At 34.3% G+C, this 144,179-nt stretch overlaps 10 protein-coding genes across 19 annotated transcripts; 4 read left to right on the forward strand and 6 right to left on the reverse strand.

Annotated features, from left to right (window-relative positions):
• Nucleotides 1-9,970: 9,970 nt before the first annotated feature.
• On the forward strand, nucleotides 9,971-25,507 carry LOC117783325 (integrin alpha-PS3). 2 transcript variants are annotated; one of them, XM_034620691.1, is made up of 8 exons: nucleotides 9,971-10,179; nucleotides 17,194-18,187; nucleotides 18,266-18,374; nucleotides 19,152-19,736; nucleotides 19,802-19,931; nucleotides 23,380-23,742; nucleotides 23,854-24,736; nucleotides 24,801-25,507. In XM_034620691.1, the coding sequence occupies exons 1-8, from the start codon at nucleotides 9,986-9,988 to the stop codon at nucleotides 24,900-24,902; spliced, it is 3,360 nt and encodes a 1,119-aa protein (XP_034476582.1). In that variant the 5' UTR covers nucleotides 9,971-9,985; the 3' UTR covers nucleotides 24,903-25,507. The 2 variants fall into 2 exon arrangements, with proteins under 2 accessions (XP_034476582.1, XP_034476583.1); XM_034620692.1 differs by lacking the exon at nucleotides 9,971-10,179 and adding an exon at nucleotides 15,118-15,470.
• Nucleotides 25,508-26,023: 516 nt separating this feature from the next.
• On the reverse strand, nucleotides 26,024-93,543 carry LOC117785713 (transient receptor potential cation channel trpm). 7 transcript variants are annotated; one of them, XM_034623908.1, is made up of 32 exons: nucleotides 93,323-93,543; nucleotides 72,012-72,167; nucleotides 60,070-60,152; nucleotides 57,513-57,675; nucleotides 56,702-56,842; nucleotides 56,525-56,597; nucleotides 52,293-52,452; nucleotides 51,733-51,869; nucleotides 51,080-51,236; nucleotides 50,316-50,463; nucleotides 49,127-49,313; nucleotides 48,620-48,776; nucleotides 48,372-48,473; nucleotides 45,587-45,779; nucleotides 44,895-45,084; nucleotides 44,502-44,713; nucleotides 44,162-44,314; nucleotides 41,554-41,610; nucleotides 39,840-39,992; nucleotides 39,522-39,679; nucleotides 38,546-38,736; nucleotides 35,362-35,507; nucleotides 33,351-33,450; nucleotides 33,150-33,271; nucleotides 32,749-32,872; nucleotides 32,211-32,443; nucleotides 31,501-31,770; nucleotides 30,946-31,339; nucleotides 30,320-30,514; nucleotides 29,393-29,530; nucleotides 28,892-29,049; nucleotides 26,024-28,590 (listed from the first exon to the last, which is right to left on the reverse strand). In XM_034623908.1, the coding sequence occupies exons 2-32, from the start codon at nucleotides 72,090-72,092 to the stop codon at nucleotides 27,526-27,528; spliced, it is 5,841 nt and encodes a 1,946-aa protein (XP_034479799.1). In that variant the 5' UTR covers nucleotides 72,093-72,167; nucleotides 93,323-93,543; the 3' UTR covers nucleotides 26,024-27,525. The 7 variants fall into 7 exon arrangements, with proteins under 7 accessions (XP_034479799.1, XP_034479804.1, XP_034479805.1 ...); XM_034623913.1 differs by lacking the exons at nucleotides 72,012-72,167; nucleotides 93,323-93,543 and adding exons at nucleotides 35,151-35,293; nucleotides 68,596-68,801 and having other exon boundaries at nucleotides 35,337-35,507; XM_034623914.1 differs by lacking the exons at nucleotides 72,012-72,167; nucleotides 93,323-93,543 and adding exons at nucleotides 43,810-43,884; nucleotides 61,480-62,127.
• Nucleotides 77,081-78,704, reverse strand: LOC117785714 (NADH dehydrogenase [ubiquinone] flavoprotein 1, mitochondrial). The gene has a single exon (XM_034623915.1). It carries the CDS (start codon nucleotides 78,644-78,646, stop codon nucleotides 77,138-77,140), a length of 1,509 nt encoding a protein of 502 aa, XP_034479806.1. The 5' UTR covers nucleotides 78,647-78,704; the 3' UTR covers nucleotides 77,081-77,137.
• A 4,033-nt stretch (nucleotides 93,544-97,576) lies between the features above and the next one.
• On the reverse strand, nucleotides 97,577-98,756 carry LOC117783615 (G patch domain and ankyrin repeat-containing protein 1 homolog). Its single transcript, XM_034621078.1, has one exon. The coding sequence runs from the start codon at nucleotides 98,696-98,698 to the stop codon at nucleotides 97,658-97,660; it is 1,041 nt and encodes a 346-aa protein (XP_034476969.1). The 5' UTR covers nucleotides 98,699-98,756; the 3' UTR covers nucleotides 97,577-97,657.
• A 270-nt stretch (nucleotides 98,757-99,026) lies between these two features.
• Nucleotides 99,027-108,715, forward strand: LOC117785618 (DNA repair protein complementing XP-C cells homolog). Its single transcript, XM_034623718.1, has 8 exons — nucleotides 99,027-99,532; nucleotides 99,616-100,397; nucleotides 103,030-103,935; nucleotides 104,530-105,099; nucleotides 105,373-105,875; nucleotides 106,040-106,507; nucleotides 108,083-108,251; nucleotides 108,312-108,715. Exons 1-8 carry the CDS (start codon nucleotides 99,315-99,317, stop codon nucleotides 108,587-108,589), a joined length of 3,894 nt encoding a protein of 1,297 aa, XP_034479609.1. The 5' UTR covers nucleotides 99,027-99,314; the 3' UTR covers nucleotides 108,590-108,715.
• Nucleotides 108,716-108,834: 119 nt separating this feature from the next.
• Nucleotides 108,835-114,052, reverse strand: LOC117785619. Of its 2 annotated transcripts, XM_034623719.1 has the most exons (4): nucleotides 113,881-114,052; nucleotides 113,149-113,772; nucleotides 111,996-112,691; nucleotides 108,835-111,129 (listed from the first exon to the last, which is right to left on the reverse strand). In XM_034623719.1, the coding sequence occupies exons 1-4, from the start codon at nucleotides 113,923-113,925 to the stop codon at nucleotides 109,231-109,233; spliced, it is 3,264 nt and encodes a 1,087-aa protein (XP_034479610.1). In that variant the 5' UTR covers nucleotides 113,926-114,052; the 3' UTR covers nucleotides 108,835-109,230. The 2 variants fall into 2 exon arrangements, with proteins under 2 accessions (XP_034479610.1, XP_034479611.1); XM_034623720.1 differs by lacking the exon at nucleotides 111,996-112,691.
• A 456-nt stretch (nucleotides 114,053-114,508) lies between these two features.
• Nucleotides 114,509-116,819, forward strand: LOC117785620 (ADP-ribosylation factor 6). Of its 2 annotated transcripts, none has more exons than XM_034623722.1 (5): nucleotides 114,509-114,723; nucleotides 115,527-115,640; nucleotides 115,712-115,867; nucleotides 116,323-116,469; nucleotides 116,534-116,819. In XM_034623722.1, the coding sequence occupies exons 2-5, from the start codon at nucleotides 115,559-115,561 to the stop codon at nucleotides 116,674-116,676; spliced, it is 528 nt and encodes a 175-aa protein (XP_034479613.1). In that variant the 5' UTR covers nucleotides 114,509-114,723; nucleotides 115,527-115,558; the 3' UTR covers nucleotides 116,677-116,819. The 2 variants fall into 2 exon arrangements, with proteins under 2 accessions (XP_034479613.1, XP_034479614.1); XM_034623723.1 differs by having other exon boundaries at nucleotides 114,509-114,719.
• Nucleotides 116,820-122,235: 5,416 nt separating this feature from the next.
• LOC117785786 (photoreceptor-specific nuclear receptor) lies at nucleotides 122,236-137,514 on the forward strand. The gene is made up of 9 exons (XM_034624017.1): nucleotides 122,236-122,281; nucleotides 124,032-124,473; nucleotides 130,059-130,162; nucleotides 131,925-132,039; nucleotides 132,647-132,702; nucleotides 132,776-133,105; nucleotides 136,601-136,968; nucleotides 137,031-137,195; nucleotides 137,260-137,514. The coding sequence occupies exons 1-9, from the start codon at nucleotides 122,236-122,238 to the stop codon at nucleotides 137,440-137,442; spliced, it is 1,809 nt and encodes a 602-aa protein (XP_034479908.1). The 3' UTR covers nucleotides 137,443-137,514.
• Nucleotides 126,294-128,124, reverse strand: LOC117783568 (odorant receptor 42a-like). Its single transcript, XM_034621017.1, has 3 exons — nucleotides 127,349-128,124; nucleotides 126,438-126,795; nucleotides 126,294-126,368 (listed from the first exon to the last, which is right to left on the reverse strand). Exons 1-3 carry the CDS (start codon nucleotides 128,122-128,124, stop codon nucleotides 126,294-126,296), a joined length of 1,209 nt encoding a protein of 402 aa, XP_034476908.1.
• A 219-nt stretch (nucleotides 137,515-137,733) lies between the features above and the next one.
• LOC117783569 (cuticle protein CP14.6) lies at nucleotides 137,734-140,107 on the reverse strand. Its single transcript, XM_034621018.1, has 4 exons — nucleotides 140,026-140,107; nucleotides 138,991-139,181; nucleotides 138,382-138,457; nucleotides 137,734-138,264 (listed from the first exon to the last, which is right to left on the reverse strand). Exons 2-4 carry the CDS (start codon nucleotides 139,176-139,178, stop codon nucleotides 138,109-138,111), a joined length of 420 nt encoding a protein of 139 aa, XP_034476909.1. The 5' UTR covers nucleotides 139,179-139,181; nucleotides 140,026-140,107; the 3' UTR covers nucleotides 137,734-138,108.
• Nucleotides 140,108-144,179: the final 4,072 nt, after the last annotated feature.

Consider the following 144,179-nt stretch of genomic DNA (forward strand, 5'->3'; position numbering starts at 1 on the left):
TACATTTATAATTATTTTAATTTGTTGTTTTAGTTTTGATATACATACATATTTTCTTGAAAACATGTTCAGTTTAAGACTTATTTCTTATATTAAAAACTTTGATTTTTTCAGATTAATATTTATAGTAATTTGGTTTTAAAATTTTAAACATATATTTTTTAATGATTTTTTTTTTGTGTAGCAGCTTTTGGCCCTCTTGTCTGTCTGTCTGTCTGTTTGTCTGGTACGTCGTTAAGCGTTTTATTGGGCGATGGCGTGCCGGGTGGGCATTAAGGCCAAGTTTCAGTTGCAGTTGCAGTTGCAAGTTGCTCTCGTGCTTTACCTTTTCATTCATTGCTTTGCACTCATGATATCGACAACAACAATGTAAGGGTATGTGTCTGTCTGTCACAATAATAGAGCTGTCCCAAGGGTTTTCAACAATTAGCAAAAGCGAAATACTTATATATTTATTTATATTTGATTGCTAGCGCTACAAATCTCTTCCCTATCTATTGTAATAATTATTGTTTAAAATTAAAGATGACATAACATTTTGCATAAACATTCTATAAGAATTATTCTATATGTCCGGCTGCTCGTTTCTTAATTTTTGAATGTCAATCGATGCAAAATCCATGCCATTAAACTGCAAATTCGAATTTTCATTGCCGTCTTTATTTTCTTGTTTTTACTATGCCAATTTCCAATTTATGAGTGAATTTCCCATGCATCACATAATTGCTTCTTCCTCTTTTTCTTGTGTTTGTTTTGATTTCCGGCCGTCGAAATAAATCAAAATGCATCATCAAAGTGCAATATTTGTTTTATTCTATGACATTTGAACTAAAACAGGAAATGAATCAGTTTTGAGTAACGATAAAAATAAGTTTATTTTCAAATCTTTAGGTCATGCGGGTCGTATACGTGATTTAAGGAATTTAAATTTAATTCAAACGACAACTACTAAGTGAATGAATGATTCACGTGTCTATATATATCGCATATCAAGTGAATCAGATGACTAAACAAACATCAAAGTGCCATGGATCAAATGTTATTGACATTTGACATTTGCAGGACCTGCAATTTCCCTCCCCTTTGACAGTTAAAGGTCCGACAACACTCAGAAAAATATGTCATTCCAAAATTAGCTAAAATTTCAAGAATGCTAAATCGATATTCAATTTAAAATTCTGACCGACCATTTTATGATATAATAGTCCGATTTTAGCCAAACTTAATCAGAATATAGGGTATAAGACCATGCCCTATATAAAATTTGTGGCTATGGTTGAGATAACACCAGAAAAAAAAAATAGTTTGTATGAGTTTCTATGAGGTACCAAGTACTGAGTCTGGATTTTTTTCTGAGTGTAGAAAGTTGAAACATTTATCAATTTGAGCACACGTTTCTCACGCTAATTAGTGCACTGCACTTGCAACTTGCAACACGGTGGCAACATGACCAGGTAGTGTTCGGGGGGGTGGGGGCGAGGTCAGCTTAAGTGGCGGCAATTTGCGGTGCCTCAAGGATATTCGATGACAAAAAGAAATTGTTTTGCGTTAAGCTGTCTGCCTGCTGTTGTCTTGTCTAGACTGATTTCTATGAACAGTGTATGTGCATGTGTGTGTGTGTGAGTGTGTGTGTGTGTATGTGTGTGTGTATGTGCGTGTGTGTGTGTGCGTCTTAGTCCGCTTAGGCTTGTTCTGCTGTCGGCAATTTACATCAAAGCAAAGCAAAGCAAAAGCCATTGCAATTGGCTAGACAGCGTCATTATAATCCCTGTTAGTCAATTTGAAGTTGGACCATCAATGTATGTGTACACACACACATAAGCGTATGTGTTTGTGCTTGCATCTCTGATAGAGTGTAAGAGAGAGAGAGGCTTATGTGCAAAATTATTGTTCACATATGCATAAATTAATAAATTTCCTGCAGGTAATTTAGCATGAGTAATAAAAATCTAATAATAAGATTAAGAAATGTGGTACACCAAATTGCAATACTTGATTATTTAGGGTTATCCATCTGTTGTTTTAGTTCTCCATTGCTAAGCAAAATTAAAAATCTTAAGCTTTCCAAAAATTATAATTTTTGATCAAAGAAAAAAATTTTAGTAAGAAAAATACATCGAAATATCGACAATTAGATTTTTTCGGAAGCAGGTTATGAAAATGTACAAAAAAAAAATAAGATTTGTAATAAATGTTCGCCTGTATTTTAAGAATTCAATTTCGTTTTCGACTTTTTTGGGAAGCTCCTATTTCGACATGAAACTTGATTCGTAGTTTATAGTGTCATCCCTAGAAAAAATAAATCATTTAGTGAATATAATTTTTAATGGTGTTTTTTTTGAAAAGAATCAAAAATTATTAGTAGTTTAACTGTTTTTGAATTTGACCTTTTCCGGTTTTCCCTTTTAATTTTATAGAATGTGGCTAAGTATTAAAAAGTGATAATTTTTTTAACCATAAGACCTAAATTCAGAAACACCAAATATTAAAAACCGGCTTAAGAAATTGACATTCGAAAAATCTTACCGAAATTGAAAACCGAAACAGGCTTTAATACGTTAGTTTTCAGACTTATCATGAAATAATTATTTTGAATTCAACGGAAATTAAACTAATCGTTCAGAACTAGTTCGATTGAACAACTCTTCGATGTGATCGAACGAACTTCGTTCAGTTGCTAAGTTGATTTTTTCGTTTGTTCGTATGACGAAAGCTAAAACATAACCATAGGTGGCGTATTTATATGTTACAAACCAGACAAAAAAAGAAAAAAGTAAAATTGTTTATTCTAACACAAAACACCAACTTGTTCGAAATGATTACTTTTATTTAATCTTATTTAATTGTTTAATTATTTATACTTTAATTGATAAAAGATAAACAATTGTTTAAAAATTAATTGTTCTGATAAAACGGTAGACATATTGCAAGCAGTGTACTGCTTGCCATTGCGCATTACTGGTGCAGACCTCTGCTAAACCGGAATGGTTGGCAACGCACGGACTCGCCAAATTTAAGAGTTTGCTTATTTCAAAACAAATTAAACTATTGGTATTTAACTTTTTTTATTATAAATATTAAATACTATTATTAAACAATTGACTCATACAATTAAATGTCTTATGTTAAATAGAAACAATACCCTTATTTAAAATTAATCGTTTTAATATATTTAATATTTATATTCAATTTTTTTTTTATTACAAGTGCTTAATAATCAAGTCGTTATAACTAATGAAATAAAAAGTGCATTCTTAATATTCTTGGGCCGTATTATATTCCAATAAAGCTGATAATTATTTGCATCATTTATTTATATATTGTACTATACATTTTCTAAATACTCAACGAGTGCAACAAAAGCTATTTACACTTTATTACAAACCCGCTCTCTTCCCCCCACCACTCATTCGACGCCTGATGTGAATTTTAATTGGTAACTTACATATATTTTTGTGACGTGTAAAGAGCATTCAACTGATAGTTTGATTATTTTATGATGATAACGTGCTAAACTAAATGCTCGAGTGCCAATGCACCCAAGTGACAATAAAATTCGAAATTTACATTATAATACATAAATTCAATGAGTCATTAAAGATACATTACACATTTTGGTTGAATAGAAATATAAATATCTGCCTGTTACTCGAAATTCAAGTGACCATGAGTTAAATATTGTATTATATCGTCTTTGTTTTTTTTTTTTTTTTGCCTAAGTACTTGCAAGTATCATAGTCTTAGTTATCTTCAATTACAATTCTGCATGATTGAATGCCAGTCTCAAAACCAAAAAAAAACAAGAAAATCACACTTGAAATGAGTATGACAATTAAATGTATTTTGTATCGGTTTCAATTTTATAACTGGCAGACAGCGAAAGTGTTTCAATGATTTGTGTGATATTTCGTATTTTGTATTTCGCTTGAAATGTGACATTATGTAGGCGTCTTCTGTTCAGTTTGCCTTGAGCAATTAACCCAATATTTGCCCAACATTAACCATTAACATAACCCATTTACCATTAACAGATCAGCAACTACGCACCTGCGCATGTCAATGTTAATGTTAATGTTACACTTTCAGTTTCAGTTTTCCATTTTTTCCCTTTTATTTTGTTTTATTTTATAGACCTGTCAACGGCGCCTGTTATTACAATTATTAAAGGGGTTGGTCATTTGGTTTTATGGCAAGGGTTAGACTGTGTCCGTCTGTCTGTCCGTCTGTCTGTCTGTCTGTCTGTCTGACATTGATTGGCATGCCTTTCAGTTCAGTTTGTCAAAACTGCAGTGCTTTATTTATGAGCTGCAAACACAATTTTAAGACACATAACCCAACTAATACGGTGACTCAATTAAGAACTAAATTTTATCTTTTTTTGGGCTAAAAGAAGATTTTTAAAAATATTTCAATCGACAGTCGTTTTTTAGACTTTGCAAATGTGTTCGAAACCGAACATTAATTCAAAAAAAACGTACAACGAAATTACCGCACGAATGTTGCTGACGTCAGAGGGAAGTACACCTGCATTGATTTCACTTTATAAAGTAGACAACACTTCCTTTTGTCAGTTCGTCGTTCTGTCAGTTCAGTCCCCACTTGATGACCAAATAAGGTATTGGCTTTACAATATTGGCGCAGCTGCATTGAAAAACAACTTTTGCATTTGAACAACAAAAATGAAATAATAAACAAGGAGGGGTCGAATTATGTTTGTAGCCATGTTTCAGTAACTTTGTTGTTGTTGATTCATGTCTCAACAAACTTATTTACTTGATAATGCTGATAAATTGATAACATTTCTATACGAGCAATAAGTAAATGCCTAGCGGAGTTGTAAATGTGAAAATGTGCCTGAAACTTCCGTCTGATTATGAGAAAGAGTGAGACCCATTGGTGCTCCGATAAAATCGACGCCAGGCAAAAGCAACAACAACGATGAAATGAATTGGACTGAAGATCATCTCAAGGGCAGCGAGAAATGTAGCGATGTTGTTCCAATGCTCCACAGCACCCTTTATATTTTCAACAGTTTAATTTGCGCCCGTTTTGTTCTTGTTTTCCTGCACATGTTGCAGTCGTCTCAATTGCAGCAGCAACAACAACAGCAACAACAGCAGCAGCAACACCAACCACATCAAGAAAACCGAAATATATATGTATGTATGTGTGTACGAGAAGAGACGCGTGCGAGGATGACTCGAAGGTCGGGTCATGAACTACAATTATGCCCCGCCTCGCAGGTGCAGTTGTTGATGCTATTGTTGAGTATTTGAGTATATTTGAGTATCACAACTAGTAATGTAAAAATGCCGAACGATAATTCGATTTTCAACTACTTAAACTCAATAAAATGTTTAGACGATTAATCGAGTTAATTTATCGACAGCCCAACTCTTATATGAGTCAGCATCAAAATTCCATCACTGTCCATTTTTTCCATACTTCCGATCACTATCCATCTCTCTACCAACTTTCATAACTTTGTCAAATCTCAGCCGATTTCCTTGCGGAATATCAATTTTATCATTATTTGGTCCCTATTTTCATAGTGCATCAAAATTGGAAAATTCAATTTTTCTTTCTTCACTGTCAATTTTTTCCATAGATCGATCACTGTCCATCTCTCTATACTCTTCTCTTAACACTTTTTCACCAACTTCAAATTTTCATAACTTTGTCAAATCTCAACCGATTTTCTTGCGGAATATCAATTTTATCATTATTTGGTCCTATTTTCATTCTGCATCAAAATTGGAAAATTAAATTTTCATTTTTTTTTTGTTAATTTTTCCCATAGATCGATTACTGTTCATCTCTCCATACTCTTCACTTGACAATTTTCACCAACTTCAAAATTCCATAACCTTGTCAAATCTCAACCGATTTCCTTGCGGAAGATCAATTTTATCATTATTTGTTCCCTATTTTCATTGCTCATCAAAATTGGAAAACTAATTTTTTTCTTCCTTTACTGTCAATTTTTTCTATACTTTCGATCACTGTCCATCCCTCCATACTCTTCCTTTGACACTTTTTTACCAACTTCGAACTTTTATAACTTTGTCAAATCTCAACCGATGTTCTTGCGGAATATCAATTTTATCATTATTTGGTCCCTATTTTCATTCTGCATCAAAATTGGAAAATTAAATTTTTCTTCCTTCACTGTCCACTTTTTCCGTAGATCGATCACTGTCCATCTCTCTATACTCTTCTCTTAACACTTTTTCACCAACTTCAAATTTTCATAACTTTGTCAAATCTCAACCGATTTTCTTGCGGAATATCAATTTTATCATTATTTGGTCCCTATTTTCATTCTGCATCAAAATTGGAAAATTAAATTTTTCATTTTTTTTTTTGTTAATTTTTCCCATAGATCGATTACTGTTCATCTCTCCATACTCTTCATTTGACAATTTTTCACCAACTTCAAAATTCCATAACCTTGTCAAATCTCAACCGATTTCCTTGCGGAAGATCAATTTTATCATTATTTGTTCCCTATTTTCATTGCTCATCAAAATTGGAAAACTAATTTTTTTCTTCCTTTACTGTCAATTTTTTCTATACTTTCGATCACTGTCCATCCCTCCATACTCTTCCTTTGACATTTTTTTACCAACTTCGAACTTTTATAACTTTGTCAAATCTCAACCGATTTTCTTGCGGAATATCAATTTTATCATTATTTGGTCCCTATTTTCTTTCTGCATCAAAATTGGAAAATTACATTCTTCCTTCACTGTCCACTTTTTCCGTAGATCGATCACTGTCCATCTCTCTATACTCTTCTCTTAACACTTTTTCACCAACTTCAAATTTTCATAACTTTGTCAAATCTCAACCGATTTTCTTGCGGAATATCAATTTTATCATTATTTGGTCCTTATTTTCATTCTGCATCAAAATTGGAAAATTAAATTTTTCATTTGTTTTTTGTTAATTTTTCCCATAGATCGATTACTGTTCATCTCTCCATACTCTTCACTTGACAATTTTTCACAAACTTCAAAATTCCATAACCTTGTCAAATCTCAACCGATTTCCTTGCGGAAGATCAATTTTATCATTATTTGTTCCCTATTTTCATTGCTCATCAAAATGGGAAAACTAATTTTTTCTTCCTTTACTGTCAATTTTTCTATACTTTCGATCACTGTCCATCTCTCTATACTCTTCTCCTAACACTTTTTCACCAACTTCAAATTTTCATAACTTTGTCAAATCTCAACCGATTTTCTTGCGGAATATCAATTTTATCATTATTTGGTCCTTATTTTCATTCTGCATCAAAATTGGAAAATTAAATTTTTCTTACTTCACTGTAAATTTTTCCCATAGATCGATCACTGTCCATCTCTATACTCTTCCCTTGACAATTTTTCACCAACTTCAAAATTCCATAACTTTGCCAAATCTCAACCGATTTCCTTGCGGAATATCAATTTTATTATTATTTGGTCCCTTTTTTCAATCTGCATCAAAAATGGAAAAATAAAATTTTCTTCTTTCACTGTCAACTTCTCCCATACCTTCGATCCCTATCCATTTTGTCCGTACATTATTTCACTATGATTCTCAGCAACGCCGCCTAGTTTACAATTACCGCGGCCTTTTTGGACTCTAACATATGTATCTCAATCACAGCAATCAAAATGTTTACTTTAGAACTTTTAAATGGATTTCCTTAACTCCAATAAGAAAACGTGTTGAAGATTTAGTGTGCCACCACAGGGGGAAAAAACACAGATGTTTATAACTTTCAGCTATTATGTATTTATGTATTTATGGCATTTAACAGAATTCTTTTATGGAATTTATTTTCACATTTTCCAAGCTGAACATTGATATTTATAGGACGATTATACGTGCTTATCAGCACTACGAAATGGCTGAATTTTCTTAGTTTTTATTGTTTTATAATTGAAATTGATAAGCTGTAAGCTAATTCTGTGACGCACACACACGCATTAATACCCGGCAAAATCAAGTAATGTAAATGCAACGGCTGCATGCTTGTTATCAGCTATTTTAAGTCAAACCCGGGGCATGTGTTATTTCTAATTGAGCCAGTGACCCACCCCCTCCTCCACCACATGTCTGGAGGCATATGTTACGAGTACACTGAAAATAAAGACTCACTCCTAAAATCTAGAACATTTAACTTACATATTTTGTTCTGAGAATATGACAAATTTAAAAAATTAAAGCTGTTAATATAGGAGTACAAATCTTAAATTGTTGGGAAAACATGAGTATGTTATAGTGAGGTTCTATGTTTAGAACATGTAATTTTTATCAGTGTGCTTGTTATAATTTGGTTCAATTTCATGTTACGGCACCATTAACTGCGGTCAGAGTCGACACAACCTACCCCAATGATTTCGTGGTCTGCCTTTTATATCTCGCCACAGTTGATAAGAGTATTTATTATAAAAGTATACGTACAATAACAACAGCCTGTAATATTCTCTTTGTATTTATTTAGTAAAAGTCAATGACTGCAGGAATACCAACAAAAAGCTCAACATTTCGTCAATTTAAGCCCAAACACTTGTATTCAGAGTCGTATTCACATATATCGTAGTATCTGTATCTGTACCTAAACGTATATGTATTTTTGTATCTTCACATGAATCGTCATCTTTTGTGCATCATTATGGGCGACATATGCTCTTCATTTGCATGTCCATTGATTTATCAGTTTGAATGCATAATATTACTTTTAATTATACGCAAATATGCATTTATGCGAATTTCGAAATAAAAGCTGACAAATCATCTGACAAGAGGGAGTAATTTCTTAAAAGCATAATGAGTAAAAGGAATTGCTCCAAAGAGCTTCAAGATATGGTGACAATCAAGAACGCAACGCTCTCTGATTTTGCATGTGTCTGTATCTGCATCTGTGTCTGTGGCTTTGTGTGATGGTAAGAGAGTGTGCGATTGTAAGTGAGTGTAAAGGGAGGGTGATGAGCACAAAAGAGCCAACTTTCTGTTGCATTCAGCCGACAAATTATAGTTGCTTGCTTTAGCAATTCGTCTGCAGTTTACTAGGTTTCAGAAAACATATAATTAATAATTGAGATGAAGATTATAATAGTTATTTAAGTTTTATTTTAATTTAATTATTTTATTGTCTGCAAATATTTAAAATAAGAATCAGAAAACATTTTCAAATTGCGATAAAAGAGTATTTTCCATCATGTTTATTACAGGTACTGCGTACTTAACAGTCTGGCGTTCTTACACATATTGCAAGTGACAAAGCTGTCGGGTGTACCAAACAATTTATAAACCAGTGCAAGCAGACGCACACAAGCACACATACGCAGGCAGCAGCGAACCAAAGCACAGTCTAAGAGAGAGGCAGCGTGCAGCGAGCAGAGAGTTGAGGCAATTTTGAGCTGTCGTCGACGCGCATTTCATTACTCAGTGAGCGGTCGTCGAGTGAAGTTATACGAAAGATATAAAAGCGCAGACCGAGACGAAGTCAGAATAAGAGACAAAGACGTAGACGCAGTCGATATCGAATTCGTACTCGTACTTGTAAAGCACGCATGATCTCTTTGAGGGGCAGCAGTTGAGACTGCCATCCAAACAACACTCGAGATATTTACGAATTCATTTTATATAAGTGCAATTACTTCGAAGCCGTTAAAACGTGTCGCGAACTCAGCTTGACAACAACAAATTCGAAAAAAAAAACAAAACAAGTTTCGGTTATTTCATTACAAGAGCATAAAAAACAAGACAACTGCAAAAATGCGTGTTAAATCATCAATTACATTCAATTTATCATAAATAATTCTGTGCTCGTTTTAATTGTGATTTATTGGCTTAATAAAGCCTTATTCACATACACTTTAAACAAATTCAATTTATTTCAAGTGAAATTACGCATGCGCAAATTAAATTCCATGTCTTTTAATTCAAATTGAATTTTTAGCCGGCAAATAACAATAACAACAATAATAAAATGTGCCGCTTGCTCAGTTCGCTGCTGACGTCGTTGTTGTTGTTGCAACTTCAACTTCAACACAATTTTGTGAAAGCTTTCAATTTCTCGCCACGAGCGAATTTTGAAATTCGCGCGCCACAAAATCTCGAATTTAACTTGCCCCAAATGCGCAGCTCCTACTTTGGATACACATTGGTAATGCGGGAGACCAGGTGAGTGTTTAACCCCCCTTCCCCTATACATACACTTCGCGAAAAAGCAAGTATTTTTTACTTAAAAATTGTGATGTAAATTTAAGTTTTGTACGGAGTTTAATATCAAAATAGAAAATAGAAAAAAAATGTGTCTATATGTCGGTATATTCGAGATAAGGAAATCTAGTTGCAAATATTGAATTTTTTAATTGAAATCGCAATTGCAGTCACAAAAAATTTTATTTTAGTTTATTTTTATCCTCTCTCTGTGTATGTTTTTTTGTGTGTGCGAAAGTCATATTTGTAGTCGCCTTCTACAAATATTTAAATGTCACAAATTTTCAGTAAATTTGTTAGAAAATAAATTAAATAAACGTAGTTAAAATATTGACATATTGAAAGACAAGAAATCCCTTTCAGTTTTTGCAGGCGTTACAATTGAGGAGCAGTATTATCAGACCCACTGTTATATACATAATTCTCAATTTTTGCAGCTGTGGTTTTACTGCTTTATTTGGCCCCTTCAATTGAGCAATCAAAGAAGTTTCTTCAGCTCACAAAAAAAAGAGCACAAATTTAATTTGAGCCAATTAGCATGTGAGTCTTTCTACACTTAACACATTGACTAGCTTGCTTTTTTTTTTTTTTGTTTAAACCATAATGTGTTGTCAAATAGTTTGATAGTTTGTCAGCAACCGCAAATGGGTTCACTTACAGTGCCAACAAAACTCGTTTGGCAGTCATCAATTTCAACTTAACAGTTGCACAAATAATACAACTCTTAAAACAAAACAAAAAGAAAGAAATATATCAAATAGTTAAGCATTTTTTAACCACTCGAAAAAACCAACAACAAATTTCTAAAAATAACAAACTTCAACTACAATTGCTATCAATTTCAATTGCAACAGATCTCGGATCTTTTTTTGTACCACCGGCAATTGACAAACTCTCTCTCTCTCTCTTTATCTCTATCTTCGAAGCGACCCACATTTAAAATGGAGATACATATGTACACACACTTGTATATACTATAAACATACTTTTACGTAGATCTGGCATCCACTTTGGCTTAGAATTTGGGTCCAAAAATGACATCACACGCATCTAAAGCCGCAAATCAAAAGAAATCAAGTTTTAAAGTGTACAAAAAGAAAGAGACTCTATAGGGAAAGAAAACTTGGTCAATTTTCTAAAAGAATAATACAAATCAACACTTTCTTAGCTTTTTCTAACTTTGCTATACCTTTATTAAAGATGTAAAAGTGTATTTTCTTCGATAAAAATCTTTACTTTTATATGCCTATATTCTGTTATGTGGACTCCACATTTATTCCATTGGAGATCTTATTATGATCTCTTGGTTTTGGGAATGTCTTTTAGTTTTATTTACATAAATTAAAAATGTGTCTCCAGTTTATTTCATAAGCTTTGTACGTGACTTGTGCTTAAATGGAACATTCTGTCCAAGGAAGTTGACCTCCGGAATTTCTGAATTAAAACAAGTTAACTACTAACATTATTTTTCAAAGTTTTATTTTTTTGACTACTTGTCTTCTTTAAATAGGTTAAATATTCGAATTTTCTTAAAATTGTGTATTCTTAAATTATCTTTTTTTACTATAATGTCTAACTAAAAACCAAAAATAAATAGTTGAAATCGACACAATTCAAAAGGGTATTTAATTGTCTGTGTATTCACAGCTATTATTTCTTGTTTTTATTTTTATTTTTATTGTTATTAGCCTCGTTTCACTGCTCCCTGAAATTAAATTCGAGTACGCCTAATTATTTACGGAAATTACGCGTAAAATCACGACAACCTGTAATTTATTTCGCATCAATTGAAGTTAGTTAGTAAAAAAAAGTGGGCACCGAGTAATAGTAAGTAGCTTCCTCATTCTAATTATATGCATCAAAATAATTTTAAATACACTAATGTTCTAAAATTTTAGATTGGAGTATGAGGAATATCTTTATTTCATTACATTAACTCATTAGAAAAAGGAAAGAATATATAAAGAATATAAATTTTATTAAGCAATTACATTTTACTACTTAATAGACATTTGTTCCAAATTTAAATACTGTCTTCATTTTGGGGCCTGTGAATATTTATGATTCATTTCAGTTGCACAAATATCAAATTGTAAAATAATCAGAAAAAGCATTGCGCAACATGTTGACTCTGTTGTTGGTTGTTGATTGTTGGTGTCGTCTTCTTGCAACTGCAACAACAACAACAAGAGCAACAGCTGCACATTATTATGCATAAGTACACTTTACTTTACTGCAAGCGCCCCCAACGACACCACTAATTGGACGGACGGACAAACGGACGGACAGACAAACGGATGGATGAGTTGAAACCGTAAAAATATATTTAGACGCCTTCATTTTTTTTCTTGGGCGTTAAACTTAAATTCAAAACAAAGGCTATAGTCGAGGTCCCGAACATAGAATACCCGTTATTTATTTAAATATATATGAAAGTGCTTTATAAAAATTACTATCTAACAAAAACTACTTCATACTTTTCGGTGCTTGTATTGTCTTAATTTTTAATGACATTGGTTAGCTACTACTGCCGTTCTACTATAATACTATATTAATAGATAACGTTAATGACAGACTTAAAAACAGTGGGTGTGGTGGTTTTTCGTGATTTGCGGTGACGGAAATGGGAGTGAGATGCCTCGTTCTTCCAGTTACATACATTTTAACGAACACAATATGCCCTTTTACTTTTTTTTCAGTAACGGGTATAAAAGAGCACCAAAAAATGCAGCGGCTGCTTTTGTTCTTAAGCGTTTGTTGACCGCAAGTAGCTTTTGTTATTGTTGTTGTTGCTGCTGTTGATGATGGATATGGCAGCAATCACAGCGCGAAAGAAAGAAAGAAACTTTGTGTGGATTTCGACGCTCTTCTTCTTTGTTATTGTTCGCTTACATGTCCACACAAACCGTTTACATTTCCCATTTTCCCAATCCCCTGAAATCAAACAAAGCGCCAGTCAGAAACGCAGACATTTATGTACATATATACCATAGACATATATATAAATTGTACATATACCCAATACCAATGTTAAGTTCTTTAGCTTTTGAAGACCACACAAATAACATACTTACTGCCCCCATAATACCCTTTTACGCTTTTATCCTTACTTGCCTCAGAAAATGTTTTTACAACATCAAAAATGTACATTTTTTCTATTGGAAAAAATGTATACAAATATATTAAAAATATGTTATTCAAGTACATACATACCACAAAAAAACCTCTACACGAGGCGAAAGTCTAGTGGCTTAAGCAATTTCTAGCCCCAAAATTTCAGATATCCAATAAAGTGACGAACAAAATTCAGTTAAATATAAAAATTTTAAATAATAATATAAATTAATAAAATAAAAAAACGAAAATTGGCATTGTGCACTGTGCGCAAAAAAGTGAGCTTCTTTGTACATAAAAATGACTTTTTGCGCAGTGCCGAATTACAATTTAACTTATTTTTATTTATATAAATTTTATATAATATTTCTTGCGGTCTTTCACCATACAAAAATAATCAAATATGTATTAAAATTATTCTTAGATTAAAATATAATATATATAACTTAAAGTTTTGTTTAAAAGAATTATAATATGAGTATGTACATATATTGCGATTAAAAACTATATAACTCTTTAGGTTTTGCGTGAGCTATCATTTTGTATTTGTTGCAAATTATCACAATTTAAATAATAAGTTTTAAGCTTAAGTTTCTGCAATGATCCTATGCAAATGTCTAACAGTGTATGTAATCACGGCTTCCCTTTTAACGTGCATCTTGTATTTTATATCTGGGTGACACATTACATGCCCTGTGAGTGAGTCACTCTCCCTCTCTCCCTCCCTCTCTCTCTCCCTCTGTCACTCGAGTATGCGCTGCTTTTATTAAGTTGTTTTTTGGGAAATACTCAAAGTTGAACTTGGCCAGTTCTCACACACACACACTCACATGAGCACATATTTGTACGCACCTGTATATAATTATGTGTCTTATTTTCTAAGTAATAACAAATACGATTAATTGTTGTTTTATTTGTATTTGTTTAGTTTTGCATAAATGTTAAGCTTTTGTTGGTAGCTGACTGACAATTGCTTGTTATATGTTAAATGGACACAAAATGCTGACAATTTAATTACGTTTGTTTATTTATAAAGCGTAAGATACCACAGTAAATTGGTAGCGGTTTTGGCCAGATCTAAACCGGTAAACCGGCATCTCAGGGATGCAAATCGTGACTCATCCCGCTGTTGACTCAGCAAAAACATCAGATGCTTAAACTAGTACTAAATTCATCTTATCAGTATATCTTATTTTTAAGTAATTGGCAATTAAATTAATTTATTAAATTAAAAGAAATCATGATTTAAATAAAAACAAACCTAGCGATGTAAATAATTGAATTAATTCACACACCACAAAGCTGATTAACCAGTTTTGTTTTTGTTTCCCATATTTTTTGTTATCAGTTACATTCGACTAGTTGTTGTTGCATAAAAACAAGCAGTTTATTTTTATTTCCCTGTTGTTGTTCTTATAGTCAATGTATTTGCCATTTAACTCAAACCACAGTTTGCACTGAAAGGCTAAGACTCTCAAGCAGCATTAAAACAAAAACCCTGATCAGAGCTTTTCATATTACATTCCACTTCCAATACGTTAAGCAACGGTAAAGTGAGTAAGCTGCTAACGCTTTAAGTGCGCTCTGAGTGAAACAGGTGAGAGAGAGAGAAAGAGAGCACACGCTCCACAGCTACCTGTGTGTGTAACTCAGTTATATTTTAAGTAGTATGAGTTGAAACGTGAGTCGACTGCTCACACGCTGAGAGCAGGAATAATGCGAGAGAGAAAGAGAGTAGGAGTGTAAAAAGCTATCTGTGAGTTGTGGGAGGCCGCGTAACTCAGTCAGATTTTAGTTGTGCTTAGACATTCGTTCGAAACGGCTGTGTTGCGGACACACATTGTGCGTGTGTATGCGTGTGTGCGTGTGTGGCAGTTGTGATAATAATAAATAGATATCTAATCGAAACTTGACAGCAGCTACAACATAAACCCGTTTATTAAATACATAATAATGGGATATTTGACATTTACAGAGATGAAGTCTCTGATTCTGCTCTGTTTTTGCCTGTCTTATGTCAGCGCTTACAATTTGTCTCCCCGCCCAAATCGGGAGATCAGAGATCCACAATTTGTGACAGTGATGCCGAAAGTGCGTGCGTCATATTTCGGTTATAGCATCAGCTTGAGACCCAACGGGTAAGTGCCGTTCAAAAAGATCCAAGATCAGACTTTGACTCTCACAGCTCCCCCTCCTCCTCCTCCTCCTCCTCATCCGCCCTCTTTGTCTGCTAGAGCAAACAGGTTACATGTGTGTGTGCGTGAGAGTGTATTTGTGTGGAGTTGTGAGACATAAGCTCCATGTGATGATGATTCATTCAAAACGAAGTGTAGATCGACCTCCCCCCACTCTCCACATATTTGTTCATGTAAAAGAAGCGTAATAAAATAAATAAATTAATGAATGCAAATACACTGGAAAAATGAAATTAGCAATTGTTTAAAGACAAGAGGTGAAGTGAAAGTGGCAGACTTATATTTAAAATAAATTAAGCCGACAAAATAATAAAATAATAATTACATTCCAGTTTATAAAATAAAATTAAAAATAATTTTTAAATTTTTTTACTTAAAATTTAAAATAAAAATTGAACGTGCAAATCTTAACATTGACAGTGGCATTCACTAACATTTGAATACATATATGGTAGATGTGAATACACTCACATACACTCGTTTATACTCGAAGCTGAAGCTATGCAAATATTTGAGCATTTCAATATTGCACATATATACATAACATAAGTACATATATATGTAAAACCTACATATATATATTTACATTTAGGTATTGTTGGAAGAGACATATTCGACTTCTGCAGCCCGTATTTCTAGTTAAAAGTTAGTCAATGCCAATTTTTTATCAGCTTCGTTTTCAGTCGATTTTCTATGATAAGATTACCGTAATGTGACACTGTGTGTGTGTGTGTGTGTGAGTGTGTGTGTGAAGCGGTCTGTCATTATTGCAAAATGGCAAAAGTCCAGATGGGAAATCGAATACAGAGGAAATTAATACAACAAAAATAATATTGAATTGTATTGTATTTATATTGGATTGTTAACCCTTCAGGCTTATAATGAGTATTTATATTGGATAGTTCTTAAATAGAATAAGAACATTTTATATAAGTATATCGTTAAATTCTTATAATTGGTGTTTTCTTTCACCCATTTTAAAATAATACGTGAAGCAGCGATAATACAACAGTTGTTGCGACTTTGTTGTTTATCAAGTACTCGCCAGGTATGCTCTGAGATAATGTCTTTATCTGGTTGCTCACCGATCTAAAAACACTCGACAAACAAACTGAGTTATGAGGTTTGAGAGCACCGTCAACTGAAACTTAGGAGGAAGAGTCGACTAATTTTTATAACTGAATCGATTGTTTGATGATGCATTCACAATTGCTTTTATTGTTATTGTATGACTGACTGACTGATTGACTGACTAATGCGTGTCAATTGGGTTGTGGTTCAAAGTCAGAATGTCTACTCCACTCAATTATATTATATTTTATTTATAACATTTCTTTTTTTAAATATTTATTTTTTTTAAGTTAATATAATTATAAAGGCTTCCCGAGTCTATATATAAAAATCTCTTTGTCCTGACTCACTGACTGACGTATTATTGTGAGTTGTAAAGACCAAGCCGTAAGACCTAGAAAGCTGAAATTTTTGCACAACGTAGCTGAGAAGATTTGATTGTGCCAATAAGGCGGCTTTTTGGAAAGATCGACCTGCAAGTCGCTCATTGACTATAATATGAGATGTTATACGAGTTTATAGATACAATTTATGTTTTTTAAGTTGTTTTCTTACTTAACTAATGATATTTCTCTCTGTGTCTCTTGTGTTTTAGTGTTATAGTGGGTGCTCCTCAGGCACAGTCCACGTTGGAGGCCCAGAGTAATGTGAATGAGACGGGGGCGATCTACAAGTGTTCGTTGTTGAACGGCACCTGCAGTCCATATGTTTTCGATAGGCATGGCAATCGGAACAATGAGCGGAGTGAGTACACATGGGACTCGGAGCGAAGGGATTATCAGTGGCTGGGGGGATCGATGGATGGCGGTACTAAGGACACGGACAAGCTTCTCGTCTGTGCGCCCCGATTTATAGCGCCCTCATCGAAAGATTACCATATGCATGGCATATGTTACTGGGTGGCCGATACACTTGGCGAGCAGCCGCAGAATATAACAAAGATATCGCCGCTGCGACTCAAATCGGACCAGGTGAAGGAGGAAAACGATCACAGATACTACTACTATATACTGGCTGAGCAGGGACTGAGTGCTCATGTCTCAGACGACAATGAGCAGTTCCTGATTGGAGCACCCGGTATTCACACCTGGCGTGGTTCCGTCATACGCTACCGTAAGGAATCCCGGGTGGACGATCCTTCAGCGAGTCGTCGGGACACTAGCAGTCAACTTCGAGAGAAAAAGAAAAGAGCAGGCGGTGATTACATCGACTACTCACCCGAAGTCACTTACAAGGTGGATATACCCAATCCGGCCTCTTTTAACCAGTCGGACGACTCGTACTTCGGCTACTCCGTCGGCTCGGGTTACTTTGACAGCCAGGATCTGAAGCGTCTCCTGTATGTGGGCACTGCACCACAGGCTAATGAGCAGTCCGGTGAAGGTTATATCTACGATTATAAGGGCAATACCATTGAGAAAATTCACGTATTCCGCGGAGAACAGTTTGGCGAATACTTTGGCTATGCGGTTCTGGCCGAGGATCTCAATGGGGATGGACTCACCGATGTCATAATATCAGCACCTCAGCATTCTTTCGAAGAATCGCACGATAATGGCGCAATTTATGTGTTCCTCAACAAGGGATGGGTGAGTAACAACTGGAACAACTGGAAGACAGTCATTGTCTGTTGTAGTGACTAATTATGTGGTATCTTCGAATTGCAGTTCAACTTCGAGTCCAAGGTGATCCGCTGTCCGTTGCCAGTTACCGCCAAGGCACGTTTCGGCACTACACTCTCCCGACTGGGCGACATTAATCACGACGGCTACAACGGTGAGTGACATACGATATACTATATAGAACCTCAGCTACAAAAATAACTGTGTTCAATTCCCTGTCATGTAATTCTTACTGCCTGCGGTTTTTTTTCTAATTTAGTTTATTTTTGTAGTTTATCAAATCGAACCTACAAAGAATTAAAAAACACGGGATTTCGGAAAAAAATTCAGTTGTTGATAGGTTGCTGGTACCCTTAAAAATTCTACTAAGAATGAAAAGTATGATTAAAATACACCAAGATTCGATTGGGAAATTATTATATTTTAGCATCGATAAATACCATAAAAATTGGTTAAATTTATAATGACTTATTAAATTGTTTTCCGAGCACTATTTTTATTTTGTATCAATTTCTGTTATATTTTTGTTACTTATTTAAAATATTATTTTAATTTTAATTCCTCTTTGATGATTAAACCGAATTTTTGAAAGCTTACAAGCACTGAGTAACTGGCAGTCGAGCAACTCTGTTTTACTAGTTTCCTATGAGCTGGCGATAAAGAATTTTCCCTTGTAGGGTGTGCCCATTTTGGTTTTTATTTTATTCTCAAAGATAATATACTTATGTATTTAATATCGGAGGAAATCAATGGACTGAAATGCATTCTCACATACAATACACGTATATATAATAAGTGAGTTTATGAGGACTAAGAGTTTTATACACATAAAGATATTTTGTAATGTTTTATTGACATACTGTATTAATGGATATCTTTTATTTATGATAAACTTTGATTTCAATGTTTAACAAATTGATTGATTTTACAGATATTGCTGTCGGGGCTCCATTCGCGGGCAATGGCTCCGTGTTTATTTACCTGGGAGGGGAGCAGGGACTGCGGGATCAGTACAGTCAGCGGCTGGACTCGCCCCAGAAACAGGCCTCCAAGTACGGCACTCACATGTTTGGACATGGATTGTCGCGTGGCTCCGACATCGATGCGAACGGGTTCAATGACTTTGCAATTGGGGCGCCCAATGCAGAGGCATTGTTCCTATACCGCGCCTATCCCGTGGTCAGGCTACAGGCCAGCGTCAGATCCCAGAATCGGGAGATAAAACCCGAGCAGAATCGGGTGCAGATCACTGCTTGCTATGGACTTACAACCACATCCAAAGCGGCCTCTGCCCAGCAACAGGAGATGGCCATGAGGATCGTGATCGATGCCAAGCTGAAGCGGGCCAAGTTCTCGCAGTCGCAGTCCCACGAGCTGAGCTTCAATGCCACGGCGGGAACAACACAACAATGTCGGGTCTTCGACTGTGAGGTGCGCTACAGCGAGAAGGACATATTCCAACCCATCGAGCTCGAGATGCACTTCGACCTGACCAAAAAGGTGCCCGACTCCGAAGGTAATTCATTGGCGTCTAAAGGAGGGGATCAATACCATTCTTTTAATGTTCATCCTATACTTTAGAGTTCTGTGAGACGTGTGTAGCTGTGGATCCAGAGGATGCCAAAGTTTACACTGAGAAAATCATTTTCAGCACGGGCTGTGCTACTGACATTTGTATTGCCGATCTGAAGTTGACGGCAAAGGATCTAAGGTTAGTAAATAAACTCAAATAATTTGTAAGAATTAGACAATAAATTAGATAAACATTCAATGTACAATAATGAAAGAAGTAAATTCAGAGTTCATAAAATATTTTTTAAAATATTAATCACTGCGGACGGCAGTTCGCGTTAGTGACGAAAGCAGCACGAAGGGTGCGAAAGGCGACTAACTATATATACAGCTAAGTTGGAAAATTTGATGCGACTGTCCGATCAAATCGAGTTATATACCGATCGAAAGGTTTAGTCCTTACTTACAAAATGGCGTACTAAAACTTTTTCTAACCAACTTGGGTCATGAGATACGGGGGTGTAAGTGGGAGGGGAAAAATTTAGATGATTGCAGCTAATGGGGCTGTTGGAGCCTTTTGGTAAAATTTTTTATTTTTTTTTAAATTCTACTTAAAAATACGCGTCGATTGATACCTCAATCACCCAAGTCCCATAACTGGTTCAAAAGATAAATAAAGTTGAAAATTTTAGTGGACTTCTCAAAATGAAATGAAAAGTCAGTTTGTTTGTCTGTTTGTCTGTTTGCATCAAAGCGCTAAAGAAGCTTAAATGTAATGATGGGGATTTATTCCTTTTCGAAAATCTAGAAATGTTTGTTCTACGATTTTTGAAAAAACCGCTAGTTTAGCGGGAAAACGCTAAATCCCGCTATAATTGAACCTCAACAGTTTCCAAACCATAAAAGCTACCGATATGTTCTATATATCATTGGAAAGGTGTGATTACGGGCTTTTATGCTTACCTTTAAACGTTTTTTCTAAAGCACTCAGTTAACATTTTACATGTGAAATAAAGTTTTTTAGCTTACGTTTTGGCGATTTCTGACAAAATGGCTCTAACGATTTCTGTTAAATTTTAATATGTTGTAATACGTTCGCGTTTTTTGGTATATGAAGCATAAATTTTGGTTGAGGGGTTTGGAAGATATTATCTGTTAAGTGAATAAATACATTTTTCTATCGGTCGAAAATCACGTTTTAGTACGAAAAACTTTTTGGTTTTATGAGATATCTCAACCAAACTGATACAAAATGCATAACTTGGTTTTATATATCCTGACAAAAGTTGGTTTAAATCAGACCACTATATCATATAGCTGTCATAGAAATGCTCTACAAATTATTTAATATTTATTAATTCATAATATATATAATAACTAACGAGCCGCGTATTGGCGAGCGAAGCGAGCAGGAGGCGGAGCCCTTTAGTAAGTTATAAAATGACAGTCGATCGAATCGTATTTTTTCAATATTCATATTAAGATCATTGACAACAATTATTAAATATTCACTTATTTTTTAAACACCATATATTCCTAATAATAACAGTTCAAAGTGCGCTTAACTTGAATGGAAATAAACAAATATTTTTCATAGAAAACTTTACTTATCGGAAAGAGGTTTGACCCGTATATTTGATCGAGAATAAGTATTTTTATGGGTTGCTCTTATCAAATTGTGGTTCCATTAATTTTTATACTTAATTTTTCGGCGAATATTCAAACATTTCATATTAAACATCTGTTCTGATTAATAATTGAGCATTTTAATAAATGCAGAAAATGCTAAAAACTATTACATATTCCCTATTGAGTGTAGATTCTGCGGCTTGATAACTTTCCAGTCAAAATTCAGAGTCTGAATGGGCAGCCAAGTGTGGGCATATAATTCAAAATCAATTGTAGCCCTTTGGGACCCACAACAGCGTCCAGACATTAGCCAGAAAACCATTAAGAAAACACGCACAACACTCTGCTGTAGCTGGAGTTATAGCTTGGGTTGGAGCTGAAATTGAAATTGGGACCTCAGCTGGGAATGGGTTAAGTGAGGGGTAAAGTTCTGGTGATAAATGCCAAAAAGCCTCCAAGCGCAACGTCGATAAAGCCGGCGCTGCATTGGACCATCGTCATCAAGGCTGACTTAGGACTGAAGTCTTGACTGTGGTCTTAGGAACCGACATCGGTGCAGAGCTCGGAGCTGTAAGCTTATCAAAATACGCGACGAATGAGCAAGGAATTTTATTCATGAAATATTTTCCACAGCACGCAGACGGACGTAGAAACAGGTTCAAGTTCTAAAGCACTCAGGTAACATTTTACAGGTGAAATAAAGTTTTTTAGCTTACATTTGGCGATTTCTGACAAAACGGCTCTAACGATTTCTGTTAAATTTAAATGTGCTGTAATACGTACAATTTCGCGTTTTTTGGTATATGAAACATATGAGGGGTTTGGAAGATATTATCTGTTAAGTGAATAAATACATTTTTCTATCGGTCGAAAATCACGTTTTAGTACGAAAAACTTTTTAGTTTTATGAGATATCTCAACCAAACAAATACAATATGCATTTAACTTGGTTTTATATATCCTGACAAAAGTTGGTTTAAATCAGACCACTATATCATATAGCTGACATAGAACCGATCGGGTCAAAATTAGGTTTTAGTACGAAAAAACTTTATTGTTTTATGAGAAATCTTAACCAAACTAATACAATATGCATTTAACTTGGTTTTATATATCCGGACCAAAGTTAGTTCAAATCGGACCACTATATCATATAGCTGTCATAGGACCGATCGGTCCAATATTAAGTCTTAGTATGAAAAACTTTTTTGTTTTACGAAATATCGTAATCAAACTAATAGAATATGCATTTAAGTTAGACTTGTATATCCTGACCAAAGTTGGTTCTAATCGAACCACTATATCATATAGCTGTCATAGGACCAATCGGGCGAAATCCGAGTATTAGTATGAAAAACTTATTTTTTCATAGTAAGTACGGGGTCTCCGACAGTAGAGTATGCTCGGCTGTAGCAACGCGACCAAAGCGAGCAGGGAGTGGAGCCCCCTAGTTTTTCTTTATAATTAAAGAACAAAAATTGTTTAAATATGAAATATGTTCAACAACTAAATTTATATATTTTACTATTTGCCTGCATTAATGATAAAGTTACAATGTCAAAAGCAAAAGCAATTGCAAAATTTCTGATATCCCAAAGAAACGAGGTAAAGTCTAGTAAATTTCTAGCCCAAAATTTCTGATATCAATTTTGTGACGAACAAAATTCAGTTTAATCTAAAATTTTAAATAAAATATAAATTAATAAAAAAAAGCGAAAATTGGCATTTGGCAAAAAGTAATTTTTATGTACAAAGAAGCTTACCCTTTTTGCTCACAGTGCACAATGCCAATTTTCGCCTTTTTTTTATTTAATTTATATTTTTATTTAAAATTTTTAGATTAAACTGAATTTTGTTCGTCACAAAATTGATATCAGAAATTTTGGGCTAGAAATTGTTTCGTCACTAGACTTTACCTCGTGTAGATATTCGGATTTTTAGTATCATTTGTCGGAACTCTTATAATCTGAACGATAATTTTATAAAACACACTTAATTTGTTGTTTGCTCCTAAACAGCTCCAGCTTTGTACTTGGAAGTGCGAAGGTTCTGCGAGTGACCTATGAAGTAAGCAACCAGGGAGAATCCGCTTACCTCCCTCAACTCAACGTGACTAGCTCCCATCGCCTGAACTTTGCACAGACACCTGGAAATTGCAAGGTCAGTGAGGCAGTCATGATCTGTGATCTGAATAATGGACGACCACTGGGTAAAGGCGACAAGGATAGCATTACCATAAGCTTCGATGTGAGCAGTCTCACGGGAAGAGCTCTGAACATCAGTGCTGAGGTGTTCAGTACTGGCTCTGAGAAGAATCCCAGTGACAACAAGCTGGAAAGCCTGATTGCTCTCAAAGAGTACACAGAAATTGATGCCTCTGGGTAAGAATCAATTAATCACATTAAAGTCTAAAAGCCTATTTAGACACGTAGCGAAATGAAATGGGAATTGATTAAGAACATTGCTAACTGAATTTTGTTTTGCTCATTTAGTGGACAGACCAGTGCACAAATCGACTTGGAGCATTATAAGAACTCGGCGGACATAACCAACAACTATGAGATTAAGAGCAATGGTCCCAGCACAATCGATGGTCTCGAGATAGTCTTTCACATTCCCGTTGCCTATAAAATATCTGGCTCCACAGCCACCATTCCGATCATCAATGTAGGCAATCTCAGCATGCAGGCAACCTATGATTCACAGCTGGTTTCTATTGAGCTGCTGGATCAGAACAACACACAAATCTTAATGAACACCATTGAGGTCTCCTCCACTCGCAGCAGCACCGAGAGGGTTCTAATCAGCCAGAATGGAGCTCACTATGATTCCAGCACCAGTGGACATGTGCACGAAAGTTGGCAGAGTTTGGACTCGGATTCCGTGGCCACTGCCTCTATGAGCCGCAAGCGACGCGATCTTAAAGCTTTAACCGCGAATCGAGAGCAATATGCTCGAATTTCGAATATCAAGGCTCACGATTTACTCAGCGAGGACTTCAAGGGCAAGTTGCCCGTGAATCGGACCATTGTGTTCAACTGCAGGGATCCCCAAATGACCATATGCCTGCGTGCCGTGATGCGGATCTACAACTTTAAGCCGGAGAAGCCAGTCAATCTGAATATGCGCTATAGCGTCGATCTGAATGAGATAAATGCCATCCTAATTGATCCCTGGGAGTTCTTTGCCATTCTCATCGATCTCAATGTGCGCAAGGAGGGCGATCCTCTAGGATCTTCGTTAAACATCAAGCGCAAAATTGATCCGAACGTTATATCCAAGCATTTGGTGAAGAGTTTACCAATCTGGATTATTATTGTGTCCGTGCTCGCTGGTGTATTGGTGTTGGCTGCCATGACTTATGGCATGTATAAGGTTAGTATTTCGATTGAAAATAATCGAAATGTCCATTACTAACTATAGTATTTTATAATTCCAGCTGGGATTCTTTGAGAGGCATAAGAAGGATGAGCTGGACAAGCTGGTGCAACAGAGTCCTGTCGAGCCCGAGGCTGAGAACCTTAACAGTGACAATAACTAAGCTCAACATTGTGATAATAATAATGTATTTAAGCTACATACGACATCACATTTTAAATGGAGGTTGGAAGAGAATCGATACCAAACCCAAATACGAAATATGAAAATCATATACAACATTAGTATATACAAAAACAATATATCGACTAGTGTCAAAATCAATAGATTGATGTCTTTGTTACAGTAAACAAACACACAAAAACAATAATATAGGAGTAAATGATTATCTAGTGCCGCAGAGCATCGAATGCACCTGTGGGTTTGATTGAAAATGATAAAGATAAAGATGGGAGCTAGTGCCTTGTAATTTGTTATTTTATTGCAACTAATTTATGTACAGATTAACTTGTATTCAAGTCAAGCCATATTGCCATTATATATAATTATTTATAAAATATTTCATATAAGAATAATTGTTTTTATAGCTTTTTCTTAGTTTTAAGCATAAATGGCAACGAAAAAGACTTGAAATTTGTATACTATGTGAAAAGAAAATGAAATCTAAATACATCCAATACAATAACATATATTGTACACAAAAATTCATCCTAGTATAGCATATAGTATGAGAAAGTATTAAATAAATGACTTTTTAATTGACAAACTGCATTACGTTTGAGCGCATTTGTTTGAGCGACATTTGGTGGTACTCATTCGGTCCCTGAGCTATGATTCTATTGACGAAATAACAGGCGAACAAAATAAACAGCAAGCACCAGACTATTTCTATTTCTATTTATCTTCTTTGAAAGAGTGGAAATTAGGAGAGAGTCAAATGTTGAGTGACATATTGTCGATCTACTGAGCGCATCTACTCTCTCAGCTTCCATAAGATCCACAGACGCTCAATCGACTAGACTCGCGCGCAAGCTTCAACCAATCAAAACACCGCGCTCTGAGCGGATCAAAGCTTTTACATTTACTTTCCTGTGCTTTGTTTTCTATGCTAACACAAACAAACACACACATGTAACTAATTAGTGCAGCGGGCTTTGTTTGTTTTTACTCTCTGCGGATTCTGTTCCTGGTATTTCTGCTAGTCCAAGTGGTTTTCGATATCGAGCTGGGTGAGACTAATCGAAATTGTAGAAAATATTAGAAGGAAGAAAAAGACTTTACTTGCCATTAAAATAATAAAATTTATTTCTTAAAGTCAATAAGTACATATTCTATATCTAATAAAATGCGAAAATTTTATAAAGTTTCAAACACTTTTTATTCCTTATCATGAAAATAGCGCATTGCGGCATTTAACAAGAAGCAAAACGTTAACAATATAAACCGATCTTATTTTATTTCTTTATGAAAAATATATTTTGGTTTATTTTTATACACAATTTTATTTATATATAGTTTGTAGCAGCCCAATAATGGCCAGCTATTTAAAATTTGTAGCCTATACACATATATAGATATATGACTAAGTAAACTGGACTAACTAATTGCACTGACAAACATTTAGCGTAAATACACTCACATACATATACATATACACAGTAAGTTGATATCGGTCGGAAAGGTGCAACCTTTTCTATACTACTATATAACAGGGAGACAGGCATACATAAGTAAGTACAACATGTTGCATTGAGCTAAATATTGAGGTGTAATCAGTTATTAATTAGATAAGTTAATAGGTTGAGTTAAGATATGTGAAATTGCAAGTGTATCATATGTATGGCTGACTAATTCTAGACTTAGTAGACATTTCTGGATAAGAATATACATATTTGTAATAAGTAAAGCTTAAGTGATGGATATTTAAGAAGTGATATTCAATAGATATATTTTTGTTAGTGTTTAAGAGAAATGCATGCATTTACCATTCCTAGTTTGTAACATTCTTGTTGTATAATATAACCTCAATAATATATGACTTGTAAATAAAAACATCTTATAAAAATACAGACAATCTGTGAACTATGTATTGTCAAAAATTATTAACACATACGGGGCTAGAGATGTTCATTGTATTTATCTTTGATATGCGCTGAATGTTGACTGCATGTCAAGTGCGAATATATGCATAACCATCCAACATGAACAACAATATTTATTATAACTTGTAAGTCCTGTTGTATATGTATTCAATATTCCACTTTCAAAACAATTTCACTAAAATATGCATAGCATACATTTTAAATTCTTCAAAATTAAATTCTTAATGTTGTGATGATGAAATTGATTCGAATGTGGAGTTCAGATATGCCTGTATAATAACAGGAAATCGTTGACTAGTAACGACATTGAGCACAAGGTGGATTCACTTATTTGTACAGCTAACTTAACATATTTATATGCTTAACGGTGTACATATGTGTTTTTTATGGGCGGGTAAAACACTTAACAACTAACTTCAATTGCTAAATCAATGAGCTGGGAATAATGATTACATTTTTTAATCGGCACCTCTTGACTAAAAATAAGAGTGCTTTTAATTATTAAAGTTTAACCTGGACTACATTATTTTTTTAAATTTAATTTTTTAAATACTTGGCAAACTAATAAAAATTGTAAGATAAAACTAGATATATGAAATGAAATGAAAACAAACTCTAATCCCTATTCCCAGCTCTGGATAAAACATACATATGTAAGTAACTAGACATATACACGAATAGTATTTAACACATTGTCTCGTTATATGGAGGATCCTTTTCGGAATCGGTGCTGCTTTTAATATTTGACGACAACTTGGCAATCTCGTCCTGTACCAAATGTGTGCTGATTTGTGGTATGGTTAATGGCGCATTGTTGCCGCTTTTCACCGAGGACGATGTGGTGGATAAGGCCTCGTAGTCCCGTGATTCCTCTGTACTGGAGCTGCTTTCTTTCAGGACATTCATGCCCAGTTTACTGGTGTAGTTCGGCTTGAGAGACGAAATCAGTTTGGCGCCTGTGACCTGTGTGGGCAAACTGGTAACTGGTGCTGATTCTGTGGATATTGTCTCAGCAGGTTTGCCTTGGTCCATGCTAAACTGTTTCATCAGCTGCATGGGTCGCATTGGCAGTGCTGGCGGTACCACCACCCCCTGTGGCTGCATTACTCCCCCTCCGCTCAGATCCAGCGAACTGGAGCTGTCGTCTCTCAATCGTCTGCCATCGGCGGCACCGACGGACGCTGTGCGCTTTGGCTGATAACGCGCACCACTCAAACCACCCACACCAGCAATACCAACACCACCCACAGCACCGACACTAATTCCAGTCGCTGATTGGGAGTCCCCTGCATCGAGAGAGGGCTCTGCCGTTAGCGAGGGCGTATCAATATTGTAGGATCCGGTGAGCGAGGTATTTGTCTCATTGGAGCTCTGCTTGATAAATCGATATGGGTGTGCCGAGTAGTCCGTGTCCGTGCTGGAATTCTTCTGGAGGCTCTCGCTAGATTTCTTAAACAGGCGACCGCCACTCTCATAGGGTGGATTCAAAAAGTCGCTGGTGGCCCGTGTCGGCACCAGCGGAGACGGAGACTGATATGCCTGCTGTTCCATTGAGGAATTGCGCTGCCAAGGACGTTCGTTCTTCAACTGAAAGCCACTACTCCCCGCACCGCTGGTATCACTGCTATCACCACATCCAACACCACCGCCAAGCAGCGCGCTGTCCGCCGACGGCTTTGAAGGCGACAGCTCCACTGCCGTTTCCCGTCGCAGCGGGTACCGATGGCTATAGTCCACGGAGACACCGATCTACAAAAGAATATATATTGAATATATAATATTGAAAATACACCTCATCAGGGACAGTAAATAACTATTTTTACGTTTCTTTTATGATGAATTTTCTATTGATTTTTGCGATTTTTATTATTTACCTAGAAAGTAATTACTAATTTTAAGTTATACTTAAAAACTTCAATTAAAAATATTACTTTTTGAGTTCTATTTTTTTGCTTAAATTTAATTATTATTTTGAGTTGTAAATAAATAATATTCACTATACTTAAATTTTTGTAATAATAACTATGATTACAGTCCCCGTTATAGTTACCTCATAGGGTTGAACGCTGGCATCGATGGAACCACGGGCTTCGAACAAACCCTCAAGTATCCTGTAGTCATTCTCCTCACATTCTTTTAAATGCTTCTTCTCCAGGAGAGCAGCGGCCTCAGCACGTGACATATCTGTCTTGGGACGATCCAAGGAGGCTGCGAAAAGGGTCGGGAAAAGTGGAAGCAAATTATTTGAGGGATTTTAGCTGACGGATGAGGAGAGCAGGCGAAAAAATCGCGGTTTAATTGGTGTTTTGGCACAAGCAGAAGGCAATAAATATTATGCCAGGTTAGCTATATACAAATTACAGTGTCGGAATTGAATTGGTTTTAGAAGGTGGTTCACTGCATTACAATGAGAACGTTGTATAATTGTGGAGAGGGGAATGTTGTGTGTCGTATATCGGTATATCGGGTTATCGTATATCGTATGTCTGCCTGAGTTGAGTTGAGTTGCATCCCCAAGTTGGATGCAACCGCCAAGTTGGATGCAACTTACCTTTGTTGCTCTGCAGCGAGACGGTCGGCGAGGCAATCAAATGGCAGACGCTCTCCAGTTCGTCCGTTATCGATGTGTACTCGCTGTGCAGTTTCAGCAATCTATTTCTCGAGGGTTTCGCATGCAATACTGATTTACCTAAATCGAGGTTCGAGGTTATGTTGAAAATGCGTCAAAGATCAAAATTGTGAGTGCAGCGAGAGAGAAAATTAAGTGTACTCTGTACAGTGTACACTGTACATATGTATGCAGTACTTGGATATTTAAACCAGAGCTCGCAAATATTGACTGTTTCGCAAATAAACTGATATTTTCGAATAAATAGAAAAGGCTTTACGAAATTTCAATTTCAATTATCTGCTATCCTATAATAATTTTTTTAGTTCATCGTTGCAAACTTTAAACATCTGCTCAGATAAAGTAAATATCAGGGACCGAAAATAATGATTATTAAAGAAAAAAAAAACTCACACTTTAAATGGACAATGAGATAACTAATAATTACTATGGTCCCTGGTAGATATATTAACCATTTATTTTGTATTTTAATAAACTCGTATGCCTTTCACCTATTTTGATTTGTTATTTAAACATGTATTTTTTGAGCTAAAACAAAAGAGTTATTTCAAATTGTTACAGCTGAGACACTGCTGTTTTTCCCCGTTTTTAAGTAAAGTATTTGCGACCTCTGATAAAAACATATAGTACAACATTACATTATGAACTGGTTAATGCGATTGTTTTCGAAGGCCAATTTGGTTTCTTGGATTGGTCGGTTGTTGGATTATGGAGTTAGTTAGAGGGGTGGCATGAAAGGATTAGTAACCATAATTTTGAGCGCATTTCTTGCTACTGCATTCATTTTCAGATCAGAATATCTGTCTATATTTCTCTCTAGAATTGTTTGTTTCGAATTGTTATATTTACCTGTTGGTGCCACTGGAGTATCCTTATCACTGTCCGGCTCGGACTGTGTCAGACTCAACTGACGGCGCGACAGCGTCGCCAACTGATTGAGGCTTATATGGGATCGATTTATGTCCGCTCCAGTCAGCGAGTACGTCTCCGAGTTGCGGCGACAGAGCGAGACGGTCCGCTGACGTAACGCCCGATGCCTGGCAGCTGAATGCGAAGAAGGATAAACTTTTATATAGGTTCTGGTTCAAGTTCAAGTTAAAACAAGGCGATGTTTCTTGCTGATGCGACACAGAAAACAAAACATAATAACACTTTTATTCGGAACTGAATATCTTTAACCTGTTCTAATTGCCTTTATTTTGACTATTTTTAAACTAAATTTCAGATGATTTTTTCCACTAAAGCTTAGACATAAGTAGTTAAAAAATTCATTTAAAAAATTATCTATATATAAAAAATTCTTTGTCCTCACTCACTCACTCCTAACTAATTAAATAATTGTTTAGGGCTGGCAAACCTTTTGTAAATAAAATGATTATTTTCTCAATTCCAACTCATAGCTTTTAATAGTATGAAATCAAAAGGAAACCAAAAGAAACGAAGCTATACGAAAATGTTTTAGAGAAGCAAATTACCCTCAAAGTGCATATCCGGAGCTGCATCATCGGAGTTATCACCGCCGACCAGAGTCTGATCGTCGTCGTTGGTGCCCATGGGTGTTAGGGTGTCCTTGCTCTCCGTGCTGGCTCCTGTATCCTGGCGGACAGTCACATATGGCGTGCGTTTGACCGTCTCACAGGTGGATGGACGCTGCGACAGTGGCAAGTAAATGTCAGAGTCTGGCTCGGATTGCATTGAGGTCTTGCGCACCAGCTGTACCACCGGCTCGTTAAGCGCCTCCCGGGACTTGACCACTTCGTCGGGCTCCTCGGGCAGCGGTACCACCTCAAAGTGGGTGCCCTCATCCAGGATGTAGGCATCCGGACGCACCTCGGTCAGCGAGCGGTTGAAGCGCCGTCGATTATTTACCTGCAAGACGGAATGAAATCAATTATTAATATTATCAATAAAATTAAAAATAATTTGTATTCACTTATAATTTAAAAAATCAAATATAAAAGTAACTTTTGGATTTGTATTATGGTTATATAACAATATACGATACAAGTAACTGGATTTGGGCAACTCACCTGTAGCGAATTTAAAGTAAGTGCTGCATTCATTCCCAGTCCCGCGGCGATGCCACTGCTTCCACCTCCCACAATGCCACCCCCGCCTCCCTCATTGTCGGACATTGAAATGGTGCGCACTCGGTGCATTTCACCTGGAATGTTCATTGTGGAGCCGCGCAAATCGTCGGTGCCAGCGGTGTGTGTGGACATGAAGCGATGTATGACTCCGAGATGGGACAGTATCTGCTCAGCTGACTCCTCCATTTTGCGCAAACGGAATTCAATATTCTGCAAATATAGCAACAGTATATGATGGGAGTGAAAATTGCAATAAAAACTTGAACACCAGCATACAAATGAGCAATAACATACAAAATAAATGAAAATTTTTAGAAAAATGGGTAAGTATTGGAATCGTTTTTAAAGTGTCGTTTTATACTTATTACGATATACGGAGTTGATTAAAAGTGAAAACTTGAGGTTTAAAATTATAATTCCTCACAATTTCAAAGGGGGGACCCTTAGCATGAAAATCGATATCAAAATCTAATCAGTACAAAATCAGAATAAAGTTTAAGGTGATTTTATATACTTATTAAATAACATAACATAACTGCTGGTGCTATCAATACGACTAAAATTCAAATTAATTATTCCAAGCACTTCAGGCAAAAGAAAAGTGTAAATTTGCATAACAACAAGGAGTAAAAGAGGAAACTCTAACGCACCTGGACAGTGGCTGTTTGTATATTCTCCTTTTGATTGATGTCCTCGATTTTCTGTGACATGGTCTCGACACGCTCTGTTGTGTTCTTAACACGCTCATCGGTTGACTGATTCAATATGATTTCCTGCTCATGGAAAAAGCCCTCGACGCACTCCTCCTCAAAGTCATAGAGTCGCTCCAAATCGTCCTTTTCGAGGAATAGCTTGAGACCATTGTCCCGCTGCACCTCCAATCCTGTAGACAGATTGACAGAAACACAATCAATTGTTGAACAAAAACAATAATTAGATTAGAAACAATAAAAGATATAAATATCAGTTGAAAATACAATTATCAAGTTGGATATCGTTTTTGAGTGCAGGTTGTGTAATCAGTGAGTAAGAAAGAGAGAGAGAGAGAGAAAGAGACGACGGCATTGCAGCAGGAAATAGAATACAAAACAATTGTACATTAATGCTGTTCGATTGGGAGGGGATCTTCAGATCTTCAGATGATTCACTCACAGGGAACAAAGCTAAACTTGCTCATTCCTTCCTCACCTTTCGCCTTCCTTACGCAATATTTGAGCAGTGAATAAAAGTGGCAGAAAGCGATGAAGGGCGGTGGCAACACTGGCTTCTGTTGGTATTCCATCACCACCGTGAACCGCTGAAACATCCACACCTGCAAACAAATCCCAAAAATTATTATTTTTTTTTTTTTGATTTTTATTGAATAGATATAACACTTTATTTTGCCAAGTTATATTTAGCTTTTTAAGTAAAATTTAATTTTTTTGTTGTATTCTTTTTAAAATGCTGAAGCATAGTAGAAAATAATATTTTATTTCTTTTAAGGTCGCTCAATTTATATTATTTAAACTAAAATTATGAGTTCTGTTTACTACATTTTATCTCACTTTATTTTAAGTTTAAATATGTATATTTGTCTTTTTTCTTACCTGGTGTGAAACCGAATTAACTTCGTTGAAAATATTGTTAAAAACGGCGATGAGCAGGTTAATTAGTAGAATATTGGCAATTAAAAGGTACATGGACATCGTAATCGGCGTTACCCAGTGGCCTGAAATTTTATTAAAAATGTGTGAATATATCAGTAGGATGTATAGCAATGTGAAGAAGGAGGAGGACGAGTTACCCACCCGTCACACAGGCTGGCTGGCGTGGATCCTCGCCACAGGGTGGATCGATATCGTCGGCAAACACCTCGCCGTACAACATGAAGTAGGGTTGATATGTGACCTGTGAGACGATAAATTAAAAACAGGCATCATTAAATGGCAGCTGCTGGGCAACAAATGGCCAAGTGTAATTCAATTTGGGCCTTTAACGGGCAACCGACCAACCGACTGACGGACCGACCGACCGAACGACCGACTGGGTCAACATTTATGCAAGTTTTACACATCAACACAGAGAATTGCTGGGGATTCTGTCAAGCAAATGTATGTGTTTGTGTTTGTGTGTGTGGATGTATGTGTGAGGGTGGCTCACATTAAACAGTCTCCTTTTTTTTAGTTTTTTCATTTGCATTGGCAAAGTTGGCCAGGATAAACGGCAGGAGTTCTGATAAAATTAATTAATTAAGCTTTAACAGTTCAGTTGATAGCAAATCAGAAAAAAAACGAGCTAAAAACAGGTAGTCAGGTTAGTTACTTAATTGAAATTTTAAATTACAATTTTTTAATTCTATCAAGACAGACATTCGAATTTTTTTTTTTTTTTTTTTAATTAGGAGCATACCAAAGTTAATGAGAGTACTTAAATTGCAATCAGTAACTTATTTAATTGAATTAATTAATTAATTGTTTAAGAATCTTCATGTTATTAAGTTCAAAGTGCAATTGTTTTTAGTCAAACTTTATCTAAGATGTGTCAGAAAATTACTTTAATGATTACGAGGAGCAAAATTTGCATAGTGCAAAATACAGCTACCAAAGAAAGTGCTCTGACAAAATAAAAATGCACTTAATTGTTCAATTATTTTTAAAATTCAGTTAAATCCGATGAAAATTAAGTTTCTTTTTTTTAATCTGTTCTAAGAACCATAGACAAGAAGAATAAAAAAAAAATTATATAAAAATCCACAAAAAAATATTTCTTTGTGTTTTGAGTGTTTTGTAGGTGGATGAGACCAGACCTAGTGTCCTAGGAATTCGGATCCTTGTGTCCATCGAGAGTTGCAAGGCGTTGTGTAAAACAGCCAAAGCATTTCGCATGCATTAAATAAAAATATAAAAAATACTGCATTGTTCAGAAAGGCCTCAAATTCAATAGTCGAGCAGGGTAAAAATAAACAGTCTACAGAAAACAAAGGAGAAATGTTTACAGATGTATTTAAAATTATTGAAAACTGAGTACACACATTTACTTCTTAGATGCAAGTTTTTAAATTTTCTGAACAATTTTCAAAACATGCATGTTCATAATAAATGTACGAGTGCAAAATTATTTTGAGCATATGATACGAAATCAAAAAATATTTAATATTTATTCAGCGAGCAGGAAACATATGTACAATATCAATCTTTGGATAGAGTTAAAGGGCCAACGCAGCTGTTTAATGTATTGAAAAATTAAAGAAATACCAGAGTAATAGGAGACAGAGACAGAGACAGAGAGAGAGAGAGAGAGAGAAAGGGAGAGAGCGGGAGAGAAAGAGAGAGGGGGGAAAGACAGCAATCTGAAAAGGGGTTTGGGTCAACACTGATGTACACATTATAAAAATAACAAAGAAGAAATTGATATGAAACCAATTAAGACAAAAGAATTTGTAGCACAATAAACAAATGTAGGCACAACAATAACTATAGACACCTATAGCCATATATACGATTATTATTTGATATTTTTTGTATTGTATCTATATTGTATCGGACAGCGGGCTCAATGCTACACATTTCATATTTTTCTCTCTAAATAGCAAACCAATTTTGTTGTACATTTGTCAGATTTCCGTTTAAGATATTGTGAATTTCTGGACTATCAGTTCTGGGTTCTGTTGTAGATGTTGTTGTTGGCATCATTGTGGGATTTATTGGCTTATCACGTCGTCTCGTTGTGGTTAGTGGTTCGTTGTCACCAGCTGCTGCACATACATATATATATTCTGTTACATAACTACATACGTTTTTGTCTAGTCAGTATGCTTACCTCTCTAATTAGCCGCCAGGTGGGCTCATTATTCGGATAAAGAATCGCCTGACGACTAACTCCAAAACTCATGAGGACAACTGCCAATAGAACCACAAAATATATCATGTTCTTAACCATTTTGCCCATCATGGTAACCAGTGGACCTGAAAGTAATAAAGTAAAATCTTAATCGATTTCCTCCCGGAATATTAATTGTATCATTATTTGCTCCCTATTTTCATTCCATCCTTCACTGTCTATTTCTTCCATAGTTCAATCACTGTCCATCTTTCTATACTCTTCCCTTTTTGTCAAACTTCAAACTGTCATAGCTTTGTCAAATCTTAACCGATTTCCATGTGGAATATCAATTTAATCATTATTGTGTTCCTATTTTCATTCTGCATTAAAATTGGAAAACTCAATTTTTCTTTCTACACTGTCCATTTTTTCCATATATTCGATCACTGTCCATTTTCTCCATACTTCCTACTTGACACTTTTTCCCAAACTTCAAACTGTCATAACTTTGTCAAATTTTAGCCGATTTCCATGCGAATTATCAATTTTATCATTATTTGACCCCTATTTTCATTCTGCATCAAAATTGGAATATTACATTTTTCTTCCTGCTCTGTCAATTTTTTCATATTTTCGATCACTGTCCATTTTCTCCATACTTCCTACTTGACACTTTTTCCCAAATTTCAAACTGTCATAACTTTGTCAAATTTTAGCCGATTTCCTTGTGGAATATCAATTTTATCATTATTTGGTTCCTATTTTCATTCTGCATCAAAATTGGAAAACTCAATTTTTATTCCTACACTGTCCATTTTTTCCATATATTCGATCACTGTCCATTTTCTCCATACTTCCTTCTTGACACTTTTTCCCAATCTTCAAACTGTCATAACTTTGTCAAATTTTAACCGATTTCCTTGTGGAATATCAGTTTTATCATTATTTGGTTCATATTTTCATTCTGCATCAAAATTGGAAAACTCAATTTTTCTTCCTACACTGTCCATTTTTTTCCATATATTCGATCACTGTCCATTTTCTCCATACTTCCTACTTGACACTTTTTCCCAAACTTCAAACTGTAATAACTTTGTCAAATTTTAACCGATTTCCTTGTGGAATATCAATTTTATCATTATTTGGTTCCTATTTTCATTCTGCATCAAAATTGGAAAACTCAATTTTTTGTTCCTACACTGTCCATTTTTTTCCACATATTCGATCACTGTCCATTTTCTCCATACTTCCTACTTGACACTTTTTCCCAAATTTCAAACTGTCATAACTTTGTCAAATTTTAACCGATTTCCTTGTGGAATATCAATTTTATCATTATTTGGTTCCTATTTTCATTCTGCATCAAAATTGGAAACTCAATTTTCTTCCTACACTGTCCATTTTTCCATATATTCGATCACTGTCCATTTTCTCCATACTTCCTACTTGACACTTTTTCCCAAACTTCAAACTGTCATAACTTTGTCAAATTTTAACCGATTTCCTTGTGGAATATCAATTTTATCATTATTTGGTTCCTATTTTCATTCTGCATCAAAATTGGAAAACTCAATTTTTATTTCTACACTGTCCATTTTTTTCCATATATTCGATCACTGTCCATTTTCTCCATACTTCCTACTTGACACTTTTTCCCAAATTTCAAACTGTCATAACTTTGTCAAATTTTAACCGATTTCCTTGTGGAATATCAGTTTTATCATTATTTGGTTCATATTTTCATTCTGCATCAAAATTGGAAAACTCGATTTTTCTTCCTACACTGTCCATTTTTCCATATATTCGATCACTGTCAATTTTCTCCATACTTCCTACTTGACACTTTTTCCCAAACTTCAAACTGTAATAGCTTTGTCAAATTTTAACCGATTTCCTTGTGGAATATCAATTTTATCATTATTTGGTTCCTATTTTCATTCTGCATCAAAATTGGAAAACTCAATTTTTCTTCCTACACTGTCCATTTTTTCCATATATTCGATCACTGTCCATTTTCTCCATACTTCCTACTTGACACTTTTTCCCAAACTTCAAACTGTAATAGCTTTGTCAAATTTTAACCGATTTCCTTGTGGAATATCAATTTTATCATTATTTGGTTCCTATTTTCATTCTGCATCAAAATTGGAAAACTCAATTTTTTATTCCTACACTGTCCATTTTTTTCCATATATTCGATCACTGTCCATTTTCTCCATACTTCCTACTTGACACTTTTTCCCAAATTTCAAACTGTCATAACTTTGTTAAATTTTAACCGATTTCCTTGTGGAATATCAATTTTATCATTATTTGGTTCCTATTTTCATTCTGCATCAAAATTGGAAAACTCAATTTTTCTTCCTACACTGTCCATTTTTTCCATATATTCGATCATTATCCATTTTCTCCATACTTCCTACTTGACACTTTTTCCCAAACTTCAGACTGTCATAACTTTGTCAAATTTTAACCGATTTTCATGCGAATTATCAATTTTATCATTATTTGACCCCTATTTTCATTCTGCATCAAAATTGGAAAACTCAATTTTTTATTCCTATATATTCGATCACTGTCCATTTTCTCCATACTTCCTACTTGACACTTTTTCCCAAATTTCAAACTGTCATAACTTTGTCAAATTTTAACCGATTTCCTTGTGGAATATCAATTTTATCATTATTTGGTTCCTATTTTCATTCTGCATCAAATTGGAAAACTCAATTTTTCTTCCTACACTGTCCATTTTTCCATATATTCGATCATTATCCATTTTCTCCATACTTCCTACTTGACACTTTTCCCAAACTTCAGACTGTCATAACTTTGTCAAATTTTAACCGATTTTCATGCGAATTATCAATTTTATCATTATTTGACCCCTATTTTCATTCTGCATCAAAATTGGAATATTACATTTTTCTTCCCGCTCTGTCAATTTTTTTCATATTTTCGATCACTGTCCATTTTCTCCATACTTTCCTCCTGACACTTTTTCCTAAAACTTGAATCTGTCATAACTTTGTCAAATCTTAACCGATTTCCATGCGAAATATCAATTTTATCATTATTTGACCCCTATTTTCATTCTGCATAAAAAATGGTATATACAATTTTTCTTTCATTACTGTCCAATTTTCCATACTTTCTTCTTGTTCTAGTGAATTAAAGTACTTACCCAAATACTTGTTGACGCCAAGAATGTTCAATATGCGCAAATACCAGTAGATGCTGTCCACGCAGTAAATAACGCGTCCAATATCCATTGTTGCGGGGCGGAAGCGAAATGCCAGGCCGATGAGAAAGAGTATTATGGCGGCTCCATCGCATGGATTCCACATGTTCCATGCCCACACCGAGAATTTATGCCTGCAACAACAACAACAACAACGAGAGCAGGAACAATTAAAAGAAGCAATAATAAGAGAAGTAACCGCAAGAGAATCGCATTAATGAAGGCTACAACGGAGTAGAATTCGAAAGCTGTAAATCAAGTGTGAGCAAACAACTCATTACCCACACACATACACACACACACACACACACACACACGTAGAATACATATATGCAGTTAAGGATGCAAGTCGCATTAAAAACGAAGTCAAGTAATCAAAATGCACACAGAGACGTTAAGTATGTCCAGATCTTGGGTAAGGTGTCTCATTTATAATCATTAACTTGAATGCTTTTAAGCACACGAGCACACTCCCAGAGAAAAAAAAAACGAATAGTAAATATAAATTCAACTGAAATTAATTTTTTTATGTTAGATGTGAATAGAAAACGTATTAAAATTAAATATAATAAACTTTAATTTGGCTAAACTAACTAACATACTTGAAGGTCAAAATTAATATGAATATATAATAAAAAACCAAACCAATATATAGCAGGGATAGCAAAAAAAAAAGTCAACGTTAATATGAATATATTAAAACCAAAGTAAAAACACTTAAAACATATTAAAAATGAGAAAATTGTATTCAATTGTATTCAAGTTAAATAAGTTTACTTTGTTAGTTTAAATAATTTTTTAAAATATTCAATTTAAGTATTTGTCATATTTATTTTAAGTTTTTAGCATTTTATTATTGAAAATGTTTTTTTCGTTCCGGGTGAAAAATGAAAGTTGAGTTGAATTTGCAGGTACTTACGTAATCGCCACCGGTTCGGAGGATACAATTTCACGCACCTTCTCAAACCCGAGAGTGGTAATATATGCTATTGAATACCATTCTTGCCATCTAGGCATGGGACCCATTTTAACTAGCACCGTGAACGAGAACATTATCAGAAAGAACATGTACGCAATCTGAAAGAAAGGTGACAAGAAAAATAATTAAATACTCATAAAAGGGAGCAAGGACAAAAACCCAACACTAATCCACACGTCAGATTGTCAAATTGCGACAGCGGAAATTAAACACTGCCTGCTAATTTCCGTTAGCTAATAAGTAATTACAAGTACTTACCGAATCAGCCCAAAATTTAGTAATGGGTGCTGTGTAAAACTCATAAAACTTCTTCTTTAAACGCAGCGGTTGATGTTGTTTAATCTCATTTGAAAATTCCGACAGATGAAAGAATTCTCGAAATTGTGAAGGATCCGAGTCTGTCAGCGAAACCTGTGTCCAAAAATGATTGCATTTAAAAACGATTATAAATTTAAGTTGAATCGCTCTGGAAAATTTGTGAAATGCATGTGAATTGGAGTGAAAATTCATCCGAATGGAGAAACATTCAAAGTGCGTGATAAAATAGCGAAAATGTGCATTTAGCAAAATTACATATACGCCGAATTGGCGAGATATGTCAACCTACGTGTATATAAACACATTAAATAATTAGTACTCGCATGTATGTAAGTATACTTATTTATATATATAATAAAGAGTGTGCAATTCGTTGGAATGTGGTTTGGAATTCTAATTAATTTACTGCCAATTATATATAAGTCTCTCTGTAATAAGCGAGTAGAACATGCAGCAAAACGTGGCAATCAATATTAGTTGGTGGCTTTGCAAAAAACAACACTCTTATTAATAAACTTCATACTTATAAATGCTAAAATAATTGTACAATAAAATGTAAATTCATTTTAAGGCATATATTTATGTATACTTTTATGGAAAGCATTTAAGCAAATCTAACCCAACTGTTGATTTGATTTAAATATTGTTTAGTTTGTATGTATTTACACATCGATTGAAATAAAGAAGCCAAGTTTATTAAACTAAAATCTAAACCATATCTTGGGATTAACTAACTTTGGAGGGTGGTTCTTCCGCTCCAGCTGTAAGATTAACCTGCAAAATGGACACGATACGAGTACGAATACATTTTGTCTTTTATAATAAACGCAATGTGAATAGGTAATATGAGTATTAATCAGGGATCATAACAAATATATTTTTTACTAAACAAATTTAAAAAAAACTACCTTTTTTGTTAAAATTAATTTAGTAATGCAAATTAAAAAGTAATTGTTTCAATTTTTTCACCAAAATTAAACCACAAATCTTATATTCAACTTTTATTTCAAAAACCAAAAATAAAAGATATTTTTCAATTTTTTATTATGGTTGTTCTGGTTTCCTTTATAGACATGTGATATATCAGTTAAAAGCTATTGAGCCTCATATCGTGAATGCTACTAGATTTTGAAAGTACAACAATTGTTTACATAAATTATAAAATAACTTTTATTTATGAATTTTTGTTTTACAAATTTCATAATTTTATCGGAAAATAAAGTTACAATTAATTTTATTAATTAAAATAATAAATTTCTTCGATCCCTGGTATTAATTAAGAGTTTGTTTTCAAAGGTGATTTAACAATAATCATAAATGTGATTGGACTAAGGAAAACATGGAACGTTGAACGTCATATAAAGATTTGTCATAGGAATCGATTGTCTACGGGACGTATGCTTAACGGCGCATATACAAATATTTATGATCGTTTTAGGTATCAGTATTTGATCACAAAATTGTCTTTGTGCTGAACAACACAAGTAAAATTATTTTTATAATTATTACAAAATGTTGCCAATATTGTAAAAATATGAAAAAAAAAAAAATATTTTTATCGCATTCAAAGTTCTCAATGAAATAAATATGTGTGTGTTTGTTGTAAGTGTAGCGACATGTGTGTATATTTGTGGATAGTTGTGAATTTACTCACTTTTCCATTTTCGTGTACTTTTGTATCGCGCACTGAATAAGTATCCGCCAATAGAGCCTGCAACAATTTGGGGCACATGTATCGCATTTTAAAAGATATCAATTTACGTTTGTTTTTATGTTACATTGTCTAAATGCAATCTCAAAAAAATGTGAATGAACTGAAGAGTTGTGAAAATGATTGAAAGATTTTCTGTGTTTACGAAAAGTTACATTTTGCAAAATTCACATAGTTGAAGAATTACTAAAAACAATAAACTAAACCGTACCAATCAATGCTGTAAACATGCATTCCACAATTTTATGTTTGAATGTTTAATATGTGTAGACATTTAAAACAGAAATGTTTATAAAAAAAAATCCCTTTTCAATAATTATTCAACAGATTTATAGTTCACACAAGTTCAATGGATTTCAATTTGATTTTCTGATTAAAGGATATTCAACTGCTGTCATAGAATTCAATTTAGTATACTCATAGTATGTATATTCGTATGTGTTTGTGTTTATGGGCCTCTGTATAAGTGAAAAACAATATTTGCACAACTGCAGAGCTCTCTGCTCTCTTCTCCTTTCTCTTCTCTCTTCCCTGTGAACACACCACAGGCAAACTGTTTGTCAGAGTCTCTACACACAGAGAAATATGCCCAGACATTTGAGTATTTACACTTCGATTTAACTTGTTTGAACTGTGCGTTAAGATTTTTACCTATAGATGTTTCATTTCCGAATATTTCAATCTTAATATAAAAAGCTCGATGTCCTAACTCACCGGCTGATAATTGTAAAGACCAAACCGTATGACCTAGAAAGCTGAAGCTTGATTTGGCAATAATGCAGCTATTTGAAAAGTTTGGTATTTTTTCCGAATACCGAATATTTAAATAAAGTATACAAATCTATTGTTGACAAAAGAAAATAATATGAGACATATGTAATTTGTAAGCAATTTGTAAAATAAATATAATTTAATGGTTTTTTTAAATATGGCATGTTTAATTAAAAATGAACATTAACTTTCTGTTTGAATGGAAACGATTAACATTTTTCTTAGAGTGTATCCATATACACATTGCAAATAGTTGTGACCGTGAGTAGATGCCTGTGCATGTGTATATATGTGTATCAGTGAGTTGGTATGCTCATAACGGTAATTACTTAATTGAACTTAAAAGTATGCCTTAGGTTATGGGACCCTGAGGCTTATTAAATTGCTAATGGTCATTCGCACTTAATAAGAGCTTAACTCTGTAAACTAAAATAAAACAACAGAAAAACATCACAGAAATGTGTGCAATAAAAGCAGTTGAGGGCCAATTCATATAGCCAAGTGGTTAAACGTGGCTCAATGGAAGACTTACATCCGTTGAGTTTCTAACACTGTGAAACGATGGTGAGCTCTTTTCAACTTGTATTAATTTGCTCTTTGACGCGATTCATTGTTGAACAAAAAGTTTCGGATAGAGACAAAGTAGAAAGACAGAAAAGATGGAAGACTGTGTATGTTAGAGAAAAGAATAACTAAATAAACGAATCTTAACTTAATAACGATATTTATTTGATTCCCTAGACGAATATCGAAAAATATTACTCAGAAAATCTTGAAATAAAAGTTGAAAAAACAAAACTAGGAAGACATAAATTATGAAAAGTCAACAACATTATTAATAATTTTGAGCTTTCCTAATTTTTGTCTTTCAAATGCTATCTTCTAATTTTCATCCTCTGAATATTTTTCTTAGTTAAATTTCCTAATTTATGATTACTTTTTGTTTTTTTTTTCTATATTGGCATCCTAAAGATTTAATCTTAAATATTTTCTTTCATTATTTTGGTAATTTCTTAAAAAATATTTGGAATTCGTACAAATTCATATATTAAATTAATTTAATATTAACTAAAAATAGCTAAGCAAAGAAATTAATGAAATAAATTAAATTCAAAAGTCCTAACAAATTTGATGTCATAAATTATAGTTATGTAGTTACATAATTAGATAGACAGATTCAGTAGGGTATTAAATAGAATACAAAGTACATAGACATAGATATAGAGGGATAATAGTAAAAAGTATATATATATATATATATAAGGGAAGAAAACGGAAATGAAACAGACAGACATTAGACTGAAAGCACATTAAGTAACATATGCGAATATATAAACATATACATAGATACACAACGTTGAAAGTAATGTTGATTTTATATTGTTTTGTGTTATTTTTGATTTTTGGTATCTGTAATTTTGTTACTACCTTGTCGCGATTATTACTGCTCGCGCCCATCCTATATCTCAAGGAAATGGATCTTTTAGCTTTTAAAAGGGCATTCTAAAACAAACAAAGTAGGTAGATGGTTTTTTGGTAGGGCATTTGTTAGGTTTGATAGCAAATATGATATCAAATGCTGCAAAAGTATTAAGTTAGCTTAAATTTATGTAACATAATCATAACAATTACAACGCATAAAAAAGGATTTTTTAAAAATCAAATGAAAACAATTAAAAATTTGTAAACAAAACACTTGTTAAAAATTAGCAAATACTATTATAAGATAAACGTAAGGACATAAATATTAGATTAATTAATTGGCAAGTGTGGAACTTACCTCTGCATCGGGCTGTGAACGATCTGAATCATCGTTGTCTAAATTTTGATTTTCCAAATGCTCCTCCTCTGTCTGCGGCATTTGCTGAAGCTCCTCTTTTGATTTAAAGTCCAATTGTCTGATATAGAATGGCATTATTAAGCCCAAAATGACCTGGTCAACAGGGAAAATAGTTTAGACAATTAACCAGGGAATGTTATCATTATAAGTGATTTTTATTTTGCTCAGAAAAAAAATAAAGACCATTATATGTGATTGATTGGAATGTTTTTCACTCAAATATACATTAATATCACATTATTTGTGATGTCTGTAATTAACTACATCGATTTAAACTCACTTTAAAATTGGTGTTTTTGCGAGTGCGCAGTCCTCCCATCCAGAGATCAGCTAGAATCACCTGGCTGCAGGGATGGGCCAGCAGGGCACGATGGTTGGCAGCTACAGCCAGGGATAGACAACTCTGGTTGGACCATGAGTGCAGCTCACAGGTGAGTAAGCGCTGCGCCTTCTCCGCATCCTGACGATAGCTGAAATCCAACAGTTTGTTGCCTGCCACAAACCACACACCACACACCACAAACAAATCACAACACAACCACAAACCATAAGGCAATTAGTTGGCCACAAAGGTCAGAAAACGCTCGTTAATTAGACATGATTGGCAAATTGGCAAATTAAACTGGTCAACCTAATTAAATTACTATCATGCAATCACAATCACAGCACTCACCTTTACTCTCAAACTCTTTGGCATAGGAACGCAATTCTTCGTAGATCTCAGTATCCAAATCGTCCTCGGCCGCCTCATGGGCCATGGCCTTGTACAGTTTACAGGCTACCAGCGATTTGGCTAACGCCTCCTCGCCATGTGTCCACATCAGCAGCGCCATCTGTTGTCGCTTGGTTAGCACTGCCCAAATCTGCAAAGGCGACAGAGTGATTGCAGTTTTTATTATGAAAATTAAAAATACAAATTTGACGCGCAGTACAATAAGTAACAAAAATTAACACAAAAAAATTTGTTTAGTATTTTCTTAAAAGCTTTTCATCAAGTTTCGATATGTGAGTTCTGGTTTTAGGCATTAATTTAAAATTTGTTTAATAAAAAATGTATTATGGAGCTATTCTATGATTTTTAAGTAACAACTTAACTTTTATAATAACCTCAAAGTTCTTTTAATGGTAATCTTAAGTTAAATTACATTTTAATGATCAAATATAAATAAAAGTTTATACTGTTAGTTATGATAATAATTCAAATTAATAATTTAGTAATATAGATTAAGTTCACATTTTTAGAAAATTGCTAAGAATGAACAATTTTTTAAAAATAAATTTAAATCAAGATGAATAAACAATTTTAATTCACTTTATAAAAATCACAACTGCTTTTTGCAATACTTGCTTAAGTGTATAACTCACCAGCAGCTCATTGAAGGGGAACTCGAATAAGGCCATTTCAGTGGTGAATGGCAAAAGTCCTGTGACGAGGCTGAGGGAATTGGCGCCCGCATAGCGTTGATATTGATAGGATGAGGACTTGCGGCAAGCATTTGCATAGCTGTTCATCACCTTGGCGTAGATGGGACGAAACTTGCGACGCGTGTAATAGGATCTGCAACAAGTGACGTGACAATGAATTCGCATCCAACAAAGTTAAGTAATATACCCCACAAAAATTTTGCATTTAAGCCATTAATAAAATAATTATAATAATACCCGTAGCAAAAATGTTCCTTTCCGGATTTTGTATTTGCTAAGCTTTTGCCTTGCTATTTTTCTGCTCTTTGCCGCCAAAAGCGCTTTGTAGGATTTTTTATTTTTATCATTTTTTCTGATTCTGTTTGTTTTGTTCTCTACCTTCTTAAGTGACATCCATCCGGGCTAAAACTGGCAAGTAATTGCGTATTTTACTTTACTATTTAAACATTTTATCGTATACCAGTTGTAGCTATAAGTAATTTAAAGTTCTGTTATCCCAACGAATGATACCAGAGTTACATAGAAATCAGAAAGTAAAATACAATACTAAATAACTGAATAATATTAAACTAAAAGAATCACTTTCTGAACACAAATTTATTTGCTTTGACTGCAAGGTTATTTAACTTACATTAAATAAATAATTACTTTAAATTTATAGAAAAATATGTAATAACAGCAAGTACAACTAAATATGTGAATAATATTACAAAAATTAACATTTTGTGATCAAAAATATATTTGCTCTGACTGCAAGGATATTTACTTGCAGATAAATCAAATACATTATTATTTTTAATGGCATATCAAGCAGCTGTTGCTGTTTTAAAGGAGCATTTAAAAAAAACCATCTGTCGTAAATAATTTATGACACATAAACGTGCGACAATTGGCAAATTAATTCAAATTTAATGCCAAGGCAAATCAAAAACTTGAAGGCTTTTAGTTATGCACAAATTGGCAGCACTTTAGCCAGCTTTGAATGCCTGTCGCTGATTAAAGCATTCAAATGTCTAAGGTCTAGACAACGGCAACAACAACAACCAACAGCTCTTTTAGCATTGAGGCAGCAACTGAACTGAATGACAAACAAATACAAATACAAATACAAATACCAGTAAAAACCCCCCAAATAAACACCCTTTAAGGTAGTCAGCCTGTAAGGCAGCCAACCGAGAAAAGACCAAACAAGAACCGTAATTTAATCTAAACAAAAGTTTCGATACCAATTTTCAGACTGAACAACATTTATATGGTCATTTGACAGATAACTTGCGACCTTTTATATTCGGCACACCTAAAGGCACACTAAAGGACAAAGAGCGTCAGAGTAGTAAATATTAAATTAACTAGTTTATCTAGCTACATAACATCAATGAAAATAGCAACAGCCGAAGGCTTAAAAAAAAGGCCAACGAGTTTGAAAAGTGCCAAAACAGCAGGCAATTTATTTTGTTAGTTTCCAATGTATTTATGTAGACTAAGTATTTGCAAATTTGTTTTTTTTTTTTGTCACTCTTAATTAAATTTCTCAATTTAGATACATTTGCATTGTTCCGACTCATTATTGAAATCTTAAACAAATTTCAGCAGTAAAGAACGTAAGAATAAAAGATATTTAAGTTGGCACAAAGCGGCTGCAAAAGCCGCGTTAGCTAAATTTAAGCCGCAGCTTTATTCGCTTCGCTGGCCAAAATGTTAATGTGGCATAATTACGAGTACAGAGGCGCCTTTTGCCCTGGCAAAGGGTCCTTTTCTGAGTCTTTGACTCTTTGAATTTTTTCACTTCTCTGTGCAAACTGATTACACATTCATAAACAAATTTTCCAGCATCGCGTTGTGTCGAGCGCATCAAATTTAATCCGGCAATAAGTTACAGGCGCCAGTCCATGACATAAACAGGCCAACCACGCCCACTCAGAGTATTGGCAACAGTTTTTATGGTTGGGTCAAAGTTAAAAACACAGACATAAACTCAAAACGTTGCAGTGATAAACTAATTTGCACAGTATACAGTCCCAATCCGAATCTTTTAAGGATAGCTGCCCACGTTCTCAACTGGACTCCACTGACCATTTTGGAAATTTTGTTACCATTACTTTTAATTGCCAAACGTTTTTATATTGTACTTTACCCAAAAGATGAACACTACAACTTTGATGTAGAGTTTGACGCTCTGTTTCTGACTGCTTCTGCGAATTTACGACCGAGTAGAACACTTTATTTTGCCAACCTTTGAATATTTTCCTGCCATTTTCAGAAAAACTTTCTCCTTTTGAAGGTTTCACCTTCAGTTTCATAGAGGCCAATTTTCATTGCCTTAAACATGGGGCTGCCCTCAAAAACGGTTTACTTGTAAAAACCAGGCTGTTCAGACAATTTATTAAAGATACCTGCTAACTTAAAAGTAGTCAGAATAGTGCAAGTAAAAAGATAAACTAGAATTGACATTTTATTTGTAAAATAAAATAGTTTCTTGCAACGTTCCAATTTTCATTTTAAATTTATATAAATAAATTTATTATTTTCTGTTCATAATAGTTATTATAATTTTAAAAGCTAAGCGTCATAGCCCTTTCTCCCCATAAGTGCAGGGTATTAACAGGTAGTCAGTTCATTTAAATTATCTGCCTTTGGCATAGCATACTTTTGAGGGCAGCACGTGCTAGTGTGCTGGTGTGCTGGTGTGCTAGTGTGCTGGTGTGCAGTGTGCATGTGTACTCACCGATAGGCGCCGCCCATTAGTTTATTGATGACAAGGCCAATGTCGTGCAGGGTGTAAATATAGCCCTTGGGTATATGCGGACGCACATCGCGCAATATGTAACTGCAATTGAGCGAAAAAAAGGTTGCCATAAAGGAAATGGAAACAGACACAGACACAGATACATATACAAGTTTATGTAAGTTAGCCAATATATCATGGACTGAGTACTGGCCAAAAAGATGCCGCCACTTGTACCGCTTACTCACCCCAAAGTATTGGCTGGACCGTGTTTTGTATTGTAGAGTTCCTCAAGGCGCGGTATTGTTAAGAATTTTTTCATTGACACACCATTTTCCAAAAGTAATTTGACAAAATCGATTCTATCATGTTCGAGTGCCTGCATCATGGCTTCATCCAGAGCGCCTAAGGGTATCAAAAAAAAATAGGAAATTAATTGTAGAGAAGCGATTCTAGCTTTGTGAAAGCCCAGAATGGAAATGGGTATCGATATTTATGTATTTTAATTTTTTTTCTTTATTTGGCGTCGACTAAATAATATTTGGGGTATAAGATAGAAATGGAAAATAAAATGTCAAACTGACTAATAAAATTTTTATATAAATTATACACTTTATAGATATTTTAGTTGCTATAGTATCTAAGTACAAATAATCAGCAGGTTTTTTGTAACGGGCAATTAAATAAATATCAATACCCATCCCTAACCCACAATGAATTTGGGATGTATCCGATTTGCGAGTTTTGTTGCCTACCATTTGGCCATTCCTGTCCATAGACAAATATCTCACTTCGCGCAATGTCAACACGATTCCAGGTCAATGCCAAGCTCAATTGTTCCGGCGGACTGAGATGCTGGGACTTGAAGAGCGCCGTTAAAATTGTCTGATCTAGCTCCTGTGCCTCGCCCTCGGGCTTTTCTTGTATGCGAAAAACGGTAATCTGTCAGTGAAGAAAACAACAAATATAAAGAAAACCTTAACCTTAAGTATCGCCTAATGTATACGAAATTATTGTTTGCCATGTCCTTAAGGAATTGGTTCGCTGCTTGCTGCCTTATTCGAAAACCAATTAAAATCTTAATGCTATTTGGTTTGCCATCTCAAAACGAAATTCATCAAAATTCTGGTCTAGAAATAGCAAGTGATTTAAAATTCATTTCACGTTCAATTTAATTTTGTAGGCTAATTATTTTTTGGACTTCCTAGCCTTACAGTTAACTTAGACAGTCACGAGTACTAATTAAATATTTAAATCTGTGCGCGTGAAAGTCTTAAGTGATTGAAAAGTTTACCTATGATTTTCATTTTTTCATGTACCGTATATTTACGAGTAACTTTCCCGTGAATTTAATTCGCATTTAATTGCTGTGAGTTTTCGACAGCAATACCCGATTCCCGGGGTGCACCTTTCAAAGGCTTTTTGTAATTAATGATTTTATACGTAAACTTTAAATATGCAAGAACAGGTCTTTTCACATCATTTTGATGCTGAGTCATTCAAAACATAGTAAAAATTGCTGATAAAAGCATACGGATTTAGATTAGAGACAAAGTAAATTAAACTTTAGTGTTACAAATATTTATGATATTTGTACTTGTCAGAAAATCTATCAGAAATACCTAGGCAAAGTAAAATGTTATATTTTAAATTTGATTTTGCCACATTTCAATATTATATATGTCCTGACTGACTAACTGATATTTCTTCAACGCTAACGGTAAGGCCTAGAAGGCTGAAACTTATAGAAACCATAGATGAGACATATAATTAAACTTAAGCTTTAGCCTAAATTATATTATCAGTTAATCAATAAAATTGATTATTATAAAATTGTAATTGCTAATTTACTATTTTTCCTCTATGTCAGCTGATTTTAGTCGACTTTAAATTAATATATAAATAATTAAAAACATTAACAAATAAATAAAATATAATACTTACCAAATTCTTATTGCGGGTACATTCCAACAGTTCTTGATAGAGCTTCTCGGCCTGATCAAAGCTTACTTCAAAGGTCTTTTGTATGGTGCCAATGAGATAATCTCGCATGGACTCCAGTACGGGTTGTTCCTCGCCATCGGACGCATATCTTTATACAAGAAATAAAATAAGTGTACATACAATTAAAGTGAAAAGTCAAGCAACTACAGATGCGGCCACAATTATGTTGTCTAATTAAACACATTAAGTTTAAGAGGGCTGTTCAAAAGGGGCACAAAATTAAAAGGTAAACAACAACAACAAGCACAAAAGAGAAACACAAAAAGTTTTGTCAAAAGCAAACAAACACAAAGTCAATGGGTTGCACTGCGTATGCGTAATATTTGGGAACACTTTCTGTTGTTGGGCCTCTTTCTGACTGAATTTAAATAATTTGCTTAATGTCGTGCTCTTAATGAACTTGACTGCCTGCCATTTGACTGCCTGCCTGGAGCATCAGCATCAGCACTACTAATAACAATATCAACGAACAACAACGGCACCGCAAATTAAATATGGCAGGACACGTCAAGCAGAAGAGAAAGAGGAAGAAGAAGAAGCATCAACTTTCATGAGAACACGTTCCTAATTAAATTTGTACAAACTGCGGTTGCCCATTAATTAAAGTGAATAAGTCAAGCAAATTGTCTAGTTGTGGCAATTGGTTTTGCTCGTCTGAGAAACTGCCTGAATTGCATATCATTCTCGAATCCGTTTCAACTTACTTGTGTACAAAGGCGAGCAGGTCAGCGGCACGGCCAGAACCATCGCATACAACAACCGGAACTGGCGGGGAGTCCGTAACGTATTCAAGGACAGCACGTATCGTGTTTGTACCGCCCTCAATCACCAGACAGACGACCGGCGTACTGGAATGTGTGACTACAGAGAGGTTAGGAGGAAAAAAGAGAAGGAGAAAAGAAAAGAATGTGAAGAGGAATGTTTAAGAATGCCCATAAATACTTAGGAATAAATCAATTATGTTGACCGTGTAATAAAGGTGAAAGTCAATTAGGACACTGGTTGACAGACTGATCTGTCTAGTTCAATCATAGTTATTACAACAATATAATAAATGTAACTTCTCCATGAAAATTATAAAATATCTATTAATTGCTGACTAATTTAACTTTAGCAAACATAAAAAAATTTAAAATAAAGTTTTCAGAATCACAGACAAATCACTTTTAATTTAATATCCTGGAATATATATGTTTATTTTTATTTAGGTTTGATTTCTTTTAAGTTATTATTTGCAATCTCACAATTCTCATTCAGCTTTAGAAATGATTCTTTATGGTTGATTGCTATTTCACAATGCTAACTGATTGCCTTTTGCCAATTGTTGGTTGTGTAGTCATATTTGACTTGAACTTACATGGATGCAGCTTTAAATTGGATATGAATTTCTCCAGCTTTCGTCGCAAAATCAATTCAGCGCCATATTTGGCCTGTGTGCCATTGTCGACCAGAAGGAAATACGCATGTCGATTGTTGAGCACTGCCAATTTCGATCTGAAAGCAAAAAGAGATTAATCAAATACCAAAAGTTGGTACCTCATACGAACTCAAAGTTTAGGTATTACAAAGACAAAGAATAAAAGAATAAAGAAGAAATAGGCATGATGAATTCGACTAAAAAAAATATTCAGTTTACAAAAATTATTAATATTTTGTATATTCAAAGTACAAAAATATTATATTTTGATATTGGCATAGATTCAATTCAATTAATTTTAAGTGCTGTCGACGACTCTGAGAATGGCAACAAGTGCTTTCCATCCATCAATACTAAATGCAACCACAAGTCAGTTAACAGTACATTCTAAATTTAAACTGCAACAGGCGCGTCAACTTTACTGTTCACTTGTTCACCTGTTCACCTCGAGACCTTATCAAATATGCATTAAAAACTGTTGATTTGCGGTTCTCACTCACCTGGGCGAACTTATGCTATGGCATGGCACTTCCCTATTGTGACCCAACAACTCATGATTGCGTTCCACGATGCCCCAGGGCGCAATACCGATGCTGACCACACGTCCGGTGCGTTGTTGTCCCTCCAGCAGAAGCGCATCGCCTACCTGTTTCGTCACCCCTGAAAGTAGACAATAACAACAAAATTCAAGCAACAACAATGGTCAAAATAAATACGCTTTTCTTCTTTTTGGAAAGCCAAGTACGTTGGCATTCACTTTCATTTCAGTTGTTAGTACAGTACTTAAAGAATACACAGGCTTTTGGGCTTGTGGCAATGTTAGTCCGTCCGTATAAGCACCTAAGTATTAGTGGCGAAACTATATTTTCATTCTGCATCAAAATTGGAAAATAAAATTTAACTTCCTTCACTGTCCATTTTTTCCATATTTTCGATCACTGTCCATTTTCTTCATACTTCCTCCTTCACACTTTTCCCAAACTTTAAACTGTCATAACTTTGTCAAATCATAACCGATTTCCTTGCGGAATATCAATTTTGTCATTATTTGGTTCCTATTTTCATTCTGCATCAAAATTGGAAAATTCAATTTTTCATCCTTCACTGTCAATTTTTTCCATATTTTCGATCACTGTCCATTTTCTCCATACTTCCTCCTTGACTCTTTTGCACAAATTTCAAATTTTCATAACTTTTTCAAATATTGACCGTTTTCCTTGCGGAATATCAATTTTATCATTATTTGACCCCTATTTTCATTCTGCATCAAAATTGGAAAATTAAATTTTTCATTCTTCACTGTCAATTTTTTCCATATTTTCAATCACTGTCCATTTTCTCCATACTTCCTCCTTGACTCTTTTTCACAAATTTCAAATTTTCATAACTTTTCAAATATTGACGATTTTCTTGCGGAATATCAATTTTATCATTATTTGACCCTATTTTCATTCTGCATCAAAATTGGAAAATTCAATTTTTCATCCTTCACTGTCAATTTTTTCCATATTTTCGGTCACTGTCCATTTTCTCCATACTTCCTCCTTGACTCTTTTTCACAAATTTCAAATTTTCATAACTTTTTCAAATATTGACCGATTTCCTTACGGAATATCAATTTTATCATTATTTGACCCCTATTTTCATTCTGCATCCAAATTGGAAAATTCAATTTTTCATCCTTCACTGTCAATTTTTTCCATATTTTCAATCACTGTCCATTTTCTCCATACTTCCTCCTTGACTCTTTTTCACAAATTTCAAATTTTTATAACTTTTTCAAATCTTGACCGATTTCCTTGCGGAATATCAATTTTATCATTATTTGACCCCTATTTTCATTCTGCATCAAAATTGGAAAATTCAATTTTTCATCCTTCACTGTCAATTTTTTCCATATTTTCGATCACCGTTCATTTTCTCCATACTTCCTCTTTGACACTTTTTCCCAAACTTCAAACTGTCATAACTTTTTCAAATATTGACCGATTTCCTTACGGAATATCAATTTTATCATTATTTGACCCCTATTTTCATTCTGCATCCAAATTGGAAAATTCAATTTTTCATCCTTCACTGTCAATTTTTTCCATATTTTCAATCACTGTCCATTTTCTCCATACTTCCTCCTTGACTCTTTTTCACAAATTTCAAATTTTCATAACTTTTTCAAATATTGACCGATTTCCTTGCGGAATATCAATTTTATCATTATTTGGTTCCTATTTTCATTCTGCATCAAAATTGGAAAATTCAATTTTTCATCCTTCACTGTCAATTTTTTCCATATTTTCGATCACTGTCCATTTTCTCCATACTTCCTCCTTGACTCTTTTGCACAAATTTCAAATTTTCATAACTTTTCAAATATTGACGATTTCCTTGCGGAATATCAATTTTATCATTATTTGACCCTATTTTCATTCTGCATCAAAATTGAAAATTAAATTTTTCATTCTTCACTGTCAATTTTTTCCATATTTTCAATCACTGTCCATTTTCTCCATACTTCCTCCTTGACTCTTTTTCACAAATTTCAAATTTTCATAACTTTTCAAATATTGACCGATTTTCTTGCGGAATATCAATTTTATCATTATTTGACCCCTATTTTCATTCTGCATCAAAATTGGAAAATTCAATTTTTCATCCTTCACTGTCAATTTTTTCCATATTTTCGGTCACTGTCCATTTTCTCCATACTTCCTCCTTGACTTTTTCACAAATTTCAAATTTTCATAACTTTTTCAAATATTGACCGATTTCCTTACGGAATATCAATTTTATCATTATTTGACCCCTATTTTCATTCTGCATCCAAATTGGAAAATTCAATTTTTCATCCTTCACTGTCAATTTTTTCCATATTTTCAATCACTGTCCATTTTCTCCATACTTCCTCCTTGACTCTTTTTCACAAATTTCAAATTTTCATAACTTTTTCAAATATTGACCGATTTTCTTGCGGAATATCAATTTTATCATTATTTGACCCCTATTTTCATTCTGCATCAAAATTGGAAAATTCAATTTTTCATCCTTCACTGTCAATTTTTCCATATTTTCGATCACTGTTCATTTTCTCCATACTTCCTCTTTGACTCTTTTTCACAAATTTCAAATTTTCATAACTTTGTCAAATCTTAACCGATTTCCTTATGGAATATCAATTTTATCATTATTTGGTTCCTATTTTCATTCTGCATCAAAATTGGAAAACTCAATTTTTCTTCCTTCACTGTCCATTTTTTCCATATATTCGATCACTGTTCATTTTTTCCATACTTCCTACTTGACACTTTTCCCAAACTTCAAACTGTCATAACTTTTTCAAATATTGACCGATTTCCTTACGGAATATCAATTTTATCATTATTTGACCCCTATTTTCATTCTGCATCCAAATTGGAAAATTCAATTTTTCATCCTTCACTGTCAATTTTTTCCATATTTTCAATCACTGTCCATTTTCTCCATACTTCCTCCTTGACTCTTTTTCACAAATTTCAAATTTTCATAACTTTTTCAAATATTGACCGATTTCCTTGCGGAATATCAATTTTATCATTATTTGACCCCTATTTTCATTCTGCATCAAAATTGGAAAATTCAATTTTTCATCCTTCACTGTCAATTTTTTCCATATTTTCGATCACTGTTCATTTTCTCCATACTTCCTCTTTGACTCTTTTTCACAAATTTCAAATTTTCATAACTTTTTCAAATATTGACCGATTTCCTTGTGGAATATCAATTTTATCATTATTTGGTTCCTATTTTCATTCTGCATCAAAATTGGAAAACTCAATTTTTCTTCCTTCACTGTCCATTTTTTCCATATATTCGATCACTGTTCATTTTCTCCATACTTCCTACTTGACACTTTTTCCCAAACTTCAAACTGTCATAACTTTGTCAAATCTTAACCGATTTTCTTGTGGAATATCAATTTTATCATTATTTGGTTCCTATTTTTATTCTTTATCAAAATTGGAAAACTCAATTTTTCTTCCTTCACTGTCCATTTTTTCCATATTTTCGATCACTGTGCATTTTCACCTGTGGGTACTGGGTACCTAACAGTCGAGCATCTCACCTGAAGCGTTCTTACTTGCTTCTTTTTTTATTAGAAAGACCAAAGCAGCGTGTCTAAAATGTAATAACAGTCCAGCACAAAAGGAAGACGACAAAAGGGACAATACTCGTATGGGAAATGAATCCTTGGCACTGCGGTCTTTGTCTACCCTACCAAAATTTTTCAACTAAAGCTTATATGTTTGGAAACATTTTTTCTTTTATGATAATCTATATAAGTAACTTACTTAACTTTAAATTAGGATTTGCTAAGTCTCGAAATATTCCAATCATTGTATTGTCCAAATAAATATGTTAAAATGTGTTTATTTTAATACGACTTCAAAGTCTTGAAAAAGAGATTTTCTTTGTGAGAGTATTTAATAATGGTAGCCAACTGTTGATAAAATAATAAAAAATAAAAAGATGTGCAATCACTTGACTGCGCGATTTCCTCCTGGGATCTTTATTTATTTAATTTTCGACTCACTGCGCTAGTTGTTTTTGCGGGTATTGCGTTTCATTATACAATATATTTGCTTGCTTTTGTTAAACTTATTTAACTTTGGCAGTTTTTTTTTTTTTATTTGTTGTACTCTTCTTTAATGCTCAGCCATAAAAATTGTAGTGCCTGCCGTAAAAGTTGAATAAAACTTACCGGTATTGGTGCCGCCGGTGAATATCCAAGCGCCTGTCGTCTTGGCCGCTTTCAAAAGTCCTTTGCGTATCTCCTGCGAGTAGAGATATCATTTTCAGATCCATTCAATTAGCGTGTGAAATACGACACTTGCACTGGTGCCAAAGAAAGCAAAACTTTCTTCCAACTTTCACTCACCTTTTTTAGCTTTGCCTGCAAATCAAAGTTGGCTTTGCCTCCCTGCACGGTGATCAAAAGTTTTGGCAATTCCAGATTCCATTCCTTGGTGAATAGCTGCACCAGCAGCTCCGGTCTCGTGTCGAAGGACAAACGCACATACTGTATACAAAATGAATGAGTCAGGACAAAGAGCTTTATAGATATACATATACACATTGTACACTCTTAGAAAAATGCTCTGAAATTTTAATATACACACTTTGATTTAACTATTTTGCTCTATGATATTTAATTTCAGTATATTTGTTATTAAATTTCATTTAAGTAAGTGTATTATAATAATTTAATTTAAAATAGATCAAAGTTAAAACTCACAATGATTTTTGTATTTCTTTTTAAACTTTTATATTTTATGTCTAGCATTATATTTTTCATTATAATTATTGTTTTTTTTTTTAATCTAATTTTAATTGTTTATTTTTATTTTTAATTCCAATTTTTCAATATGTATAACGAACTATACTATTATATTCAAATTTAATATATGTCTTATGTTTAAAACAATCATGATTTTTCCATACATTACAGTTATATTTTTCTGTCAGTGCTGTGAGTGTGTGTTTGTGTTTGGTCCATGTTAGAGTCAAAGCTATTGGCAAAAGTCAGCGGGGGCGTCTTAATAGATACAAGCACTATACAAAATTTCCTTTTAAACGCGGCACACGTGGTAATGCCATGTGTGGCATGTGGCATGTGGCACGTGGCACGTGGCAAGCAGCGAACGACCAATACATCTATTTAGAGTAGAGAGCAGAGCTAATGAACTCACCTGCGCCTTTGTAGGATGTGCGCCGCCTTGAAACTCGATGGTGCCATAGGCGTCTGTGGGCTGAGGACGCGTGTGCTTCGTCGGCAGCCACAAGTCACCCGGCGACCCGCTCTCGATGCCGGCTATCTGCTGGTGCGTGATCTGAGCCTGACCGCAGCAGCATCTGACAACAAATACATCGATTTGCAATTATGTATACATAAAAATAAATATGTCATTTTAAAATATAAATACTATCAAACCGAAATTCGAAAAGGCTACGCTTTCGGTTCCGGTACATTTCGATACAATAATTTCGGTAAAAGGTTCTATTTCAGAGGAATACAATCTTTTCAACGAATTCAATAAAATTTAAATCCAGATTAAATTTAAATGCCAAACCATGATTTAAATGACATTCGGCTTTAAAATTGGTTAAGTTTTGACAAAGTTATGACAGTTTGAAATTGTTAAGGCCTCTGACCTAGTAACTTTACAAGTCAAAAATATTTAAGATTTCACCATAATATAAGATAATTTATTAAGATTAGATTTTCTTTAACTTATAACACTTAGGGCTGACCTGATTTAGGGGCTGTATTGTGGTTATTATTATATTCAAACACATCTCAGCTGAATAATCTTCTGTGTCGGCTGTTATGCAATATTGTGTTTCTGCTACCATTTCAGTTGTTCATTGTGTTTACCTGTCACAACCAGTGTGTGTTTTATGTGTATGCAGGTGTTTTTGGCGGCAACAACTGCCTGTCTGTCTCTTGTGCTTGAGTGTCTTCCTCTGACAGATTTTCCTGCAAGCTGCCTCATGTAATGCTCTTCAAGTTTTGTCATTTAATACAATTGAAAATTTTAAGCTAACACTTTTACTTATCTAGCACAAAAAATTCGCAATAAAATAAATATGTAGGATATGCATGATAAAATCAAATATTTCATTCATTTTATTAGCTATAACAGAAATATATTTATCTTTTTGAATTAGCATATAGTGCTATTCATGTAATTAAAAAATATCTTGTGTGAAATTGTTTCTTGAACAAGTTAACTTAATCCACTAATATTCGAGTCCAATTAAATGCATCCCCTAATTTTATTAAATTTGTGGCACATGCAACACGTTTTCCCAACACACAATCCATTAATAATGTATACATTAGTATGTGTAAATAAAGCAATTTATTTTGTCAGCATAAAACAGTAGGTAAAGGGTTGGTAAAAGGGAGGCGGCATTTGAGCAACCACAGACTGAATTGACATTACAGCGCTAATGGATTTGACAAGCTAACAATTGTCAATAACAACAATAGCCACAACCACAACAACAAAGCGCAGTATCAAAATGTTGTCGAGTTTATTGTTGAATGCAACTTGGCCAACATCTGGCTGAAAATAGCCCCAAAATGTTGTTGATTGCGGGTTAAAATGTGATACAATAACTGGCAAACTGAAATCAAATATTTGAGTAGCAAAAAGGCTGATAAGAACCGTCAGCAATGTAGAGTCAAAGCCATAAAGCCGTCATAAAACCGTGTGTACGGCTGTGTACGTAACTAAAAACTTTCACCCGAATAAACCAAGTGAAGCCGAGGGATAGACAATGAATGTTAGACAGACAGACAGACAGACAGACGGACAGCCAAGTTTATAATGCATTTATCTCAATTGGTAAGGGAGCGTCTTGACAACATCTAGACGTAAACGAGAACAGGGTGATGCTGCCTGCCATAATAATAATAATAATAAACAATAAAATGCCAACGCCAAAAATGAAACTAAATAAACAACGTTCTAAAACTAGGGCAAACAGATGCGCACCACTGCATCACAAGTTTTTTTTTTCTCATATTTTCAGCCCAGTTCTTAAAAAATTACATAGGCTATAGGGTTTTTGATAACACAAAATTAAAATCAATTAATCAGGAATACAAAATAATGATAATGTACGATATAATAACTTGATATTGCGATCAAAACTTTATTTAAGGATCGTTTCTCTATAATTTTCTTAAACATTAAATAATTCTTGTTTTATTTTAGGTGGTTGAATGAAAAGATTCCCTGACGAGTGTCGAAAAATATTACTCAAAACACGAAAATTTGGAAATAAAAATAAGAAAAACAAAACAAGGAAACATTTAACTTTAAAATAAAAAAGATTTAGCTTAATAATATTGGCAATACAAGATTTAAAGTAAAAAAAAATTTAAATAAAAACGCGCAATCTGAATCGGAATATTTTTTATAGTTAAATTTTCTAATTTTTTTTTTCTTCATTACTATCCTTATTGGTTGTCTAAAATTGTTTTCTTAGTTTTTTCCTCTTGTCTCCTTAAAAAATATTTGGGATTCGTATGAGAATTCGGCTAGGTATTTAATAGTCGAGCATTTCGACTGTAGCAATTAAACTTGTTGTGATACGCAAAACTGGGTCAAAAGTTTGATCCAGGCATAGGGTTACTCCATCGTTTGGGCTAGGGTAGGGTAGGGCAGCCACATCAGATGCACTTCACTGGCTTAATTAGTAAATTAATGCAATTGGATTCTGCAGGATGGCACTTACTTTGTATCGTCCTTTGGGCATGGGATAAATTTGATGCACTCGCGTTTCTGAAAATTGGTCTCAATCCAACTGCGCGGCTGATGCTATAAATTTGGACAACAAAAAAAATTCTATTAGTTTTCGATAACTCATAAAAAGCTAAATTACATTTTATGTACATTGAACATATCAAAGCTTTTCTTTTTTTCTTTTTCGATAGCTTGTACAATCTTCATCTCTTACACGAGTATATTGAAGGAACCAAAATAATATAATCTACATAGAGTAATTATAAACTAAAAATTTATAATTAAAAAATGGAAAAACAGTTTGAGTGATTTCATGTGTGCCACTGCATTGTTGTTGCTATTGTTGTTAGTTTAATTTCAGGAGTGCTTAAATATATACATTTAAAGGAACCAACTATAGGTTGTACTACGAATCGATATCTATACAACATGGGCACATAATATTTTTATACATACAATAAAAAAATTATAACTTTAACGTGCATTCAATTTTACATTTCAAATATTGTTTATTTATAAAATATTGCACGATAAAATTTTCTCAGCTATGTTGTGTAAAAATTGCAGACTCCTACTTCATATGGTTTGGGCTGTGCAATGCTCAATCTTAATATATATTTAGATACACAAGAATTAATTCAATACAAAAAAATGTTCCTCCTTTTCTATTCTAAGACTCACTTAATCTCTTAAGCATATTTGTACTATTAACTACCGCCTGTAAAGTGTTACTGGATAACCAAGAATTGCAATAAAGTCTTATAACCAACTGAATTTATATATATAATAAAAGCATGCTAATGCCTCAATAAAATCAAATCGAAACTTTACGTATACTCAACTTTTACTAAGTAATTTCGCAGTTAGAAGCACACAAAGCAAAGCCATGCAAATTACTTTCAAAGAACAACAAACAAAGCAAAATGTATAAGAAAAATAAGAAACTTGTGCAAACAGCAAACTATTCTCAGTCTTAAACTCAATCCATACTCGATTTGAGAACTCTCAAAGTTGTTACAAATGCAACAGTTTGCTATGGCAATAACAAACCCCGCTAAGGGGCAGCTACACAGAAAAAAATGCAATCAATGATTTTAGTAAGCACGGAATTTTGAGCAGGCAATTTTAGATGCGGTACTTTATTTAATTTTTGCTGCAATTATATACTGAATAAATATTTACAAAATTCATGCTAAAATCATTCATTTTAATTAAAATAATTGAAGCTTTTTTTATTATTATGAGCACAAAATCATAATTTAACACTATTAACCCAAATACGCACTTAAAAGATATACGAATTTTAAAGTTGAATTTTCGAGACAATTATTTTTTTTTCAGTGTATAACTCCAGCCCATCAATTGGTGCGTGAGTCTGGTGCCTGATCTTAGTATCGAGTACCTCTTTAGCCGGTTCGCAGTTATTATGCGCCTTCAGCAAATCACGCACATTGAGTATTAAAACTTTCGATAATGTCGATGATACTGAGGAACGTTTTCGCATTCGTTGGCGTTTACGAATACCGCGCGGTGTACTCGGCAAATCTTCAGCTCCATCGCTGGTAGCTGGGACCGAGGGTATAGGCTGAGATAATACTGTGCCTGGTGTGTTACTATAGCGACGCACTGTTGAGAAATCTTTTGAGACGCGGCGTAGATATTTTTGTGCCGTAAGTGGGGAATCGATAACCATATTAGTTGGATAGTTTAATTTAGTTTTTGTTTATTTTTTTACTATGCTCTCATTCCGGGGCTAATTAATTAGAGAATGCATCCCAAATAACTCCAAGTTGCCCTGAGTACTAACACCGCGGCAGGCAAATCTCAACTGAGACGCATCTGATGCTGTCTGGATGCGGTTAACCGGTAGATAAACCCCGTGTTATTATCAGAAGAGACAGACAGTCGGACAGAGAGAGAGAGAGAGAGAGAGAGAGCGGCAGAGAAAGAGGGGAAGAAGGTGCAAAATAACAGCCCAAGTGCGATAAGATTAGATACGCTATGCTCGTTACATACAGTGGCTCACAGCTTATTTGACCCACTACATTTTAAGCTACACTCAGAAAAAATACTATTATTTCGAAAACTTTAATCTTTCAAAATTTTGCCAAATCTTAGCCGATTATTCTAAAGGAAATCGTCAGTTTTATCATTATTTGGCAAATATTTTGATTCTCGACTTTTCTTCATTCACTGTCCACAAAAAAAATTGTTTGGAAAAAACTTCAATACCCTTCCTTCCTTCCTTTTTTCCTTTAACCCTGACATTTATAGCTGTGTAGCTGCGGTGCATTCGAGTGCAACAAATCAATTTGGTTTGTGTCAGGTCTTCTGTCCTCGTTCCTCCAAGTCCTTAGGGTCCCACTTAATGTCATTATGAGACCAGTTTCAAATTTAAATTTCATTGAAGCCAACTGACAGAAACTCGACTTCTCAGATGACCAACTGAATGTATTTAATTAATGCACATAGGCATTTAATTACATGCTTATTCTAGTTATGTCACTAGAGTACTTGTTGTGTTCTACATGCACTGTAATTGCTAAGACAATGAAAATCTTCTTAGCGACATTATGGAAATTATTTAGCGTTTAATTAGTTTAATTACAGTCACATAACTTGTTGAGTGCGTTATAACAATATCAAATTCCTTCTAATTAAATACTCGACCTTACATTTGGCAATAAAATACTTGTAATTCAATAACATTTACGTTATTAAAATGATGTGCAACTTTGGTTATTATTTAATTATTTACAAAGTACAATTTAAATTTAAAGAAACATGCTAACAATAACAAATTGAGATTTGAAAATGAAATGGAATATATTTCTGATGGCTATGCGATACAAATAAACAAATGTGTTAAAGTCTAAATAATATAAAGCAACAAGTGTAATGAACAACATAAAAACAATTATATTATTGCACACATTGGCAAATAAAATTTAAAGTTGGACTTTGATAGCTTACCCTCGGCACAGTTATATTTATCAGACCCCAACAGATTTTTTTCAGTCCCCATGGTATCTTTAATGTTTTTTTTTTTTTTTTGAACGGTTTAACGTGTGTTTTACATTACATGGAATTTGTATGTTTGACATGTTTTACGTTTTGTTAAATACAAAAATGTTTCGTGAGTGTATTTATATATACATATTATTGAATTTTTTAATTATTGGCAAATAATACGCATGTTGAATCGTATTTTAGAATCATTGAAGTGCATTTTTAGTTCAATTTCAATTGATGTGAGCAAACACACAAAAAGGTGCATCAGTTTTTATATTTTTAGGTTTTTTTTATATGTTTGTTTGTGTAAAAATGGGAAGGAAAAAAATATAATATAATAAAAAATTAATATTTAAGTGTGTCAATTATGTCATTAAAAATTTGCAACCAATTTGCGTGTGAGTGAAAAAGAGGGAAAGATGTTAAAAAAAAGTAATACAGATTTAAAGCAAATGTTAAAGGTAATGTTTTAATTGTATTGTGTTTGTTTGTGTTGTGCAAAACAAATTTGTAAATAGAAGAAAAATATTAATGTTGTAATATTAGTTAAGAGCGTTTCATTTATTGCTTTTAGTGTATTATTAGTCCCTCTATCATTATCAGGTGCGATTAACTGACGCATTTTGTTTTTTAGATCAACTTACTACCAGACCGCTTTGCACAAGCTGAATTAATGACTTTCCTTAAGGTTGTGGCATTCAAATATTATATTCAACTATAGTCATTCATAATATTTGAATTAAATAAATTAATTGTATTTAAAGTGTCAAAGAAAATATGTTTAAGTGGTCAGCCTAAAAGTATGCACTACCAAAATTTAAATTGCCTATTTAACAAAGATCATAACGTTTATAACTTATTATTAAACAAAAAATAAGTGTAGTTTTTTTATTAAACATATTATGTTTAAGTATTAAAATTCATTTAAATTACAGATATAAAAAATATTTATCTTATACCAATTTTTTTATAAAAAAAATTATATAAAAAATGAAATCATAAGTCTTCTCTTCCATTTTTATTTTGAAAATCAACAATCTAAGTTGTTTTAAAATTTTTATTTGCTTCCCGAGGAACTGTCCAATACCCCCGCCCCACTCCACAAGCAGGCCACTGTTATCAAGTTCACATTTAAATGCCACAGTGGTTTCTGTTGGTTCAAACTGTTGCACCATCCACATATCCCATTTCACATTTAATGCGCTGTTTTCTCTGTTCTCACTCAGGTGAGTGCTCTTCGCAGGACATTCTCCTCACTTCCCGCCCCCCACATAAGCACACACTTAGGGAACCGCAAGATAGCCTACCAATCTGGCCAAATCAGTTTCACCACAAACAAACTAACTGCACGATATATTCGTAATTCAATATAATGATTTTAATCAAATTCTCGTAACATTTAATCAAATATTGTAACCCATTTGTTGTAATTAATTGGAAACTTAAAAAACATGCTCTAAGTAAATAATCATATTTTTTATGTAATGCTCAATCGTTTGAGGAATTTAAGCAAATAAACTATCAGCAAGCCTCAATTAATCAACTGCTTTTAAGAAAAAAAGCTTAAGAAAACTCGATTTTTGTGGAAGAGATTTACAAGTAGTTCTACTCGACTATTTTTTCAATGATGACAGTTCACTTGACATTTTTTCACAAATTTCAAACTTCCATAGTTTTGTCAAATCTTTACCGATTTCCTTCGGGAATATCAATTTTACTCTCTTTTTTTCACTTTTTTTATTCTGAATAAAAATTGGAAAATTCAATTTTTCTTTTATCACTGTCTATTTTTTCCATGTTTTCGATTACTGTCCATCTCCATACTTTTTCCTTGATACTTTTCCCAAACTTTAAACTTTCATAACTTTGTCAAATTTTAACCGATTTCCTTGCGGAATATCAATTTCATCATTATTTGACCCCTATTTTCATTCTGCATCAAAATTGGAAAATTCTATTTTTCAACTTTCAATGTAAATTTTTTCCATATTTTCGATCACTGTCCATTCTCTCCATACTTCCTCCTTGACACTTTTTCCCAAATTTCAAATTTTCATAACGTTTTCAAATTTTAACCGATTTCCTTGCGGAATATCAATTTCATCATTATTTGACCCCTGTTTTCATTCTGCATCAAAATTGGAAAATTCAATTTTTCAACTTTCAATGTAAATTTTTTCCATATTTTCGATCACTGTCCATTCTCTCCATACTTCCTCCTTGACACTTTTTCCCAAATTTCAAATTTTCATAACTTTTTCAAATCTTAACCGATTTCCTTGCGGAATATCAATTTCATCATTATTTGACCCCTATTTTCATTCTGCATTAAAATTGGAAAATTCAATTTTTCAACTTTCAATGTCAATTTTTCCATATTTTCTATCACTGTCCATTCTCTCCATACTTCCTCCTTGACACTTTTTCCCAAATTTCAAATTTTCATAACTTTTTCAAATCTTAACCGATTTCCTTGCGGAATATCAATTTCATCATTATTTGACCCCTATTTTCATTCTGCATTAAAATTGGAAAATTCAATTTTTCAACTTTCAATGTAAATTTTTCCATATTTTCTATCACTGTCCATTCTCTCCATACTTCCTCCTTGACACTTTTTTCCCAAATTTCAAATTTTCATAACTTTTCAAATCTTAACCGATTTCCTTGCGGAATATCAATTTCATCATTATTTGACCCCTATTTTCATTCTGCATTAAAATTGGAAAATTCAATTTTTCAACTTTCAATGTCAATTTTTCCATATTTTCTATCACTGTCCATTCTCTCCATACTTCCTCCTTGACACTTTTTCCCAAATTTCAAATTTTCATAACTTTTTCAAATCTTAACCGATTTCCTTGCGGAATATCAATTTCATCATTATTTGACCCCTATTTTCATTCTGCATCAAAATTGGAAAATTCAATTTTTCAACTTTCAATGTAAATTTTTTCCATATTTTCTATCACTGTCCATTCTCTCCATACTTCCTCCTTGACACTTTTTCCCAAATTTCAAATTTTCATAACTTTTTCAAATCTTAACCGATTTCCTTGCGGAATATAAATTTTATCATAAATTGACTCCTATTTTCATTCTGCATTGAAATTGGAAAATTCAATTTTTCCTTCTTCATTGTCCATATTTTACATATTATCGATCACTGTCCATCTCTCCATTTTTTTACAAATTTCAAACTACCATAACTTTGTCAAATCTTAACAGATTCCTTGCAGAATATCTAAGTTATCGATCTCTATTTACATATAGCGTCAAAACAAAAAATTACTTATTAACAAAATTTTAAAATGACTGCATATCCAAGAACGCCAACTAATATACCATTCTGGAAAAGAGTGCTTGGCTAACAAAATATTTGTCAGCCAATGTGCCCACATTTACTCCTCTTATAAGGGGTCAATTAAACATTAAGTATTGTAATATAAAGATCCTTAAAGACTTGGCCATTAAGCTAAAAGCATTGCCACTTTATCCGCTCGTTAGAAATACGTACTCCTAACTATTCAATCGGGAACACAAGAGTTCCAAATGCACATTAACTAAAAACATTTCAGGTGGAAAAATTGCACATTTAAAATGAATTGAAAGCGATGCGAAGGGTAATCTAAGAAATTTGCATATTATTCATGCAAATGTTTTTAAAAATGTCAAACTGACAGTTGATTAACTTTATTATTAGTCAAATTATGTATAGCATTGCTAGGAATTGTGCAAATTACCAATTTTGTGATTGAAATGGCAAAACCAATTAACATTAACAATTTGATGCCACTGTGCACAATGCATTCCCATAGAACACAGAAAACAGAAACAATTCCTGAAATTGGACAATGCAATTTGCCACCTGAACAATATAATTATACACATATACACACACGCATGTTCATGCGGTTGTGTGAGTGTGAATACGAGTGTATGAGTGCTAAAGCTCATTTGAATGTTTGCCGTCAATTAGATTGGAAATCCTGGGTGATTCCACAATGAATTTCAATGCGTTTGAATGCATCAGAATTTTGAACACGATGCATCAATTTTCACTCCCAAATTTAATGAGTACACAATAGACTCATTATAAAAGGACGTTTCTTTCACAATAATAATTATTATTTATCCAGCATCCGTAAGAAACATTTGTAGCTGAATAGACTTTCAAATTGAATAAGCTCATTTCTATATTTCACAAGCAAAAATTGTCTGGTAAATGTACACCATGGATTTTTAGAATTTTGAGCTAAGAAAGATCAAAACAAATTTTAAAATACAAATGCAGCTTTAATTTGCTAAAATTAAATGAGTCATTTATTTAATTTTTATAACTAATTAAATTATATTTATATGTATACATGTAATAATTATATTTTATAACAAAGATTGTAAATAAGAGCTATTCTTTAAATAAAATTTGAAATGGAAATATTGCCCTCTATATTCAGAATACCACATTCCAAAAATATATAAGGTATTTTAAGAATTTCCGAATCATTCGCGACTCTTATAAGAGAGAATAATGTAAAACAATTTATGCCACAGGCCAATACCACTGTAACAGGAATAAAAACAATAAACCTGCTACCTGTTACCTTTAAGCTGTTAGCTGGTATCTGTTACCTTTACCTTTAACGTCGTTAAAGTATAAAATTGAAAGAGAATCTGGCGTGTCTGATGAAGTGCAGCATCCATCTCACTGCACCCTGATTGCATTGATTTCTCGCAGCTTTAAAGCTACATATCACATATATATTGTCCATAAAATTGCAGCAAAAATACTACGTATCGACAGCAAGCGGAAAAGAGCCAATTTTCAGCTATTTTATAGCTAGTTCTGGATATTTTCAAAGAGCCATTGATAGAAAAATATGAATATTGTTTGGAAAATTAGTCGGAAATCTGGCTACTCTAAAATAATATTTAGCCATTTTTTCCCATTTATTGTTTTCCAACGCAGACAATATAATGAATATTTTATAAATAAGTAAAAATAAATTCAGCTATTTTATAGCTAGCTCTGGCTATTTACAAAGTTCAATTGCTAGAAAAATTTTTAAAATTGTTGGAAAAATTAGTCGGAAATCTGGCTTTTTTAAAAAAATATTTTGCCGTTTTCTCAGTTTTTGTTTTCTAAAGCTGACAAAATAATGCATGTTTTATAGAAAAATAAAAAATTTGATTTTAGAAAGACTCTATTTTGCAATTTCAGCTATTTTTCGAATGCTTTTCCAGCAGAAACAGTTTTATTTTTTATAAAAAGTTGACAGCACTGATTCTCACTAAAAACAGAGAGTAAGAATGCGAATGAGAGAGAGAGCGGCAATAAATAGCTGCTGATTAATAACAATAGCAAACAACAATAACAACAAGACGAATGCACTTCAATTCAACTCAAATAAAGTTGAATTTAACTTAATACAACAAGCCAATTAAATGCATTTGCCACCCTTATTAATTAATTGGCAATTAAGATGGCTTTTAAGGGTTTACTTACAAACACCCAATTGGTCTCAAAGAACATAACCAAGCTGTAATTTGTTTTTGGTTTTATTTTTGTTTTTGTTTTTCGTTTTGTGTTACGTTATACACTTAACGTAAACATCACATAATTGAAACAAATAAGAAATGACGCGTTTTTCCATCTACAGAAAACACAACTCACATGGCAGCGTCAAAGTCGCGTTCTACACTGACTCAGTAAAGTTTTTGTCGAAGCGCTCAAACTGTGTCAATTGAAAGCGCAAATACACACACATAAACACACATACAACTTTATACTCGTTCATATATAAAATCGAACGTCAAGCAATCAGACAGACGTATGAGACAAGAAGCAACAACGCTGATAAAAACTCACTCGACAGCAGATAACCGAACTGAGCGTAATGCTCACTCTCAGAGAGTGGCACAGATAGAGAGAGAGAGAGAGCGACAGGTGTCGTACAGATCGTATTACAGATATCACATAACCAAATAACATAGAGAGAATCTGTTCTAACAGTGTTGCCATTTTGACAACAATAATGCTGGATTTAGCTCTTTTTTAATTGTAAGAGCTACAAAAATGGTTGAAATGCTATTAGTTACAAATCTAGCAATTTAAAAATATATATTTTTTTTACTTTTAATATTCTAAATTTTAAATTACACTGGGTCAACTGTTCTTAATTGACATTAAATAAATTAATTACTAAATATAATAACTATTTTTTTCAGTGTAGAAATCAAAAAATCAAAGGGTATCAAAGTCGCTCTTGTTGGCCATAAATTCTATTTTCTTGGCGATCGTTGAAGAAAAAAAACTTCTTTAAAAACTTAACTTTAGTCTTGTAGGCGCTCACAAAACTTTTAATGTACACCATAAAAGCCGGCAACTGTAATAATAATGTTATAATTTATATCCATGACCCACAACTTAAAGCAATTTAAAGTTCCTCTTGAAATTACTCAAATATCTCAGTGACGTCAGATAAGCAACAGCCACTGATAACAGCAAAGAAAACCTAAAAGATATATAAATAAACTAAAGAAAAAAAAACATCCACACACTTAACAAATGTAGTGCATACTTTTAGGATTACCACTTAGTACACTTTTCATATTCAATAAAGATTAACATAATTATACTTAATTACTAAGTTTAATATAAAAGCAATCTACTGTAATTATTTTTTAAGCAGCCAACTATAAAAATAGAACTAAACTACAATTCGCAAATAGTTAACTACACAAAACTGGATGCTGTTTTATTTTATAAAGTTTTCAAGTCAAGGCCAGTGCCAAAAAGTTGTTCAACTATAGATTGAAAAATAGAAAAAAATAGCAAATGTTTAACGTAAAGAAGACATTGCAATGGAAACAGGAAATGCTTTTATAATTAAATCCTTTACTTTTTCATCAATTTTAATGAGATTTATTTATTCTTTCATTGCTTTTTTGCTTTCACAACAAAGCAGTTTGGCAGTCAGTCAATGTAGCAATTAGCAGAGAAAGTTTCAAAGAAAATTAAGCAAAAAAAATCATATCATCGGGGAGAAATTGAAAAGCTACTAGATTTTAGATAGATTCAGTTTGATAGATTGAGGGATTAATACAGATTCAGTGAGAAAGCGAAAAGTAAATAAGAATTTGCATATATTTCTTCTTTTGATTAGGAAACATGTTCGGTTCTTGGCACCTCATTGTAACATTTGACAGGAATCAGCTGCTCTGATAAAAAAAAAAATGGATCTAAAATCAAGATTTTGGTATATGTATATTTCTTTCCTTCTAGATTGATATTTTTTAAATATTTCCTTAATATATTTATCGTTTCAAGTGTGGGATTCGAGCCCGCGCTTGTTTCTATTGTTATTTCTGACAAATTTTAGAAGTGTGTTATATGAGAACGTTCTTTTTGTGCCAAAAATTATGAGTCAAAAACAAAAAGGTGTCAACAACCGAACAGTTTTCTTTATAATTAGTAAAGTTAATATTGTTCGTTTTGTGTGAGTGTGTGTGTTAGAGTGTATTGACTTAAAGGTGTTATTAGTTTAACTTACCGGTTTTGCTTTGGGCTTCTGTTTGGTCAATCGTTTCGGTTTCAACATAGTCCGCTATGGACGTACAGGGACGCACACATACACAGAGAGAGAGAGTTATATATAGAGATATAGAGCTGAAAGACGAACGAAACTGATGAAGTCGACACACTCCGAGTCACGTTGATAATGATGCTAGTTTCGAGTAATCCTTTCAATTCGATTTTTATTTAATGAGCACGATTTGCAGGTTGCTTAACCTTGCTACGGAACGATGGGAGTAAAAAAAAAGAATAATCATTATGTTTTATCGAAGTTTGTTATTTTTCTTAATTGTGCTTTAATCATGCAAGCGTATAAAACGTGCTCTGGTAGCCATTTGTGCTAAGCTGAATAGATAGATGCTTTAATTAAATACTGTTAAGTTGTACAATTGCAAGCTACTGAAAAATATTTATAATTAGATGAATATTTAATAGGACGTTCGTTTGTTGTATGGAAACAAATTTTATATTATGATAAAAGAAAAATTTACAAAAAATATTTAAGTCCCCAAATCAAGTTCCTCACGTGCCCACAACGTCTTAAAAATATGAATGGAAAAACTCATAAGCTACTATACAGACTGAAATCTGTAGAGCCCAAGGTGTAAGACCCAGAAGGCTGAAATTTTTATACAACGTAGCTAAGACAATTTTATCGGTTTACTGAATTGCTTAACATGAAAACTCTGTTGTTTTTTTTTAGTTATCTTAACCAAACAGACTGATTGTGTATTTTTTTTACATTATGTTACATCCTGACAAAATTTGGTCAAAATTGGAACTCTATCTCATATAGCACCGATAGGAACAATAGGATGTACATTTTCAGAGCCTTTATGGGCACGTAAAAGACTTAACTCAGAAAGACTTGAAATCATAGAGACTAAAAATCGACAAAAAAAAAAAGGGTATATTGTTTTTTTATATCGAATGTTAACTTTTAAGGGAGTGAGACATTAAACATTTTGACATTTTTGCAAGACTTCAATTAAAACAATTACAAAAATAAGTAAAAATATTGTTTAAAGCGTTACGCGTGGGCATGTAAATAATAAATGCGCAAAACAAACAAAAAAGGACAAATAAAAACCTCTTAAAATCCGGCACCCAATTATGAATGACAAAACAAAGAAATGAAAATGAAATTGAAAATGAAAAAGAAAGCGTTGTAAATGTAGAGTGATTGCTTCATAGGATTTTAACCCTGGAAGGCATTACTTTATGCATGTTATGCTAATTGTGTTTACTTAGGCAACAACATAAATAAATGTGGAAATTAAATATGCAGGCAAAGGTAGAGAATAGCAAGAATACACTTATAAACATTGAGGACACCGTTGACTTGCCTTGACTGGTTTCTTTAGGGGAACTGGGCGGGAATACTGATGATAAACCTGGACATGGTTCGATGTAAATTTCCCCAACATATGAAGCAATTTTTGCTGACAAACGTTGCAAGTTCTAAAGTTGCAGCTGACTTGTCTGCTGTGGCAGCTTTGGCGCTGTAAAAATAAAAAAAATACGATTAAGTTACAAATATTGCTCAAAGTGAGTCGCATGCTAATGTTTTATAAATCTGTATCATCAAAATTGTTTAAAGCTCTAAACTTAAAAAAAAAAAAAATACAACTTTAAATATTAATTTTATTTTATAACTTTATTATGCTTAAAATCAACAAGTGCTATAATTGTGTAGACAAAAATACCAGACGGATGTAAACCCAAACAATTACAAATTCTACATAGCCCGAAAAAATATTTAAAAAAAGGATACAGCATACAATTATAACCGTTAAAATGCTAATGACTCTGTTAAATGTCGATTAAAATCTCAAGTTTCGTGTCGTGTCGTTGTATGCTGCACAGTGTAGAATTAAACACTTGCTATGCAAATGGAGCCCGCAGCTTTGTATGTGCTGTCTGTCTATATGTCTTTCTGTCTGTCTTTCTGTCTATCGTCTACTACCGGCTGAACCCTTGTTGATCATAAAATGTTTTTGCCCGCATTCGAAGACGGTGACGACAGCAAATGACGGTAGACTGACGACTGACACATGGCTTCTTGCTAGCTCAAATTGCCCACTCACAGCTTCACTTTCAGTAAGACGAATACAAAGAAAAAGGCGTACACTGGTAAAAATAAACAAATGATATATTTATTTAATATGGTCTCAGAATGGTCTTAAATAATTAAAACAAATCTAAAAAAATATATATATAAGAAGGCTTTTAAATTTATAATATTTTAATTATTTTAAATTGATACATACATATTTTATTGGCATGGTATTTTTCTTAATACCCCTTTAATGTGTTTGTCTTTCACCAGACTAACATAACATATTCATTTTTTCAAAGCACTTCAAGATTCTTATTCCTCTATAGGAACTAAAAATTTGTTATATATATCCTTAATATTTGTAATGTAGTCTAAAAATTGATTTTTTAAAAACAAAATATTTAGTAGTTTGTCTTTTTTATAAGTGCAGATAAAGAATCAGACAGAGCAGGCGATAAATGTTGTACGTCTGTCTCTAAAATTTGAAATAAAAGAAATGTTCGCCTTGACAGAAATGAAAGAAGCAAACAGCAAAAGTTATGCCAAGCATTTCAACAGCTTAGTTTGAATCAAGCGCCACAACACGAACAGAAAGAAACAAGTGGAAGATGAAAAGCATTGGTTGACAGACTGCAAGATACTCTTTAGGTATTTATTTTAAGAAACTGACTGCGGCAGTAACAAAATTTCTTTCATATCAGCAAAATATATTTACGAAGAGATTTAATAAAATTCAGAATAATAATTTATCAGAACTGCGAAAAATACACAAAACTCTTAGTTATATTTGGAGTATTAATTGGTCAACGTTCAACCCACTTTCAGTGAATGCAGGGTATAAAAAGAATGAAAATGTGAAAGAAAATGCCAGGTTTTCTCATGTTGTTTTTGTTGTAGCTGCCTTAATTTGCGGAATTCAAGATATTCGCTTTCATTTAAGATTATGTGCGTATTATAATCCACTAGCAATGCGACTCAAGGATATACTATACATACAAATACAGTACAAGTAAGGCTACACTCCTGGAAAAAGTCAAAATCAATACTTAAATACGCCCCTGGAGCATCAACGTATGTGATTAACTTTTGTGCAGTCAGTTAGGCACAAAATTAAGATAACAGCCCATTCAATTTATGCATGAACAAAAGACATTTTAATATTGTGTATATTGTGAAGACACGTTCGCAACTTTATTTTGGATAACTAAGTTTTTCCGTCTTCTATATGATTTTTTTTTCCTACTCTAATGATTGCTCAAAGCTCTTATTTGAGTTTAATAAGCAATTGCGTACACGTCCATGTGTGAGCCTGGGCACAAAATTGAATCTCAGAGGGCGGCAGAGATAAAATAAGCAATAACCAAGCCAGATACCAAAGCTTAACGTATAAAAGAGCTCTTGTTTTTCGCCATAAAATATGCTATGATTTTGTCAGGTAGATGGTACTTGTCAATCGGTAAAGAAATACAAATTTAAAAATTAAAATACGAGTTATTTACTGATTTGTACTAATAAATTGAAAAATTACTCTCATTTTTTAATAAAATTAAAAATATTTTGATATAATAGCTCTACTTAAATATTAAAATTAAAAAGTTCCAAAAAATATATTAACAAAAAAATTTCAAATTCTGACAATTTCTAGTGTTTTGGACCTTTTTGGTATTGAATTGATTTTTAAACTTTATTTTTTTTAACTCTTAACTCCTGTTTGATATGATTGATTACCCGTTGGGGTTATGAGACCAGAACCGAAATAAATAGAAACCATAACCAAGAATGAAAACACACGAGTACTCGCATATAAATTGAAATGTATGTAAAAGCCATTATGTGGCTAAATTCCATTATTCAAATTCGCTTTTCTACAAACTTGATACAACATCTACATCATTCAATGTTGCTCCGCTCCAAATACCGCATCAAAGCAACAAAAGTGCCTCTGGCGAACCATGAACAACCTCTACTCTTAACTCTCAACTTAAAGGCAACTTTGAAAGTTTCTCAACTTCCAGTGGCTTTCATCGGCAATTTGCAATGCAATGTCGCAACCGCAGCTCTTCAGATGCTTGCGGGTATTGTATATAGAGTAGTTAGCACAATCAGTCAACCAATAATAACGCAGAGCAGGACATGAAAGGAGTGTGAAATTTATATACGAGTACCGCTTAAGACTTAAGTGTATGTCTGAAAAGCTCGCATTTACGTCACGTATTTTTTTCTATTTTTTTTTACAGATTTCTCACTTTATTTCGCAAACTGGTGTGGGCAAGCTGACAATCAATCAAAGAGAACTGTTGTCAGAACACTTTTTTTCCGCTAAAACAGACTTTTTCAGAGTTCACTTGCAGAAAAAAATCCAAAGCAGAAACGACTTGAAATTCTAAAAATGTGCTTTGCATTTTCAAGTTTTTTTTTTACCCTAAAAAAAAGGTAGAGCCTAATGTAAAAGCTCAATATGCGGAATTAATAATAATTATAAACCATGACATCATCTTCATATACAAATTTATGCTTATATTTTGACTTAAAATTTGTATGATGAACTTTGAAAATATATTGGATATTATTGTATATTTATAAAAGAAAAAAAAACATTTTATACAGAGCCAACCAATAGACACAAATTTAACTTTTCGAACATATTTTCCGATCTGCAAATTCCAATTATAACCAAATTAGTAATAATTGAAATTTGTTCGTCAGTTAATGAATGAAACTTTGACTTAAAGTTTAGGGATTTTGAGCTATTTGTTGCATAATTTAGCTTTTTCAACTTTCATTCACTTAAAAAGGCTTTGTTATCGTAAAAAGTTGGCAGCACTGGACAGGACAGGAGAGACAAACAGCCTGTGGCATCTGTGGGTAACAAGTGCCAAGGCATAGCGACAGCCGCAACAAAGATTTCGAGCCAAACATCATCAGCTGTCGAGTGTGCTCAGCTGTCAGTCTGAATGAATTCCTAATTGAGATAAGACTACAGCACCATGGCTTAGATGAAAAATGAGCCGGCTCAATTGTCAACTACAAAACACACCCACACACACATACACACACACACACATTTAACACTCACTTAGTGCTGTGCAGTTTTAATAGCTGGTTGTCAAAAGCTCTTAACAGCAAATTAGCAGAGACAAACAAAGGTCAGTGGTAATGGATGTGTATTGCTGTCGAAACTTGATTACATATTGGCAACATAAGCAACCTAAAGGACAAAGGATACTAGTGACCCACATAAATAGAAAGAATAGAACACACAATCACTCTGCTTGTATTGGTGCTATCATTTATGAGCAGACAAATGCTTTACTCTTTGCTTCTGCTAACAAAGTATCTTTTACTTTACATTCTCATGCTATCACTTAAATATCCTGTTTGCAATATCCTGTCTGGAAAGAGTTACAGTAGATAAGTAGACAAGCTAATAAACTATATCAACATTATACTATAAATTTTCAATATATTAAAGCTAAGGTTACATAGAAACTTTTCTAAAAGAAACTTCCAGGAATGTAATAAATATAAGAAGTATTATAAGAATTAAATATAAACTATTATATGATGATTTTCAGTATCTCTAACAATGATAATGATTGATTTCGTGTAGAGAGACGCACAAGCACTCGGCCGAACAGGAGCCGATTGGGAGCGAGTTTACCTTATCAAATTTCGGTTGATGTTTTTGTAATGCTTATGAATACAAATTTTGTGATATTTCATGTTTTTTTTCCGTTTTTGCCCACTGTTTGACATTGTGCATTCACTGCCAGCGATAAAAACATTCATCAGGCACAAATACGTTGGGAATGTGTAGCAACTAACGAGAAATAGCAACAGCAACAGTAACAACAGGAAGAAGAAGACACAATCCTCTCATCGAGTAGCCATTTAGAATTCAGGCATCTTTGCCTCCGGCTGTGTGTCGACTCTGTTTGTCTGTCACTCCAGTGAATGGCATCCGGTCATGAGGAACAGACCACGTGTGGCATTCAAATGCCAGGAAGACTAATAAAATGCGGCCAAGGATGATGATGATGCTGGTAAGCAGGTGTCTACACAGCAAAAAAAAAAGACCTTATTTACATATTTTGTTCCTATCCTAATAGATCGCAGCTTAAAATATAAAAATAAAAATCTTCAATGAATCGGAAAAAAAAGAATATGTTATATATTCATGTGATATCAATAATTGTAACGTGGCGCTTTGATTAGAGTCGCCGCTTCAGTCAGAACAAGTCGCGGGTTCGAATCCCGCTTTAGCCAAAAAGGAACTTTTGAAGCAAAAATATTTTTAAAACATTTTTTTGTCAGTGTAATATACCCAATCAATATGCAATACAAATACAATCAATATGCAATTCAAATTCAATTTATTGGACAAACAAAGTGTAACTCCGAGTCAACTCAAACTTAACAGTCCTTGGCGTACTCCAGGATACGTTGCTCGATAAGTTGACCAAACTGCTGAACCAGAGCATGTGCCACATTAGCGTGACCTTCGGATAAGGCACAGATACATGTACCACCCCGCATTCGCTTTTGTATGGTATCCATAAAGTCTATCATATGCGGATGAGATTCACCTTTGGTAAAGCCCTTTGAGATTTCTGGGAACCAAATGGCGCTATCCCGACACGGAGTGCACTGCTTACACGTCTGCTTCTTGTAGAATTCTATAGAACGTTGCATGATTTCCAAAGGATCCGAATCCTTGCATATGACAATGAGGCCACCTGTGCCCAATCCACTGCCCAATGAATGCATACAATCGAAATCCATTAGCGCCTCCTCAGCGGAAATTTTGGGTAACAAAGGTGTAGACAATCCGCCTGGGAAGACTGCTAGGAGATTCTTCCAGCCACCACAAACGCCACCCGCATGCATTTCAATCAAATCCCTCAATGGCATAGACATTTCCTCCTCCACTGTGCAAGGATTATTCACATGACCGCTTATATTAAACAATTTGGTGCCGGAATTTTTATTCCTTCCCAGGCCGGTCCACCATTTAGCTCCACGGCGTAATATGGTAGGCACCACGGCAATGGACTCGGCATTAATTACCACCGTGGGATGATCAAAGTAACCCTTTTCATGGAGGTACGGCGGCCGTTTACGTGGTCTTCCCAATTTGCCCATCAGGCAATTTACCATTGCCGTCTCCTCTCCGGTCAGATAACGATCTCCCCGCTGTATATGCATATCGAATTTAATGCCCGCATCGCAGGCATTGCAACCAAGCAGTCCATAGCGATATGCCTCGGCCAGGGCAAATTGTAGATTACAGGACTCATTGTAGAATCGATTGCGGATGTAGACAATGCACTTCTCACAGCCCATGCAGAAACCGGCGAGCAGACAACCCTCAATTAGTTTATGCGGCTCATGGCGTAGAATTTCGCGATCCTTGCAGGTACCCGGTTCACCCTCGGCACAATTAAGTATCAGTATTTTGTTTTTAGCCTTGACTTCTTTTAAAAAATTCCATTTGATGCCGGAATAGAAGCCACTGCCACCCCGTCCACGCAATCCTGCCCTTTTAATCTCATCCAGTATCCAGTCTGGTCCCATTTCCAGCAAATCCGCAGTGCGATACCAATCTCCACGCTGGCAGGAACCCTTCAAGCGCCAGTCATGACGTCCATAGAGATTCTGAAAGACGCGATCGCAATCCTTCAGAGGTCCAAAGTCGGTTTTGGTATTCGTTAACATGCCTTTTGGAGGCTCCATTGGTTTTTTTGCCTTGGGTTGATCCCCGCTTGATCCTGCCGTGCTCTCTGCTGTGCATCCTTTACTCATTCCCTTTACATCCGTAATTTTAACGGTGTTTCCAGTATTTCCGGTCAGCAGAGAAGAATTTCTTTCCCATGGCAAACGTCTTAAAAATGCAGTTCTTAGTGCTAACATTTGTGTGATCATATTTTGTAAATTTAAAAAATATATAGATTCTATTTCACCGACTACAAATAGTAAACTAAATAATATATTCAACAATTGATTGAAACGACAACTTATGAGTACTTTGATTCAACACAACTCGTTCCAACTAAAATTCAAACAAATACATCATTATTTATAAAACAAAAACATATTTTACAATTAAATAGAAAAAAACTATTTGAATTGTATACTAAATTTAAAAAGAATATTAAAATATAGTTACAATTGTGTATGTTAATTTATTAGTAATTTTGAATTGATAAATCTTAAAATTATTTTTAAATAAATATAATTATAAATAGAGTCTATTTTTCTATTCTGCTGCATATTCACTTATTATAATTAAATTTTCTCTCATGTAGTTTTCATCTTCCCCATCTTAATGCTCTACTAATCCTTTTCAAACGAAAACAAGCAGACGCAGTCAGATATAAATAGCTCTAGTTAAAATTAGTTTTTTCAAAAACGAAAGAAAATGAAAGGAATTTTTTATATATCACAGAATAGAGGACGACAATTTGAAGTCATAGAAGACTAAAACTTGACAAGCGCTGCTTAAGCTTTTCAGCTTATATAAACACTCACACACACATATATATATATACACCCACACACACACACACACACACACACACACACGCGCGTGCCTTACACATTGCCCACGCAGTTATCCTGTTGTGAAAACTTAAACGCATACGTATACGTAATTTTATATGAATCGACGCTTGCTCTCAGTCCACATGAATTGCTTTATGGACATTCTCAACAGTCTGCCGACAACAACAGCAGCAACAACAACAATAACACACAAATAAAAAAAAAACAGCTCATTTAATTTATGCGCCCATGCGGTAAAGACTTTAATAAGTAACAAAAGGCATCTCTTCTGGATAGGAGTGAATACAGAAGGCAAGGCGAAAGAACAAGAGTACTGCATGTGTGTGTGTGTGTGTGACAGGTGCACAAACAGCAGGTAGCAGCTCCTACGCCCTAAAAAGCGCTCAATTAGTAGACTTTGTCGTTCTGTACTATGGAACCAACTTTACTGATAAAAACTAGGTTCAAAAATCTAAATGTTGCTCTCCGACTTAAAGTTAGAAGTTGTTCTTTTTTTCAGTGTAGACATTGTCGTACTGCATTATGGAGCCACCTTCACATTTTGAATCTTTTCTACTCCCCCTATAAAGAGCAGAGCCATAAAAGCATTTCTGCAGATTGCTTCAAGTGCTTCTGCTCAGTTCTCATAATTATATTTGCCCCACAACTGCTGCAAGTTCATTAACAAAATGGCACGCCATATGGCAAAGCCTTTAGACTGATTTAATGCCTGCAGCCCCAACTTGAAAGTCTGAAAGTCTTAAGTCTGTCATATCCAATTAAACAATTTAGGTGTTGCATTAAGCTGACTTAGAGCCACATGAATACAAACCTCAAGGTAACTTGATATTGCCAGGCAATTTGGCCCCACTTTGTCAATTTTAGCACTTGGTCAACTTAAGTGTCCTTACAACTATCCAACTTGTATTTAGTACAATAAATTGTCTGCTGATCTGAACAGACTGTGCGAAAATACATTGTGGATTTGTCTGTGGCGCGGATTTCACTGTTATTTATACACACATAAGGACATTAAAATAGGTTAAAAATACGATTATTTTTTAAATGCTTGGAATTCTCTTTTCTATTCTATTTCATTTTGAAAATGTATTTATTTATTTAATTTTTCTATAGACTATGTCCAATTTGAATAAATGTCAAAACGAATTAATGTGATGATTTAATTTAATAATTTTTTAAATCACAATTTGTGTCTACTTCGTGAGCTTATTAAAGTCGCACTTTTCTTTTAATAAAAACTTTCACACCTATTTTAATGTCCATATGTGTACAATACGTTCGAGCTCTTTAACTCGGTTTGTTTGGTAGATTGGTAGTTGGCCCACTTGACCTCATGCTGTTTTCTTTATGTCCCATTTGTTTGGTTTTTGTTGATTACATTTTTATTATTTTATTGTTGTTTTGTGGTGTTTTATACTTTGATTTTTTGCGATGCACATAAATTTATTATACTCTCTATCTCTCTTTCTCTCTGTTGCTCTCATAAGAAGCCCGTCAACGGTACAGGCATCTAGCTGACATAAAAAATAGCATTGCATACTTTAGTGTGCGCCATGACCGTGACAGATAAAAAAGCAACAATAATGCCCACAAATTACCTCTAATGCATTAAAATGGAGTGAGTGCAATAAGCACTAAAATTGTAGTTTATTCTCAGCACTATTATTATTATATTTATTCGAGTACAAAGAGAGAATGACTGCTAAGCAGGCACAGAAGGGAATGAATAGTTCTAGAATTTAAGAAAATAAATTCCCGTCAGACGAGCGTCATTTCAACGACCCTTTGTATCGAATGAACATTGGGTGACCAGTGGGATTTTTGTTTAACAACCGATGAGAATAATGTAACTGACGATTACACCCACAGTGAAAAAGTGACGGTAAAAAACCCAGATAAAATAATACTAACTCGGCATTTAAAAAGAGTATAGACAAAGTAATAATTTATTTATTCTTGTGTTGTATTGATTTTATTATTCAACACGAACTGGTTAATTGTTGTCATTTGCTTGTGTGACTTCTATTAGATGGTAGAGCAGATGTGGACAATGCCACACGTAGTGGGAAATTCGATTTCTGGACACCACTGTCATATGCAATTAACCTACGATTTATCGAATGAGCTGAATGCGCTTGGAGTATTTAAATGTCGCTAAAAGCTTATGATAATGCTGTTAAGACATTAGCTAAACTAAGGAAAAACGCTGATGATAATTTCAATAAAATAGAAACCAATAAATATAAGTACATCAGATGCAACATAAAGCTCAGAAATTCTTTAAGAACTTAAGTATTGATCGGATTACGAGCTCAGCTGTAGAGAAACTAATATGCAAATGGGTTTTTAACAGCATTGTAATCAGCCTTGGAGTAGGCAACATAATTGAAGATTATAACAAAGGATGCATATAAATAGCTAACAACAATAATGCAACAATTGCCGTGGAAAGAATCAAAGTGAATGCGTCATGACTTGACTGCATTAACTGCACTCTTTTAGCCATTTTAGACACTTGACTCACGTGCAAGTGTGTGTGAACAGCAATCAATAAACGCCAGCAAAGAGCAGCACCTAAACCTCAAGGACCCAAGGACCCTCCACATCGCGACACATCGCGACGAGGCGAGACGACTTTAAATAAGTTAATTTGCATATACTCACGCACACACTTATACACACACAAGTCAATACAAGTACATAAGACAACTACGAGCACTACAGTCGAGCTGATCGACTGTTAGATGCCCAGTACCCGTTTCTTCGCAACCGTTCAATTTAATCAGTATAAATAAAAAATATAAAAAAAATGGGGAAAAATTAAACTACAAAAAGATTACTACACGGATACTTACTATTTTCTGATGATAAAAAAATACATCAAAATATCGATAGGTCGAATTACGCAAAATTACTATTTCCATTTTCTCCATACTCTTCCCATGACACTTTTTTTACCAACTTCAAACTTTCATAACTTTGTCAAATCTCAACCGATTTCCTTGGGGATTATCAATTTTATCATTATTTGGTGCCTATTTTCATTCTGCATCAAAATTGGAAAACTAAATTTTTCTTCCTTCACTGTCCATTTTTTCCATGTTTTCGATCACTGCCCATTTTCCCCATACTATTCCCTTGACACTTTCTCACCAACTTCAAACTGTCATAACTTTGTCAAATCTCAACCGATTTTCTTGCGGAATATCAATTTTATCATTATTTGGTCCCTATTTTTATTCTGCATCAAAATTGGAAAATTGAATTTTTCTTCCTTCACTGTCTATTTTTCCCATGGGTTGATCACTGTCCATCTCCCCATACTCTTACCTTGACACTTTCTCACCAACTTCACACTGTCATAACTTTGTCAAATTTTAGCCGATTTCCTTGCGGAATATCAATTTTATCATTATTTGGTCCCTATTTTCATTCTGCATCAAAATTGGAAAACTAAATTTTTCTTCCTTCACTGTCCATTTTTTCCATGTTTTCGATCACTGCCCATTTTCCCCATACTATTCCCTTGACACTTTTTCACCAACTTCAAACTTTCATAACTTTGTCAAATCTCAACCGATTTTCTTGCGGAATATCAATTTTATCATTATTCGGTTCCTATTTTCATTCTGGATCAAAATTGGAAAACTTAATTTTTCTTTCGTTCTATCAATTTTTTTTTCATACTTTCGATCACTGTCTATCCCCCCATACTCTTCCCTTGAAACTTTTTCACCAACTTCTAACTTTCATAACTTTGTCAAATCTCAACCGATTTTCTTGCGGAATATCAATTTTATCATTATTCGGTTCCTATTTTCATTCTGCATCAAAATTGGAAAACTAAATTTTTCTTTCGTTCTATCAATTTTTTTCCATACTTTCGATCACTGTCTATCCCCCCATACTCTTCCCTTGAAACTTTTTCACCAACTTCAAACTTTCATAACTTTGTCAAATCTCAACCGATTTTCTTGCGGAATATCAATTTTATCATTATTCGGTTCCTATTTTCATTCTGCATCAAAATTGAAAACTAAATTTTCTTTCGTTCTATCAATTTTTTCCATACTTTCGATCACTGTCTATCCCCCCATACTCTTCCCTTGAAACTTTTTCACCAACTTCAAACTTTCATAACTTTGTCAAATCTCAACCGATTTTCTTGCGGAATATCAATTTTATCATTATTCGGTTCATATTTTATTCTGCATCAAAATTAGAAAACTAAATTTTTCTTTCGTTCTATCAATTTTTTTCCATACTTTCGATCACTGTCTATCCCCCCAAACTTTCATAACTTTGTCAAATCTCAACCGATTTTCTTGCGGAATATCAATTTTATCATTATTCGGTTCCTATTTTCATTCTGCATCAAAATTGGAAAACTAAATTTTTCTTTCGTTCTATCAATTTTTTTCCATACTTTCGATCACTGTCTATCCCCCCATACTCTTCCCTTGACACTTTTTCACCAACTTCAAACTTTCATTACTTTGTCAAATCTTAACCGATTTCCTTGCGAAATATCAATTTTATCATTATTTGGTCCCTATTCTGCATCAAAATTGGAAAATTCAATTTTTCTTCCTTCACTGTCCATTTTTGCATGTTTTCGATCACTGCCCATTTTTTCCATACTATTCCCTTGACACTTTTTCACCAACTTCAAACTTTCATTACTTTGTCAAATCTTAACCGATTTTCTTGAGAAAAATCAATCAAATCGTTATTTGGTCAATATTTTCATTCGGCATTTAAATTTTAACAGACATTTATACTTTCATCACTATAAATTTTTTTTTTATTAATAATAAAAATATGTTAGCGTTGCTTTAAAGCTTAAAACAGCCATAAATTAAGTTATATATTTCCAAACTTGATACGATTATAAAAGATTAAAGACAACGTTTATCGCCAGGTAGATAGTTCTACCTTTAAAATTGCTCTTACTCTCATAATAACTAAGATCTAAATGTTTACACAAAAGTAAAGACCTTGTCACAAACCGAATAGCTAGTGTGTACCCTTTGAATACTGGGCTAGACGCAGTGTCAGCAACAAAGCCAACAATTTACCCGGCTGTCAGTCGTGCCGCATACTAAAGTTATTGTCTTGAATGAGGCAGCTGCACATGGTTAATGGCTAGTCACACACTGAAGAACCACTTAGTGCCTTGAGGGTTACGGGCTACGGGTAAATGTGCCCGCAACTGTTGCAACGTGTTTGCGGAATCGTTTACCCCATCTATTATCACTGCAGATAAGGAGAGACTGCTGTTAACTGGCGATAAATTGTTAGATAGTTCGACCTGAGGCATCTTTTGTTTCTCTTTTCTGCACTCAATTCATTTAGTTTACCATTCTTCTCACTACACTGATAGGAAAAACGTTCTAAAACCAAGATTTTTAACTCAGAATTAAGAATTTTGATCTAAAAAATTACGGAAGATTTCAATTAAGAAGAAGTTCTTATCAAACAGACGATGATAAGATGAATGTAGTTAATTTTAGACGTTGGTTTTGGCGTAGCTTTTAAGGCCTGCATTTTTTAAAATTATGAACCCTTTGAAACCTTCGAAACTAATTTTATTATTGTATTTAAATATTAATTGATTTAAGCTAATTATATAGCATGCACTCGCGCGCTCCTCTTTTTACAGAGGATAATATTAAAATGGTGAAATAAGGAAACAATAAAATAGTAAAAACTAAGATTCACAAGGTTTAGAAGTTTTGCAATTTCAGTTATGAAACTGAGAGGTGAAAAGCGTTAAATTCGCATTCACGCATAGCCGCGTTCACCTCAATGTGTAACTGATGTTTGCATGTGTGAATGGGTGTATGTGTGTGTATAATATGCAAGTTGTTGGAGAGCCATAAACAAAACTAAAAATATTTATAACAAGCAAACACGCGGCGCATTTGGTCGACTGGACATGGTCCCTCGCCAAGTCACGGTCATTTGCATATGACCAGCACACACACACACACACACACACACACACATACACATGCCACATGCCCCATTTCAGTACTTGCCAAGTAGTGTTGCCAGAGCTACTTTTTTTTGCCATCAAAAGTGATTTTTTATTAAGTCTTTTTATAAAATCTTAAGCTTTTCTCACTGATTTACTTTTATAACTCTACTGAAACCCAAAAAATCGGTAAGTTTCGAAACGAAATATCCGAATAATTACCGATTCATGTATAACGGCTAACCTCGGCTCAATCAAGTCTAAAATTCAATTATGTTGTTAGGTGTTATTTTGATTTTAATATAAATATTAATCTTTTTAGATAGTTTAACTTTTAAGCCAAGGAACAGCTTTTTTTTTTGTTTTAAAAGTTGGCAGCACTGATTTCAAGTTACACACACAAACACAAATGCACAAGCTAACGGGAATGGGAGCACCGCTGACATTAAGAGTCATGCAAGTTAATCACGTGGCATGAAAAGTCACGCAAACACACACACACACACGTACGTACGTTGCTGACCTCCGGCTGCTGCAGATTCCCATAGATACGCCCTTCAACACGGCGTATTAAAAAGTGAAAACATGCAAATAATAGTATAAAATGGCGAACGACACTGCAACAAACAAATTCCAACAACCAGAAACACAAGTTTCGAGGGATTTCAAACACATCTACAAAATGAAAAAACAGAATGGTTCTTTAACTACCTTAGTTGCATCAATGGGCATGCAAAATGACCTTCCGCTAGGAAATCGCTTAAGTTTTGCCAAAAGTTATGCCAGTTCGTCAGTTGGTCAGACTTTTGATCGAAAGTTTTAGGGATTGATTAATTTTGCCAATTAAAATTGTTATTAGTTGTTTAAGTATTAAAAAACTGAGCTTAACGTTCAGTTGTATATTTTTTTATGCAAGTTGCATATTTTTCAGGATTTGTTCTGTCTCAGAATTTAGTGTCTGTTCATTGGGGCACGTGCATAAATAAATTTAAAAATTTTTTGTGACCCGATTCGGTTGCACTGCCAATGGCAAGTCAACAAGGAGAAAACACGACGATAAAGTAAGACGATGTCAGGCGTACTTTTGATACTCTGTAAAAGGAGATAGAAAGGTATTATGTGTTTTCGCAGCAGAAAGATGAGTGTATCACATATTAAAGAATGCAGTACTTAGCACGAGGTATATTGTAGTCGTGCGCCTTTAAACTTTATCTAATTTTGTGGTAAATAGAAAAGTTTGGCACTTTTTGGCCAACACGTAACTGGGCTAAAACTTCTTGTGTTGCTTTGGAAAACAGGAATTTTTCACATTTAGACTTTGCTTTTTGACTTGTCATGACAACTGCTTAATGGGTGTGTACACACACACACACACACAGAGGGAGAGGGAGACACAGAGAGAGAGAGGGAGAGAGAGAAAGATGACTGACGTAATGCGTTAAGCCGGGTTGGTCAAAACTAAGAAGCTTACGCTGCTTAAAGCACAAACAAATGCTAAGAGATGTACAAATATTCAATTGCAACGAAAGTAAAGAATTGAAAAAATATTATTCGAGTTCTACATATGTCTTTGATGAATTTCATTTGTATGTAAAGCTGCAATAACTCGAGAATTATTTTATTTTTATTTCTGATTCCCTGATGCATGTCGATGTCCCAACTTAACCAAGCAACAGTTACAAAACTCAAAAAAGGGCCCAAAGGGGCAAACAATAAGGGCCCCAAAGCACAAAGAGGCAATTTTTAGTGGGCGGGTCGAACAGTTAAATGGTCGGATGGTATCTCTCTCTCTTTCTGTTTGCGTGAGTCAACAATACACGAGGATTTGCACTCATATTTACAGCAGATATTCAGCAGATATAACTCGAAATGTTTTAGAGGCACATTTAAGAGAGAGAGAGAGAGAGAGAGAGCAAGAGCAAGAGAAAGAGAGCAAGAGAGGAAGAGAGAAAGAGGGAGGAGCACAAAAGCCATTACCAACATGTTTGTGTTTCATTAAAAATTTAAGACTCGCCTTTGCAAAAGGTATTACAAATCTAAAAAAAAAAATGAATGTGCAAAATCCAGACTCTTGTTTATGACATGCGACAAATTTTTAAGGCGCATTGAAAACGTTACAACGATGAAGTTGTAAACATTGGCTACACTACAAAAAAAAGACCTACTTCTAAAATCCATAACATTCATTTTTCATAGTTTGTTCTTAAAATAAGACCATTTCAGGAAGAATTAAAAATACAAAGAATATTAATCTAAGAAATCGCAGTTCCTAATATGAGAATGACAAGCTTAAATCTCTAGTTAGAGTCGCCGTCTCAGTTTGAAAACAAACACGGGTTTGAATCCCAGTCTAGCCAAAGAAAAACATTTCAAAAGAGTATTTTGAAAAAAACACACACAATGACAGAAAAAAATCTATAAAACCCGCTTTATTATGTTTTATTAATTGTCTTGAGTACTTAAGAACATTTGTGGTCTTGATAATATAAAAATTTTCAATCTTATAAAAAGAATTTGGTCTTATTAGAAATGTTTTTAAGCCCAAAATATATTTTCTAACCTTGAGAGTTTAATGTTCTCAACTCATTTTTTACACCTATATTCTGAGTTCTGAGCCGAACATATTGATTGTCCATTTTTTTATCAGTGTAGCAGTCGTAAATAAAGTAAACATGCTATGAGACACATAAATTGAGCCTTCTATAAGTTATAACCAAAGTCAAATAATGAGAGTGTCATCTGCAACATCATATAAAAAAAAATATCGTTCCAATTTTAATGCATAATCTGATAATCGCATTTGGGTTATAGTCAAGTTTAAGTTTGCCGTCAACTGTTGGCATAACACTTGCCCCGTTTTGGCCTTCAAATGTTTCACGCAGTTAAGAGAGACTTGGCTGCAGTTCAAAATCGATAGAAGCATACATTTAGATAGGCCCAAGAGTAGACAAGAAAATTCGTCTCCTAGGACCAACTTCCTCCTTAAGTTGGAACTTGCAGCTGCTTGAAATGAAATCCTTGAAATCCATGAAATGAGTAACGAAACATCTGCAATTTCCTCTCGTTCTGTCTCAAATATATTACTGGCAAATTATTTTTCTCGTTATCTCTGAGCCAATGTGGCACAAACTGTTGGACACATTTCGTGTCCCAACCCGAATTTCTATTCCCTACGCCCTGTTATATTCATTAACGTCAATGGCCATCAATATTTATGAGAATTGAATATATTGTCGGCGAAACTGATACTCTAAATAGGCTAAAATGCGCTGGGCATTAAATGTGTTTTTGTGTGCGGTCAGCAGTGCGTATACTCAATATGCAAATAGCACACACAATCGAATTACGCATACGCTCAGTATCACAGCATTAAAGGCATCCGAAATTTGCATTGTCACTCAAATTTAATATCAACTTAACGCATATATAAAATTCGGAATTTATTTACAATTTTATATATTCTTCTATTCTACAAAGCGTACTTTCATCAGTTGCCGAATTGCCGTAATTAACTAATATTTATTTATCTATTAAACAATCTACTTTTATGAACACATCACGGGATAAATGAACTCGGAGAATACTGCTTTATAAACAACAGTTTTGCACAGGTTCTATTATCTCATTCTAGTTTCATCCATTGTAAAATTCAATCTGAATTCATGTTTATGCAATTGGCCATGCATCAAATTCGAGGCTCTTAAACATTTAGCTGAAAGTGAATTCTTGTATATGTAGATTGTATATGCATCTATCAAATTTAGTTCTTTGTGTGTCAGCACTGTGCAATATAATTGATTTATTGCTCATACGCCATGGTGATCAGAAGACTCAACTTAAAGCAGTCTTTAAATGTCGAAACTAAAATTTGTTGATTTTAATACAATTTGAATGCAGGATGATCTCAGAATCAAGTTTAAAGTGTCGTTTTATATTAATTAAGATATAAGGAGTTGATTAAAAGTGGAATCCTAAGATTCAAAATTTTCATCTTTCAAAATTCCAAAGGGAGGACCCTTATCATGAAAATCGACATGCAGATCTAGAGAGAAAATTTGTTGACTACCAAAAGCATTTACTCAAATAATTATTTATATTCTAAACTTGGAATATTCACATTTTGCATATTGTAAAACACAGAATTTATGTTTGTATTGTAAACAGAGAAAGTTTCCGCACTAGAAAATAAATACAAACTTAAAGATTTTATCGCTGCGCAGTGACGCAATTTAGTGAGAGATGTGATTGCACTAAAGACAAATAGAGGTGTACGTTCTACCTAAAATACTTGTATATACAATATCTTATTATTTTTAGAGTTTTATCTAAATCACAAAACCGACTTTAGCTGACATTCAAAAGACAGACAAAGTGTGTGTACCTTGAAATTTTCATGTTTGCCCTGTCAGCTTCTTCATTCTTCTTCTTCGCTTCGCTTCTGACGCTACTATTGCCCCTGTGTCTGTTTTTCTCTTTTCCCAGCTTGTCTGTATGTCTGTTTGTTTTTATTGCGCCTTATTGTCGACTAGTTGTCGTCGCCTCCAGTTTTATCAGTTTATCAGCTTGCATAGCAATGAGGCGAAATGGCAATGCGTGTGTTTTCAACTCAGAGACTGACTCTTACCAATAATACACTTGTTTAAAACTGCAGTCACTGAAATCAGTACTAAGTTCTCAAAGTACTACGAGTATGTTTTAATAGTTCTAAAAGTTGAACAAGAAATCTACAAAACTTTTCCAACAAGTTTTGAGAATGTAATTGATCATTCTTTTTATGAACTTAATAGTTTTTAGAGCGAAAAGATTTAAAAAGTCAAATATCTTACCATTTATGTTAAAAAAAATAAAATAAAAATTCCCACTTCAGATATTTTACAAGAGGAATATTATGAAAAGTGTTATTGATGATTGTTAAAAAAAGAACATCCTATTGTCTTTAAATCTTAAAGGTTTTCATACATATTCTTTAATTTTTCACACATTTTTTTAAATAGCAATAAACCATCGTTTTACTAAATTGCTTGTAAAAATTTTCAAATTGACGGAATAAATTGAATTTCAAATTGTGCAATTGGACAAAAGTTATGAGGCAAAAACAAAAGGGGGTACTTATTGTAATCAGCGAAAGTAAAGGTGTAGAATTTGTGAAAGTGCATTAGTTAAACACCCACATTAAGACCTATGTATTTTCATATTTTTCTAACCGAACACTTTCCCTTACTAATTGTAATCATAGGAAATAAAGTTGTAGAATTTGTGACAATCAAGCTGTCCACTTAGAGAGTACACCACCCACGCATAAGCACACATACACACACATCACTTAAGCACACACATATAGACCTATAGCTATCTACACTTGTGCACAACATAAGCTGCAAATGTTTGTTTAACGTGGTTGGTGTGTGAGAGATTCTATATTTGAGCTGTGCTCACGTACAAGTATACAAGTGTACACTGAGAAAAAATACCAACTTCTAAAATTAAGAACATTCATCTTTTATATTTTGTTCTTAAAATAACAATATTTAAAGATCAAATTACTAATATTAAGAATATTTATCTAAAATATTGCAGTTCATAGTATGGAATTTAAAACTTTAAGTGTGTGAAATATGTTATATTTTCATGTTAAACCAAAAATTGTTTTTTTCCAGAATTATATTTGTGGTCTTGAAAATATACGAATCTTTGTTCTTTGATAAGAAATTTGAATTTAAAATATCCCAAGTTGTGTTTATTCAAACAAAATTCTTAGTTTTGAGACCAAAATTTTGATTTTAGTTCATTTTTTATTCTCAGTGTATGTATTGAAGTTTGTCTTTCGGATTTGACAGTCAACTCTGTATTCTTCTAGTTCTTCTGCTCCTTCTTCTATGGCATTAAGTTGATTTCGCGCTTCAATGGATTTTGCTGTTGCCACAACTGTGACTTTAGTTTTTGGCTAAGGATTTAAGGACTTGGTAGCTAATCCACTTTGATACGCTCAATCAAATACTTTTGCCTTTCATACATATTGTTGCAAACGCTGGAGATTTTATATATTTATAAACGAAAATTAGTGTCGGAAATCAATCAAACGTTAATAATATGGCCAGTTTTATCTCTTGTATTGTGTTTTATCAGTTTTCAAATGTATTTACATATTAAAAAAGGGGAATGATGCTTCTTTAAAAAACTTTTTGATTAAAAACTGTAACTTATTGTCGCCTTAATTAAAGCTAATTACCTTTCTAATAACAACAAATTTTACTAAATCAAAAGCATTAATAAAATCCCTAAAACAGACTTTTTTAATGTCACCCACTCACCAAAATCTGACAAAAGTCAAGGGGCAAACTAAATTAATTCAATAGAAATTTTTGACTTGTGACTTTGTATTACTTTATAAACTAATTAAATCCTTTTGAAAGTATTGAATGAGGTGGGTACCTTAAAGTTTGCAAAGTCAACGTTCTTAAATTTTGTTCAATTTATTTAAGCACAGACAATACAGAATTTTTTAGCGTTTACAATAACCCGAAACAAGATTTTCAACAAGCGTCTTAGCAAGTTCCACATAAACACACAATATCTACCTAATTTATGTAAATTTTTCAAAGGACCTTGAGTTAAGAACCGTCTGCAAAGTTTGTAGGCTTTAGATTACAGTCAAAACTTAATCATATACGCAAATCGTATGTACATATTGTAATTGATGCAACAACTACAAAAAACATATCTTGAATATTAAATGAATTTCTCAAATCATTGATTTTTTTTTGGAATAGCGTTGAAGCCGTTTCTGTAGAATATGATTTTCTAATGTCGTCTATTTGTAATGTTTTGAGCGTCCTTCAAGATGATACTTCATGCCTTCAATTATTAAACAGTGTCATATTTCCCTTTCTTTTGAAATGGTTCCCTTTGACCTTTACATACACAAAGCCCTCACAACAATTACCGAAGTTCAAAATATTTTTTTATTTAAACAGTTATTTAAGAATTTTAGCTTACAGGCAGAAGATGGTAAAACAAAGTTTTATTTATAATATTTAAATAGGTTATAAAAATATCACTTTTAGTTTTTAGTTTTAGTAATAAAAAGATTATACTACTATACAAAAAAAGATTATCTACAATTCTTTCTGTTTCAGTCTAGTTTACGATTCCTGATTTTTACCATAATTCTATGTAAAAAGACTTCTGGTCATTGACATTAATTACAGCTGATTAACTTTAAGATCCTTAGCTGCTAAAAAGCCACAACAGAATTTTCAAGTTTTGGCAAAAAATGTCAGCAGTAATTTCTGTTAATTTACTATGTTCAGACCACAGACAGTGGGAAAGTTGGTACAACTTTTATTTTCGTCAGTTTTAGGAGCCGCTCATCGCGTGTGCTGTGCGCCTAATTGTATGCTGTAATTTATGTTGAAAGTTTTGCAAATTTCTCATTTCATGCGCTTGTGAGCATGCAACACTTTCGCGTTATTATAAAATTCCAGCAGGTGAGAGATTTATGCCAGGGCCATTAGGCTGCCGAGTTTTCCTGCAATATCTACACAGATAAAAAAAATAAAGCGCTTTAGTGCGTCGAGAACATGAAATTTGTTCAGTTAGAAAACGCATCTTGGTTTTAAAAACACTTCAAATAAGACAAAGATTTTATTAATTAGATTAAAAATTCTTTAATGTTTAAGACCTCAATGATAAGTATAGAAATAAATGTACCTAAATACTGAGTATGAAAAAGAAAGGTTTTAAATTTATAAAATTTTAATCGTTTTTTTTTATATAAATTCATATTTTATGTATCTTCTTTTTAAATATTTTTTTTTTTATATGTTTTTCTTGGCCAGAGCGTAATAGTTTGACATGAAAATATAACATATTTCAAACAATTAAAGTTTTTTATCTCATACTAAGAAGTGCTAGTTTTCAGATTAATATTTTTAATATTCTTCAAATGGTCTTACTTAAAGAACACAATATGTAAGGCGAAGGCTCTCAATTTTAGTAGTTGGTCTTTTATTTCAGTGTATGCGAGTCAGTGCCAAAAGCAGAAATCTGTCAAGACTCACCTTTAATATTTGCCAGGCATTTGCTTAATGGAACGGAACGCCGGAAAAAGCTGAAATAGCAACTTTTGTATTTTTGTTGATTTCTTGTGTTGCTTTATCCGGGTGTTTATAAGATTCTCCAGTACTTAAGATTGAGCTTATTGTTTATAATTGTTGTAATTGTTTTTATGGTTAATTTCACACTGTTTTAATTAAGCAATAGATTAGATAAACAAACTAACTAGTTTTAACAACGTTTTCGAAGGTTCATTAGATGAGAGAAGTAAAAACACTTAAACATTTTGTATTGTTTGTAATATTCTTATTTCATAATTTCCACTTTTTTTGCACTTTTCAATTTTGGAATTTCCATTTCATTTTATTACTATTTATTTAGTCTTGTTTTATTGCAGATTACTTTATTTGTTTGTCTTTCTTCTCAAGTGATTTTTTCTTTTCGGTATAAAAGAAAACAGGTAACAGTCCAAACGTAAAAAATCGCGTTGAATAACCCGGAAGAATTTCTTACCAAAAAATATTTATCTCATTTATTGTGTTTGTATGCTTCTCAACTTGTGTACTGAGTATAGATATAGCTGTATATATAGATATATATATAGTATTCTTAGTACTTTACGTTTTGTTTCAAAATAATAAACATCTTGGATTTTCATTTGCTCTTTCGATCTTGTTTTTGGTGTGTTTGTTTGGTTTACGATTTTAAAGATTTAAGAGATTAGTTGACTAGCTTCAAGATCTGTTTGTACATGAAGATATATTTACATATAACATACATATATACATATAACTATTTATATACTTTCAAAAGGATTTTTAGCATTTTATCAAAAAAAAAAAATGGGTGGGAATGTTAACTTATTTAAAAAAACACCGACCAAAAAGGTTATTTACGAGCGGATTATCTCATTAACACTTTGTTTACACAAACATAAGTATCACGAGCTTAGGCAGCTTTTCATATGGGGGGGAGCTCACTTTTCCCACTTATTGAATGAGGTACCCAATGATTATAAAGCTATTCTAACTTTGAGGCTATGTAAAATTAAAATAAAATTTCTACTTTGGGACAGTAATGACTTATATTTCTAAAAACAAAATTTATCATTGTTTGTAAACATGTGAGTGTTTCGTTAAGTTCCCCCTGACTACGCCCTTGACTGCCAGAATGCTAACACTTATATTGGCCAATTCAAATTAAATGTTATTTTTTTAACCGCACTTTTAATTTGCCAACATTTATACGTTTTTAATTTTAATTACTTGAGCGGTCATAAATAAAATTTCCAAATTCATTCATTGAAAATAGAATGTCGGAAAATAACTTAGCACTGCCTGCATTTATTTATACAAATTAATTCAACTAAAAAAAATATATATTTTAGATGCAGCGATCAGAGTGCATCCCCCCCTCCGCCCCTCTTCCAGTTAATCGTCTCTTTGTTTACGTCTATAGATCTCAATGCATTAATTTAAATAGTGAGGGATATAGAAATGCAATAACAGATCAAACGAATTGAAAGGGCTTCTGGGCTTTTTTGCACCTGGGTCTAACACACCCTCCTAGGTACTACTTAGGTACTGTCAAGTCTAGCTAAAGTGCATTTGCGGAAAAAATTTAAAAAAAAAAATATGCGGATAGCGCAAGTTCTAGCAATTTTTGCTATTTTCGCATTTTTTAATAATATTTGTACAATTTTAAGGCGGAACATTAATTTGCACTAGTGAAGTAATTTCAAAAAATTAGCCATCAAAAACAGCCTTTGCTATTGAAAAGTTGGCAGCATTGCTCGCAAGGTTCATGGAGTGAGAGAGAGAGAGAGGCGGAGATAAAAATGCAATAACAGATCAAATCAATTGAAAGGCTCTCACAAAGTTCAGAGCGCGTTCCATTGGGCTCTCTCAAAGTTCATGGAGAGCAAGAGAAAGAGAGTGAGAGAGAGCGAGAGAGAGAACGATGCATAGGGCAGATGTCGAGTATAAAAAGGAGAGCACTCCCTGAATATTGAAAGATTTGAAGATAAAAAGAAATGTAAACCAAACAAACACAAAACACACACAAAAATAAATGCGAGTATTTGCTACAGAAATAAACCATAAACCAAATATATATCGAACATATTTTGCAACTGACACATACAAACATATAATGTATTATTTATATATTATTAACATTTTTAATTGTTATCAAGTTCGCGGAAATCACATGGCAGCTTAAATTGTTAATGCCGCCTAGTTACCACAAAATACGCATATTTTTTATTATTTATTGGTATTTATTATTTTTTGTCAACTTTGTAAGATTTGCATAATGTTCGTAGGCAGCAGCATACCTTGCTTATTTAATTATTTAGTTATATACATATGTATGCACACACACACACACGATTATTAAATTTTGCACAATTTACAAAACACTGCACAAAGCAATTAATTGATTTAAAATTTTTTGTATATGCTTTCTTCTTCAATTCCAGACGGAATCACAAAATATAAACCGAACACGTTGGCGACGCAAACACAAATAAAAATAAAGCACAACAAATGCGACGCCAATTGTTCTGAGCGCCAATGTTGTTCTGCTTTTACATTTTCTTTGCGTTTTGGTTTTGCTTTTGCGCTAAAACAGCTGTTGATCAAAACTGGGGTAAGCAACAGTGCTGCCACATCGATTTAAAATATGGCAGAACCTAGCAAAACGTAACGTTTCTATATTTGAAAATACTGTAGGAATATTGAATTTAAATAAATATATACGTTAATCAGCGAAAGTAATGACTCTAATTTTTAAAATATAATTAAAATTATAATAATATCAAAATGAATGTTAGCAATACTAATTAGCTCACTTCAATTTTTGTTATCAAAATCATAGAAAAGCTCTTCTTTTCAATTTAAATTGTAAGGATTTAAAATAAATTATATTATAAAAAACAAAAAAAAAATGTAAACACAAATAAGCACAACAAATGTCCTCTCTTTGCGTTTTGGTTTTGCTTTTGCGCTAAAACAGCTGTTGATCAAAACTGGGGTAAGCAACAGTGTTGTCCCATAAAATTCCAATTGTTAAAGCGTAGCAAAATGTAACGTAACGTTTGTATTTGAATACAGTACGTTAATAATTTGTATTTGTACTGCTTAACAATTACACACATTTTAAATGGCAACGTTTAATAATTAAAATTTTCCGTTTATCTGACCTTCGCACAACAAACACACTGCTCTACTTTTATTTGATTAGACTTTTTAGCACGCACACGTTGTGATTTACTTCTTTTTTTTTGAGCAGCAACAACAAAAGCAACGACAGCGCAGCAGCAGAGCTATAAGCCGAAACGTCTAAACGCAGTCACAGTCCGAACGCAACTGAGTGTCACGACTTCGGAAATGTCCTTTATATATCGCAAGGATATGCAACGGCTTTAAGGGGTTAAGCAGACAATGCGCAGGCGCAAAGCGAAATCGGTGTCAAAGAGAGTGAGACTGGGAAAGAGAGAGAGACGTGTGTTGCAACAGCTTTCGCTTTCGCAACTCCTGTGTAAACTTCACGACCATCGACAAGACGACCCTCCCCCCACTCCACACTTTAACAACTGCTCATCTGCAAAGCAACAGCCTGCAATGGATAACGGTATTGTGCCAGTGTGCCAATAAACAAATACACATATACATATGTATGTAAACAGCGCGGTCATAGAACAGAGCCGTAGACAGAAGGCGCAATAGGGGTACCTCTACTCCCTCCCACATTCATGCATAACCAAGGAACGTAAATAATAATTATTTAAAATTTATCTCAGCTTTCTTTTTTAATAAAATTACGAAATAATAATAAATTTAAAAATAAAACTTTTTAAATGTGGTAATATTATTTAAAAATATCTTTAAAAATACAAATTTAACGGGATATTGATTTAGTCAATCACAAAAAAAAAGGTACAATGTGTGGCTCAATATTTTGATATAATAATAAAAGTTTAAGCAACATTGACCCCTCCCCCTTTGAGCATGAGCTGACTACGCCCTTGTTGAAATCCTGTACGTGTTTAAGTGTGTGTGTTACCACTTACCATGACCTATCCAACTCCAAAAATACTATTCTACAATTTCCTTAATTCAAACATAAATAACTATTTATAAACTTAATTAACGCAACTTGAAATTAAGATATGAATTAAGATATGAAGTAAGATTTTATGTTAACTTAAGCTAAACGTAATTTAAACTAAAAGCAGCCAAAGAACAAACAGAATGAAATTCAATTATTTTGTGGCTTTATTTCAATTCAATTAAGTTATTTGAAATTTGAGTCTGCTTCAGGAATACCCCTATTATCCGCTAGCTCAGCTCATGTCGCAGTCGACGCTCCCGTTTCGAATCCTGCAGTTTTTCGCGCTTCATTTCGTTTCGTGTTCGTCGCGGTGGTTTCGCATTTCGCCGACAGGTGGCGCTACTGTCAAATTCATGAAAATGTGTCACCCGCGCCGGGGATTGTTCAATACCCAGTCCGGTGCGTTGCTTGCGCAGCACAGTCTTGACGGGATAGAGGCGTCCGCTTTGTGTTGGTCCCAGCCCATGTTCCCGGTCCCAGCCTTGTTTAACCATCAGTTGTAGGCCACGATTCTTGGCCGAAATGTTGAACTTTTGCAGCTTGTGGGCGGGCAGATAATTGCGGTTAAAACGATGCACTGTGGAGGTTTGATGAGTTCGCCATGTGGATTCGTTGTAATCCCTTTGACACACCTCGCAGTAGAATGGCATTTTAATATCGCTATCAACTGCATTCAAATCGCGCTCACTATCGATATCCACCATTTTCGATTGTTCTCTATTCCTGCTGCTCACCTCCAGCATTTGCACCACAGCCTCATGATTTTTCCGCTTTGCCAACTCCAGTGCAGTGTTGCCACTTTTGTCTGCCACTTCAGTATTTGCGCCAAGTTGCAATAAAAAGGTTACAGAATCTACAGACCCTTCACATGACGCCATCATTAGCGCAGTCCAACCAAAAGCATCGCGTGCATTTAATTCCTCCTCATTAGTGATGAGCAATTGGCACAACTCTTTTACATTATTATTGATTGCCAGGCGAAAGTAACGATTCCTGTCAAATGGCAGCTCTGGCGTTTCCTTAGCTCGTCTTGCAATGTTGTTATTGTTGTTATTGCTTGTGTTGATTGTTTTTCTTGAGACTGGCGTCTGCAAAATTTCCTTGTAAAACTTTTGCACTTCATCACCACTGACACCATCGATTGTGTGTTTCTTCTTCTCTTCCTTCTCCTGCTCGATTGTTCCAGCGCGCAAAAAGCGTTTAAGTGGCACATTTAATGTGGTTAGAGCACGCCAATTGGGATGCAGTTCAACGCCAGTAGAATTCATATAAATTAAGTAAACACAAATAAACAATTGCTCAACAGTGCTGCCAAATTGTGTCGAAATTTACTGCATTGTATTTTTTCTGATTCTAAGGTGTGGCTACACTAATGAAATTGTATATCGACATTAAGTACAAAATCAGTGCTGCCAACTGCTTAGTGAAAAAAATGGCCGTTTCTAGCTAACTTTGCATTTATTTGCACTTTTGCATAGTTTTAGAACAAATATGAATAGCAAAACATAGCTGAATGTATATTTAAGATAATTTGTTTATTTTGTATATCAGCAGCTGTAATTCGATAAGTCGATAAGTCACACCTGATAACAGAGCCGGGCCATCTCTAGTTATCGAACGCTTATCGTATTTTACTGGCCCAACGCCGACCAAGCGCGGAAATGTGAATTTCGCAATTTTGTTTAAGTAGCAAGTCAATAAATAAAAGAATTGTTTGTCTAACTGTTTGTATAACATAAGCAAAGAAAATAAAACAAATGGAAATCAATTAAACTGCGAGCTGAGCAGCAGTATAAGAGTCTGAAGCATTCCAAAATTGCGCAGTAAAAATCAATAACTGTAAGTGGCACACACACTAACACAGCACATGTAAAGCGCTGCACGATGTCCGACGAAGAAGAAGAATCCTTGTCCGAGGGCTTTTCAGCCAGCGAAGAGGACGAATGGACCCCGGGAAAAGATGCGCGCGGTGGCGGCGGTGGCGAATCATCCGATGACGATGACAGCGAATTCGAGGAGCTGCCTGGCGGCGTCGGCGGCGCAGCTACTGCGCTGCCCGGAGCGACTGCAGCTGGCAACAGTGGACGCTCAAACAAAAGAAGGTAAACATTTCCTATTGTTATCTTATTATTTTATTTTATGTAAGATACATTTATTAACCAATAAATACCTTTTTTTTAACCAGAGAACAAAAGTCGCCCAGTGGCATCAAAGGCGCCGCTGTGAAGAAACGCAAACCCAGCGGTCAATCCTTGCGTTCCAAGCTATATAATAAATACCGACCGCCGCCAAAAACGTTTCCCACATCACCACAACAGAATTCGCCAACGGCGTCGGGTTCCAATCGTCGAACGGCCTCAAAAAACGCCAAAACGCCCAATGAAAGCAACAATTGTGACTCCAGCAGCGAATCCAGTGTGGAGGATTATTTAGTGAATCCCGCTGATCTCGATTTGCGTTCCAGTTTCTTTACGGCCACCAACAAGGAGAAATCGCCAGCGCCTCAATTTGATTGCAATGCTGGCATTGATCCGGGAAATCTCTCCGACTCTGACAATGGTTCCGGTTCCGAGGACAACAACGATAGCAGCATGGAAGATGCAGATAAAGCATTTGATTTTCGTGATCTGCTCGAGAATGCCAACAGTTTGGAAAGGACCCGAGCAGCATTGCTCAACAAACAGACGAGGACGATGGAGACGGAGACGCCATCACCAGGAGGAGGAAGGATTAAGGACGCTGCAATGGATGTCAATGCACTGCTTGCATTGGGCGAAAATCAAAACGAGAAACAAGAGGAGCGTACTAAGGATCGTCGTCTTAAGGAGCCGCCCTCTTTGGATGCTCCTTCGCGTCTCAGTAAAACCAAATCAACTAGAATTAAAAGGCACACGAAAACACGTCCTGCGTCCACTGTACTCGCTGCCGGTGCTGACACGGATGACTCCGAGTTTGAGGAAGTAGCAGGTAGGAAACGCAATTAGAAAATGGTAATGGTAATGATCATGATCATGTAGTCGATTAATCCAGGCAACGTTAAAATTATAATTTTAACGAAAACTATTTTTTTTATTAAAAAAATTATTTTAAAATATTAAATTGAATTAGAATAAAAAATTATTTTGTTTCAATTTTTATATAAAAATTAATCCAATACTCTTGTTTTCAATTTTTATTTTAAAAGTCAGAAATAAAATAATTTATTTTTTATTCAAAAAAGTTATTTCAATAGGTTTTTACATTTAATTTTTGCTTTGAAACTTTTTTTTTATTTTATTTTAAATTTAAGTGATTATTTTAGATATTGAAAACAAAATGTTTATTATGTTTTTTTAATAATCATTTAAATGTAATTCATCATTAATCAAATTTTTTTCAAAACAAAAAGAGTTAAAATTAATTTTAATAATTAAAAAATAATTATTTGTTGCGTTTCCTGGATTAATCTCAGCGGTTAATAGGATTATAAAGTTGGTTGTGGCGAATACTTCGAATACTTGTTATTTATATTGTTGTTGTTGAATGGTAGTTAGAATTCTGGTATCTGATTAAAAAGCTTCCAAACTGCTCCGTATGAGACTGCGTAGTTTTTTGTGTGAAATGATAGAAAAAATTAAACTTTGAAAGAGATGAGAAATATATACTATATTTATACAATTCTGAAAACTTTAATGTATATTGTTATAAAGCCAAGCTCCCACAGTTTGCGTAATTGTTTAAAATTGTATTTCGTAAAAACTTCAAAAACGCGAATTAAAAATTATGGTTTTAAGACTTGTATTTGACAAAAATATAAAAAAAATCGGCGGTAACAACGGTTAATGAGAAAATATTTGATAAATTACTATCAATTTTTAAAACTAAAAACTTATTTTTAATAATTTTTTTGACTTAACTTGAAACGAATGAAATAATTAAAATTAAATTTAAAAATAAGAGATATTTCTTATGATTCCAATAATAGAATAAATAACTATTATTTCCAGAATTATAACAAAATCTATTAAAACTGTCCTTGGAAAATAGTACGAATATTTATTTTACTATACAAACTGTGTGGAATAAGGTCTTCTAGTGGTCTATTTGACTGAAATAGCGTCTATAACCTGCATTAGTTAAAACTCTTAAACTAATCAAAAACGTATACTTAGATACATACTAACTAACTACCCAACACTAAAAAATTGAGTGCTCGAAAATGCTTTTTAAACCATTTTAATTTCGTATAATTTAATTTCATCAAATCAATTTGAAGAGACAAGAAATAAACAAACATACAGATAAAATATATGAAAAGCTTTTCAATGTCTTTTGCAAAAATGTTAGTAATAATAAAAATAAAACTCTGAATAGATGTGTGTCTCTTAATTGTTGTTTAATGGTTAATAAAGTTTTAAAAATTCTAAATGTGATTCAAATGTAGCTCATAATAATTATTTGGGACATAAGTATTTAAAGTATTTAATATGATTTGCAACAGCGAACAAAACCAGCAACATGTTGTATATTGCGAGATGCATTTATTTTATTGTTTTAGTGTTTTTTAAATTTTTTTTTATTTGTCAAGATAGTAAGAAGAGTAACAAATCAAAATCAAATCAAAAGAAATGCAGATTTATAAAAACAAGAATATAAAAATATATACGTAAATGCACTTACTTTATGGCAATTTCAAGTGTTTCACTAACATAAACAAATGATAATGTTGACAAAAACTAATATTAAAATAGCTAATAAATTAGAACTGATGTTAAACGAATTTACTTTAGCAAAATTGTATTCATTTCAAAAACACAATAACAATACAACAAAAAAAAAAAAAAACAAAATATACTAAAATTATAATAAAGATTTTGAATTAAAAAAGTATATAATAAATGCATAATTTTAGCGCAATTTAGTAAATGTTAAATGTATTTAATTCAAATTTGAAATGCACATCAAATGATATAAGTAAATGCAATGCGTTTGATTGAAATAAATTCACAATGAGAAGAACTTAACTAAAGTCCTTTCTTTACCTGACTAAAAAACTACAACAGTTTTGGGCCTAATTAATTACTTTTTAATGCATTTTTCATTGCATTGAAAATGAAATAACAATGGTAATGGAAATAATTTTTGACTAGCATTGAGAAAAGTAGTGTTAATAATATGAATTATTTATTATAATAACAAAATTAAAGTTATGATTTTAATTTGCGTTAAATTATATTTAATGAAAAGTTAATTTATTTAATCTTGATAGTAAAATTAACTAAGTCATATTTTTTTTAATATATGCTTTAATTACATTAAAACAAATGATAAATTTTTGTTGGCATTACATAATTTCAATGAAAACTTAATTTATTTAACATTAATAAGATTTTGGATATTTAAAAAAAAAGTTTTCAATTTAAATATTTGTTGTCAATGAAAATGATTAATTAATTGTATGTTGTGGTAAAAATAAATGAAGGAATGCTAGTGAAATGGAATTCTTATTGGCTTGTAGACCCAATGCTGCTCATTTGTACCAAGAACCAATATCCTAGGGATCCACAGAGAACGTCTCCTCACTGAATTCCCCTATACTTCACTCCACTTCCATTCACAGATGACAACGCGGATGAGGATACGACACCAAATGTGTCTGGTGATCTGGAAATTCACGTGGGGATTCCCTCGCGCCATCCCACCAAGGAGGAGAAGACCCAGTTGGAGCTGGAGAACGCACTGAAGCGTCGCATGAATCGGGACATCAAAGATCGACAACTTTTGATGCACAAAGTGAGTCTGTTGTGTTGTATTGCCAGGAGCATTAAATACAATCGGATCCTGGGAGATTCCGCTCTGATGCAGGAATCCCTCAAACTGTTGCCTAGCAAGAATGCTTATCCCACCGAGCGAGGTGTGGAATTAAAGTATCTGCAGTCCTTCATTACCTGGTTCAAAGTTGCTGTCAAGCTGCAGAGTCCAGATTTGTATCCCACGAAAAGTGCCAGCTCTAAGCGTGGCATAATCGAGGATATTTTGCAACAAATGAAGCGAAAGGAGGCACGTTGCAAACAGGATATGATCTTCATATTCATTGCACTTGCACGCAGCATGGGAATGAACTGTCGCCTCATTGTGAATCTGCAGCCAATGGCACTGAAACCACAGACTTGTGATCTAATTCCCATCAAGCTAAAACCGACTGAAAAGAATAAGAGTCAAAAAAAACAAACCGAAGAGGATGAAGATCCAGATGAGGATGAGGATCAGTCGGACAACAAACATAGCAAGTCCAAAAAGGCAAAGAGTTCGAAAGAGAGCTCAAAAACAACGACAGTTGGCAAAAGTTCGAAAGAAGTCGCTAAAATTGCTGACAGTTCCCGGTCAAAAACAACGAACAAAGCGGACAGTGACTTAAAAAAAACTGTCGGTAAAGGGATTGCATCCAGTTCTAGAGGTAGTTCCAGATCCAAAGCAGCACAGGAGCACAAATCAAAAGACTCGCCGGGTATGAGCTCAAGCACAGGTAACTTTCATGCAAATTTCGAATATTTTTAAATTAATTACAAAAACAGAAAAGTTTACAAAAGAAACCAAAATAAGAATGGGAAAAAGAAGCGTAAATAAGGAAATTTAACAAAGATACATTTCAAAAAAAAAATTAATGAAACTGAAGAAAAACATTTCGAATACTAAAATAAGACGCACTACGAAACATATTTAAAATAAAGGAACTGAAAGGATTAGCATTTCCAGTACAAAAAAGAGACGTAAAATTCCACGATATAATGTTTACCAATTTGGCTTTTTCCTCATTTTAGCCTTCCCATATTTTTCCCCTTTCATTTATCAAATTTATATTTCCAAATTACATCATTCTTAATTTTGTTTTTCTTATTTTTTAATGCCAATTTCAACAAATCCTAATTTTTTTTTTTATTTAAGTATTTTACAATACTTCTCCAATTTAAGGATTTTTCCCATTTTAATTGTAATTTAAGCTACATAATAAAATTATTCCTAAGTTAGTTTTCCTTATTACACTCTCTTTAGGTTTTTAACCCTTATTTTTATTTGCCAGATTTTGATATCTAAGTATTATTTATTGAAATTCTTATAGGGAATTCAAGCACAAGCAAAAAGCAAAAGGAAGCTAGCCTCGAGATAGATGATAAGCCCAGCACATCCCGATCCAGTCGACAAGCAACTGAATCAACTAAAATCAAGGCCAAGCCACAACTCTCAATTCTCAAACGGGGCTCACACAACACCTCCGATAAAGAGGATGATAAAAAGAAGCTCAAGCTGAGTCTGCAAATTGAGGAGTCACCAATTGCACGACGTACGCGCAAGGCATCTGCAGACGCGGAAAAAAAAACTTCCGGTTCCGCTTTCGTTTCTAAATATCCGGCTTCCAAAATTGGAGAGTCACCAATTGCACGACGTACGCGCAAGGCATCTGCAGACTCGGAATTGAATGCTTCCGGTTCCGCTTACGTTTCTGAATATCCGGCCTCCAAAATAGGCTCTCCCGTCATACCCAAATTAGTGCTGCCCAGCAGCAAAATGAAAAATGCCAAGCACAGCGATGCAGAGAATGCGAATCCTAGCCAGTCTCGTGACACGCGCTCACGTAGCAAGTCTCCCAAGGTTCATATTTCAACATTGTTCCTCAAGGGACAGCACAACGGTAGGAAATACCAAAGTAATTCCAATTATTTTTGGTTTGGACTTTTACTTTTGTTTTGTCTTACTTATAATTTTTTTCCTTCCTTATATTTATCCACCCAATATTTTCTTCCCAACTTCTGTTTCCTAATAAAAATTTATCCTAATTTTGGTCTTTCCTTATTTTAAGGTTCCCAATATTTTTGACCTAATCTTCAGTAATTTAATAACATAATTCCGAATTTTGTTTTCCTAATGCTCGTATTCTAAGTAATATTTTTCGACATTCATATAGGGAATCATGACAACAATCTAGCACAGGATTTTGGCGGAAGTAACAAGTCTAGGCGCAACATCTGCGATGCCAAGGCCAAAATCTCACCCACATTTCTCAATAAGGCTGAGCCTGTTCAGCTGCGCACGCGACAGCAGAAGGCAAATGCTTTAAGTATTCCGCAGCTGGATGGCGGTGATGATAACCTGACCATTCCCAAGAAGCGGCCCAAGCTGGAGAAACTGCAGAAAGCAAACAACAGTCAATCCACAGTAGATACAGATAATTCAACACCCACCAAGCAGACGCCGATTAAGAAAGCACCTGTGCTGCCAAAGGTAGTGCAACATTTACGGAATGATCGGAAAGATCGACGTGTTCTCTCCACGGATGATGAGAGCGTCAAAGAAAAGCGCAAGACTACGGCCTCGGATATTTGGATAGAGGTTTGGTCCGATGCAGAGGAGCAATGGATTTGCATTGATTTGTTCAAGGGAAAACTTCACTGCGTCGATACTATAAGGGTAAGAGAAAATATAATTCTAGAGACTATTTTTTTTTAAAACATTTGTCCTGACTCACTTATTGACTAACTGAACATTGATTATGGCAAAAATCCAAACCCATAAGACCTAGGAGGCTGCAATTTTCACACAACATAGCTGAGCAATAATTCCAATCCTTACAGCGCAACGCCTCCTCGAATATGGCTTATGTATTTGCCTTTCAAGACGATCTGAGTGTCAAGGATGTGACGGCCCGTTACTGTTCCAGCTGGTCGACGACAGTCCGAAAGGCGCGTGTGGAAAAGTCCTGGCTGGATAATACTTTAGCGCCGTATTTGGGACATCGCACCAAGCGTGACATACGCGAGGATGAGCAGATGCGTCGCATACATTCGGATAAACCGCTACCCAAGTCCATTTCCGAATTCAAGGACCATCCGTTGTATGCACTGGAACGTCACCTACTCAAATTCCAGGGCATCTACCCGGCAGATGCGCCCACCCTGGGCTTTATCCGCGGCGAAGCAATTTACTCACGCGACTGTGTCCACCTCCTTCACTCGCGGGATATTTGGCTGAAGAGCGCCAGAGTTGTCAAGTTGGGCGAGCAGCCCTACAAGATTGTGAAAGCACGCCCCAAGTGGGATAAGGTAATACCCGTACACCCAAAAATATCTTTTTCACATATTTCAAACTGTCATAACTTTGTCAAATCTTAACCGATTTCCTTGCGGAATATCAATTTTATCATTATTTGACCCCTATTTTCATTCTGCATCCAAATTGGAAAATTCAATTTTTCAACTTTCAATGTCAATTTTTTCCATATTTTCGATCACTGTCCATTCTCTCCATACTTCCTCCTTGACACTTTTTCCCAAATTTCAAATTTTTATAACTTTGTCAAATCTTAACCGATTTCCTTGCGGAATATCAATTTCATCATTATTTGACCCCTTTTTTCATTCTGCATCAAAATTGGAAAATTCAATTTTTCAACTTTCAATGTCAATTTTTTCAATATTTTCGATCACTGTCCATTCTCTCCATACTTCCTCCTTGACACTTTTTCCAAAATTGCAAATTTTCATAACTTTTTCAAATCTTAACCGATTTTGTTGCGGAATATCAATTTTATCATAATTTGACCCCTATTTTCATTCTGCATCAAAATTGGAAAATTCAATTTTTCATCCTTTACTGTCAATTTTTTCCATGTTTTCGATCACTGTCCATTCTCTCCATTCTTCCTCCTTGAGACTTTTCCCAAACTTCAAACTTTCATTACTTTGTCAAATCTTCACCGATTTCCTTGTGAAATATAAATTTTATCGAAATTTGACCCCTATTTTCATTCTGCATCAAAATTGGAAAATTCAATTTTTCAACTTTCAATGTCAATTTTTTCCATATTTTCGATCACTGTCCATTCTCTCCATACTTCCTCCTTGACACTTTCCCAAATTTCAAATTTTCATAACTTTTTCAAATTTTAACCGATTTCCTTGCGGAATATCAATTTCATCATAATTTGACCCCTATTTTCATTCTGCATCAAAATTGGAAAATTCAATTTTTCAACTTTCAATGTCAATTTTTTCAATATTTTCGATCACTGTCCATTCTCTCCATACTTCCTCCTTGACACTTTTTCCCAAATTTCAAATTTTCATAACTTTTTCAAATCTTAACCGATTTTGTTGCGGAATATCAATTTTATCATAATTTGACCCCTATTTTCATTCTGCATCAAAATTGGAAAATTCAATTTTTCAACTTTCAATGTCAATTTTTTCAATATTATCGATCACTGTCCATTCTCTCCATACTTCCTCCTTGACACTTTTTCCCAAATTTCAAATTTTCATAACTTTTTCAAATCTTAACCGATTTTGTTGCGGAATATTAATAATATCATAATTTGACCCCTATTTTCATTCTGCATCAAAATTGGAAAATTCAATTTTTCTTCCTTCACTGACCATTTTTTCCATATTTTCGATCACTGTCCATTCTCTCCATACTTTTTGCTTGACAAATTTTTTCATTAATTTCAAACTGTCATAGCTTTGTCAAATCTTAACCTATTTCCATGCGAAATATCAATTTTATCATTATTTAGTCCCGATTTTCATTCTGCACTAAAATTGGAAAATGGATTTTTTCATCCTTCACTGCCCTTTTTTTATTTTGGCATTTCGGAACTGATCCCAAATTTCTTCCAGCTGACTCGAACTGTCATCAAAGATCAACCGCTGGAAATTTTTGGTTACTGGCAAACTCAGGATTATGAGCCACCGACTGCCGAAAATGGAATTGTTCCACGAAATGCTTATGGCAATGTGGAGCTCTTTAAGGAATGTATGCTGCCAAAGAAAACAGTTCATTTGAGGCGTAAGTGTTATATCTTAATTTTTCAATATGAGCAATTAACACGAATTTAATACCAAACAGTTCCCGGTTTGATGCGAGTCTGTAAGAAGCTGAACATTGATTGCGCCAATGCGGTGATTGGATTTGATTTCCACCAGGGCGCTTGTCATCCAATGTACGATGGCTTTGTTGTCTGTGAGGAATTTGGCGAGATTGTGACTGCTGCCTGGGAGGAGGATCAACAGGAGCAGGCTAGGAAGGAGAGGGAGAAATATGAGAGTCGCGTTTATGGCAACTGGAAGAAACTTATCAAGGGACTCCTCATCCGCGAGCGTCTCAAGAGAAAATATAACTTTTAAGTTTCGTTTGAATTTCCATCGTATTAAATATTTTGTAGTTTTTGTAGTTCACAAAAGTTTTCAAGTTGTATTCATGTTTTGTACTCGTAATAAATTTGCCAAGCTGGCTTCAATTGCACAAATTAATTAGTTTGGAATGCATTTATTTAGCGATTGTTAAAAATTTAATTTAACATAAGTACATAATTGCTGAAAATAAATTCTTATCTCCAATTAATGTACAAAATTATGAACAAGAGATTTAAAGAGACAATAATACCCAAATAGTAATAGTTAAAGTTAAAAGTTATTCAAACTTCAGATTTTTTCTTTTTTTTTTCATTGTAATATCGGTAGTCTTTGCGCTGGATTTATCATAATAAGTATTAAGTTGAGTGTGGAACGTAGTTGAGATACATTTAAGAAAAAACACAAGCCAATTTGGCAACTTAACTATGTTGGCTTGTACGAAGTTGATGGTTAAATAAATAAACTACAATTATATATAAAATAAAATATGTTTAAATAAATAAACTTCACTCACATATAAAATAAAAGCTTTGGCGAATTGAAAGACGCATTTTAGTTACTCAATTATGTTAAACACGTGTGCTTGGAATTATTCGAAATGTCTTGAGGCAAGTCGCTCGTCAAGTTTTGGTTTAATTTGTGGCTTCTGGGGAACTGCCTGCTCCTGCTGCTCTGGGAGGACTCGGACTCTTGGCGGACTCGGCAGTGGCTGTTTGAGCTTGCAGATATTCCGAGTACATGCGCCTGGCCTGATTCAGGACCCGGGTGACGTCATGCTTGCGCACCATCTTATCGAAGTGCATGGCAATCTCATTGTAGTCCATGGCCGCCTTGATGATTGTATTGCGATGTTGCAACAAGAGAGTCAAGCAAAGAAACATGAGGAATGCATTGCCGCCACCAAATTCAGCGGGAGGAGGCAGCGGGCAAGAGGAGGACGAGGAGCCTCCAATATGCTGATGTTGAGGTGATCTCGAGTAGGAGTTGCTGTAGGCGCTTTCATCGTCTGCATTGGTTCCCATCTCCACGATTCCCACACGATTTGGTTCCGTTGAAATGGGCATTATAACCTCTGGTAAACTATTACTATTTCGCATGGCGATCGGAGCAACTCCTACTGCATCCAGTAGCAGATTGGTTGCATCCTCCATGAAGGGATTCACATCTCTAGGTTGCACACTTTGACTTTTAGCGGCTGTCAGTCGCTGCCGTCGTCGCATGTGCAACTCACTGACCGCCGGACAGTTGATAATCTCATTCTCTTGCAGATCCTCCACCATGTCGAGTGTATCCTTGTCCAGTTGCTCATACTCGATGTCATCCTCAAGCTGTTGCTTTTCCGTGAAAGGCAAACCAAAAACTTGACGATCCAAATTCTCCGACTCCAGACGCAGCTCGCGTGTTATAGCATTTGTCATGGGATAATACTCCTGATCCTGATCGGGATCTTGATCCGGTTCCTGTTCCCCTACCTCCACAGGTGTCACGGCATTCAGATCTAATTGCAAACTATAACTACTTAGCTCCTGAGCCTGTTGTATTGCTGTAGCGGCTGTGGACACACTCCAACTGGTTTCCGGTATGGAAGATGAATCGGATTCATCCAGGGAACTGCCCAAATGTCCGACCCCTAACAGCTGCACCTTCTGCTGTGGTTTCTCATTGATTTGCAGCTGATTTGCCAAATGATCTGATAGTCGATTTTTGTTGATGCTGGCAAAATTGAGGAATTCATTGAAATTCTTTACCAATTTGGGAGGCATATTGTCGGAGGAGGCGGCGGAGCAGGAGGAGTTGGCCATGCCCATGCGACTGGTGGCTGCTAATTTCTCCTTGAGATCCTTAAAGTGACTGACGTGACTGACGCGTTTGACGCTCTCACTGACTGACTGAATTGTCAATTGCTTGGCAATCATATTGCTTACATTGAGCAGGTTCCTCTCCGGCAATTTGGTCAATCCTGATGGTTTCTTACACTCCTGATTGATATTATTAATATGATTATTATTATTAATATTATTGCTAGCTTGTGGTTGCAGAACCTCATCCCTAAAGGGATTCGTTTCATGAAACTGCGTCATTTGCTCCTTAGCAACAAAAACATCATCATCCGTATCCTCGCCGGCATTTAACTCCAACACGGACTTTGTGTTCTCCCCGTTCTCCCCGTTGACTCCTCCCTCGATAAGTGCCAGCATTTTAGACTCATCCAGACTCTGATGTGCCTTGGACGAAACGCGTCTTTGACGCCGTGTTGCATGCCTCGACATATTGTCATCCAGACTGTGATTAAGTCGCTTCGAGTTGTCCAGTGCATTGCTCCCCACTATGCCCACTGTGCCCACCGAGGAGCTAAGAGAACTGAGAGATGCCGACGAACTCTGTCTTCTCAGTGCACACACCTTCGTGTAGGGATTCTCTCGCGGCTTCGTCAGCAGATACGAGGGACTCGTCGGAGTCGCACTGTACGAAGTCGAGAACGTACTCGTCGCACTGTTCGGCGCCGACGTCTCTACAATGGGCATAAATTCCTGCAAAGCAAAAACAATTTATTACTATTTAAATTAATAGTGAAATAAAAAATATTGATATAATAGTGACATAAAAAATATTGATAAAACACAAAATTAAATATTTGTAAATAAAATAACAATGAAATTTACATTTCTATTATATTTTAAAATAGTGGCATAACTTTTATTTTCATTATTATAAAATACTAATAAAAGTTTATTTTCATTATTATAAAATACTAATAAAAGTTTATTTTCAATTTTTATAATAAAAAAAGTTTTAATTTAATTATTATTCCATTTTTTCGTTTTAATTTTTGTTGTTTTTTTTAACTCGTGAACTGAGAATTAATTTTGTTTAGAGTCAGTTAGCCATGAATTAAAATTCAAGATGAATTAAATAATGTATGTATGATAGTTTTAATTATAATAGTGTATGCAGTATTGAAAACTAATTTCCAGATTGACTGAGTTAAATACGCTTATAAAGGATGCGAAAGGTACGAACATAATTTAAACTCATATTTAGAAAGTAAAATAACTAGTATTATGAAAAAATAAATTTTGTAATAATCGTTGGCTATAGTTTTAAAAGAAAAGAGAAAATATAAAAATTGATAAAGATCTATAGATCTATATAATCATACAAATAAAATACACAAGTAACTTAACAATAATCTATATCTATAAATTAATTTTGTAAATATAAATAATCAAACAAATTAAAGATACATAAATAGAAATCATCGATATGGATAAAGATATTTTATGAATATGATTAAGTATAATATAATTATAATGATGACTAGTATGATAAATAATCGTATTAATCTAGATTTTAGAACTCAAGATAATCGGAAATCCGTATTGATTTCTGGTCTAACCTTTTCGTAAAGCGGTAGTTCCTTAGATCCATTGTTTTCGTATCGAAAGGAGCTCCACTGAACCTCGAGCATGCGGAGTGCATCCTCGAAAGGAAACTCGCGCTTCAGCTCGAGGAGCAGCCAGCGGTAGCAGAAGAGCAAATCATCTGCCTGCTGTGACTTGAGGTATTCCCAGAATTCGGGATCATAGAAGCTCAGTGCCTCAGTGAGATGTGCAAACTTCTGAGTCATCGCGACGCCATCCAACATGAAATTTCCTCGCATCCTGGACATGATGGCACAGAAGCAGATATAAGCCTGTGCCTCGTCATTCATGGTGACCAGGAGCGGGGAGGCGATGTCGGACATACCCTGGCAATAGCTGACCACAGGGTGATTCAGCGCGTATGTCGTCAATATGTTAAAGAGCGAGGCAATGTTCTGATTGTCATCGCTGCCCGCATAAAACGGATGAAGTCGATCCGTCCTCAGCACATCCTTCTTCACCATGCTCGTCACATACGCCAACTCTCCGGCGACATTTCCCCGCTGCACGGCACATTTCCACGTATCCCGCAGTTTATAATATTGCTCGGATTTGCGACGCATAAACTCCATGCGCTGATGTCCGTCCATGGAATATCCGTGCACTCCGCTCGGATAAACGTTCAGCAAGTGTTTCCACACCACGCGACGCAGACTCGGCTCGATGCCGCCCTAGAATTCAAATTATTCCAATATCATTGATATTTTGCTGGGATTACAACCATAGCCGGTATTAACCGATTGAAATTGGTAACCGTAACTAAAACACTTAACCGTAACCAAACTTTCTTATTATACCGATAACGAAAAACCAAAAATATTCAAACAAAAATAACCGTTTGGTAACCGATTCATTTATAAGAGTTAGTTTCGGTTTAATCAAGCATTAAATTCAATTACTTTGTTTGATTTGGTGTAATCATTGTTTTTTAACCATAGATATTTTGATTTTAAATTTAAAGTTCGATCTGATTAAGTAGAGCTTTTTTGAAATCAAAGATTTTCTTAACGATTATATTTATACCATCGATATTTTCGATATTTTTGAACAATATCGAGTAAAAATTATATTATTTTCTTGTCGAAATGTTAGTGATATTTTTCAAAATATCGATATCGATAAGCCTACCTGGAAGATGATTTTGCGTAACTCATCGTTGCGCTGGATTTGACCGAGGGCGTCGAGAAACAGTCGAAACTCGCTATCACACATGGGCGGACGTGGCGGCAGATTGGCCATATGCTCATCCGATAAATTGAAGGCCTTCTGCACTATCGAAAAGGTCTTTTCCATTTGATTCATAATCAGACCTGGCAACTTTGTTTGCATATGTTGCACATATTTTTGCGATACACCCAACGATTGCAGTGGGGACACACTGGCCGACAACGATGTGGATGTGGATGAGGCCGTGGGCGTTGTGTTGTTGTGGATCCTGTTAGTTGTGGACTCCGTTTCACACTCCCGCACAACGGTAAAAGGCTTCACATCGATTTGCAGCATTAAACATGGCTCCGAGGACGTTTGTATGGATAAATTGTGTATGCGCAGGAATGCTGCATCCAAATCCCAATCAGAAAGCACACCAAGATAGATTTCATTGCCAGCTGGATCGAAGGCCTTGTATATAATTGAAAAGTCCGATTTAATGTCAAAGGCCTTGGCGAGCAGCGAATAAAGCACTTCTAATGTTGTAATCTGCGGATCCACGGAGAATTTGCGCCATTCTGGATTTCTGCTCGCTTCGTTTTTCTGTTGTTTTTTTTTTTTTTATTGTGTTGGAGAATACAGTGGAAGGGGGGAAAATGAAAATTGTTGTCTTTGTTGTCTGCTTTACTTTACACCGTCCACTGTACATACCTTAACTTTGACGCGAACCGCCTCTCTGGGATAAATGCCAGACATGTTTTTGTTATTGTATTTGCACTTTGCAACTAACTTAATTCCATAATTGTTTTATTATATTCAATTGAGCAATCAACTATTGCTCTTTGTTGTTACGCCATCTATGGGGAGCAGTGTTGGTAAGCGTTTGAAGTTAAGTTTCTTACTATTTTTGAAAGGCTGCCAGACGTTCATTTCATTTTGTGGAATTCAAGGCTGCCATCATATCAAAAAAAATTATCACGATCTGCAACCAGGGACAATTTCAATTTAAAAAAATTAAAATTTAGAAATTCGATAAAATTAAGGTTATCGTTTTAATTAAGTTTTGAAGTTCGTCAGCCCTCGGGAAGAGAAGCTAGAAAATTTAATTCTAAAATAAAAATTGTTTCAAAAAATCAAAAAAGTTCTAAAAAAAATTATGCAAAACTTTAAAAAATTGTAGCAAAAACAATCTGAAAATGGGCACAAAAATTAAGAACACCAATTTTCGCAAAAGTATTTATTTTTTTAAGTACAAAAAATCGAGCCAGATCCCGAAAATTTTGCAGGGTGGCACCACTATTTTATTATATTATGAGAAGAAGAAAAACATCAGCGCATACAAAAATATGAGAAGAACATTAGTGCAAAATTTGTTGTTGTTATAGTTTATTTTGTTTAATAGTTTTTATAGTTTTGCAAATGCACAAATCAAATCAAAGGCAACGTGTTATCGCTTAATGAATGCTAAACGGTAAACTTGGCAGTGCGTCAAACGAAGCAGAAGCAGAAGCAGCGTAATCTCATCATCATCATTGTCGTCTAGAATTTGGGTGTGTATGTATGTGTGACTCGGGCGTGTATGTGACGTGTTCGGCGAGCAAACACACACACAAACACACGCACACAAATGCTCATTATAGCATTTACTTAAAGGCTAAGAATGGTTCAAGGATCTTCAGGATTTGGGCGCCAGTTTGGCCAATTTGCTAAATTTACATTATATTAAATTGACGCTCGTTGAGATAACTTTTGTTTAATTTATGATCAGTCGCTTATGTGCTGTTAAAATAATTATTATGTGCTATATGCGTCCCAATTGTACTTGAGTTTATGCGCCCAGCGTGTGTGTGTATGTGTATACAGTTGGTCAAGAAAGAATTTTGACAGCATCTAAAAATTACAAAATTGCTGTTTTATATTAAGTATTTTTTATTTATATATGCTTTTTATTATTTTTGTCCTTTTAAAAATAAAAAAAACAAATATATATATTTTTGTATATCTGTCAAGACTCTTGCTTGACTAACTGTATGTAGTTGAAGCGATAAATTCAGAGAGAACTGAACGTTGTTGTAGTCAATGTAAGTTGAATTATTATGCAAAATAATGCTCTTAACTTCCGTTGACGCATTATGTTTATGTGCCAGTGTGGATACATACTGTATGTATATGTGTTTTTCGTATCTGTGTGAATGCGCGCTTATATCACAAAATTGATACGATAACTCCCAGCAACAACAATTTTATTACAACGGCATTATCACAGAGAGAGAGAGAGAGAGAGAGAGGAGACAAGAGAGCGAGAGAGAGAGAAGAGAGCAGATCTGATTTATGCGATTTATTTATTTAATTTACAGTTTGGCCAGCGTTTAATGGATGACACATCATCATGGGAAAACTATTATCAAAAATTTTCGGCAACAAAGAAATGCGAATTTTAATGCTTGGCTTGGACGCTGCTGGCAAAACAAGTTTGTATTCGAATTATATCTAAAAATTCCAATCCAAATTTACTTATCTCTATTTTTTTTGATTTTTACAGCGATCCTTTATAAACTGAAATTGGGGCAGTCAGTAACAACGATACCCACGGTGGGATTCAATGTGGAAACTGTCACCTACAAGAATGTCAAGTTCAATGTTTGGGATGTTGGCGGACAGGATAAAATACGACCGCTTTGGCGGCACTACTACACAGGTCAGTTAACTCCCCTACTGATCCCTACTGACCCTACCTGTTCCCACCTGATCCCTACAGAGATCACAATTCCTCCAATACACTATAGTGAATAACAACAGGACTTACTTTTATTTTAAATCTTTTATTTTACAATCTGTACTCGACGACTAAGTCAGCCAGTCATGAGAAAGAGTTTTATATAGATATAAGTTAAATCAAAAATATATACATAAGAAAATATTATCTGAATTAATGGAAAATTCTTAAATACACAAATTTGGATGGGGTATCCTGACAGCAGAATGAAGTTTTACTTCCATTTGTATTATAAAAATTATTTTCCCATATTATATTTCCATTTAATAATAAAAAAATAAATACAAAGTTTTTAAGTTTTTTTAAATAAAATATATATAAATTTATATTTTAAAATTTGGTAATATTTATTAAACTCTATAATCTTTTTTTTTTAGGTACACAGGGTCTTATATTCGTTGTGGATTGTGCGGATCGAGATAGAATAGATGAAGCTCGCACCGAACTGCATAGGATAATTAATGATAGAGAGATGCGGGACGCCATTATACTGATATTTGCTAATAAACAGGATCTAGCTGATGGTAATTATTACTATTATTTTTATTATTTGAAGATTGCATTAATTAATTGATTGTATATTTGCAGCAATGAAACCCCATGAAATCCAGGAGAAACTAGGTTTAACTAGAATAAGAGATCGCAATTGGTATGTGCAACCATCATGTGCCACAAGCGGAGATGGCCTATACGAGGGTCTAACGTGGTTAACATCCAACCATAAATTATGAGAATCATAATTGCAAACAAACGTACATATTTCTATGGCATGTATTGTATTATTCGAAGCGAAGCAAAATTATTATATTTTTTATTTATACAAAACTGCAAGAAAACCGAACAGAAATTAACAGAGTTGAAAACAAAAATAAAATATATATACATATATATATATATAGAAGCCAATATATATATTATACTGATAAAATATATATATCTATATATATATATATACAGATATATGTATATCATATGTATACATAATTAATCAATCTATATTCTCAATAGTAAAAATACACATAAAAACGATGCAAACTCATTAAATAAAAATAACGAAAAACAACAACTTAAAGCACAGTCAGAAAAAAAAAATAAATAAATAATTAAATAAAAAAGAAATCAGTATAACAACCGCAAAATTAGTATTAAGTAATATTTCTTGTAAATTATAATGATGTGAGCAATTAAGTTGAATGCTTGTTTATTGCAACTGTTATTTGACTGGAAATGAGAAAGTCGTAAATAAAATAAATCAATTGTAAATAAATATTCCAATTAAAGTGCATATACCACAACAACAATAACAACAACAACAGCAAACAAAATACTCCGATAAACAAAAAAAACCTATTGATTGCTATAGATTAAAAAATAGTCTTCAAATATAACGATTAGTAACTGTGCCTTCCTCAATTTTACATCAAGTCCAAGACTTCTTCATTTGGTTGTGGGCTTCTTTGGATGAACTATATATGTTTATTCGGATCATCATCAGTAACTGGAAAATTATGTGGTGTAGTCTGGTTCCTGTAGTTCTCTCCTCAAGATGGCGTTATTTACCAAGGACTGTATTTTTATTAAATAATGAAATTATTTTTATATAACTCTTATTAAAAATAAAAACTAATAATTTTAATAAGAGCTCTATGATGATTTTTAAATATTAAAGAAGAGAGCTAAAATCAATTTTAATAGTAAAAGGAATTATTATTTGCGATCCCTAAATTTTACTATCAACCACAGGTTTTCTTTAATATTGCAATTTCATCCCCTCAGTTGTCTGTCGGTCTGTCGTTCTGTCTGTCTGTCAATCAGCCATTGTCGATGGCAACAGACTGACTTCAGTTGCAGAACGTGTCCTTTTTTCGTATTGTTTATGAAAGTTGAAAAGTAAATATGCCAAACTCATGACCATAAATTATAGGAATAAATGATGAGTGAGTGAACTAAACAATATTAATTGCTAAACGAGGCGTTTAAATGTGTTCTTTGTATTGTTTTGTAAACTGGTTTTGTGTATTTCTCAGTTATTTACCTGAAAACGACACGTGTCATTGACTTTGATTTGTATATGTAGTTGTGTTTTGGGCAGAATAATTCAAGCGAGCTGAATTTTTGTTTATTTACATCGTCAGCAGATACTTGATGCCAACAAAATTTTCGTTTATTTATCCCAATCCAAATTAAATTTATAGTGGTGAGAAATACTTTGAGTCACTGTCAAGAAAGATATAATAAATAATTTTTTTTTTTGCACGAAATACCGTTATATGAAAGGAAATATATTTTTTGGTTAAGAGGTGCTGATTAAAGCATTTAATCAGCATTCGCAGCTCTCCTTTTTTGGAGTCTCTTCCATATGAAACCTATAACATGCAATTCGAATTAAAAGTTTTACAATATTATTATTTCTTAACTGCTGAATAATTTAAAAAACGAATAGTTTTGATCATTTTTGAATGAGAAAATTCAAAATATTATACAGGGATGCCATAGAATGCAAAACCAATCGTAAATCTCCCAAATCTCTATATATTTTTGGAAGATTTTCGGTTTGTTTCGATTTCAGCGGCACCCCGGATAAAATGGGATATTACATTTTATACTGTGGAATAGAGTATTACAATTTTCACTAAAAACGTATAGAGACTTAAAGGAGGCTTTGCAGACCCTTGTAAAGTATAGTATAATATATATGTTTTTTTTTAAATATTCGAATACACCTATATTAATCTCATATTCTCTCTTAATTAAAGAACTGTTCTTTTTGTACTAATATTACTAAAAGTATTTTATTCTCCAAATAATTCGTATGTATAAAATTGTGTTTAAGTGTTGAAATTAACGTTGAAAAAACAGACTCAACTTGCGAATTTTGATTGATTAAATAAAGTGAACTGCACTTGATAATACCACCAAAAAGGAAAGAAAGAGAAAAAAACACCCGAATGCAACGTTTATTCACACTTATACAACGCCAAGCTATCTGTGTGCGTGTCCGGTGGGTGTGTGTGCGTGGGTGTGTGTGTGTGTGTGTATGGTGTGTGTGTGTGTGTATCCTGGGCAGAGAAAGGAGCAGAGATGTCGCCCGTTCAAATGTCAAGAACCAACCCTCTGCACTATATTTGTCCCGCTCGCACACGCTCGCTTTGCGCATGATGTTGAACAGTGACAGAATTTGTTGTTGTTGTTGTTGGTGGCGGGCATTTTTGATGCACGGATATTACAGGATAACGCTCTCGCTCGCTCCTCCTACTGCTGTCGATGTGGGCGTGGCCAGCGCTCAGCAAAGCGCTTTGACTTTTGCATTTGTTTCACTTTTATCCCGGGCATAAACTTTTGCCAGAGCAAAGCAAGAAGAGAGAGGGAGCGAGAGAGCTGCTGACGAGAGTGTGGGCAGAAAGAGAGTGGGGAGTGGGGGGTAGGGAGAGTGGGGAGTGGGCAGAGAGAGGAGCTGGTAGGTGATTGTTGTATTCCGACATCTCATTTGTTACAAAGTTAATGGTAGCGTATTAAGCGAAAGCAGCAAAAGCAAAAGCCTCAACAACAACAAAAGCGCCACAGCACAAAAGAGGAAGAGGAAGAAATGTGTGGCTGGATGAGCTTTTATCGATTGTTCGATTTGATTCAGTTCGAGTAGAAACCTTTTCGAGCTATTCCTAAATATTGCATATATTTTGTATGCCTTTAATCAATTTAAAATATATAAAAAGATTTTTCCTTTATTTTTCAAACCGAATCGAATATCGGTTTAAGTTCGCGTTTCGAATATGCTTGATACTCAAAATCTTTGCAACACTCTTTATAAACGGTTTTTTACTTGTTAGTTTTTAAGGGACTTTTATGTTTTATTTTCCGTTGTTACAAAAATATTTGGAATAAATTATGTTCTATATAGTATCTCAAAATTAACTGAGATATAGTTAAACTGATATCTCAAAATATTCACTGGATTTTGTCAAAATTGTAAATATGTGGTACTTTAAACAACAAAAACATTCCATTCCTATAGAATACCAATACCCCCACCCCCACACGATTAACGTTCATCTTCAATTACAGTTAACTGGTAGCATCGGCTTCGAGGAACCACAGTTCAAAGCGAGGAGAGAGTAGAGACAGAGAGGAGAGAGACTGCGGATGACGACGCCTTTGCAAAGCATACTAAACATGAAGAACATGAAGAGAAGGAGCAAATTCAAAAGCACTAACATCACAAAGGTATTACAAAACAAAAACAAAATGTCAAAACCCAAGACGATTATGTGAGCGAGCTCTCTCTTCCCCCCACACACCAGCCCGCGCAACAGCACCTGCGTCACAGTCAGGCTCAGAGAGAGTGGCGGAGAGAGTGGTGGGGAAGTTGTTGCTGCTTCTTCATCTTTTTTAGTCATGATGGCGGCCAACGCAATCGTTGTTGTTGTTGTCGTTGTCGTTGTGGCTGTGTGCGTGTATGCATGCATGTGTGTCAGAGCAAGAGCAAAAGCAAAAGCGCAGCTGAGAGAGAGCAACAGCCTCTCTGGTGTTTATTGGAGATTGAGATTGCGGCTTGGCTTACCTACACTCAAACAGCAGCGTCTACGCTGGCTGCGACGTTGACGTTGACGTCGGCGTTTGCCACAGCATCAAGAAGGAACGAATCAAAGCAAGCCAACAAGCAAATGCGCCACCAGAGTTGCCACTAAAAGTCTTGGGCGTAATATTGCCACCCACCCACACAGTGGGCAGAGGGCAGAACTCTTCGTGTGTGTGTTTGTGCATACTGCGGGTGCGGTTATCCTTGTTGTTGTTACGCTCTCTGCTCTTATTGCTCTCATTGCTGACTGGCAATGGTGTGGTGAAGTGGGATGAGGTATGGTGTGGTGCGGTGCGGTGGGGTGGGGTTTTTTGTGCTGTTGTGTTGTCCTTGCTGGTGGTGTGCTTTTTGTTCTGCCACACACACTCACACACATACATGGCCGACTTCTGCCCACTCACCGAGCGCGGATTATATCAACAGAATTCTTTATGTTTTTTTTTTCTTTTTCGGGGTTGGCTCGTTGGCTGGTTGGCTGCCTTTGTTGTTGGCGGCCCTGGTCTGAACGGGCTGCCCTGGTCTGGTCTGGTTTGGAGTGGACACATGACTGTTTAGCTTCTGTCACGGTTTTATGATAAATCTGAAATCGTACATCGAGATGTTAACATCATCATCGCCGTTGCCGTCGACGTCGCTGTCGCTGTCGCCGTCGCCATCGCGCTTTCTATAGTCAAGTCCTGCTTAGTCCGTTCAACATCCTGATTCGCCGTGCGCGTATCCGTCGCTTTGCGGATAAACATTTAATTATCTACAGTGCTTTAAAATCAAAGTGCTTAATTCATACTCTAAATAAAATCAAAAATCAATATTAACAAAAGTATAAATACGTGTATTTGTGTTTTTTATCAATTACAAACAATTATAATTTACAAAGTGCTTACTTTATATGGTGTCAAAATTCCATCCTTCTTGGTCTTACCGTTCGGACAGCACAAATATCAGTGACTCAGTTAGGACAAACAGTTTTGTAGTCTAAATAATTTATCAGTTACTAACAACGTCAGTGGTTCAAAGTCAAAGTGATCTATTTATATATGATACTTTAAATACAATTAAAAATCAAAATAAAAAATTAATGCGAGTATTTGAGTAAAATCAAAAATCAATAAAAATAAAATATTATTATTCATCATTTACTAACACTAACAGTGCATTAAAATCATAGACCTCTATAAATTGGTGTACTCCCAAGAAAACAAAAATCAATTCAATAACACTAACAGTGCTTTAAAATCATAGAGCTCTATAAATTGGTATACTCCCAAGAAAAACAAAAATCAATTCAAATAAATTTCAAAAGTTCGAGTAAATGACATATTAAATATTTGTTTTATTTATCAATTACTAAGAAATATAATAAACAAAGCACAAAATTTCTTTAGTGCTACATAATTAAAGTGGACAATTTTAATACTCTGAATTCAAAAATCAATTAAATAAACTATCTGCCAACATTTGATTACAAAACTGAATAAAGTAACAATATAGAGTACGAAAATTCGAGAAATTTGTATTATCAATTACCAAAAATTGCAATGAACAAGAAGAAATTCTCTACAAAAATTCGAAAATCAAAGTCCTTAATATAAATACTCTAAATAAAATCAATAAAAAATATAAATAGCTGTATCTTATAATAAAACGGATTAACGTAACAATATAGAGTGTAAATAATCGAGATATTCCAATTATTTATCAATTGCCAAAAATTACAATGAACAAAGAGGAAAGTCTCTCGGACACGCGTCCAGGATCTCAAGGTAAACGACTAAGAAAAAAGAAAAAAAGTAAAAAAAAGTATAATATAATATTTATTATACCTTTTCATAAAGTCCAGTTTGGTCGACCAAATTTTAGTAAAAAAGAGTATATGACTGTTAAACACATTAAAATTCAGAAACGCACTTCAGTCAATTGTTTGTAAAAATACGCACAATTATCCTTGTATTTTTTATTTGGTTAAAAGAGATGAGCAAATTAATTAGTTCCTTTTATTAAATGCAACCCTTATTTAATACAATTACTGTTGCGCTTACCATAAACGTAAATCCTCAAAAAAATGAATGTGCTCAAGTCTTATTTATATTTGCTGAAATTTGTATAAATAAAGGAATTTATTGAAGATATTACTTGAAAAAAATCCAAAATCAGCAAGTTCAAAGAGATTTAATATTCAAATCAAATGGAACGCACGAAGGAGCCAACAAATTCAATTTACGATAATCACAAAATTGAATTATACTCGAGTCAGGCTGCCAAAGTTTCCAAATTCATAACACAAACCGGGGGCGGACCTTGGACCTTAACACTTTCTGGAAAGGATACGCTAAAGTGAATTTCAACGAGCTCATAAAATTAACAAAGACCAATTCCGAGTGCCGGAAAATGCAAGCATATGACGCTAATCCGTTGGCATTAGACCACAGTTGGTGTACGAATTCGAATACGAGTACGAGTACCAGCCGCTTAGACGATACACTGAAAGAAAAGACCAAATTCTAAAATCAAGTACACTAAACTTACATATTTTGGTTTTAAATTAAGGAAATTTTAAGACCAAATTACTAATGTTAGGAATATTTATGTAAAAAAATCGCAGTTCTAAGAATTAAAATCTAAAAATGTAGGGAAATAATGAATATGTTAAATTTTCACCCGGATGAATAGTTTGCTCAGTGGCGCTCTGGTCAAAGTCGTCGTTTTAGTTAGTTAGTTAAAGGAATATTTATTAAAATACCAAGCTAGACAATAATGTATATTTATTTAAATAAAACAACAAAAAATATATTTTAAATTCATTTATATATTTTTATATTTATTGTCTTGAGTATTTAAGAACAATTACTTTTAATCTTACTGAAAAAAATTTGATCTTTATTGAAATATTCTTAGAAAAAATATGTGTTTTCTTACTTTTAAAATTTTATGTACTTGTCGCACTATTTTTAGATCAAAATTCGTAGTTCTCAGCGCAAAATCTTGTTTTTAGAGCCTTTTTTTTTATCAGTGTACAAATACGATGGATTGTAGATAACTAAAGTCAGAGTTGGGAACAGACTGTATGAATGCCAGGTTATAACAAAAAAAAAAAAGGAGGAACGCTCCAGCGAACTGCCAAGTGGCGAGTGTAACAAATGTGGCTGTCGTGACGGTCGAGACGGTCGGGATTGAGGGTTAAGTGCATCAAGGAATCACTACCGAAACTACAATCAAATTAGGGTGTGATGGCAAAACAATTGTCCCCCGAGGCAAATTTGCCGGGACAGAGAACGAGGATGAGGACGAGGACGAGTACGAGCAGAAGGCAAGTCCTTTTGGCTTAATGGCACCCTAATTGAATGTGTAAATATATTTGCGGATTACAGGGCGTCAATGTCGGCACGCAGGGATTAGATCAGCAGGTTCTTCAACCCCACAAAAAAATAAAGAGGGAGAATCCTTCTGACAAATTGCAATTTAATTTAAATGAACTACATAAGTGATTTTTTATTACATATCCTTTCATTGCAGAGTTGCACAGTCCTGCACGTCATTGCTACACACCGCCACACGGACAACCGACGCGTCCGCCGGTTCCGGTTCCGGGTCCGGCTCTGACTCCGGTCTCAGCTGCTCCGTCCCTGACCACGCCCAGCCGCCTGTTGGCTTGGAATCACAGTGCAGCCGCCGCAGCCGCAGCAGCAGCAGCAGCCGCGTCAATCGCCTCCAATCATCAGACAGCCATCAGTCAGTCAGTCAATCAGTCGTCCGGATTGGGTTCGGGTTCGGGATCGGGTTCGGGTTCGGATCGTTTGTCGGATCAATCGTCGTTGCCACGGCTTAAGGGTCAGAATCTCGGACTCATCTGCGTCGTTTGTGGCGATACCAGTTCCGGCAAACATTACGGCATACTTGCCTGCAACGGTTGCTCCGGATTCTTCAAGCGCAGTGTGCGACGCAAGCTCATTTATCGGTAGGTACAAACGCACGTTGTACTATAGAAAAAATTCATTTTTCTTCATCAAAAATCTAGAAAACTAAAAAAATCAAAATTCCAAGATTCAGTCCCTAGCATTTGCATAAGCTCGGAAATTTTAAATTTTGTTATTGCGAGTACGAATTACTCAGTTTTAGAACGGGTTTTCATTTCGATTTCAGCAAATATTTTGACTATTGGAATTCTATAAGAATTTTTTTTTTACTTAAATTAAATTAAATAAATATTTTAGGTAATTTTTTAGTATATCGTTGCCATGACATTTTATGCTCTTTTTTTCTAGTTTAAAAATAATATTATCATCATACATATATTTACTTGAAGTATACATGCCAAAGTTCAGAATTTTTAACATGAACTCTAAAATAACTAAAAAAATGTGAAAAATTAATTTCTATCATAAAAATTTTAAGTTTTTCTATAGTGGCCTGAACCGAGCTGATCCGATCTGAGCCGTCCATGACCATAAAATATCGCTTACCATTTAGCAACATTTAGCAAGTGTTTGGTGCAGAAGAGGAGGGGTGGTGGGTGAAGGGTGCTGAGGGTGGGGTGGGTTATGTGCTTCGTCCGCTGTCTGGCGGATTACCAAATGTTTCCAAATTTATTACAATTATTCAAATCTTTGGGATTTGAGCGTCAACTTTTGAATGCGCACATTTGCCATCGTTGACTTCATTTCCGCCTCCTCTCCTTTCTCCTTTCTTCTCTCCCCCACTGTCCTCTGCCCTCGGCCCGAACTCAAAGTAAATCCCGAAGAGCATCATGTGCAGCTTCGAATCCATTTGCCGCCTTTTGTGTTTTAAAATCCAGAACCAGCGGCACAAAATGTAATTGAATTTAAAGTGCGGATTTCATTTTATGTTTGTTTTTTACTTTTTTCAGTTTTTCCGAGTTCCTTTTTGGGGGCGTTGACGCCATTTTGTTGACTTTCTCTGAGGTTTTGGCCTTTTTGCTGGATAAAAGTAGTTAAATATTTAGGCAGACACATTCTGTCTAATAATCGTTTAGTATTTTATGGCACTTCTAGTTTCATTTTCAATTATCATTAAATCGTCGCATACTTTCATTTCCCCTGCTTATCAAATTCAGCAACAGACAAATAACTTTGGCGACAAAATCTTTGCAGTCAACATAAAGTTATGATTCTGTAATGTATATTCAGCTTTGTGGGCACGGTAAATCAGAAACGTCGAAATCTCTATATCCTTGTGCGTCCCCAGAGATTGATATGGAGGGCTTAAGCGCAAAACACTTGGCCAAATGTGACCGCATCCCCCTCCTTTTTCCGAGCACCCCTCAACCACCCAATCCACCCATAGACAGCAGGCTAAGCCGAACCGCAACAAAGTTAGAAAAAAAAGGGGCGGCTCAATTTGCCCTTCAACGAAATGGAGCACAGTTAGAGCCCGAATCCTGCGAGTCCTCTACGACAAGGGTATGACACAAAGAAGGATACACACACATACACACACACACACACACACACAGACACACACACACACAGACAAATAGCTTAGGGACTAGGACCACAACTAGAAAACGAGTATATTTTTTGATACGTGACGTGTTTCTCGATAGTCAGCAAAGTCAATGTGGCCTCAGAAGGATCTACTATTTATTATTATATTGTACAAGATTGTATCTCCCTGGTGGTCGAATAAAGGCCTTTCCAATTATTATCAATTGCCCACAATCTGAGTTCATGAGCTTAGAAATCTAATTCTAATTATTTTAAGCGAATTTAAATAAATTAGTTCTTGATTCTATTAATACAAATTTAAATAATAGTTTTCTTAATTTTTGGATAATTTTTCGGCTATGTTCATTTGTTTTACCAGTGTAAACACAGAAAATGAAAATTTGGTGGCCTGCAATATTTTGTTTATTATTAATATAATATTAATTAATAAATGCATTAGGAATATATTAATACTCACATTGATGTTGGTGGCTACGGAAATGGTGAATACATTTCCTGCCATAAAAACAATTGGCTTCTGCAGATTCTGTAGAAACTGAAGAACGGTTTTCTTGTAACGTTGCTCTTTGTTGATCCAGTTGGACTCGAAAAGGGCATCCGCCAGATCGAAACAGTCATCCGTCAGATAGTTACAGAGTATACAAAAGGGCGTTGTCTCCAGTAGAACAGCTACCATAAATGTGAAGGTCGCAATGCGAGAGGCAAAGTTGGCAAACAGCACAATGTTGATGATGGTAAATCCTAGAACCAGACCAACTACCAATAACTGCACAAAGATAGTGCCCGAGATAACGGGGCGCAAATAATCACAGTAACTGAAATTAAATCAGGAAAACAACAAGAGAACTTAGGAAACTATCAAATTTTAATAGCAATATTTTTGAATGCTGATAAATTTTAACTTCAGTAGCAATAATATTTTTAATGCTAGTAAAATGATCATTAAAAACACTATTTTAAATGGTGGTTCAAATTCAAATTTTCAAAACGTGATTTCATTAGCAGTATATTTTTTTAAAGCTATTAAAATGCCATTTTATAAGCAGTACTTTTTTCACCTCTAGTGAGATGTGATTTCATTGTCATCTATTGCGACATTAATAATGAAAAATTAATGATAATGGTTATCGGCATTAATTATTTTATGATAATGAAAAAATGCTAATGACTTTGTGATTAAGTTTGTTAATGATAATAATTTATAGATAGACTCAACTAAATTTTATATAATAAATCAACTAATTATTAAATTAGAAAACAATGAAAACAAATAGATAAAAATAAAAATAATTATTTTAAAGAGAATAACATCATTAATTGTTGTAATGATAATGAAAGAGTGCCAATGAACAATAAAGGAATGCTCACCGTAGTATGACTTTGTGATCCTGTATGCACTCAATGAGCTTGTTGTAACTCTGCTCTGGAGTCTCGTCGGGATCGCTGCCCAGCTGACGCAGACGATCCGCAAAGTTGGAGAGATGAGCACGCAATGGCAGCACAAAGTTAATGGGATAGCAGTCAACACAGACATCCTGATAGCAAGCGCCCAACATGGCGAAATATTCCAGGCCAGCCTGTAGCCAAAAATGCCATTTACTGGCTCGCCAATCCAACAGCGGATAATAATTCTGGTACGGCGGTCTGCCGGATGAAACGGCGCCCAGGAAAGTGCTCGTTGCATACACCATGTAGATGGTCATGTAGGTGAAGAAGATGCGATTGCTCAGGTAGACAGCACGATGCGACCTGCGAATTTCGTTGGGTTTTAAGAGCCGCTTGTCCATCTCATCCAGTGTCAGGTTGGCCTTATCCAAGCGCTTGACCAGCAACCACACAATTATGACTTTGATGGAACAGGACCAGGCATTGAGCGACACCTGCAACGACGTGAGAAAGTCACCCGGTGAATACTCGGACAGGTGACTGATGTAGCCCGTCATAAAGCCAATGGGCTGATAGAAAGTTGAGCTTAGATTGAGAGCAAACGACCACAAACAGTAGAGCAGGAAAAAGTTCTTGGGTGGCCATCGTATGCCCATAAAGAAGACGCAGCGCAGCAGGTAAAGAGTTGCATTCCGAGACTTGGCCGGAGCACTATCCGGCTCCATATACATGCTCGGAAAGAGTTTACGTAGCACCATTTTCAAAAGCTGTTATTTTGTATTTGATTAAGGGTGTGCTAAGGTCCCTTTTTATAGGCCGGAGAAAATTACAAAAATGTCGTGTTTATAAACTTATCATAAAACATTTATTAATGTAAGCTGAAATCAAGTTAAAGTTAACATTTCAATTTACTGATGACCAGACAAGGCGAATAAGTGAGCATTGTGATGTACTCTACAATAAACAAGACTTTCCTTTGATTTTCTCTGAAAAATTTGAGAAACCAATCATAGCTATATTGTGTCAAAATTTCAACCTTCTTGGTCTTACCGTTTCCTTCCAATGCCCTTTACAAACTCCGACAAATAATTCTACAAATACCAAAATTTAGAAAACTAAACTTGTAAGCCTGTAGATTAGATATAAAAATTTGGAATATTGCTAAAAGGAAATTAGGAAAATTGGAAAAATTATTTGGAAAATGCAAAAATTATTATTAATGAATTTTTTTTCAAGAATATTTCAATTTTAAAATATATTTTTGTAATTCGTATGGAGAATCCTGAATGCATAGGGCATTAACTGAAATTGAAATGCCAATACTCAAATCAATTTCGTTGTTTTGCTGTTTGTCACGTAACGCTTTGAGAAGTGTAAAAGTTTACACTTTTACATTAATAATTGATGAGTCCTCAAGGCTGCTAGACTGACTCCACAAGCTGTAGTAGTTCTCAGAGTCCTTTGGAGTCCTTTTAAACTATGGTTTCATAAGCTTATAAGTTTGATAGTTTATTATCAGCTTAAAGCAACAACAAACGATATTTATTTGCCCTTAATATCAAGTAAATAGTATTACAAAACAACGCATTTACATACATTATGTTATAATGATTATTTTTAAATAAAAATTTCATTCAACCTCAATAACAATTACTGTTGAATGAAGTGTAAATAAAATTCGTTTAATGCAATAAATAATTATTTAATTTTAACAATTTTTTATATGTAAAAAGCGTTACAAATTAAAATTCTTTAATCTCATTTTTTTACGATGTCCTCCTATTGTATTTTTATAATGTACATATCTTTGTTTTGTTATGCGGTTAAAAACCACATTTAAACTGATAATCAAGTCTAGATAAAAATATATATATTTATATCTGAAAGGACGTAAGCGGAACGCGAAGTAAAATTATTGACTGTTTGCAGAATACGTGATTTGTTTTCGAAATCGAAGAATTTGCATATTTTATAGAGAGAGTTAGTGTGTGGCATCCACATGCATGAAATTTACCCGAAAGATACATTTGGCTAAGTGCTTTGTTAGTTAGTCAAACTTTAGCAGCGGCGCCACAAAACACATAAAATGCGATAGATAGAAATACTATATTCATAGATACTTGGAGAAGGAAGAAGAACCTTTGCCATTTTGTGTTTTGAATTTTGGCGCAGTCTTTGAGTGTGAAAGGGATGCAGGATAAGGGCGTTGATGATGTCGACAGTCGGTCGGACGGTCGGACGGTCGGTTGGTCGGGTACTAAGTTTAAGTGACAAAGTGCTGCAGGGGGTGGTAATGATTTCATGCACGACACTCAGTCTGAATCGTGATTTGATTAAAATGCCACAAGTGCACACAGACCAGAACAAAGACCGACAGATACATAGATACTTAGATACATAGATCGACAGGCAGCTCAGATACTTTTTGCTGCTGCTGCAGAGTCTCTGAAGTGCCTTTGTCCTTTGTCCTTGACTGTGATTTTGGCTTACAGTCTGTCGGTCTGTCGGTCTGTCGGTCTTACGGTTCGTTGGCGCTTTGTCCTCTGCATTGGATTTGACAAATGTTGCAATTTTTGACACGACAAATCTTGTTATCAACAACGGGTCGCATAACTTAATTATGCCCGACTTGAATTAATCGAAATACCATTTTTTCTATCTTCTCTTCTTTTATTCGGATTCGCATTCGCAGCTGTCAGGCGGGAACTGGACGCTGTATTGTGGACAAGGCTCATCGGAATCAATGCCAGGCTTGCAGGCTCAAGAAGTGCCTTCAAATGGGAATGAACAAGGATGGTAAGTGTACACCCAGAGAAATAAAATGCATAGTATTAATATTTACTGTTATACTTTATTTTACCATTATACACAAATTTAAAAAGAAGGCGTATTTCAATAAAATTCACCAAATACAAATCAGAGCAACCCATAGAATATATATAAAAGTACTTTATAGAAAGTACTATCTTATAAAAACTTCTGCATACTTTTGGGTGCTTGTATTGTCTTAATTTTTAATGACTTTGGTTAGCTATTACTGTGGTTCTACTCGTTCGATCTTGCTGCGATAAAGTGGGATGATAGATAACATTAATGTATGACGTAAATTGTCATAAAAACCGAATTATCTTGTGACTTATTATTTAAGTAACGGGTGTAAACATAGTTTTGACATTTAACTATGTTTATACCCGTTACTTACTTGGTTTTGAGAAAAAAAGTAGATTTAGATTTGAAAATTCCATATTTGACGGTACATAAACATAGTGCAAATATAGCTGAATCAAAGTGTTTTTATCAAGAAAATCCTAAACCTATTTTTCTGGGTGTATTAACAATAGGAACAGAGAACTACTTATTGACCTCTTCATCATATTCATAATCCTGCTATCGCTCTAATGAACTGAAGCACGTTTAATTGGTCTTTACCATTAACTCAAAAAGATGGAGACACGTGCACGAGTCTAATGTAAATATGTATCTATCTATGGTTGCTCTCCCTCTTAACCCCTCTCCGCCAAAAGGGTTAACCCTTTCCCACGCGATGACAAAAACGAATGAACAGCAACAAAATATTTTGAAAGATAGATTTTTCTGGGGGTGGTTCAACTCAAAGTGGTGCTCTTTATTTACATATTGTTCACTCAATTGATTTGTTACCTGCTGTTGGTTGTCTTTGACAGATTTGTAAGCAGCTTCGCAGCACTTGAATGAGCACATAATTTGTCAATATACTGTGTAAACTTCTGTATACTAGAACAAGTATTGATCAGAATCTCTTTTTTTGGAGCTATTAAGTGGCTATAATTTCTTAAACTCATTGCTTGGTTTCCGTGACTTTATCGTTTTATAAGCCTTAAATGGAATCAGAATTAAATATTAGGGAATGTGAAATTTTCAATTAAAAACTAAGTAGACATAATAGTCCCTACTAAAAATATGATCGTAGTGAAAATTCCAATTAAATTTTAAGGATAGCTAAAATTCTAAAAATTACATTATTTTAAACACTTTGTTCTCTATTTATTTAAGAGCAGTTTACTCATAACTCTAAGAGACTCTCGATTTAAATAAGTGTGTACTCTTTAGATATCCCTTTGTTGTTAACAACCTTTCTGTCAATAACCGCACTCAATTGCGGATATTCAGCCTCTAATTATTTAACCATAATTTATGCTAGGCATATGCAAAATGTTGTGGCAACAGGGGGGTTAAAGCCGGCTCACGTTGCCATTCAGACCATTCATTGAGTGCGGTAAAATTGCATAAACAAATGGGAAAACAATTTGTAGGCGTGAACGGCACGTGACCACAAAACCAATTTACCATGATGGTTGGGGCAATGATTGAGAATCGCTGAGAATTGCAGAGAATCGCTGAGAAGGCACGCTTCTCGCTACCTGCGGAAATTTAGTGAGGCGTCAAGCAATTTTGTCACTGTGACATTTCCTCATTATGCAGACGAACGGACGGACAGACATTAGAATATGGTTGCTTTGTGCTGTGGTTGACTGCGATTTACTTACGTATGTTAGTTGCATTTGTTTTCCAATTACAGCGGTGCAAAATGAGCGACAACCACGCAACACGGCCACTATACGGCCGGAGACACTGCGGGAGATGGAACACGGACGGGCGTTGCGCGAAGCTGCCGTCGCCGTTGGCGTTTTTGGGTAAGTACGCACACACAGTGATTTCACAGATACTATGGAAATATTTCCCACTTTTTTTCTAATAAATTTAACATTTACAAGCTCAACTTATAGAATTTAAAATGCAAATGTTCTTAAAAAATCGAAAACTATAATGTTCAAACCAGAAATGTATGATCTTGATCATTTTTAGACAATATGTTAAAAGCTTAATATTACTCATATCTGGTGAAATGTGTGAAAATATCTTGTATATCAAAAAATTATTATAGTAGAAATTGTATTTAATAAACTTTCTTTAAAAACTTTATGATAATGTAATCCGACGTTGATCATGTTTTGTCGAAGAGTAAGATATGTATAGAAGCACTAGTCTAGAAAGTTTAGTTAGGATATCTTAAAAAAAAACAAAAAACTTCTATTGATAAAAAAAAAACATTTTTTAGCTCAATATTCTAACGATACTTTGGAACCAAAAATCTAATTTTATTCCTAAGTTATTAAATAATTCTAATAAAAATAGGAAAAATTTCCATAGTACTTGTACTCGTGCTTGCTGTCATTTGCATAACTCTCTCACAATCATGTACCGCCCAAAAAAACCTGTGGGCAACTCTCCAATTTGCAGACCTCCTGTGCTACTCTCACCGCCCTGTTATGGCTCGAGTCTGTTGCCACCACCCTGTGAGTAGAGTCCTCGTTTTTAGTTATGTGTGAATGTAAAACTTATGCTATTTTTGTTTCTATTTTCAAGCAGCATTGGGCAGCTTGCCAACGGGACGTCTGTTGCACCACAACCACCTCAGTTCATCCATGCAGTTGGCCACGAATCACATGAACCATGCCAGCGGCTTTCCCATATTCAACAGCGCCGGACTACATAATTCGCCAAAGGATAAGACGGCATATGGAGTCGCCATGGAGTTGTCCAGCAGCGGCAATGTATCCCATTCCACCAACTCGAGCAGCAATCATTCAATCGATCCCAGTTCACCGGCGCCGGATGCCACAAATGACAACAACAACGCCGGTGGCAGCGTCTCTTCCGTCAGTTCTTCCAGTCCCATGCCAGAGAATGATAACGATGGTGGGTATGCATTTAAGCTACTTTAACTCGATTATTCTTTTGAAGATCGATTGAGTTAACTAAAATGATTCAACCCAATTTGATTTAGCATCGACATGCATAAATTTCCATTACTGTCCATTTTCTCCACACTCTTCCCTTGACACTTTTTCCCAGATTTCAAATTTTCATAACTTTGTCAACTATTGACCGACTTCCATGAGGAATATAAATTTTATAATTATTTGACCCCTATTTTCATTCTGCATCAAAATTGGAAAATTCAATTTTTCATCCTTCACTGTCAATTTTTTCCATATTTTCGATCACTGTCCATTCTCTCCATACTTCCTTCTTGACACTTTTTCCCAAATTTCAAATTTTCATAACTTTGTCAAATCTTAACCGATTTCCTTGGGGAATATCAATTTTATCAATATTTGACCCCTATTTTCATTCTGCATCAAAATTGGAAAATTCAATTTTTCATCCTTCACTGTCAATTTTTCCATATTTTCGATCACTGTCCATTTTCTCCATACTTCCTCCTTGACTCTTTTTACAAATTTCAAATTTTCATAACTTTGTCAAATATTGACTGATTTCCTTGCGGAATATCAATTTTATCATTATTTGACCCTATTTTCATTCTGCATCAAAATTGGAAAATTCAATATTTCATCCTTCACTGTCAATTTTTCCATATTTTCGATCACTGTCCATTCTCTCCATACTTCCTTCTTGACACTTTTTTCCTAAATTTCAAATTTTCATAACTTTGTCAAATCTTAACTGATTTCCTTGCGGAATATCAATTTTATCAATATTTCACCCCTATTTTTATTCTGCATCAAAATTGGAAAATTCAATTTTTCATCCTTCACTGTCAATTTTTTCCATATTTTCGATCACTGTCCATTCTCTCCATACTTCCTTCTTGACACTTTTTCCCAAATTTCAAATTTTCATAACTTTGTCAAATCTTAACCGATTTCCTTGGGGAATATCAATTTTATCATTATTTGACCCCTATTTTCATTCTGCATCAAAATTGGAAAATTAAATTTTTCATCCTTCACTGTAAATTTTTTCCATATTTTCGATCACTGTCCATTCTCTCCATACTTCCTTCTTGACACTTTTTCCCAAATTTCAAATTTTAATAACTTTGTCAAATCTTAACCGATTTCCTTGCGGAATATTAATTTTATCATTATTTGACCCCTATTTTCATTCTGCATCAAAATTGAAAGTTCAATTTTTCATCCTTCATTGTCAATTTTTCCATATTTTCGATCACTGTCCATTTTCTCCATACTTCCTCCTTGACTTTTTACAAATTTCAAATTTTCATAACTTTGTCAAATATTGACCGATTTCCTTGCGGAATATCAATTTTATCATTATTTGACCCCTATTTTCATTCTGCATCAAAATTGAAAATTCAATTTTCATCCTTCACTGTCAATTTTTCCATATTTTCGATCACTGTCCATTCTCTCCATACTTCCTTCTTGACACTTTTTCCCAAATTTCAAATTTTCATAACTTTGTCAAATCTTAACCGATTTCCTTGCGGAATATCAATTTTATCATTATTTGACCCTATTTTCATTCTGCATCAAAATTGAAAATTCAATTTTTCATCCTTCACTGTCAATTTTTCCATATTTTCGATCACTGTCCATTCTTCCATACTTCCTTCTTGACACTTTTTCCCAAATTTCAAATTTTCATAACTTTGTCAAATCTTAACTGATTTCCTTGGGAATATCAATTTTATCATTATTTGACCCTATTTTCATTCTGCATCAAAATTGAAAATTAAATTTTCATCCTTCACTGTAAATTTTTCCATATTTTCGATCACTGTCCATTCTTCCATACTTCCTTCTTGACACTTTTTCCCAAATTTCAAATTTTAATAACTTTGTCAAATCTTAACCGATTTCCTTGCGGAATATTAATTTTATCATTATTTGACCCCTATTTTCATTCTGCATCAAAATTGGAAAATTCAATTTTTCATCCTTCATTGTCAATTTTTTCCATATTTTCGATCACTGTCCATTTTCTCCATACTTCCTCCTTGACTCTTTTTTACAAATTTCAAATTTTCATAACTTTGTCAAATATTGACCGATTTCCTTGCGGAATATCAATTTTATCATTATTTGACCCCTATTTTCATTCTGCATCAAAATTGGAAAATTCAATTTTTCATCCTTCACTGTCAATTTTTTCCATATTTTCGATCACTGTCCATTCTCTCCATACTTCCTTCTTGACACTTTTTCCCAAATTTCAAATTTTCATAACTTTGTCAAATCTTAACCGATTTCCTTGCGGAATATCAATTTTATCATTATTTGACCCCTATTTTCATTCTGCATCAAAATTGGAAAATTCAATTTTTCATCCTTCACTGTCAATTTTTTCCATATTTTCGATCACTGTCCATTCTCTCCATACTTCCTTCTTGACACTTTTTCCCAAATTTCAAATTTTCATAACTTTGTCAAATCTTAACCGATTTCCTTGGGAATATCAATTTTATCATTATTTGACCCTATTTTCATTCTGCATCAAAATTGAAAATTCAATTTTTCATCCTTCACTGTCAATTTTTCCATATTTTCGATCACTGTCCATTCTTCCATACTTCCTTTTTGACACTTTTTCCCAAATTTCAAATTTTCATAACTTTGTCAAATCTTAACTGATTTTTGGGAATATCAATTTTATCATTATTTGACCCTATTTTCATTCTGCATCAAAATTGGAAAATTCAATTTTTCATCCTTCACTGTCAATTTTTCCATATTTTCAATCACTGTCCATTTTCTCCATACTTCCTCCTTTTTTTTTACAAATTTCAAATTTTCATAACTTTGTCAAATATTGACTGATTTCTTGGGAATATCAATTTTATCATTATTTGACCCCTATTTTCATTCTGCATCAAAATTGGAAAATTCAATTTTTCATCCTTCACTGTCAATTTTTTCCATATTTTCGATCACTGTCCATTTTCTCCATACTTCCTCCTTGACTCTTTTTTACAAATTTCAAATTTTCATAACTTTGTCAAATATTGACCGATTTCCTTGCGGAATATCAATTTTATCATTATTTGACCCCTTTTTTCATTCTGCATCAAAATTTGAAAATCCAATTTTTCATCCTTCACTGTCAATTTTTTCCATATTTTCGATCACTGTCCATTTTCTCCATACTTCCTCCTTGACTCTTTATTACAAATTTCAAATTTTCATAACTTTGTCAAATATTGACCGATTTCCTTGCGGAATATCAATTTTATCATTATTTGACCCCTATTTTCATTCAGCATCAAAATTGGAAAATTCAATTTTTCATCCTTCACTGTCCATTTTTTCCATATTATCAATCCTAACTGATTTCCTTGTGAAATATCAATTTTATCATTACTTGACCACTATTTTAATTCTGCATCAACATTGGAAATTCAGTTTTTCTCTTTTTACCAACTTGCAGATGACTCCATTGATGTGACCAATGATGAAGAGCCGAACACGGGCAGCAGATCCGATTCCAGTTTCATAATGCCGCAGTTTATGTCGCCCAATCTGTATGCCCATCAGCATGAGACGGTTTATGAGACAAGTGCCAGGTTACTCTTTATGGCCGTCAAATGGGCCAAGAATCTACCGAGCTTTGCCAGGCTATCATTTAGGGATCAGGTCATTCTTCTGGAAGAGTCCTGGTCAGAGTTGTTCCTGCTGAATGCCATACAATGGTGCATTCCCTTGGATCCTACGGGTTGTGCTCTCTTCTCCGTGGCAGAGCATTGTAACAACTTGGAAAATAATGCCAATGCTGACAACTGTGTCACCAAAGAAGAGGTAAGACACACTCAAAGCTATAAAAGCCATATAAAAATATATTTTAACTAATATTATTATAGTTGGCTGCCGATGTGCGTACACTGCACGAAATCTTTTGCAAGTACAAGGCGGTACTCGTGGATCCGGCTGAGTTCGCTTGTCTCAAAGCAATTGTGCTCTTCCGACCCGAAACCCGTGGCCTTAAGGATCCGGCACAAATCGAGAACCTTCAGGATCAGGCACATGTTAGTCCCCTGATCAAAAGTTGTTGTGAGTCCTTTTAATGCTTCCTTTTCTCCTATTTCTCAGGTTATGCTGTCACAGCACACAAAGACACAGTTCACGGCTCAAATCGCCAGATTTGGAAGATTGCTGCTCATGTTGCCGCTGCTGCGCATGATCAACTCCCACAAAATTGAGTCGATCTTCTTTCAGCGCACCATTGGGAATACTCCGATGGAGAAGGTGCTCTGCGACATGTATAAGAACTAGAGAATTTATCGCTTAAGTTTTTATGTAATTTAAATGAATATATAAAAACGTTTTTATGTCTTGAATGTTAAACTTATTTTGTGCTTCTCCTTTGCTTAATTTCTTTTACCATTGGGGAATTTGGACAGTGGGTAAAAATTATTTTTAATAAAATGTTCTAATTCAAATGCAGAATGAATTAAGATATGATAAAGATATGACAGTTTAAAGTTTGTTAGACTTTTGATCTAGTCAGTTAACAAGGATATCCAGCCGTATACCAAGTATTCCAGAAATAATCAAATTAAAAAATTTCGAGCAATATTTGTTTATTGCGTAGCTTGCGTTATCGTTATCGTTATCGACATTTAACAATCAAATCTTACATTATGTACAGAACATATTTTACACAATTCGTTATGGTCTAGGTAGATGTAAGGATTGGAAACTTGATAAAAGGGAAAATGCATAATTACACACAACAAATGCTTGTGATGGTGGAAACGTGAAGGTGTGTATGTGTGTGTTTTTGAGTAAATTATAGTACAGTGAAGAAGCGATAAGAGGTCTGTGAATTTGTCTGCTTATGACCAACTGAGCCTGTTGCCCTGAAACTCCATCGACAATGCTATCATACAAGTAAATCGAATTACAAGTTAATCGAATTAATTTCCACGGTCACAATAATTATTTGAAGAATCTGCCGGGGCCGCCAACAGGACGAACAGGAGGTGGGGTTGGAATATGAGCACCTTCGGCGCGGAATCCATTCTCGTCGGCAATGTAGGTAATGGTGTATACAATGCCATCGGGTCCAGTGTACGAATACGAGCCTTGCATCACCTGAAATACAGCAGTTTTCAAGCTTTAATAAGAAGTGCCTAAGAGTATGCAACATGAAATGTCTACGCTTTCATTGTGACTCTTAAAACGCGGCAATTGAATCGAATTGAAACCCACCTGAGCTTCAATCTGCGAGCCGGGATTCTTCAGGTAACCCGCCTCATCGGCGCGAATGCCATTGCTCGTCTCGTAGCTGTCGAAAATATTAGAATAAAAATTATGTAGTAATGTATATATAAAGATTAATATTCATTAAACCAAAGTTACATTAATAATATTAAATATTTTTCGTCTGCTTTACTAAATTATTTGATCTACAGAGTAGAAAGTAATTTAATAGAATATCTATAATTTAAAAAAATCTAATAATCCATAATATTATTAATCAATATATATATAAAATTTGTTGCCCTGACTAAATGACTTACTAATGTTTGTCCAGCCCAAACAGTAAAAATAACAGAATAGAATATAATAGAAATGATACAAATATAGTTACTAAAAATACAAATATTACTTAAAAGTTATTTACATTTTTGTATTTTACAACATTTTTGAATCATAAATATAAATAATGAACATAATAAAATCACATACTTTTCTTTTGCCTTACTAAAATATTATAGTCTACACTTGTTTTTACCAAAAACTGTATACTAATATTTTATTTGGTGACATTTTTAAATATAATACCCAATTCATAACTAGTTCATTATATCAACTCACTTGTACTGATAGGAGCCATCCGGATTCAGATCAAAGTTCTGCTTCAATATCGCGGCATTCGCATCAAACGAGTTGGAACGCGGTTGGGGCAGACCGCGCTGCGGCTGCGCTGCAACTGCGCTGAGGCAGCAGATCGCAAGGGCGGCGACGGCGTAGGAGGAGGAAAAGGAGGAGCTGAGCATCTGCATGACCTTTTTGTTGGTATGGTTTGGTGGATTGGGCGCCGGCGCCAACATCAACGAGGTGGCGGGTGAGAGGGAGGTAAAGAGAAGCGAATAAGATGATTGGTAAATTGAGACATAACATTGATTTTCGCTGCGTCAATTTTTTGACCTTTATGAAACCGAACTATGATTGTCGTAATTATTACATGATCGTTATTATAATTGACTTTATTCTTCGCAGTTTTTCGAAAGTAAATGGCAATCAGATGCTCTTAGCTTGGGTAAATATGCAATATGTTATTTTATGCAGAGAAGCCAATCACTTGAAAAGCTTCGGAATTGAAAATTAATTAAAAATATCTCTTTTTTAATTACTTTATATGCAAATCAAATTTTCGGATCTATTCTATTCGAATTTGTGTGTCGGTTAAAAAGGATGCCTTAAACCGTTTTGAAAGTATTATTTAATATTATTCATAAGGATATGTTTAAGAATAAAAGTCATTAGGAATTGAAAATAAATCCTTTTAAATAAAGAATTTATTTTTCGTGTCCATCAGATTATTAGTAATAAAAGTTGAAGATTCAAATATTTGTTATAATTTTTATATCCTAATTTGAAAGCGCATAATAAAAAAGTTTCGGAATTTTTTTTAAAACTGAGTACTGATACTTCTTCCTTTAGTAGGGAAATTGATTAATATTTTTCTTTTAATTTTTATTTTATTAAAGAATTCGAAATTTTGTAATGTCCATTTATGAAGAATACTAATATTTTTTTTATGTTTAATTTGATTTGTTTTTCTTGTTATTAATCCTTTCTTGTGTCCTTTCGATAGTAATCGTTTAGCACAGCACAATTAGAACTCACTTTGAATTTCGCGACTTTATTCGTGTTGGGAATTTTTTTTGTTGATAGAGCTTAGGTCTGCGCTTGGATGGCTCGTCAAAACTGTTTTGACTTGTATGCAGTTGGCTCAAACGTTTTTATACCAAAAATACATTCACTGCAGCAACAATTGCAGCAGCAGCAGCGGCAGCAGCAAAAGCAGCGACAGCATCCGTAACGAGAGCAGCGAAGCAACAGAGGAAGAAGAAGAAGCAGCAGATGAGGAGGAGGGCAAAGAATGAGATAAGAAATAAGAGGAAGAGATGCCAACATGCATATTTGACAGCAGTGGCAGCAACAGAATCGCCGAATCGGAAGAAGTTGCCGCTGTGCCATGCGGCGTATGCGCAACGAGTTTCAAATGCAAATGGGCGTTGCGCATACGCCGTGTAAAACACGAATGAGTACGACTGTGAGTGTGTGTGTGAGTGTATTATCAGCTACTCAGTTTGTGGGTGAGTCAATGTGTGTGTGAATGGCACGCCAAGTTGTCTGGGTATTAATTTATGTGAATTAGCAATACGAAGTTCATTTGATTAGCCCACGTTGTGTATATATGTATATTAATATATTTATGTGAGTATTGGTGCATTGAAAAAAAGATTTAATTCTAAAATCAAAAACATTCTTCTTAAATATTTTGTTCTCAAAATAAGACAATTTTAAGACCAATTTATCTACATATATAAAGCTCTTTGTCCTGACTCAGTGACTGATTTATTGAAAATTGCACAGCCCAAACCATAAAACATAGGAAGCTGAATTTTCGCAAAACATAGTTACTTATATTAACAATATTTATCTAAAAAATTGCAGTTTTTATTATAATAAAAGTCTAACATTGTTTGGAAAATCTAAATATGTTATATTAAAATAAAACTAGAATATAAATATAATAAGTTTAAAACCTGTCTCTTTTTTTGCATTTGTTTTCTTTACTATATAGGAATATTTATTCCTAAACTTATATTTCTTGTCTTGAAATAGAAGAAGTTTTGATCTTTCAAACCTTATTTTTTTGTCAGTGCATGAGTATAAGTATTAAGTGTGCGATTCAATTTGCGATGCGCCGCAATATGCAATAATTTGTTAATTCAAATATTAATTAAAAGATTAATACGAGAACTCGACAGTTGAATAGATGTTGCAATTGCCTTGCTTGATGAATCGAACATTTGCTTACAACGAATACCATGTGTACCAGTTCCAACTGGCTTCTAAGCATATTTGTTGTTTCTTTTATTGGTTTTCTGTTTTGTATTTTATTTTATTGACATTTGCAATGCGAAGCTGCAGGGCGGGGATTGCCACAATGTTTGAGTGTTTGAATGTTTGCCCACTTGTTGTGCACTACAAAATTGCAGTTCAAATGCTTTACTCATTGTCTAGCTCATTGTTTGCCATTGTTTGTTGATGCCACATCTCATCAGCTGCTGTGCAACAAAAACAATTTAGACATTTGCAGCGCTTTATGGCCATTAAGAGTTGGCCAACTGCTGACCAAACGAAGACCAAAATGACTGAGATGACTGAGATGAAGTGCCACTCCCTTGCACCAGTTCCCACTAAAGGTGAACTAAATGACATGCAAGGGATTAGGCCTGACCCGAAGAGAGAGCAGAGGAAGGGGCAGGGGCAGGGGCAGGGGCGGGGGAGGCAGTTGAGAGGCGGAGCAGGGTACTGTTAGTTATGCCGGCCGGCGCAAACAAATTGCAATTTTCGGCTTAAACTTTAAACTTTTGCAGTCAGTTTAGTTTCGTAGCAGCGTGTAGGAAATGTCAGTTGCAATTCATAAAAATTGCAGCAATAACTGCGGCCACCGCAACTACAACAACAGCAACAACAACAACAGTAACAGCTAAAGCAACAGCAACAACTAAAACAACAACTAGTATAAAGAGTGCGCGATGATCACGAACATGCCATGATGAACATCGCGCGAGATTAACGCGCCTCCAACAACAACAACAACAACAACAGCAGCAGCAACAGCTACAACAACAAAGACGACGCCTTCTCTAGCAGCACCTCCCACTCCTCCATCTCCACCTCTGCCCACCTCCCTGCTCCACTGTAACACTGGCCCACTGTACCACTGTCCCACTGTCCCAGCATTGCTTGCAGCGGTGCCACCCTTTCTCAGTGCGGTTGAGTTCAGTTTATTTCAGACCTTGTACCTGTAAAATACAAAGGGTCTATTAACTATGTCAAAAAGTGCTTATTAATGTGTATTTACATTATTTTTTAATCTTTACATAATCAATTATGTGGCAATTCTAAGGTTATTTAAAAGCAAAAATTTTAAACAAATATTTTTGATAGATTATTTATTTAGAAAACTGATTTTTTTGGTCAGATCAAGACTGTTTTAAAATTTGTTGTTGTTTTTTTTTTTTGGGTAGTCAAGTTTAGTAAAACTATTTACAAGCTAGATTCTTGAGTTTTGGTACATTTGATCGAAAAATAAACTCGGAAATTATTCAACAGACAATTAAACGCAGTTTCGGACCAAAAGAAGAAGAAGACAATTCTAAAACTCCAAGCTATACATGTATTGAAATTATTGAAATTTAATTGATCATTATTTTATATATTCAGCAACAAGTACAGGGTCTTTTACAGTCAAGCTCATTTCCTTTCGTCTCGAATTGGCTGCATCAGTTGGCCACCTTTTTAGCTGGCCTTCGTCTTCAGTCCGCATCTTTCGCTCTGCTTAAGTGTATTATTCACATTTGACATACAGTCTACAGCCTCCCACCTCCCTCCTCCCACCTCCTTCGTCTTTGTCTTCTCCAGCTATTCGTACTTGTAGCTGCAATGGTTTCACACTCCCATTAAAGTTGACTTGCTCTCCGAGAAGTTTCCCGTGTGCCCAGTACCCATCTGAGTTTCAGTTTCAGATTCCGTTTCAGATTCAGATTCAGATTTAGATTCAATGAATGAATCGCATGTGTTGTTTGCGAATCTTATTCATATCTCTCTCTGATTCAATCAGTGCATCTTAAGTGCGCTTAATATGCAGCTTAATTTATTCATCTTTGCAAGGGCGTAGGCAGGGGGGTGCTCATAGCTAACTCATGGCTAACAAACTTTTAACTTCCCTCCCTCCGGTTCTTAAAATGAAACGGTTAATTTCGGTTAACGGTTCCGGTACCGGTTCCCGTATTACTCCCTGCTTAAAATCATTTCTTTAAAAACTCTCTAGAGACTTTTGGTGTGTTGATATACAATGAACAATTTGTTTTGGCCCCCCCTACGCACAAAGCTGCCTACGCCCTTGCATCTTTGCTTACTTTTTGTTAGCCAAGTTAGTGGAAAACAATGCGCCAACCTTATGCTAATTGCAGTGCAGTTTCCTAAACATTTTCATACGTTTTTTACTTAATACCAGAAGTTACAATACTTTTGCTTGGCAGCTAGCCAAATGACAAATTGATTTTTGGTGCTTTACACTGTAAAGAATTTTCAAAAAAATTTTTAAAATATGGTATTTTATCAAACACTTAAGTTTTAAAGAATATAAAAGAAGATTTGTACTTAAAACAATAAGACATTATTTTATTTTCTAAAATAAAATGAGAAAACTCCTTAAGAGATTTTTTTTCATAATTTAAAATTTTAAATATGCAATCATATACTTAAATCTATTTTACTATTTGTACATTTTATCATTATATTTGTATTATTATTTAATATTTGTGTTAATGAATTTTAACTGAATTTTTCGGAGCTTAAAACACTTTTAAATAATTGGTGAGATCTGTCATTTTTTTCCCTTTGTTTGCTCAAATTGTACCTGGTTCTATTTTTTCAAGCGTAGAAATGATAAATTTGGCACCGTTGCAAACGAGTTTGTGACGTAGATTAAGTGAGCAAAGAATCTTAAATATGTTATATGTTATTTTGTGATTGATGGGACAAACCTTTAAGTCAGTTCAGTTTTAGCCTAAACAGCATCAAGTGGATCAAACGTTGAATCATTTCTCATTTCTCGGTTGCTTATGCTTTAATCATGAATACTGTGAATCATGAATACTCGCAGTTATGCAAATGGATTTGTGAGTTGTGAGTGTTTTATTAAAACACATTAGGTTCGTTTCTATAGAATTTCTTTATTTTATTATTATTTTTTTTTT

Source organism: Drosophila innubila (genome assembly GCF_004354385.1).
Source record: "Drosophila innubila isolate TH190305 chromosome 2R unlocalized genomic scaffold, UK_Dinn_1.0 1_C_2R, whole genome shotgun sequence".
Taxonomy (NCBI): Eukaryota; Metazoa; Arthropoda; class Insecta; order Diptera; family Drosophilidae; genus Drosophila; species Drosophila innubila.

Excerpts from the sequence above, each read along its gene's own strand:
- LOC117783325 (XM_034620691.1), top strand. The coding sequence starts at position 9,986 with ATGTGCCGCTTGCTCAGTTCGCTGCTGACGTCGTTGTTGTTGTTGCAA. Across the intron at positions 19,932-23,379 it reads TTGACGGCAAAGGATCTAAG|CTCCAGCTTTGTACTTGGAA; the intron begins GTTAGTAAATAA and ends GCTCCTAAACAG. Across the intron at positions 23,743-23,853 it reads ACAGAAATTGATGCCTCTGG|TGGACAGACCAGTGCACAAA; the intron begins GTAAGAATCAAT and ends TTGCTCATTTAG.
- LOC117785713 (XM_034623914.1), bottom strand. The coding sequence starts at position 61,770 with ATGGTTATCGATTCCCCACTTACGGCACAAAAATATCTACGCCGCGTC. Across the intron at positions 33,451-35,361 it reads CCTGGCGGCTAATTAGAGAG|GTCACATATCAACCCTACTT; the intron begins GTAAGCATACTG and ends ATCGTCTCACAG. Across the intron at positions 30,515-30,945 it reads TCCGGATATGCACTTTGAGG|CTGCCAGGCATCGGGCGTTA; the intron begins GTAATTTGCTTC and ends CTTCGCATTCAG.
- LOC117785714 (XM_034623915.1), bottom strand. The coding sequence starts at position 78,646 with ATGATCACACAAATGTTAGCACTAAGAACTGCATTTTTAAGACGTTTG.
- LOC117783615 (XM_034621078.1), bottom strand. The coding sequence starts at position 98,698 with ATGAATTCTACTGGCGTTGAACTGCATCCCAATTGGCGTGCTCTAACC.
- LOC117785618 (XM_034623718.1), top strand. The coding sequence starts at position 99,315 with ATGTCCGACGAAGAAGAAGAATCCTTGTCCGAGGGCTTTTCAGCCAGC. Across the intron at positions 103,936-104,529 it reads GGGTATGAGCTCAAGCACAG|GGAATTCAAGCACAAGCAAA; the intron begins GTAACTTTCATG and ends AAATTCTTATAG. Across the intron at positions 105,100-105,372 it reads CCTCAAGGGACAGCACAACG|GGAATCATGACAACAATCTA; the intron begins GTAGGAAATACC and ends ACATTCATATAG.
- LOC117785619 (XM_034623719.1), bottom strand. The coding sequence starts at position 113,925 with ATGTCTGGCATTTATCCCAGAGAGGCGGTTCGCGTCAAAGTTAAG. Across the intron at positions 113,773-113,880 it reads CGGTTCGCGTCAAAGTTAAG|AAAAACGAAGCGAGCAGAAA; the intron begins GTATGTACAGTG and ends AAAAAACAACAG. Across the intron at positions 112,692-113,148 it reads TACGCAAAATCATCTTCCAG|GGCGGCATCGAGCCGAGTCT; the intron begins GTAGGCTTATCG and ends TTTGAATTCTAG.
- LOC117785620 (XM_034623722.1), top strand. The coding sequence starts at position 115,559 with ATGGGAAAACTATTATCAAAAATTTTCGGCAACAAAGAAATGCGAATT. Across the intron at positions 115,868-116,322 it reads TTGGCGGCACTACTACACAG|GTACACAGGGTCTTATATTC; the intron begins GTCAGTTAACTC and ends TTTTTTTTTTAG. Across the intron at positions 116,470-116,533 it reads TAAACAGGATCTAGCTGATG|CAATGAAACCCCATGAAATC; the intron begins GTAATTATTACT and ends GTATATTTGCAG.
- LOC117785786 (XM_034624017.1), top strand. The coding sequence starts at position 122,236 with ATGAACAAAGAGGAAAGTCTCTCGGACACGCGTCCAGGATCTCAAG. Across the intron at positions 124,474-130,058 it reads CGACGCAAGCTCATTTATCG|CTGTCAGGCGGGAACTGGAC; the intron begins GTAGGTACAAAC and ends TCGCATTCGCAG. Across the intron at positions 136,969-137,030 it reads ACTGTGTCACCAAAGAAGAG|TTGGCTGCCGATGTGCGTAC; the intron begins GTAAGACACACT and ends ATATTATTATAG.
- LOC117783568 (XM_034621017.1), bottom strand. The coding sequence starts at position 128,124 with ATGGTGCTACGTAAACTCTTTCCGAGCATGTATATGGAGCCGGATAGT. Across the intron at positions 126,796-127,348 it reads GATCACAAAGTCATACTACG|TTACTGTGATTATTTGCGCC; the intron begins GTGAGCATTCCT and ends ATTTAATTTCAG. Across the intron at positions 126,369-126,437 it reads CCGTAGCCACCAACATCAAT|GCCACCAAATTTTCATTTTC; the intron begins GTGAGTATTAAT and ends AAAATATTGCAG.
- LOC117783569 (XM_034621018.1), bottom strand. The coding sequence starts at position 139,178 with ATGCAGATGCTCAGCTCCTCCTTTTCCTCCTCCTACGCCGTCGCCGCC. Across the intron at positions 138,458-138,990 it reads GATGGCTCCTATCAGTACAA|CTACGAGACGAGCAATGGCA; the intron begins GTGAGTTGATAT and ends TATTTTCGACAG. Across the intron at positions 138,265-138,381 it reads GCTCGCAGATTGAAGCTCAG|GTGATGCAAGGCTCGTATTC; the intron begins GTGGGTTTCAAT and ends GCTGTATTTCAG.